Below are 144,179 nucleotides of genomic sequence, written 5' to 3'. Positions count from 1 at the left end.
TAGAAATCAGATAGGGTAGGTGCATTCAATTGGACAGGTCAGGTTGGTCCAATTTGAGTGTGTCTGATTCTAGGAATCAAACAGAGTGGTCCAAGTGTCCGATTCTCAAAATCGGTCAGGTTTTGGGGTGTCCTATTTTGGTCAGTCCGATTAGCCAAGGTCTGAGTCCAAGTGGTCCAATTTGGTTGGTTTGATTACCAATTCTCAAAATCGGACAAGTCTAGAGCATCCGAGCATCCGATTCTGGGAATCAGATGCCTGTGGATCGTGTCCAATTCCATCAGCACATAAACAGCTGGAACAAAAATCGCTTTGCGCCAACATTTTTTTGTCATGTCCACAACAAGATTCACTTGGATCAAAGGTTAGATGTACATAAAGGTTTCTACACACCTAATCCAAGCAATAAACTCATATGGCCTTCAATCGATTTGCTGGAAGCACCAAGTCCTACACAAGCTCTCAAGCCCCCCCCCCTCTCTCTCTCTCTCTCTCTCTCTCTCTCTCTCTCTCTCTCTCTCTCTCTCTCTCTCTCTCTCTCTCTCTCTCTCTCTCTCTCTCTCTCTCTCTCTCTCTCTCTCTCTCTCTCTCTCTCTCTCTCTCTCTCTCTCTCTCTCTACTGTAAAACGTAAAAAAGAGGTCTCTCTTTGCCTACCAGGGTCTTAAACACTTACGGAACTCAACCTTAATCTACCCAATCACTCCTCATGCGATTCTGACACCTCCAAGCACTCCTTTTTTCCATTTTTTATCCCTATTTGTGCCCTATTTGGGCATGTTCAACATCAAAAACCCTAAAAAAATTTCTTTCAATTTCTTGGTCCTATCCTACTCTAAATGCAGTAAAAATCAAAAACTGAAAACTAAAATGTCTAATTATAAAAAAACCAAAATACATACTTGTTGACAAGATTAAAAACCCAGAACCTCTACCTATCTCAAGCTCCGGTTTGAAGATGAAACCCTTACTTCATCGCTCTCGATTTGAGGCACGCAAGTGCTTTAGTTTGAATCCGTTGGTCCCAACAAATGGAACTAAAATGTAGAGGCAAGCTCAATTGCCAAGACCTACGAACCGCTTATTGTTCAAGCATTTCAAGCAAACACCTATGGCTATCTCTCACCTAGCCGATGCACCTTTGATCCTACTAGGGTGTAGTGAGCTTACCTTGATGCCCAAACGAGTTGCCTCCTCCCTCAAGCACACCAGTAGCTCCAAGATTCATGATGCAAGATCAAGCAACCTCAAGCCTCCACATTCAAGCTCCATCCTCCATAGGTGCGTGCGAGGTGACAGTAGAGAAGAGAAGAGAAAAAGAGAGGAGATGACGGAGAGCTTCTTCTCCTTGATCCCTCACCCTCACACTCTCACACTCCCTCTCTCAAGCACACATAAGCAAGCAAGAAGGAGAAAAGAAGAGAAGAAGATGAGTCCACTTTGCCACACACCAAAGAATGATCTCCTCATTCACTTTTCAACTTTATATACAAAACCCTAAATCCCTTTTGGACGGTCATTCCCTTATCCCTTTTTTTACATGGCCGGCTGTGGCCCTCTTTCCCATTGTCCTCCTATCTTCCTAACTTCCTTCCTACCGCCCATTGACCTTTACAATTTGCATAGGAGAGAGCCTAGCACTCTTTTACAAAAAGTTTTGGGGGCAACTTATGCACTTTTGCCTTTGACTTAGCTTTTGAGGCGGCCCTTGTGCTTTCAACCATTTCCTTTCTTGCTTCTTCCATTGTGTCTGATTAGGCCACCTCTTTTAGCTCCCAACTTGCGCTTTTTCACTTTTTTTGCTTTTTCTTGTGCTGAGGTTAACACACACACACTCTCTCTCTCTCTCTCTCTCTCTCTCTCTCTCTCTCTCTCTCTCTCTCTCTCTCTCTCTCTCTCTCTCTCTATTTTTATCTCCCTCCCTAGTCTCTCTCCATGCTCTCTATTTCTCTCTTTCCCCCCTCCTTCTCTCTATTTTCCTCTCCATCCCTCTCTTTGTTTCTCTCTCTATATATTTCTCTCTCTCTCTCCCTCTCTCTATTTTCCCTCCTTTCTTTTATTTTTCATCTCTCTATTTCTCTCTCTTTCCCCCTCCCTCTCTCTATTTTCCTCTCCATCCCTCTCTTTGTTTCTCTCTCTATATATTTTTATTTTTTGTCTCTCTATTTCTCTCTCTACCTCCCTCCTCTTTATCTCTATCCCTCCCTCTCTTTCTCTTTTTTCTCTCTCCATTTCTCTCTCTCTTTATTTTGCTCCCTCTATTTCTCTCTCTCCCTCCCCCTTTTTCTCTCTTTATTTCTATCTCTCTCCCTCCCCCTTTTTCTCACTCTATTTCTATCTCTCTCTCCCTCCCTCTCTTTATTTCTCTCTCCTTTACTCCCTCCCTATATATATGTATATTCTCTCTCTCTCTCTCTCTCTCTCTCTCTCTCTCTCTCTCTCTCTCTCTCTCTCTCTCTCTCTCTCTCTCTCTCTCTCTCTCTCTCTCTCTCTCTCTCTCTCTCTATTTTCCCTTCCTTTATTTTTCTTTCTTTCCTCTCTTTATTTCTCTTTTCTTCCCTTTCTCCGTATGTGTGTGCATGTGTACACACACACACATATATACATATATATATTTCTCTCTCTCTCTCTCTTCCTCTCTTTATTTTCTCTCATTTTCTTTTATTTCTCCCTCCCTCCTCTTTATCTCTATCCCTCCCTCTCTTTATCTCTCTCTCTCCCTCCCTCTCTCGAAGAAGAATCCCTTCGCACTTCCCTCCTCCAATTTCTCCCCTTTCGTGGCTTCTCTCCTCCTACATGCCTCTCTCCTACTTCTTCTCTTCCCTTCATACTTCCCTCCTCCTTCTTCTTCTCCTTTGTGGCTTCTCTCCTTCCCCTCTATGCCTCTCTCCTACTTCTTTGTGCATGGTGACGGCAATGGTGGTCTCTCTCTCTCTCTCTCTCTCTCTCTCTCTCTCTCTCTCTCTCTCTCTCTCTCTCTCTCTCTCTCTCTCTCTCTCTCTCTCTCTCTCTCTCTCTCTCTCTCTCTCTCTCTCTCTCTCTCTCTCTCTCTCTCTCTCTCTCTCTCTTTGAGCTCTCTCGCTTTCTCTTTCACTCTCTCACTCTCGCTCGTTAGTTCCCTATAAAATGTTGTGCTCAGGTTTTTGATGCTTTTTTTTCTCAATATGCCATTGCTATTAGCATTGCAAAGCATCACTATTTGAATAGCGATGCTTTTAGTGACACCACTGAATCTTGTTGAAAGTCGCCGTCGCTATGCATATATTTCCTTGTAGTGCTTGAGAAGCTTAATATTAGAAATAAGCTTCAAGTGAGGTTCTATCTTGACCTTTTGAGTCTACAAGGCTTAAACTTGATTGTTTCTTACAATTTTAAGATACCGTGATTTCAAATTAACCCATCGATCCCTATACAACATCATCATAGAGACCAAGTCAAGTTCTAAAAAATAAGCAAATGTCCACATGCTTCCTAATGGAAACTTGAGGTCTTCCATGTAATCAATAATCTTAGTACATTTCACTATAGCCAATTCTATAATGAGGGCTAAATTCAAAATCCTTATGCTCATGTAGCTTCAACTTTCGAATGCATTTAGGAGAGATGAAAGAACGTATACTGCCATAATCTATAAGTAGAGTAAATGGCTTACATTCATGAATATTCAACTAGTGTTTTAAGAACTGAATACTATTGATTTGCTCCTTGATGCTCAATGGCATCATGAACATGTGCATTTGGCTCAGTATCTTCCATCATACTACTTTGAATTTGGTTTATGTGCCCTTTTAAGAGATCAATATTTGAGTAGTCACATTATGAGCTCTAGGAGGTTGGAATCTTGGATTTTGCTGAGGTGATGGGTTTCTAATATTGTTTGTAGGTTTTTGGCTCCCTATATTCTTATACTAATCTCCTTGAGAACTCTAAGAAATGAATTTTTGTGGTTGGTTGGGTGTTTGACTCATGGTATCAAATTGGCATGTTCTATTGGATGTGTGATCTTTTGAGTTGTGGTTAGAAATTTTACTTTCCCTTTCAAATGATAATTTCTTGCATAATGGTTTGGATCAAGAGAGTACTAGAAGAAAAGGTTGTTTTCATACGCCTATTCTTAAGAGCTTGAGGTAGGATAGTGATGGATGATGAGTCATTAATTCTTGTCACAATGGCCCCTCTAATAAACTTTAGTTGTCTTCTCCAACTTCAATCAAGCCACAATAGCACTATCCTCTTAGATGGATTGAGTAGTATCAAATAGTCACCCATCTTCTCAATCCATTCTTCTAGTTGCTTACCTATATTCTTATCTTCACAACTAAAGTTACAAGGTTGGAATTTATTAAGCATGGTGGCAATATCATGATGATGAACATGGTTCACCATGACTTTGTTAACATTAGCCAAGTTATTTACTTAATGAGGTATCACCTTACTACTACATGAGAATGAGGAAGGTTATTTTTGCTTAAGCTTGTCCTCCCTAGATCTTAAAAAGATAAATTCAAGATTTAACAACTCATTGTCAGAAAAACAATAAGGTAGAATCACATATTGCTCTCTCTCTCTCTCTCTCTCTCTCTCTCTCTCTCTCTCTCTCTCTCTCTCTCTCTCTCTCTCTCTCTCTCTCTCTCTCTCTCTCTCTCTCTCTCTCTCTCTCTCTCTCTCTCTCTCTCTCTCTGTGCTTTGAGCTCTCTTGCTTTCTCTCTCACTCTCGATCGTTAGTTCCCTATAAAATGTTGTGCTCAGGTTTTTTATGCTTTTTTTTCTCAATATGCCATTGCTATTAGCATTGCAAAGCATCACCATTTGAATAGCGATGCTTTTAGTGACACCACTGAATCTTATTGAAAGCCGCCGTCGCTATGCATATATTTCCTTGTAGTGCTTGAGAAGCTTAATATTAGAAATAAGCTTCAAGTGGGGTTCTATCTTGACCTTTTGAGTCTACAAGGCTTAAACTTGATTTTTTCTTACAATGTTAAGACACCATGATTTCAAATTAACCCATCGATCCCTATACAACATCATCATAGAGATCAAGGCAAGTTCTAAAAAACAAGCAAATGTCCACATGCTTCCTAATGGAAACTTGAGGTCTTCCATATAATTAATAATCTTAGTACATTTCATTATAGTCAATTCAATAATGAGGGCTAAATTCAAAATCCTTATGCTCATGTAGCTTCAACTTTCAAATTCATTTAGGAGAGATGAAAGAATGTATACTACCATAATCTGTAAGTAGAGTAAATGGCTTACATTCATGAATATTCAGCTACTATCGATTTGCTCCTTGATGCTCAATGGCGTCATGAACATGTGCATTTGGCTCAGTATCTTCCATCATACTACTTTGAATTTGGTTTATGTGCCCTTTTAAGAGATCAATATTTGAGCAATCATATTATGAACTCTAGGAGGTTGGAATCTTGGATTTTGCTGAGGTGATGGGTTTCTAATATTGTTTGTAGGTTGTTGGCTCCCTATATTCTTATACTAATCTCCTTGAGAACTCTAAGAAATGAATTTTTGTGGTTGGTTGGGTGTTTGACTCATGGTATCAAATTGGCATGTTCTATTGGATGTGTGATCTTTTGAGTTGCGGTTTAGAAATTTTACTTTTCCTTTCAAATGATAATTTCTTGCATAATGGTTTGGATCAAGAGAGTACTAGAAGAAAAGGTTGTTTTCATAGGCCTATTCTTAAGAGCTTGAGGTAGGATAGTGATGGATGATGAGTCATTAATTCTTGTCGCAATGGCCCCTCTAGTAAACTTTAGTTGTCTTCTCCAACTTCAATCAAGTCACAATAGCATTATCCTCTTAGATGGATTGAGTAGTATCAAATAGTCACCCATCTTCTCAATCCATTCTTCTAGTTGCTTACCTATATTCTTATCTTCACAACTAAAGTTACAAGGTTGGAATTTATTAAGCATGGTGGCAATATCATGATGATGAACATGGTTAACCATGACTTTGTTAACATTAGCCAAGTTATTGACTTAATGAGGTATCACCTTACTACTACATGAGAATTAGGAAGGTTATTTTTGCTTAAGCTTGTCCTCCTTAGATCTTAAAAAGATAAATTCAAGATTTAACAACTCATTGTCAGAAAAACAATAAGGTAGAATCACATATATATATATATATATATATATATATATATATATATATATATATATCTCTCTCTCTCTCTCTCTCTCTCTCTCTCTCTCTCTCTCTCTCTCTCTCTCTCTCTCTCTCTCTCTCTCTCTCTCTCTCTCTCTCTCTCTCTCTCTCTCTCTCTCTCTCTCTCTCTCTCTCTCTCTCTCTCTCCCCTATAGCTCAAAATAGTGTATTTCATTTAGAATAATTCCAAGATTTCTTGTGAGAAATAATGAACCCACCAAATAATCAATAGACCTAGGTGCTCCTTGCCTAAATTCTCCTAGCGCTTCACACTAATACCTTGCACCAAGGTTCAAAGCACCACTATTAGTAACCGTTAGGGCACTTCGCATCCTAATGCACCTTTTAGGTGGTGAGAGAGAGAGAGAGAGAGAGAGAGAGAGAGAGAAAGAGCTATTAAGAAATTATTTTTAATATAAATGTAAATCATATATAATAACAAAATATCTTAACATAAATAATAGTAAAACATATTTCATTTATTATGTATTACGATGATTACAATGGAGAGAAGAGAGATTGTTATTATAGTTTTATATTAAATTTATTTTTAAATAGCTCTCTCTCTCTCTCTCTCTCTCTCTCTCTCTCTCTCTCTCTCTCTCTCATAACTTGAGGTAAAATTGGTCTTTCTTCAATCTGCTCAAGTAACTTTTGTTTGAATGGTTTTGAAGACATGTGCATATACTTCACTTGTGTGAAACCCAATCCCATATGTAAATTCTATATAACATAAAAGAACAAACTATTGAGGTTGAAAACTTGGTTTTGCATAGGATGAAGCACATGAGTGATCTAATATGAGATTTCACTTGGAAAGAGAACTCTCTCACTAATAATTGTAATTGGAGCACCCCAACCATTGCAATTGCATGCTATTTTAGGCAATGCTAATAAATTAAGTGGGGAAGATTGATTTGAAGGCCATCTAAAGGGGAGTCTTATATTTCATTAGGACTCCTCCCCCCCCCCCCCCGCCTCCCTTCTATTGTTTGCCATTGGCATTCTCTCATTTGCCATTATTGGAAATGTTGTCGCTGTTGCTGCACATGAGCCTAACATCAAATAAGGATTATGTTTCCCTCATCACTTTCCAATTTTGTACATGAGGACATTTTGTTGTAGGTTTTGCAAAGCTGAAGTGCTCAATTTTATGCAATGCTTATTATTTCAAGTGCTTCATTTGATTTGACAAAATGACTACTTCTCACATAGTTGATACATCCTCCGTACTCATCAATCTATCCATTCTTCTCCAAACCATACAAAATCAAGAAAGAATGATCAACGAGTGTGTAGTGAACTCATCACCTTCCCTTCTCCTCTATGCCACAAAAAGTGATGGCTTGTTGGTGGCTCCATGATCCGTGCAAATGGTACTCAATCCACTTCCTCTATTCCTTAGCTCCCGATCTAATCTACAAGCATCCAATCTAAGAGAGCAAATGCAAAGAAAAAGAAAAACAACTCGATCTCTCCTCCAAACCACCTCACACCCAAGAAGGGGAAGAAGATAAGGTCACATGCAAGGAAGGAGCTTCACCTCTCAAGTCCGTCACTCTCACTCTCCCTTACTCTCAAGATGGAGCACAAATAGATAGATTTGATGCAAAAAGAAGAAGCATGCCTTTCCCATTTTTATACACGAGGTTTTGAGTTTGGGCTTCTACTTAAGTTCGACGTCTGTCTCTCCTCTTTGGCTCTTGGGCCAATCTTTCTTGGTTTATGCATACATGTTTAGATTACACTAACTATCACAAAAATGAATGAAAGCTCATATCCACACTCTTACCAAGTTGTGGTTATTACTTCTTGGATAGAAAATATTATAACTTGCATAGTTGCTATGCTTGGCTCTCAAAATAATATTACAATTAGTTGTATAACTACGAACCTTGACAAAAATTATTACATGCCTTGTACTTTTCACTTGATTTGCACTTCTCTTTACTTTTTCCACCTTTGTCGATTTACTCTTCATTATGCCACCTTTTTGTTTTACAATTAGCATTACCCCCCTTCTAGCTGAGTGCCAATCCCATGGCACTCTTTGTAGGAGGCAACATGCTTAAGCTTACATCAAAGTGTGCCAAAGTTAGTGGAAGATCGCTTTGGGAATTGCAATCGTTTTGCACATTGTATATCAAGTAAGAAGTGGTAATGGGGATTAGATACAGCTCATGAGATTAGGATCTTCTAGTAGGAGGCCATTTGGAATCAATTGGACTAGATGAAGTTTGACATCTTAGAGGATGTTGCTTCAGGTAGTAGAAGTTTGTGGGAGCCTTCACCTGAGCGTCGAGACCCACGGACCACTTATTGCTTCAAGTGTTTCAAGTTGAAGGCTATGGCCACCTCTCACATAGCCATACACTCTCTTGATCCTATGAGTGTAGTGAGCTTACCTTGATGCCCGATTGGTAGCCTTCTCCCTCAAGCACTCTGGTAGCTCCACGATCAAAGATGCAAGCTCAATCCTCTACCTCCAAGCTCCATCCTCCATAGCTGCGTGTGCGAGACAAGAGAAGAGAAGAGAAGAGAAGATGGAGAGATTTTCCACCATGGTCCCTCACCCATACTCGCTCACTCCCTCACACTCTCACACTCCCTCTCTCAAACACAAGCACAAGCACAAGAAGGGAGAGGAGAAGAAGAGAAGAAGAGAGCCACTTTAGCCACACACCAAGAATGGGCTTCTCCATTCACTTTTAGACTTTTATACATGCCCTCATCCCTTTGGGCACCCATCCCCTAAATTTTTACATGACTGGCCTCATCCCTTTGGGCACCCATCCCCTAAATTTTTACATGACTAGCCATCTTAGCCAAATTCTTTTTTCCTCATGTCTTCCTTCTTTTCAAGGTTCTTTTTCTCTTGTCTTCCTTCTTTTCAAGGTTCTTTTTTCCTCATGTCTTCCTTCTGGCCATCTTAGCCAAATTCTTTTTTCCTCATGTCTTCCTTCTTTTCAAGGTTCTTTTGCTCTTGCACTTCTACGTTTACAATTTGCACATGCACTCTTTTATCAAATGAATTAGATTGTGCCCTATGCTTTCCTTGTTAGAACATTCTATGCACCTTACTAGAATATCCGATGCACCTTGCTAGAATCTTCGGTGCCCCTTGCTAGAATTTTTGGTGCTCTCCTACATTTTTTCTAAGCTTGCCTTCTCTTCCACTTTTCTCGCCTCCTAGGCAAAATGAGCTTCTCTATTAACTTTTTGTCTTGGGATTCCTTGGTCTTCCTCTACTTCTTTTTGGGCTGTACAGTCTGTAATACCTCTAGCATCACCCCCCTCATAGTCAAGTCCAGTCCCGTGGCACGTTGTCGTATTGCTGCGCATTCGAGGTGTGAAAACCACCCAAAAATTGTGTGTGTGATTTGATACTTTGTATATACTCAGTTGTTGTGTTTACATTTATTTTCTACGCATGAGTGAACATGATGAGATGCTTTCAGCCTATGTTGATACATGTTGCTGCAAAAAGGTTTGGAATCATTGCTTGCCAAAATCCATCAACACTATTGCTCGTAGACTCAGCAAAAAGAGGAGCCATTGACTGTTGGACGGATTCACGGTTTAAGCTTAATGACTGAGGCTGCTTCATCATGTGGTTTTGGGTTTTCTACAGAGCGAAAGAGGATGGCCCTGTCCTTCTGGGTTTGTGGCATCCATGGGAGCACGGTGGCCATGGCCATGAGCACACACAGGTGCATGCATATGTGACTACACACGCATTGGAGGAGAAGGAAGAAGCTAAGGCTTATCATTGAATTTGAAGAACAGATGAGATGCGGACCATTGAAGGTGAAGAACTGATGAGTTGTGGTTTAATGCTGATCCTTGAATGTAAAAAAAAAATAGGTGATTTTCAAACTACAATTGTTAGAGATATGCAGTATAGCCAAGAGCTTTTGTATAAGCTAAAACTTCTACAAGCTCTAGAATAGATAATTTGAATTTGAACCAACAATAATGATATGTGAGCTACGAAGGCTAAAGAGGGGATTTTTGAAAGGCTAAAGAAGGAGGGAAAAGGAGAGACATGCTTTGAGGGGAAAAAGGAGAAGCTTTTGGAGCTATTTTGAGAAGGAGGTATTTTGGGGGGAAGGGAGGCTCCTCAATCGAATGGGGGGGCGGAAGCAGATGCAGGGTCTGTGGTCGCTGAGAACTGGTCTGCTGTCTCCTCCGTGCTCTAGGCACGATGGGATCCATCGTTACGAGAGGGATAATAATGGTCGTTGGCTACATGTATCCGGCTTATGAGTGCTTCAAGTCCGTTGAGAACAACAAACCGGATGTCGAACAGCTCCAATTCTGGTGCCAGTACTGGGAACAACTTACATCTATTCCACGTTTCTGAAGCCTTTTGTGTCAAATCATGAGGTGGAGATTGATCGCAACTTGAATGAACTGAGAACAAGAGTGGGCGATTCTGCTTGTCGACTTTGGGAAAGGGGTTCAATTTATGCCCAAAGTCGGTTCACAGAATTACTCCAGTATGCAGCATCTCAACCACTGGCTTCAGCACCATCTTCAACCCCCACACCCTCTTCAATACCATCTTCATCTCCTCAGCAGCAACAGGGGAAACATAAAAGATGGTTTTGGAAGTCCGCAGATTGACTGGGTGGTTAAATATGTCAGCATATTCCACTATCAGGCTATCATGTTTTCTATGTGATAAAGCTTAAGTACAACTGCTCTCAACCAATCTGAGCCTGACAGTATCTCTCCTCAGAGCAGGTGTGCCTATTCTTATTCGTGATTGTATTCTTGTCTCTTTTAGTTTTAGTTTTCTATCTACTTGGGGGGGAGAGAGACGACATGCACGCAGTGACCTGTAAATTGCTAGTGTTGTCTTGACGTCGAAGCTCTACACTTTCACTGTTTGGGCCATCTGCAAATGACCCATGGCACAAATTATTGCGGCCATAAAAATTGTACCAGGAATGCTAGGAGTGGTTTGCAACCTGCAAATCAAAAGAAAAGAGCGATGCAAAAGACCTCGCTTTACAGCGGCCCCAGTACAAGCGACATTTGGTGCATCTCGAGAATTGTTCTATCAAAGCTGTTGGGAAAGGAGCTCGGTGATCGTGATTGTCATATCAAAGGTCGTCTGGAATTGATGAAGGCGGTGAAGAAGACTGACAACTGAAGAAGACGAAATCGAAGGTGACTATCTAGAACGAACTCAATAGTCAGGAGGACAGCAGGCAATTGGCACAAGAGGATGACTGCAACCAGGAGGCGAACGAAGAAGCTCAAGATGATGGAGCTTGAAGTCACCTTTCTGGCTATGATTGAATGCGTCTCTATTGAAGCCATGTTGACACATGCCACTTAACAGCCTCACGCCACAAACTCGCTTATCAAGAAACAAAATTCATGAAGCGCGATACATCTGTAACAAATACTATCTTCAACAACAGGCATTTCAGAAAAAGCATGTCGTGTGTGCAAGAACGGCCATGATTGGTTCAGAAGTACAACATCTTGTGCTGCCGTCAGTGCTTCCGGATTTATGCCAAAGACATCAGCTTTGTGAAGTTCCATTAATGCGATGGAGAGGACTTACTGTGGGTGGATTCTACAGCTTGGAAGTAGTTGGAGTATTCCTTTCAGCCTGTTAGCCTGAAGGTGCTGCCAGGATTTTTGTATGGATTGCCTGCCCAGTGATTTAAGAAAAGAACAATTTTGGAGCTACTCGTTAACCAGTGGCAGAACATGTATAGAAGAATTCGTGATGTACCAGTGAGCCGAGATGCGATTTTGTGATATCACTTGTGTTTGATAAGGCTGTACTTGAGCCTACATTTTGTCCTATGTATGCACAAATGTGTGTCCAACTTTGCACTTAGAATTGCAAGGACAGTTCAAAATAGTCAGTCTGAAGATCAAACCAGAAACAGAGTTTACTCCTGAACTGTTTGCAGAGTCTGATGATCAATATGTAAATGCAATGATCTGAGTTTTGCGAATGTCAAAAGAAGAAGGATTACAAATTGTTGCTGAAGGAAACGGACTATGTATTTATTTTTAAAGAATAGGTTTGGATAGGATTTCAAACTTGCTATATCTTGCATTCTCTGAAAGTGGATACTACCTCCCTAATGTCACCTTCCACCACTGCAATATTACAATTTGGATACAGAATTTGATATGTGTGAGAAACTCTCTGGTTGAAAGGTGATAATGAAGACATTGAGTTTGTAGATGATGACATCATGCAGGGCATAAGACACGGAATCACCCTTAAACCTGATTATGGAGAAGCAATTATCTTACGATGTCAGCACATCTTGTTCCTTTGAGTGAGCTTCTTTTACCCCAATGTGCTCTCCCTCAGTTCACTGACACTGACTTTAGTGCTACACTAAAGACACAAACTAGCTGATCTATCAGTTGAAGAAGAGTCTATTTTTAAAGATATTCTCTTGACAACTGGATGACATATCTGATGCTCTTGTATTTTGATTTATAACATAAAGTGGTTTTCTTGCGAGGATTGATTCTTTTGGTTGATCCGTCTTGTTACTTGTACTTGAACCAAAAATTGTAATACACTTAAAACCTGGCATCATATTCGTCCTGATTGTTTGTTTCGCTTGATCTTTCATCTTGGAATTTCTCAAGAACCTCTGTGGTTGTGACTTTGCTTTCGAAAACCCTTCGACATCTTTGGTGAACCCGACGTGAAAGCGTCGCAGAAATTTCAGGATGGGAGATTCTTCAGCCTCTTTTTCAGCCTCTTCTACAATTTCAGCTGCGTCTACTTCAGCTCCATCTATGACTGCGGCGTCAAGCACTTCAACGGAGGATCTAAAACAGATTTTGCAGAATATGTCCATGTATATGCAGCTCCAAAATCAGCAAACACAAATGTATATGCAGCAGCAACAATAATTGCATCAACAGCAGTTGTCTCAGCAAAGGCAACTCTATTCGGAGCAGGAGAATGCAAACAGTGCGACTAAGGCTATTGAAGCAGTTGAGAGTGAGAAGAAGCTATTTGATGGGCGTAATGTTTCAGCATATTTGAAGACATATGAGATCAAGATGGGGTTTTTCGGAGTTCCTGCTGGACTTATGAGTAAGTACTTCCTTCGTCTTGTCACACCTGCTTTGAGGACAAAGGTGACTGATTTATTTATTCAAAATACACATTGGCAAGATTTTAAGAAGGCTCTAAAAGAAGAATACTTCCTTGAGGACTTTGGTATGGCTACTCGGCGGTCATTCCGAGAGTGGGTCTACATGCCAAACAAGGGTCTTGCTGCTTCGGAGTTGATTCGAGAATTTGAAGAAAGGTATAGTCAGCTTGATGCCATTGAACAAAGAGCATTGGATGTTGAAAAAGTTGAGCTTTTCTTGCAAGCTGAAGATCCTGCTCTTCAAGAAGAATTGGGTGAGCTTCTTGAAGATCGCACGAAGCCTATGGGTCTTAAAACTGATTGGCAGGATGCTCAGGATGCAGTCTCGACTTTGACCAAGAGGAGGATATGGAAGACTCGCTTACAGAATGGTTCCATGACACCTACACCATCATCTGCTCCTATGCCTACTTCTATCCCTGTTATTTCTTCTCCTCCTCAGCCAGTTTCCTGGCCTATGCCAGTGCCTACTGTTTCTACTCCACCTATTCCTCCTGTTCCACGACCGATGCCTACACCTTCTGCTCCAAAACCATCCGCTCCATCGGTGCCTACTTCTCTTGATGACATAATCAAAGGAATCACAGATTTGACACTTGAGTCAGTCAAAGCGGAGTTGGTGGGTAAGTTGAAGGAGCAGTTTGCTTCGACTGTGCCCACTACTTCTTCTAGTGCTCCTACTGCACCTAGGAGTGCTCCTAGTGCTCTTAGGAGAGATCGGAGATGTATTTGGTGTGATAGTACGGAGCATCAGCATTGCAGAGATTGTGACTCATTCCAGGATGCAAGGAGGCAAAATTTGGTATATTGGGGGCAAGATGGTAAGATTTGGTTGACTGAGACAGGAGCTCCACTTGCTACCAACTTTGGTAAAGGTGGAATGAAGAAGTTAGTGGAGGACATGGCTACGCGTACTTCTTATGTGACGGCTAGAGGTGATGCTTCTGCATATGGAGTACAGATTGAGAAGGGATCGGAGACTCAGTCCGCACTATGGACTTATGCTATGGAGACTGCAAACAAGGGAAAAATTCAGCAAACTGTTTTGACTAGCGCAGGCTCTAGCATCAGATCAGAGACAGGATGGGACTCACCTGTTGACAGGTATTCTATTTATGCTTATTTGGCTAAATCTCATGGTGCAGATGTATTTGTTGAGGAGAAGCGTAAGAGGGATGAAGAAAATCCAAGTGCAGCTAAGAAGACTAGAGGGGGTGAGTTTGTTACTCCACCTACTGCAGGACCGTCTTCACGATCAGGGCCAGATCGACAGATGGAGGATGCTCAAAAGAGAGAAAAGAGGCAAGAGCCTAGAGAGAGAAAGCAGCCAGGATTCAGATTGATGTCCGATATTGAGACATCTACAGACATGAAGAAAATCTTTAATGATAAGATACTTGGCAGTGAGGTGACTTTCACTATTTCTGAGATTTTGGGCATCTCAAAAAGAGAGTTTCAGGATCAGTTTCAGGAGGTCCTGAAGAGGAAAAGACATGCATTGGCTACCACTGATACACAGGGAGTTTTGATTGGAGAGTTGGATGAGGATGATGATGAGGTTATGGTTGATAATGCTTCTGTTTTGCCGCAGGTAGAGAAGAGGGTTCAGCCTATGCATTATGCTGAAATTGATGAGCCTGTTTTGATACTGCGTAGTCACTTTTCGCAGAGCCATTGGGCTAGGGCAACTACAGAGACGATGGTAAAGATTGGAGAGAAACAGGTGCCTTATGTTGCATTGGTTGATCATGGTTCAGAGATTAATCTCATAGTACATGGAGTTTATGAGAGTAATAGATGGCCTATGGATGTAGAGCATGGGTGGCGTATGAGAGCCGCCAATAACACTGCAGGTGATTTATATGCTGCTTGCCCTAGTGTCAGGGTTTCTATTGGTGATGTAGCGGAGGATTTTCATTTCTTTGTGCAGGATTCATGCTCTTATCCCATAATTCTTGGACAGCCATTCATTACAGAGATGCGCATGGAAACAAAGGTCATGGATGATGGATCTGCTTATGCACGGATTCGCAGTAAAGATGGTATGAGAGCAGTTCAGTTTATGACTGTATGTGTGAACCATGTTAGAAACAGGGATACTCTCAGAGATGCACCCTTACCCACTGTGAGGGATTCGGGTTTTCATTAGGTACCGCCGTTTCGCGAGACGACGGTGGTACAGAAGAGAGGAGATTGGAGTTCTCGCCTCTTGGCAGTGATGTTTTCTCCTCCGGTTATGTTGGGATTTCAGCAAACAGTTCAATGAGCTATCAGAAGACTTCTAGATTGTCTAGAGCTGCCATGCAGTATATATGCAGGAAGGAGAAAAATTTGAAAAATACAGGAATTTTGGAGGATGATGAGCACATAGATGGTATGTATGACAGTGTGATTTGTGCAGATACGATGTCAGAGATGGGAGATATGCTGAAAACTGATATGCTGAATTGTCATGGTAATGTATTAGTGCAATCCCTGGACATGTTTCATGAAATTGCAGATTTTGTGTCACTGATTGAGTCAGAGGCTGAGGAAACTCAGCAAAGAGTGTTGAGTGCTGAAGAAATTCAACAAACAGAGTTTCCAGCTGGTTATGATCAGCTTTCAGAGAGACAGAGGGCTGAAAATTTTCAGCCAACAGAGTTTACTGCTGAAATATTTCAGCATTCAGAGTTTGGGGCTGTTTCTATGCAGTCCATAGAGCAGAGGGCTGAGAATATTCAGCCATTGGAGTGCAGAATTGCTGATTTACAGCAAGATTTATGTAATGCAGAAGGGCATAATGAAGCCAGGGTTGACATGAAATACAAGACTGTGGATAAGAAGGTGGATTTTATAGGCAAGATTATGGAGTATTGTTCTACCACTTCAGAGATACAGAGATTCATTGGAGCTTGTGTGTTTTATATGATTTGGATACCTCATTTTGCACACATAGCAGATTGTTTTTATCAGCTGTTTCGAAAGGGGCAGAAACTATTTTGGGATGAGAGCCACACTAGAACCATGCGGAAAATGAGGAAGTTATTGCAGATTTTTTGGAAGATGATGAAAAGATGGTTTGAGCCGTACATAGTCAGACATGTCTTTGATAATGCAACATATGAGCTGACTGAATTGGATGGGACAGTGCTTAGAGTGCCTATTGCTGGAAAAAGAATCAAGATTTTCAAGAAGAGAGATGATGAGGATTATGCATTGGAAGAATTTTCAAGAGAAGAGCAACGACAAGAAACTCCAATGGAAGAGACAGATGATATGGCTGGATATCTTGTTGATCTACCGGAAATGCATAACGAAGAGATTGATTTGTTTGTGGATCTTGATGATAATGATCATGGGTAGTTGGCCCATCCGGAGGATGCGCAGGATTAGAGGGGGTGGATGTCGTATTGCTGCGCATTCGAGGTGTGAAAACCACCCAAAAATTGTGTGTGTGATTTGATACTTTGTATATACTCAGTTGTTGTGTTTACATTTATTTTCTACGCATGAGTGAACATGATGAGATGCTTTCAGCCTATGTTGATACATGTTGCTGCAAAAAGGTTTGGAATCATTGCTTGCCAAAATCCATCAGCACTATTGCTCGTAGACTCAGCAAAAAGAGGAGCCATTGACTGTTGGACGGATTCACGGTTTAAGCTTAATGACTGAGGCTGCTTCATCATGTGGTTTTGGGTTTTCTACAGAGCGAAAGAGGATGGCCCTGTCCTTCTGGGTTTGTGGCATCCATGGGAGCACGGTGGCCATGGCCATGAGCACACACAGGTGCATGCATATGTGACTACACACGCATTGGAGGAGAAGGAAGAAGCTAAGGCTTATCATTGAATTTGAAGAACAGATGAGATGCGGACCATTGAAGGTGAAGAACTGATGAGTTGTGGTTTAATGCTGATCCTTGAATGTAAAAAAAAAATAGGTGATTTTCAAACTACAATTGTTAGAGATATGCAGTATAGCCAAGAGCTTTTGTATAAGCTAAAACTTCTACAAGCTCTAGAATAGATAATTTGAATTTGAACCAACAATAATGATATGTGAGCTACGAAGGCTAAAGAGGGGATTTTTGAAAGGCTAAAGAAGGAGGGAAAAGGAGAGACATGCTTTGAGGGGAAAAAGGAGAAGCTTTTGGAGCTATTTTGAGAAGGAGGTATTTTGGGGGGAAGGGAGGCTCCTCAATCGAATGGGGGGGCGGAAGCAGATGTAGGGTCTGTGGTCGCTGAGAACTAGTCTACTGTCTCCTCCGTGCTCTAGGCACGATGGGATCCATCGTTACGAGAGGGATAATAATGGTCGTTGGCTACATGTATCCGGCTTATGAGTGCTTCAAGTCCGTTGAGAACAACAAACCGGATGTCGAACAGCTCCAATTCTGGTGCCAGTACTGGGAACAACTTACATCTATTCCATGTTTCTGAAGCCTTTTGTGTCAAATCATGAGGTGGAGATTGATCGCAACTTGAATGAACTGAGAACAAGAGTGGGCGATTCTGCTTGTCGACTTTGGGAAAGGGGCTCAATTTATGCCCAAAGTCGGTTCACAGAATTACTCCAGTATGCAGCATCTCAACCACTGGCTTCAGCACCATCTTCAACCCCCACACCCTCTTCAATACCATCTTCATCTCCTCAGCAGCAACAGGGGAAACATAAAAGATGGTTTTGGAAGTCCGCAGATTGACTGGGTGGTTAAATATGTCAGCATATTCCACTATCAGGCTATCATGTTTTCTATGTGATAAAGCTTAAGTACAACTGCTCTCAACCGATCTGAGCCTGACAGTATCTCTCCTCAGAGCAGGTGTGCCTATTCTTATTCGTGATTGTATTCTTGTCTCTTTTAGTTTTAGTTTTCTATCTACTTGGGGGGGAGAGAGACGACATGCACGCAGTGGCCTGTAAATTGCTAGTGTTGTCTTGACGTCGAAGCTCTACACTTTCACTGTTTGGGCCATCTGCAAATGAGCCATGGTACAAATTATTGCGGCCATAAAAATTGTACCAGGAATGCTAGGAGTGGTTTGCAACCTGCAAATCAAAAGAAAAGAGCGATGCAAAAGACCTCGCTTTACAGCGGCCCCAGTACAAGCGACATTTGGTGCATCTCGAGAATTGTTCTATCAAAGCTGTTGGGAAAGGAGCTCGGTGATCGTGATTGTCATATCAAAGGTCGTCTGGAATTGATGAAGGCGGTGAAGAAGACTGACAACTGAAGAAGACGAAATCGAAGGTGACTATCTAGAACGAACTCAATAGTCAGGAGGACAGCAAGCAATTGGCACAAGAGGACGACTGCAACCAGGAGGCGAACGAAGAAGCTCAAGATGATGGAGCTTGAAGTCACCTTTCTGGCTATGATTGAATGCGTCTCTATTGAAGACATGTTGACACATGCCACTTAACAGCCTCACGCCACAAACTCGCTTATCAAGAAACAAAATTCATGAAGCGCGATACATCTGTAACAAATACTATCTTCAACAACAGGCATTTCAGAAAAAGCATGTCGTGTGTGCAGGAACGGCCATGATTGGTTCAGAAGTACAACATCTTGTGCTGCCGTCAGTGCTTCCGGATTTATGCCAAAGACATCAGCTTTGTGAAGTTCCATTAATGCGATGGAGAGGACTTACTGTGGGTGGATTCTACAGCTTGGAAGTAGTTGGAGTATTCCTTTCAGCCTGTTAGCCTGAAGGTGCTGCCAGGATTTTTGTATGGATTGCCTACCCAGTGATTTAAAAAAAGAACAATTTTGGAGCTACTCGTTAACCAGTGGCAGAACATGTATAGAAGAATTCGTGATGTACCAGTGAGCCGAGATGCGATTTTGTGATATCACTTGTGTTTGATAAGGCTGTACTTGAGCCTACATTTTGTCCTATGTATGCACAAATGTGTGTCCAACTTTGCACTTAGAATTGCAAGGACAGTTCAAAATAGTCAGTCTGAAGATCAAACCAGAAACAGAGTTTACTCCTGAACTGTTTGCAGAGTCTGATGATCAATATGTAAATGCAATGATCTGAGTTTTGCGAATGTCAAAAGAAGAAGGATTACAAATTGTTGCTGAAGGAAACGGACTATGTATTTATTTTTAAAGAATAGGTTTGGACAGGATTTCAAACTTGCTATATCTTGCATTCTCTGAAAGTGGATACTACCTCCCTAATGTCACCTTCCACCACTGCAATATTACAATTTGGATACAGAATTTGATATGTGTGAGAAACTCTCTGGTTGAAAGGTGATAATGAAGACATTGAGTTTGTAGATGATGACATCATGCAGGGCATAAGACACGGAATCACCCTTAAACCTGATTATGGAGAAGCAATTATCTTACGCTGTCAGCACATCTTGTTCCTTTGAGTGAGCTTCTTTTACCCCAATGTGCTCTCCCTCAGTTCACTGACACTGACTTTAGTGCTACACTAAAGACACAAACTAGCTGATCTATCAGTTGAAGAAGAGTCTATTTTTAAAGATATTCTCTTGACAACTGGATGACATATCTGATGCTCTTGTATTCTGATTTATAACATAAAGTGGTTTTCTTGCGAGGATTGATTCTTTTGGTTGATCCGTCTTGTTACTTGTACTTGAACCAAAAATTGTAATACACTTAAAACCTGGCATCATATTCGTCCTGATTGTTTGTTTCGCTTGATCTTTCATCTTGGAATTTCTCAAGAACCTCTGTGGTTGTGACTTTGCTTTCGAAAACCCTTCGACAAGGTGAGGGTAAGGGTTCAGTTGGCTGAAGGTTGACCTTGTGGGTTGGTGATGGGGCTTTTGTAGAGATTGGACATGGGAGAAGCATGTTAAAATGGTTTAGGTTGTGGAGGTCAAGGGTACCTTGAGTGGTGATAGGGGCCTTTGTCAATTGGTGGTCGCATCTGCATTTACATGAAAGAGAAAAGAAAAGTGCACTATCTAGGGGATGTGTCTACCTTACCATATGGTGTATTGTGTTTGTGCTAGTGGAATTGGGAGCTGGGTTGAGAATCACAAGCAAGCTTGGGGTGTTGTCCCACACTTGAGGATCCAGTTCGTATATGGGGAAAGTACGGTGAGTGTAGCTTAGGGAGACAGGTCTATCCTGCCCTTGAGGTACCCTAAGCATGAAGTGGGGAAAAAAATGGGTTAGGGGGTTAAACACGGAGCCAACCGACCAAGGCCTCCGGTCGTGCCTAGCTTGAGGACCCTCATGTGAAGTGATTGTGGCACTCATCAAGTGAGATATTCTTTTCCCTTCTTGCTCTTATCTTTGTAATTTTTCTTATCCTATCTTTTCTTTGGCTTTATTTGCACCTCTTTTTCTCTCTTTTCTTTTCTGTTTGAACAAACGATGTAAATGAGGAAGCATGCTAAGAAGCATCCCATTGTGGAGCTGGAGCCAAACTGCATGGTGCCTTGAGGGCTTTGCTAAGGAATGCCTTGCTTTTTAGTCACCCCTTTAAGCTAGTTTTGACATTGAGTGGAGTAGATGACAAAAGTGGCTGGCTACACCTAGTGAATCTACGATCACTCATGACCTCTAGGAGGTTCATGCAAAATGCTAGCAGGAGGGTGGCTCTCATCATGAGGCACACCATCACACAACTATCAATCCAAGCGTTGAGGTCAAAAAAGAAGGGTGTCCATTGCTATTCCTCTGCAATAGGATTTTATCTTAATATTACTCGCAGTAGGCGAAGGTAATTACAAGTGGTGATGAAGGCAAGGTCAAGGCATGAGGAGAATTCATTTAGGAAACTTGTTATGGAGGGGCGAAGATCCCTTTCACTAAAATTTAGGCTCTCTTTAGGGATTGAGGCATTTACATTATAGACCAATGGGAAGTCATATCTACCATGCACCTCCGGGTTAAAATCAACTCTAATTCTTCTTGGGTAGGGCATGTAGATAGGATCATCCCACTGATAAGGTAGTGTGCTGCAGAAAGAAATCCAACCCTTCAAGCTGGAGTCCCAGATGTTTTAGTGCCACCTTGGTTGTGCCTCATATCCTTCCACCCTTTAGGGTACCTCTGCCACCTTGCCTTCCCAATAGTTGACAGGTTCCTACTGCCACCTAGTGGGGTGCCTCCTTTGGTCCTCTAGCCATCTCCTTCCCAAACTACCTAAGAGCTTGATGACATACTCCATCACCCTAGGAGGAGATAGTACTTTGTCCAATGAGCACACCACAAGTTCTTGGCCCCAATTGACGGGATCGCACTCCTCACTTTGAGGGATGGCCACTTGAGGAACTTGCGGTGTCCTAGCTCGAAACTTTCTGTAGGTCCAATCTACTTGCTCCCTACACCTATGCCTTGCCTCCACCATGTGTTTCTCTTCATCATATAGCTCTTTGAGACTTTTCTCTCCTTCTCTTACCTCTTCAAGGTCTCTTTCAATGAAATCATTTATCTATTAATGATTGTCATCACCCTTGCTTGCTCCATCCTGTAGTCTGCGAACACAGCCTTTTCTTTCTCGAGCTCAGCAAGGGTGGCCTTTTTGTCCTCAGTTGCCTTGTGGAGTTGGTTTTGAAATTCTTTCATCAATTCATCTTGATCTTCATTATGGCACATGGCTGAAGGTATCGAAGTGGTTGAGACTTCCCAGCAAGGTACCTTTGGCCCTAGGCGTGACTCTCCATCTTCCAGACAATAGCTGGTCTCTTGGGTCTTGCCTGAGGGGCTGCTTCACTGGGTGCATGTGCGATCTCTTGTACCTTGCTAACTAAATACTGCACCCAAGCCATGAGGTTTCTTTCATTGACTACTCCCTTTGCAGTAGCACCCTATGTTGGGGTGATCGTCAATGCGGCCAAGACTGGTGGGATGGGGTGTATTGGGGCCTTGCCCTTGCCTTTCACCACAGCTTCCTCAACTGCTATGCTTATACTCGGCATGTCTTCTCTCACTCGGCTCATCATTGCTAATTCTTGAGATTGGGAGGGTTGCTCCACGGATCTTTGAATGGCCAGAGTAATCTCTTCTTCTTGTTGTTTCCTCAACCTTTATTCCTCCTCTCTTCTTGCCTCCTTCAATGCTCTTCTTCTAGTCTTTTTGAATCCTCTTCTACCCTTTGTAGCTCTATGTTCTTCTAAATGTTAGAGGGCCCTTCCATATGGGAATCTTGAGGGTAATCTTTCTTATTCCCCCTTGGCTTGAGCACTCTGAGCCTTGCTGCTCACTAATTGTTCCTTCGCTCGAGGCTTTTTGTTGGAATTGAGGTGGTTGGTCATGCTTCTTTCCATTAATGACCTTTTCTGCATCATCATGTTGCTCCTTGTAGGTTTTTTCTCTCCCCTATTCTCCCCCTAAAATTGAAATGGTTGGGCTCATTGGGGTGGGGAAGTGGTGCTCCTCACATACTATTGATGGCGCTTGGAGAATAGGTGATGGCTCCGAGGTTTCCTCCACCATCTCTCTCTCTCTACCTCTTGTAGTGCTTCCTAGATGATGGCTATTTAGTACTCCTCCAAAACCTATTGTCGAGGATTTGGAGGTAGGTTTCTTCCTCTTGAATTCTGGAGTGGTCACTAGGGACTCACCTCTTGCTATCCTTGGTACTGCGGCTAGTACCCTTTTGCGAAGCCTGTATCGTTCTCCGAACATAGGCATTCTAGTTTACCTCATCCAGGGAGTTGGCTACAAGACTTTCTAGTAAGGGCACCCCAATTAGACTCATGAGAGGTATTGAGATGTTTGCAATCACATCTACTTCAGTCTCTTTGTAAGGAGCAATGAGGGCTCAGGACTAGAATCCCATATGCATAGTAGGAGAAGTGCTACCATCCAGTTTCCTAATAAAGCATTGTACTTGCTCTCTTTTCTAATGCAATATCATAGTACATTTTTCCTTCAGTAAAGTCTCTGTGTCATTGTCATTCAATACAAAAGATTGTGTTTATGAGTCCAAGCTTCCATCTTGGAACCTAATTCACTTGTGTAACAGTTAGTCATGTCAGTATCTTCATGAACTCACTCTTCTTCTTCCAACCTCCATAGCTTCTACATTTGCCGCCATGCTCTAGATCCTGTATATCTAACATGGTATTAGAGCACAGTTGAGCATGGCCCAAATCTCCTTTCACTCTTCTCAACTCTTCTTCATCTCATTCTAGCTCAAATTGAGTGCATGATCCCCATTCCTCACTTGAATCTCATAGTCACCTTGTGGCAGCCATAGCTAGCAGACAAGACCTGCTGTACTTGGAGCTTTCATATCTCATCATAGAGGTCATATCTTTGGAAGCTTCCTTCCAGAGACTTGTGCCTTTTCTCAAGAAGAAGCTTTCTATCACATAACACCTTGACATTGGCCACTCCAAAGCCCAACATTGCCAAAATTTGTGGTTGTTGTGCCCAAAATGCATCTGCTATCGTTCGTACTACTGTCGACATCACTACAACTCGCGATGTTGACGACCACCATAGGGAATTGATATCCCATCATTAGAGCTTCATTTCCATTTTAAAAAATTCAAAATGATCAAGTATAGCTCTTGCGATGTCAGAAAAACTAGGCTGCCCCCAGAAACCCTAACTGTCATGACTCCATAGCCATTTTCACCTAAGCTCAAAAATCTCATCATTTTTTCTCTCTTGCCACCTAGAGCAACCCACTGCCACTCTGATCTACTATCCCTGTATCAAATCAAGAAGGGGAAGGACTTGGAAAATTTGAAGAAGGATCGACGACCCCGAACTAAGAAGATTCAAGTTCAACATCAACTCAGACATAGTCTTTACATAGTGTGTTTTCACACTATCATTACTTGTGTCTCTTGACACATTGTAATCTGCTCTTCCACTGATAAAATCTAAGAATTCAAAAGTTGATTTGTTGCTGTTCCTACAAATCTAACATGGGAAAAGACTCTCCAACAACTCACTTCAAAGGAGTCGGGTTTCACACTTGGAAAACCTGCATCCACTGATAAAATTTGAGAATTCAAAAGTTGATTTGTTGTTGTTCCTACAAATCTAACATGGGAAAAGACTCTCCAACAACTCACTTCAAAGGAGTCGGGTTTCACACCTGGCAAACCTGCATCAAACTCATCCTGATGAAGAAGGGCCTCTGGGCCATTACCACTAGAAAAGAAAAGAAGCCTCATGATGCGGACCTTGCAGTCACTTGGAAAAAGAATGATGATAAGGCTCATGCCATTATCAAAATGGAGCTAGATGACAGCTATGTCCACCATTTGGATAACTGTCATACTTCATCACAAGATACATGGAAGAGACTTGACACTTTTTTTGGTGCACAATCTAAGTCATCAAAGTATGGTCTCTTGATTGAATTTTTCAAGCTTGAAATGAAGTCCAGCACATCACTTGCCACACATCTAAATTACATGGAAGGATTTCTAACCCAACTTGCAAGAATCAACATTAAAATGGAAGAAGATATTTGCATTGGTGTTCTACTTAAAAGTTTGCCTCCTGAATATAATAATGTATCAACAACTCTAATCAATATGCCAAACCCTAAGCTTGTTGATATCCAAGCATCACTATTAGAGGAAGAAAAGAAGCTTAAAACTAAGGAATAACCAAGCACCTCTAGAGATGAACAAGCATTATATGTTGGCAACATGTACAAAGGCAAGAAGGATCATCTCTTCTGTGACTTCTGCAAAAGGATCGGACACACCGAAAAGTTTTGCCATGCCAGAAAGAGGTCCCAAAAGGCCTATCTAGTTGTTATTAAAGAAGAAGAAGAACATGGAGCAAAAGAAGAAGAAGAAGAAAAAGAAGACCACCAGGAGAAGGACAAACCTCATCAATCCTTCTATTCGGATAAACTCTTTTAGCCTTATATCTCCTATCTCTAATGCTTCATACTTGTAAACTCCTCATGTAGCCTTGTACTACAGCCTCTGTACACTTTGTGAGGCCCTTATTATAGCCTCTAAATATCCATCATGTTTATGATACCCACACTTAACCTTTTCTATGATAGCCTCTAGTGTTTTGCCATGTTTATGGTGTGCCCACACTTTGCAAGTGTTGCTTTCACTAAAGCCTCTATATGCTTTGTTCTTCTGGTTGTGATTGAGGAGGGGTGTTGAGATGTTTGCAATCACACCTACTTCAATCTCTTTGTAAGGAGTAGTGAGGGCTCAAGACTAGAATCCCATATGCATAGTAGAAGTGCTACCATCCAGTTTCCTATAAAGCATTGTACTTTCTCTCTTTTCTAATGAAATGTCATAGTACTTTTGTCTTTCAATAAAGTCTCTGTGTCATTGTTAGTCAATACACAAGATTGTATTTATGATTGCAAGCTTCCATATTGGAACCTAATTCACTTGTGTAACAGTCAATCATGTCAGTGTCTTCATAAACTCACTCTTTCTCTTCCAACCTCCATAGCTTCTACATCTGCCATGCTCTAGATCCCACATATCTAACAATAGTATTGTATCTTTGGCTTGAAAAGAGTGTATAGATCATCTTGGCCTTCAACTGAATGGTAGGATCTTGGAAATCTACTAGGTTGATGTCATCATTGGTGTAGACCCTCCTTTTGTCCATCCCTAGCATTCCATACACATCCCTCTTGGGTATTCTTTCTAGCTCTGCTATTAGTCCCATTGCCTTTTCTACAATTTCAAGGCTAAGGGAGACCATTACACTTCTAGAATTCTCGCCCTGCCTGATGGTCCACTATGGCATTGTTCCTTTGGACATCAAAGGTCCTTAGGAATTCAATGCACTTGATATAGTCTATTTCTTGTCCCACCTTCTCCAGGTACTTGATAAAGGTGCATTGTTCCACCATCTGGGCCATTGCCCCTTCAGTTATCACTACTGTGATACTTTAATTGGTTGAAAGCCCAAATTTACATGGCCAATCCATATCTTCTATGCTCCTCCTCCGAAAAGGGAAGCCTATTGGCTTTATCCTAATGTCCTACCATTGAGGTTCCTATCGCCACATAACCTCCACCATTAGTTCTCTTTAGAGGGTGACTCTTGCACAAAAAGTAAGTTGACTAGGAAGATTAGTGTTTGAAAGTGAAAACTCTCATATGACAAAGAATATGACCCACAAAAACCCGCAAGTTAAGAATTCACATACTAGTCAACCATACCTTCATTATTTTCTTTCATAACAGTTCAATACTCATTTTGAGTTTTCATCATTTGAGTTTCCATTACCACCCCCCCCCTTCCCCCTGGAAAGATGCAATCCTTCCTAGACTTGTGGGAATCAAAGTGTATGGGTCTTCAGTGTGTGCATGATGTGCATTACTATCTCAAGAATGGGTTGTAAAATTTGGGGTTATATTCAAGGGTCGCATAGCAATCCAAATCCTATGGACGAATCCCTACTTGTGTGATGTATGTCAACATGTCAGTTAAGAGGTCACCTGAGTCAAGTCGACTCACAAGGTGGAGTTCCTCCTTTGTTAGAATTTTATCCAAGCATGGACGAAGCATGACATTATCTTCTAAGGGTTGATTCTTGGTTAGGGCCAGCATCCTAAAGGATGTGGGGGAAACATAGGTTGGGTTGTACTCCGAGGCCTTGATGGTCCATCTTTGTTCCACATTGGTCATGATTTGATGTCCCTCTTGGGCCCATGAAAGGTCCAAATTATACCACTTACACATGAAATTGGACTCAGATTCAACAAGTCGTTGGAGTTCAGAGAGTTCCTAGAGTGGCATTGGAGTTTTGCTTTTATGATAATATGTGATTAAACACTGGCTTTCAGCCTTCTCTCGTGAGATTTCATTGTTGATCATCTCTTTTGCAATATCGAAAGTTTAAATGAAGATGAATTCACAATATTCCCAAGAACATGGTAAGGAATGTACCTCAGTTGCTATGGATTTGTCAAGTAGACCTAGGTCTAAACATTTATAACTTCAGTGAACAGTTTGAAGGTTGAATCTAGTCGTTGAATGCACGTGGCCAAATCATCCCCCATGGCCATGTCCAAGTTGGATGCCACTTCAAGGATAGATCATCGTGGTGGGGAAGTGGCTTAAGGTGTTCTGGTGGCTTGGGTTTGGTTGGGTAGGACAACTTGATTGGGGGTCCTTCTAATGAAAGATATGTAGTGGTTGTGGCAGGCTCGAAGTGTGAGGGTTGCAAGTCGATTGTGAGGGTTGCAAGTCCATTGATGCCCAGGTGTTAGAGGGCCTTGGTGATTATGCTAGAGATTTTAGGCAAGACTACATTCGGTTGTGCTTGGACTCCGGGATGCACTTTAGGTCAATAGACCATTCGAGCGCTCAAGGATTGAGCACCTTTTGTCTCAATTCCTCTCCTCCCTTGTTTCTATTGAGGTTGTGGGAGCTTAGTTTGTGAGGCTTGAGATCGTGGATCCAAGTTAGCATTCTCTAGTTTGGGCAACCACAGTGATGTGTTACCCTCATAGTATCCTTGGTCTTGCAACAAGGCCTTCGGGACCCATCATTGCTCAATTTTATGCTTGGGAATCCACTTGCGTTCGTGGCCTATGGTTCTTTGATGTGACAGATTAGGCACAAGGTTCCTACACCCAAATGTGGTCTAACTTGTCAAGAGAGTTCAATTATATGACAAATTTAGATCGTGCACCTTGGTCCATTACCACTCTGTGATTTCCATAAGATCCTCAAAGGGATTCCAGTTTGGCGGCTATTGCTTTCTTAACAAGTGCTTGAGGATTTCGTGAAGTTCAAGTTTGTTTGCTAGGACATGATGGGTGATTGATGATGATTGGCTTACAAGACTTTAGGTCATCATGCACACAGGTACTATGGGCAGCTTAGAAGTGTTGGCACCCTTAGAGTTGCAAGCAAAGTCCACAGCTCACCTAAGCTCATCCTCTTCCTTTGAGAATGGGAGGTTAATGGTTGCCAACACATGCATCCAATCCTGCTCATCCTCAAGGCAAGGAATGTATTTTGTTAGAGGCCCTAATCGATCCTCATTTTTTAGTCCCCCTTTAGCAAGTTAGAGATAGCATCTAAATCCATAGATGGGGTCTTCCAAGTATCCATTTCTACTCGAACTGCTTCAAATCTATTGCCCAAGAATATTAGACCATTATCCCAGTCCTCTATTACTCTGGTATTTCTCATCCCTAGCAAGATATCATAATCCACTCCCTTCATGACTATGAAGTTTATGGAGAATTGGATTCTTGATATCTTTAGGGGCCAATCCTTTAGTACTCCAAAGGGTCTAACCTTCATTCCATTTGCTAGGGTGATTTGAACTTTGCAGTTTCCACTGGTGGGTTTCCCCAAGTTTGCAGGACTGCATGACTAAGTACTCTAATCCCTGCTCCTGTGTCCATTATCCCCTTTTGTGTGGTGTCTCCTAAGGCAACGATAGGTAAGACCACGTGCATCTTAGTGCCCTCCCAAAAGGCATTTACTTGTGGGGACCTAGACATGGGATTCACTGTTAAACCAGGTATGTGTGCCACAGCATCATGGTCTGGAAGGTTTTGTGGCTCATGGTCATACAATGTTCTACCCATTGCTTCAACTCTTGCCAAAGTGTGGGGTTTTTCCTAAGCAGTTCTCCCAATGACACTATGACAGGAGTCCTTATTGTGAGTGTTGCTAACAAGCCAATATCCCTCTTTTCCTTCTCTCGGTTTCATGCATTCCTTGCCATTGTTCTTGAATTGTGTGTGTTCATGGTCCTCTCACTCTGCCGATGTAGTTGCTCATTGGGTGGCATTATCTCTCCTGTCCTCAAGTATGAAGGTGAGGCTAGTGCGCTCGTGGTTGAGAATTCCTTAACCTCCTCCTCAACTATAGGCTTGGTATCTTGAAGGTGTGCCTAGGCTTCCCTTATCCATTCCTTGACCTTATCTGCAACTTTCAACTATTGGTTGGGGTTAGGATACTCTCCAACCTTAGTGCTCCATCCCCTTCTGTTTTGTCTTAGGAGCATATGTTTTTGCTTCAGTATCCCCAACTTGCTTACCCTTTGGTTAATGTGGTCTCACTCTCAGTTTTGAGTGTTATTTTTGCTTCGGCTCTTTTCTTCAGTCGTTGTTGATTCTTTTTCCTTATAGAGGATGCATCTAAGTTGCTAGACCTTGGTAGTCAGATACTAGCCTGCTTCATTTGAGCTCGTGCCACGACTTTCAAGGGTATAGGTGTGGCATTGGTGTCATGCATCTCGACACAAAAGAGCCTGAGTGGCACAGATGGTACAATTGCTGAGCTGGTGGAGGGCTTCCGCCTAGCGCAATCAACAGAATAGATGTGTGACTCCACATTCAGGACATCTCAAATCAGCTTTCTCTCTATTTGCTTGCTCCTTTTTCATCAAGGTGGCGAGACAAGATATGCCCTAGATAGCCACCATAGGTCATGCTATGGGTCCTTGGTTTTTTGGAGTCTCTCCTAAGCCACTTCCTCTTCCTCTCGACATATGGGGAGTGGCAAGGGGGCTCCCCTTCCCAAATAGGGTTTTCTACCCCTTGGATAGTAAAGTTGCGTGTGAGGTTGTTGGTAAGGCAACCATCTTGGCAACCAACAGTGCATGTCGTCATGCCCAAATCTTCCACAATTGGCGCAAGGCCTTGCTCTAGGATATTGGGGCATTCAAATGGTAGGTGATTTCCTCCATAGTGTACACACTGCACGTGGGGTGGCATAGGTCTTTGAATTGACTCTTACAATCTAGGCACCTCTGCTTTGAGATCAGCTATAGCTTGGGTTTGGTCAATATTCTTCCCTTTCTCCTATTCATCGGCGAGACTGCTTGTTCACTAGTTGCTGCCACTCCCTCAGTGTCCCTAATTGCATTGCTACCAGGTTGTCCCATCTGAGAGCTTCTCTCCCTTAGCAAGTCATCTACTTGGATAGCTTCCTCGAAGACTCTTGCAAGCACATCTCTCTGCATGTTCAAGTTTTTTGCCAGGGCTTTATATATCTCTTCTTGTAGATCTTGTTAATGAACAAAATTGAGATCGGTCTCTCATTGGGTAGCGTGATTGTAGGTATCCTCTTATAGAGGCTCCTCACATGGGTAACATAGTCTCGTATGTCCTCCTTGTCCTTCTGACTGCATTCGTTAGCTTAACGATGAGGTTATGAGAATATCTTGCCTCTTCAAGAATCTCTTGATTGATGAAGAGATCTTTCAGCTAGGTGAAGTCATTGCACTCAACGTTATCTAGGCTAGTGAACTAAGTATGTGCCTTGTCTCCTAGGCAGCAGAGACTGAATGCTTGTGCTCATTGAGCGAGGTCCATGAGATTATTCGCCTCACACACTTGCACTCAAAGTGCTCAATGAAGCTGTAGGGGTCACTCTCTGCTTGGTATTTATCAAGCTGCTTTGCCACTATGGGTATTTCATTTGGCATTTAGCGTTTGGAGTGACTCCCAACCCAACTAGCAATGATGCTACCAAGACTGCCCCACTTTGCTCGATGCTAGTAGTGTCTAGCAATCTCTTGATGAGTAGCTCACTCAGACTTCCAGAATTCTCTCTCTATCGCCATTGCCTCCCATTCTATTCCTCCCCGATATAGCCAGGATCCTATGAATCTTGTTGAGTTCCCTCTCATGACGCAACCTCTAAGCCTTTTTCTCTTGACTATAATTTTCCATGCATTGCAATGCCATACATGCCAATCTCCTCTCTTCCTCAAGGTCAACTACAATGTCTACCAACGATCTTCCATGGTATTGTCAAGATTTGCATGGTGGGGGGACTTGCTCAAGATGCTGTGCCAAACACACACAGAATGCACAAGGAGAAGCTCACTCAAGAGACAAGAAGAGAGATGGACGCCAAAACGTTTTCTTGCTGGTTTCTTCTTTTTCTTCCACAACTTTACAATGTACACAAAGTATAGATAAGATACAACATAAAGGAAAGTGGCCTACTAAGTCAAACAATGCATAACCGACTACACTAGTCGACTGTGGCGCTATAACTATGCCAACTGTAAATAGGTGTAATAACCTGAATATAATAAGTAATGAGTCAGTTGCCATGTGAGATTCATAATGACCACCGATGTGCTAAGTGTAGACGTGTGGACCCATCTAACCAGGCGGTCCATCATTAATGTCCGCACATGTTGAGCTTGTCATCTCAACACTCCCCCTCAAGCTCAACTGCATCTCTGCAACTCCAAGTAAGCTTCGAAACTTTTGAAGCTTCTCTGTACCCAATGCCTTCGTGAAGATCTCAACTATCTGATCCTGTGCGCTGACATACACCAAGTCAATCTCACCTGCTAGTACCTTCTCTCTCACAAAGTGGTAGTGTACCTCAATATGTTTTGTCCTGGCATGGAACACAAGGTTCCTAGCCAACTGTATACCGCTCATGTTGTCACAATAAATGACAACTGGACCTTCCATCTGCACATCTAAATCAGCCAATAACTTTTGCAGCCATACTACCTCACATGCTGCAACAGCAGCACCTCTATACTCAGCCTCTGTACTCGATAAAGCAATTGTAGATTGCTTTTTGCTGCTCCAAGTAACTGCTGCACTACCAAGAGAGAACATGTATCTACTGGTAGATCTTCTATCAGACATACTACCAGCCCAATCTGCATCTGTGTATCCAAACACCTGTACATCTGTACATGCCTCATAGAAAAGTCCATAATGTAATGTGGACTTCACATGTCTCAATATGCGTCTGACTGCATCCAAATGTAGCTTTCTAGGTACTTGCATAAACTGACTCACAAGACCAGCAACATATCTCAAGTCTGGCCTTGTAATGGTCATGTAGATCAAACTCCCCACTATCCTCCTGAACATAGTAGGGTCTTCTATCTCATCCCCAACATCAGCACTCAACTTTACATTCTGCTCCAATGGGACTGAAAGTGGTTTGCATGCTGTCATACCATACTTGGACAACATATCCAAGCCATACTGTCTTTGGGACAGCCATATACCATCATCACATCTGATCACCTCAATGCCAAGGAAGTACCTTTGCTCACCTAAATCCTTCATCTCAAAATTCTTCTTCAAAAAGTCCTTGACTTCAGCAATCCCACTATCACTATCACCTATAATAATCAAGTCATCCACATAGATGACTATAATGACCAAACCTGCATGTCCCTTTCTCACATGAAGTGAGTGATCAGCATCAGAAACATAAAATCCAATATTGACAAGATACTCTCTGATCTTTTCAGACCATGCTCTAGGTGCTTTCTTGATCCCATAGAGCGCCTTCTTCAACCTGCACACATACATGGGATGCTCTAAATCTTCATAACCTACTGGCTGATCCATATACACTTCTTCCTACAAATCACCATACAAGAAGGCATTCTTCACATCCATTTGCTGCAACCTCCAACCTTTGACTACCACCAAAGCAATCACACATCTGACAATTTCCATCCTAGCAACTGGACTAAAGGTTTCTTCATAATCTATGCCATATGTCTGGGCATAGCCTTTTGTAACCATCCTAGCTTTGTACCTACTAATAGAACCATCTGCATTGTGCTTAATCTTATAAACCCACTTACATCCAATAGCTTTCTTTCCCTTCAGAATGATACTAGATCCCAAGTCTTATTGGCCTCTAATGCAGCCATCTCCTCATCCATTGCTGCATCCCAATGAGCATGACCAACAGCCTCCTCAAAACATGTGGGCTCAACATCCTCAATCACTTTCACCATATAAGCATAACGATGAGCTACATAACCTTCAAAACCAAATCTGTTAATAGGGTATCTCACCCTGCTAGACCTGCGTACCACTGGATCACTCAATGGAGTCTTTGCATTGACACATGCTCTTTGTACACCTGGAGTCCTCACTGAAGGAATGCAAAGCTCATCATCCAAGCTCTCTGAGCCACTAGAGTCTCCATCAAGAACTGCATCAATGCCATCTGACACTTTATTCTTTCCTTTGTCTTTACCTGTAGTGCTATTAGATGGACCTGAAGATGTAGAGCTACTTCTTAGTCTCCCAGACCAAGGACTACCAGATGATGTCTCTGGTCCACTAAGAGTCCGTGATTCTTACTTTTTAGCCTGCACATGAGTGTCATGATCATCATCATCATCCAATGCATCACCACTAGATGCATACCAACTGCTCATTTCATCAAAGATGACATCCCTGCTCACTCTGAACTTACATGTGACAAGGTTATGCAATGATACCCTTTCTTCTCTAAAGAGTATCCAATAAAAACACATTTTTTTGCCTTTGGATCAAGCTTCTTCTGTAGCTCATCTGGCACATGAACGTATGCAACACAGCCAAATACCTTCAAGTGCGATACATCAGGCTTCTTGCTAATAAAGCATTCTTCAGGAGTCATACCATGAACTGCAGCTGTGGGAGTTCTGTTCATAATATAAACAGCAGTATGAGCAGCCTCAAACCAAAAATGCTTAGGCATATTATTTTCAGCCATCAAGGCGCGTGCAACTTCTACAATATGCCTATTTTTCCTTTTTGCAACCCCATTTTGCTGTGGCGTATACCTACATGTGAACTGTCTCTTTATCCCATGAGATCTCAGAAAATCACTGAACTCATTGGAGAGGTACTCTCCCCCTCCATCTGACCTCAAGCACTTTACTTTCAAGCATGTTTCTCTTTCAACTGTAGCCTTGAAAGTTCTAAAGTGCTCAAATGCTTCACTCTTTTCCTTCATAAAATATACCCACAACTTTCTAGAACAATCATCAGTGAATGTGACAAAGTAAGAACAGCCTCCAAGAGATACATTTTGTGTAGGCCCCTAAATATCTGTATGCACAACATCAAGGATATTTCTGCTTACATCTCTGTCATGTGAAAAGGGTTGTCTTGCCTGCTTACCAAACTGACATGCTTCGCATACCTTATGAAATTCTGCAATTCTAAATGTAGGCAAACCTGTAACCAACCCTTTGGACTGCATTAATTTCAGCCTTTGTACATTTGTATGTCCAATGCGTTTGTGCCAAATTTCAATATCTGCAAAACAACACCTTTTTCTTTAGCATACATAGCAGCATTCATAGTAGGAATTCCAGCATCCAGAGTAAACATACGTCCAACTCTACTTCCCTTTGCAACCAACCTGCACTTGTCATTGAAGTCTTCTACAAAGCAGCCCTTTGCATTAAATCTGACTTGCAGCCCTTGCTCTACCATTTGACCGACTGACACCAAGTTCTTTGTAATAGATGGCACATGTAATACATCGGAAAGACTCTTTGTCTTACCATCATGCAAGGACAAGGAAACTTTTCCAATGTGTGAACTTGGGTGGCATGAATCATCGCCCGTCTACACATAACCTATATTTTGCAAATCCTGCACCTCTCCAAACCATTCTGCATGGCTAGTCATATGATTGGATGCACCTAAATCAACATACCAAACGTCATCATGTGTTCCCTTTCCTGTAACAGCATTCAACATATGCTGCATAACAAACAGACGTTCATTTTTGTCTTCATTCTGTCATGAAGACAATGCATACTTTCCTTGCTGCAAATTACCACTGTGAATATCATCTTTCCTACCATAACATTGGGCTACAATATGACCTGTTTTTCCACAGTAGTGACACACAATACCAGAGTTGTTAGAACCTCTATTCTGCCATCCACCTCTTCCTCTAAAGCTCCCCCTGCCTCTAAAGTTACCACGACCTCCTAAAACCTGCATATCGCCAAATTGCTGATTCAATTTGTTTTGCTGGTTGTCACTACCACATGTCCTGTACCACGGCCTCTTGAAGAGGATCTACCACATTCCCTTCCTGAACTCGAGTAAAATGGTTGTCACTACCACGTGTTGTACCACGGCCTCTTGAAGAGGATCTACCACGTCCCCTTCCTGAACTTGAGTAAAATGATTGGACATGTTCACCATTTCTTTCAGACGAATCACCCTACATATTGATCTCTTCAATAATCATGAGAGAGATCAGCTCATCAAAATCTAGAAATGGCTTCCATACATATACTGAAGTAACAAATGATTTCCATGATTTCTCATCGTAAAGGCCACTCAGAGTGGATGAAACCAAATCATCATCATCCGACATTGCATCAATCACTACTAAAGCATTTGCAATGCTCCTCACCTTCAACACATACTCATTGACAAACATTTTCCCTTTCTTCAAGGCATTCAACTCTTGCTTGAGTTGAATCTTTCGTGCCTTTGTGTTTACTGAAAACATACTCTCAAAAATCGTCCAAGCTACATGTGAAGTTTCTACATTCCTGATATGTCTCAGCATAGCATTATCAATTACTGCAGATAGCCAGTACATCACCTTTTTGTCTTTCGCATTCCATTCTTTCCATGCTTTTAACTCATCTACAGTCCGGAGGGATACCCAGCTCTGGCTCCTTTTCTTCACCTGAGACAAACTCATAAAGGCCCTTTCCAATGAGAAAGTTCATCACACGGAACTTCCATGAAGGATAGTTGTTCTTGTCGAGATTCTCAATAATGGGATTTCCACTATTCTTTGCCATTATCACAAACAAGGATATATCACAGCAAGCTAGTCTTCTGCAATCTTCCACAACACGTGCATGGTAATACACCAAGCAACCTTTTTCACTGATTGCCCAACAATACATGTAATATGCAACCTGTTTTTACATATAAACCTTATGTTTGCTTCCTGCATATACCTCAAAAATTACAGATTTGCAATCTGTAACTTGTGCACCCACTTTCGCTCAATACAGCCGAAATCACAGTATACCTTGAAACTGTTGTCCGCAACCTTGCGGCTCTAAAATGGGGCCTAAAATGGCCTCAAATGCCCAAAATAATTACGAATATGCCCTAAAGGGCTTATCTGCAGAATTTACAATGCTCTGCTCGCACACCAAATCTCACAGCAATCTAAGATTTTTTGCTCGACCCTGCTTCCGGTGCGTCCACAGGCACTATCCAAGAGAGAGAGTGGAAGGATGGGAGAGCTTCTTATCCGTGGCTTACTTGCTCAAACCTTGCTTCTTCTCCTTCACTTCAGCCTTTGAAATTAGTCTCTCTCAGTGGCGCGGCTCTGATACCATATCAAGAATCGCGTAGTGGGGGGACTTGCTCAAGATATTGTGCCGAACACACACAGAATGCACAAGGAGAAGCTCACTCAAGAGACAAGAAGAGAGATGGAGGCCAAAACATTTTCTTGCTGGTTTTTTCTTCTTCTTCCACACACTTAACAATGTACACAAAGTATAGATAAGATACAACATAAAGGAAAGTGTCCTACTAAGTCAAACAATGCATAACCGACTACACTAGTCGACTGGCGCTATAACTATGCCAGCTGTAAATAGGTGTAACAACCTGAATATAATAAGTAATGAAACAGTGGCCATATGAGAGTCATAATGACCACCGACGTGCTAAGTGTAGACATGTGGATCCATCTAACCAAGTGGTCCATCATTAATGTCTGCATGTGTTGAGCTTGTCATCTCAACAGGTATGCTATCCTCGTTTGCTAGTCGTATTGTGTGACAAGTTGTCGATCTCGTTGGGGTGCTTAGCCATATACTGAGGTCAAGGTCCAGGTCTAGGCTGTTCTCATCTAGGCCGATACCTACCATGGTGTTTGCCTCTTAACCCACTAAAGCATCCATGAGGTCAACTAAGTCATCCAAGGATGTATTCCTAATCCTGGCGTGTCTCCCCTTCGCTTGGCGACGTGACGGTTTGGTCCTCTCCATGTCTTCGTCCTTGGTTTTCTAGTTTTCTCTTGATTCCTAGGTCGTACTCCTATTAATGGGTTCAATTCGCTTATTAATGTCTTCATGTGTTCCCTCTTATTGCAAACAGCCCTCAGCTTATGTGTGTGTGGTGCTCTTTTTTGTGTGTGGTCCAAAATCACGCTTTCATCTTTCAAGTGCACTTCAAGTGTTAAAATAGTGTGAGGTGCAAATGCTAGATGGACAATGAAGCTCTCTCGCTCTCCCCTCATTCTGGTTTTGGCCAAACATGGCTCTAAGTGCTATTGTTGGTCACTCTAAAGGGATGATTAGGGTCTCTACTACATCTCCCAACTTGGTCAAGGTGTAATTAGGGTCTGCGGATCAATTTGGGACACTAAGCACAGGCGACGGCCGGTTAGCTAATGGTTTCTTTTGGGTCGTTAGGTCATTGTTTCTTCCGTTTCTCACTTTTGTAAGGCTTTTCGAGGTTCATTGAGCTTGGGTCTAGGTTTGTTAGGGTTTGAGAATGTCAATTTTTCCTAATTTCACATTTGGTCCAACTCCTCCGAATTGCACATGTCTGAGTCCCAGACTCAGACTGTCGTCTGAGGCTAAGTGGGTTGAATACAAATGGGACAAATGGCCAAGTCCTACTGTCTGAAAATGACAGATGACTGGGTGGGCCAAATCTGAGTATCTGAGTCCCAAACTTGGCCATCCAAGGCCGAATGATCTTGTCCAAATCTTTGGACATCCGAGTTTGCTCAAGACTAGGTCGTAAAAAGCATGTGGTCTCCATCCGAGTGTGGCCGCGAGTTGCAAAATGACAAAAAACCCTAAAAAATCCTACTCGTGCCTTACCAACAATTGCAATTAGAGTACTGGCACTGATTAAAAAGCCTCAAACAACATCCACAACATGCCTAGAGGTCTCGGGAATGTGGGAATGTGAATCAATGCACGAATCTATGCTCCTGCCCTATGTACCTCTCTCTCTCTCCCTCCCTCCCTCCCTCCCTTGGAGCACCTATATGGGGGCCAGGCCTTGCCGATTATGTATGGACATTGATGGAGAGACCTCAGGTGATCATGATATCTAGATTGATTCGCAGCAAGGCCTCAGTCCCACATGACATTGTGCGAGCAGAGCTTGCCACACCGCCCATGTTAGTCGAGGCATTATTTCAGACAGTCTACTTCCTACACAGATTTCAGGATATGGACATAGATCGCATTGCATATAGAGCATATATGGAATCTCAGGAGATGGCTCGAGCGGGGGATACCACATCATGGTATGCACAGACTAGAGCTTGGTTTGACATACATGGGCTGGACATTGATAGACTCCCACCTCTTCTATATGATACTCAGGCTCCCACTTACACCCTCTCTCTCTCTCAGAGGAACAGAGTCATCAGACAGGAGATATGGCATATTTATATACAGAGGACATGGGTCAACCCTGCACAGCCACTGCCATCGAAGATGGCACATTATTATACACAGTTCTTGAGGATATCAGAGCAGGGATTCATAGAGATTCCGAGATATATGCAGATCTATATGCCACATCGATTGAGAGTTCTTATTGGACAGCTCAAGGTATCATCACATCAGCTTATGATTGAGAGTGGCAGAGCCAGTGGCATCCCGTGGGAGGAGAGGATATGCCCCCTTTGCAAATCAGAGGTGGAGAGTGAGGAGCATTTTGTTCTCAGATGCCCGGTATACTTAGAGTTGAGATCTAGATACACATTGAGCAGCTCACTTCAGGGATGTATGATTGATATGGATCAGAGATCATTTGGCCGTTTTCTAGGAGAGGCATGGCACATCAGAGAGCAGAGCACACAGCGGGTCCTAGTCAAAGAGGGGCCCACCCAGACGACTATTACACAGTTATTTCAGACAGACAGAGTGAGAGCTACTGTACCAACCTCCAGCCAGACCTCCGGGCTCACACTACAGCAGGCTGAGGACCAGCGTACCCGACGCCGCACGAGGATCCGCGGGTTTCGGATCCCACAGCCACACCGACAGGAGATCCGGAGGATTCTTGATCTACATCGATAGCAGATTGAGATCTGATGACACTCGACACATTGGATCTCAGATCTCCAGTTTGCTCTTTCTCCACCGCCGATGTACCACATCCTGCATCCAGGAGGGATCACCTGCTATTAGCGACTTCGACGACTGCTACTACATCCCAGGATAGTATATCTCCCTGCATCTGTTACATATACACATCACACCACTTTATCACAGCCGACAGTTGTTCCCCTATCACATCCGACATTTATTCCCCTTTTGTAGCCATTATCTGGAGTACCAGAGCTACATACGCACATACACATACATGACACTTATCACACTCACAGCACCGTATTTTCAATTTCCAGTTTTTAGCTTTTCATTCAGCACTTTTATTTTGGATAGCTGGACCTCATCAGTTGTATCACAGTTTGTCTCATAGGCCAGTTTTGGTCTTTAGAAGACGTTAATATAACTTTCTTTCTCTCTCTCTCTCTCTCTCTCTCTCTCTCTCTCTCTCTCTCTCTCTCTCTCTCTCTCTCTCTCTCTCTCTCTCTCTCTCTCTCTCTCTCTCTCTCTCTCTCTCTCTCTCTCTCTCTCTCACTCAACTAAATGCACATGAATGAGCTCTCTCTTTGCCCTCTTGGCCTCTTAAACCCCTGGTTATTTAGTCTTCCACTCCCCCTCTTCTCTCTTATGCATTGAAGCTCTCTTTTCCCAGTTTTTTCCTTGTTTTGGGCTTGCTATCACATCAGACACCCTACTGTGTATTTCTCTGTTTTTCCTTATGTTTTTCTTACCTAAATGCATTCAAATCACAAGTAACAACTCATACTACTCCAATCTACTTCCGTAAATCAAAAACCAAAAAAATGTACTTGCAAAGGAGATTGAATACCTCTTCAAGTCCCTTGCTTTCCTACCTATCTCAAGCACCGATTCAGGAAAAACCCTACTTCAATGCTCGATTCAAAGCATACAAGCACTCAAAGCTTGAATCCATTGGTCCCGGCCAACAAAACCAAAACGTTGGAGCGTTCGCTCGATCGCCAAGACCCACGGACCACTTATTGCTTCAAGTGTTTCAAGCCTAATGCTATGGCCACCTCTCACATAGTCGTACGCACTCTCTATCCTATGAGTGTAGTGACCTTACCTTGATTCCCAATTGAGTAGCCTCCATCCTCAAGCACACCGGTAGCTCCACGATCTAAGATGCAAGCTCGAGCAAGCTCAATCCTTTACCGCCAAGCTCCATCCTCCATAGTCGTGTGTACAAGACAAGAGAAGAGAAGAGAAGAGAAGATGGAGAGCTTCTCCGCCACGATCCCTCACCCTCACTCACTCACTCCCTCACACTCTCACACTCCCTCTCTCAAACACAAGCACAAGCACAAGCAGGGAGAAGAGAAGAATAGAAGAAGAGAGCCATTTTAGCCACATACCAAGATTGAGCTTCTCCATTCACTTTTAGACTTTTATACATGCCCTCATCATTTTGGTCACCCATTCCCTTTTTTACATGACCAGCCATCTTAGCCAAAGTCTTTTTTCCTCATGTCTTCCTTCTTTTCATGATTCTTTTGCTCTTGCACTTCTATGTTTACAATTTGCACTGGGGGGAGCCAACGCTCTTTTATAAAATGAATTACATTGCGCCCTGTGCTTTCCTTGCTAGGACATTCTGTGCACCTTGCTAGAATATTCGGTGCACCTTGCTAGAATCTTTAGTGCACCTTGCTAGAATATTCGATGCTCTCTTATGTTTTTTCTGAGCTTGCCTTCTCTTTTACATTTCTCACCTGGGCAGAATGAGCTTCTCTATTCACTTTTTGACTTGGGCTTCCTTGGTCTTCCTTTACTTATTTTTGGGTTGTATGGTCCGTAACATGTCTGTAACAAAGCTGCACCTACAAGGAAAAACTTCTCATACTCTCTCCTTAGGAGAGTGCTATTTTTTTTTTCATGCATAGGACATATGGCTAGATTGGGAAATGGGTCAAACTCGAGGAAAAAGCTAGAGTGTTGTCCCACACTTGAGAACAATGCATGTATAGGTTAAGGTGTAATTACTATGTGAGTGCACGTGCTTACATAGGCTATTACATAGTTAGAAAACCGCATGATGGCTTTCATGAGAAGAACCTAGAAGTACTATCAGATCCATGGGATTCACAATCATGTGTGGCGACAGTGGTTTTCTATATTGTTTTCGTAAGCCATGAGAGATTGGAAAAGATTAGAAGAACTTGTGCGAGTGACTTAGAGAGACATGTCTAAGGTTCCCTGGTTGTGTCGTGCCGCCATGAGTTTAAGTAGAGGAATAGGGAGCATGCCTAGGGGATTAAGGCTGGAGCTAGTGGACTAAGGCCATTGGGCATACCTAACTTAAGGACCCCTAGGTGTGATTTCCTATTTGTGTTGCTTTTTTTTCCCGTTTTTTCTTTCTTTTGAAATACAATGTATCATAAAAGGACTTTCCAGCCTTGGTGAGAAGAATATAATTGCAAGATCAAGAGGTTTAAGGAGGCTCTTAGGGAGAGATAGCCTTGTCGATATCAAAGAAGGAGGATAAATTTGTTCATGGGAATCAAGGCGAGTTATTTGGGAGATTGAGGCTTGGTTAATGACAAACTTTCACCATTGATTGAAGCTTGTCTTCTTATTGTATTCTGACTTCTTTGTGGAAAAGGAGAATAGTTGAGAGGATGCCTATGGAGACATTCTTGAATATTATCTTCACAGATGTGGTCATCAATGTCTCTTCTAGTGAGATATTCCATATAGGTCTTCACTATTCAATGTTGGTCTTGGAAATTAGTCAAGGGAACGATAGTCATTGATAGCTTTGAAAGTTTGATCCCCTAAAGGTTCAGATGAGCAAGATAAAAGAAGCATAGGATTTATTGTGCTTTCAATGTTCTTATGTCTATCATGAGGCTATGCAGCCACGATGTCTTGATCTTTGTCAAATGTGATAGGTATAGTAACAATTAATGTTTGTGACTGTTATGTTTCCATACTTAATTGGACATTGAGCTCTTCATTATTGATGGATCAAGTTTGAGCTGGAAGCTCTTATTGCTTAGAATACTTGGAATTGTTGGAATTTTTCATAGACTTAACAATTCTGGGAAAAGTAGCTAAGGAGATATATATGGTTTGGTTTTGTGTCAAGGCTATCGGCTTCTCCCTCTGCTTCATGGGCTCCTTTTTTGTGACTTGTGAAGCTACTTGTGTTACTGTTGTTCTTTCTTTAGCTTCATTTTCTTTCTCTTTGATAATAAAGATGCAAACTTAGGAGACTATGTGTCCTCAATTGGTTTGGCAATCGTATCATGGGATTACTCATTAGGGATCTCTTTTCCGTTCATCTCCTCCTAGGGCTTTCCCAAGTCATGTTGAGTAATATTGCTAGGTTTTGCAAAGGGTCAATTTCCTTTTGTTTTGGAGAGTCAAGTCTCTCAATTTTCTCTTCTTCATTAGGTATATTAATCATGGGAATTTGAAATTGTTCTTGCTTACTTACCATCTTTGGGGCTTTATATAGTCCAATTATAGATGGCTTGCCCTTGGAAAGGTTGATCAACATTGCCTTCCTTGACTATTCCTTTTCAAGTTCAACTAATGACTTCTTACACAGTGCCCTTGATGAGCAAGAGGGATCATGAAACCCCTCATTACATACTAGCTCATTGTCAGCTTTGGGTCTTTTTCATGGTTTTCTATAAGTTTTATAGGTCCATCTTATATTATTAGCATCATTTCTTGGATTTCTCAATTGTTAATGTAAAATATATTAATAATATATAATATAATAAAGTAAATATGATTATGTAATAAAATGATAATGTATAGTACATTAATATCAAATATAATAGCTAATTTATTATCTCTCTCCTCTCGCTATCTTTTTTGAGAAGATAAGAGGTTCAAGAAGGATCATAGATAAGATAGGCCATAAATTTGAAAAAACAAAGAAAAGCCACCCACTTTGCATAGACCTTGCCTCTTAAATAGGCACATGAGTATATTGGATACATTATATTTAATCCCATTTGATTTTATAACTCACAACTTTATCCATCCAACTCATTTTCCTCATCTCTCCACACTTTAAGGTACAATTCATATTGTGTTGGATATGAAGAAGACACCATTTATACGCACACAAGTAAAAAGAGTTTCAACACCCCCCTTGGTGCCTTATTCAACTACTATAAGGTAGTCAGGTGGTTACATTAGTTACATTGATTTTTAACTATTCCCCCCTCATTAGGTGCATTCTATGGCTACTACTAGTGGGTGGTCAAGCTCTTTGCCTTCAAATCTTCAAGTGTTATTGCCTTTAGAAAATGTGTCCTTCTGTCTTTTTATCTTGGTTGTTTTTCTCCATCAAGTTTGATTGTCTTTTGAACCTACAAGCCTGTTCATGATGTCCAATATTTTTACAATGACTCCATTTGGATAAGTATTTCACTCTACATTATGTGCTAATGTATCCTTTCCTCCCACAATGTTAATATTCCTAGTGTGCAAATTGGATGCCGTATGCGTACGTAGCGAGCGTCGAAAGGCCCCCAAAGACAAAGAACTCTACTTTTTGCTCAAAAACCAAGAGAGAAATTTTGCACGACATGAAGTAAGAAGGCTAATTGGGTACAATCTCCCCCCATGCCTTGTGTGAGCGCTCCACAAAGTATATATTTAATATATTATTCATCTCCAAGCTCAAAAATAGCCCAAATTTACAATTAGCACGCTTTAGCTTTTGTGTTTGCTTTTATCCAAATAAAGAATAAAGCAGTTGGGCATCCAAAGAGTCAGGATGTGCCCAAATACAATGTCCAATAATGATAAAATTAAACCGACAAAAGTGAATACCTAGCAGTCTTCAGCTACAAAATAAATAAATAGGTTGGAGCTCAGTCCTAACCTTAATTTAATACGAGTGCGCACTCTAAACTCATAAACGTCCATTAATTTAAATATGTATTTTGTGGAGTCACCCACTATGGAATCACCCACTTGAACGTTAAATTAATGAGACACTCGAAAAGGACATGTGTCCCCATCGACTTTTCGCACAAGGAATCAACCTTGTGTACGAGCCCCAGCAATAAACATACTTTTATGGAATCCACCACAAAACCTCGTGGAATCCACCATGGAATATGCCTCTTGGCATCATACCCCCAGGGTGGGATAGCAATTGTCCTCAATTGCTACTAGCTCAATGTGAAGCGAGCAGTGAGGGGTAAGCACTTAGGTCAGGAGTGTGCATCCATTGGGCCTCTTCAACAGGATGATTTTTAAATTTCACCAAATATCTAGAATATCTACGGCCAGTTTTAGTAGTCAAAAAGTCGGTATCTAGAATAGTCTCAAGTTCAAGGATTTTAATTTCTTCTTCTAACAAAGGAGGATTTTCATAAAGAGGGTGGACATGTAATTGGCCTTTGAAAGGTCGTAACAAACTGATATGAAAAGTGTTGTGGATTTTCCAAAGTGTTGGGGTAGTTTTAGTTTAAAGGCATTGTCATTGATTTTGTGACGTGTTTGGAAGTTCCGTAAAATCTAGGAGCTAACTTTACAACATGGTGTTTCTCAACACTTTGTAATCTTCGCTTTTCAATTCGTAACCAGACATAATCATCAACTGTGAAATTCATAGCTTTTCTTTTCTTCTTTGCTTGTTTAGTATATAATTGCTGGGCTTTCGCAATCATATCTTTAACTTCATCAAAAATAGTAGCATGCATGTGGGCAATATTATCAGCAGCTTTAACTTTGTTTGATAATGAAGTAAGAGGTGTAGGCAATCTATATCCATAAATGATTTCAAAAGGTGCTTTTTGTGTAGCTGTATGTGGTATATTATTGTATGCAAACTGAAGTAAATGCAAGTATGTATCCCAAGTTTATGGTTTTGAAATTGTGTATGCATGTAAAAGATCCAAGATTGTGTTGTTTGTAGCTTCTGTTTGTCCATTTGTTTCAGGATGAAATGCAGATGAAAAATCAATCTTTGTTCCTAATTTAGCAAACAAAGTAGTCCAAAAATTATTGCAGAATCTAGAATCATGATCATAAATAATAACTTTTGGTAAACCATAGTTAGTGAAAATAATTTTCAGAAAAAATTGAGCAACTTGAGATGCAGTTAATGTTTTCTTGCATGGAATGAAATATGTCTATTTGCTAAATTGATCTACAATAGTCCATATCATATCGTGATTAGCTTGAGTGTTAGGCAAACTAGTAATAAAATCCATTGAAATATACTCGCATGGTCTTTCAGGGGATTGGTAAAGGCATTAACAAACCATACTGCTTACCATGGTGTTGCTTAACTCTTTGACAAATTAAACGCTCATATACAAAGTTAGAAACATCGAATTCCATCTGTGGCCAATAAAAATCTTCAATCAAAGTACGTAAAGTAGAAATAATACCTCTATGGCCTTGATATGGGGGACAATGAGTTTCGTGCAACACAAATTATCTAAATGGAACAATTACACACAACATTTTCTCATAAAACATAAATCCATTAGCATAAGACAATGAATTAATTGGAATCCAATTATTGGCAATTAATTTATTCCAATAAGCTTGAAAACTAGGATCTTGGTCATAGGTATCTTTCATAGGGATAAGAGAATCAAAAGATATCACAGAGATATTATGAATAGTCAGTCTTCTACTTAAGGCATCGGCAACAACATTTTCTTTTTTGCGTTGATATTGGATAAGTGGATGAAAGCTTTGAATAAAAGTAGCCCATTTAATGTGCCTATTAGATATTTGTGGCTGACTAAGAAGATGTTTAATACTTTGTTGGTCAGTTTTAATCATGAATTCAAATCCCATTAAATAGTGTTTCCATTGATGTAAAGCTTGTACTATAGCTAGCAATTCCTTATCATAGGTAGAAATATACTTGAGTTTAGAGGGTTTAAGTTTGCAACTGGAGTAAGGTATGGGATGGGAATCTTGCATAAGGACATCTCCTATTATAGATCCACTAGCGACAGTGGCTACTAGCAAAAATGATCTAGTGAAGTCAGGAAGTTGCAATACAGGAGCATGAGTTAAAGCATGTTTTAGTAAATCAAAGGACTTTTGCTTATTTTTAGACCAATGATACACAATACCTTTCTTTAATAATTTTGTCAAAGGTAATGCAAGCAATGAAAAAATTCTCACAAATTTTCTATAAAAGCTGCAAGACCTAAGAAAGAATGTAATTCATGCACATTTTTAAGTATCGGCCAATTCAAATTTGCTTCTATCTTTTTAGGATCAACTTGAATACCTTCATATGAAACAATATGTCCTAAGCATATAATTGATTCTCTTTCAGTAATTTGAAAACCAAAGATTATTGTTCATAATGCTCATTTTCATTCTTATTGAAAACCAATATGTCATCAAAGAAAACAATGACACAATGCTGATGCCTTAAAAATATGTGATTCATCATACGAGTGAATGTAGCTGGTGCATTAGTTAATCCAAAAGGCATAACAAGGAATTCATAATGTCCAAATTGAGTTCTAAATGCAGTTTTGAAAATGTCAGATGTGTCCAATCATACTTGATGGTATCCAGATTTAAGATCTATTTTGCCAAATATTGCAGACCCTTGTAGTTTATCCATAAGATCGTCTACCCTAGGAATGGGATATCTATTTTTGACAGGGTTTTTATTTAGGGCACGATAATCAATGCACATCTTATAAGTGTTGTTTTTCTTTTTAACTAATAGAACAAGTGCACCAAATGGAGAACTATTGGGTCTAATGAGTCCTCGGGTTAACAATTCTTCAACTTGAGTTTGAATTTCTTTCTGTTCAATTTGATTACGTCGATAAGGTGCTTTACATGGTGGTTGAGAACCTGGAATTTGTTAGATATGATCAATGCCCCACCCTCATTAGGTGCTACCAATGATCCATGGTGCTCAAAGTTGTAAGGGCCCCATTATGAGGAGAAGCCAAATGTAAGCCTGGACATTGGTTGAGTCCTGACTTATATATCAGATGAGGTCTATGTGACCGGATGGCAAAAGGTGACTGTTGTGGGTCTAATCTTTGGGTTAGACGGAGTGGTTAAGCTGGTAGCAACTCGAGGCGCATTGCATCGAGTTGCGATGTAAGGGAGTTAAAAGGGGCCCCTATTGTGGGGTCCTGCGGCCCTTGGCTGGGGGGTCCCAGGGGGGCCAGCAGCCCCCCTGGCGGGGGTCCGGGGGCAGCGCCCCTGGCCCGATGGTAAAGGGAATATTCCCTGGGCGACTAGTGGAGGCTCATATGGTAGGTCGGTCAACAGGCCGACCTAATGACCTTCGCGGGCTATAAAAGCTAAACCCCTTCGCAGCCATCACTCACTCATCTTTCACCCAGTCAGAGTTGTTATTCCAGCTAGCCTTAAGCTCTTCACCTATCTTCTGTCTAGATCGCCATTTAAGCTTCACACAGTGGAAGCGCACGGGTGGACAGAGCCGTCTTTGTATCAGTTGTTTGGAGTTAAAGAATTTATTGATTCTCCTCTTATCTGCTGTGTACTCTCTATCTCTTTCTCAAATTCTGTTCGCTGCGCCGTGTAATATTTTACATTGTATCAGAGCTCATGGGGCTCTAGAGATCGGAGAGCGTGCAAGAGGCAAAGGCTTCAACAGCAAAGAGAAACTATGTCGACTCCGGGAAGCGGTTCTGGCGCATCAGGAAGCGGTGCAGGAGGTGGTGCTGCTGTACCGGCTATTCAAACACTGAGGATTCCTCCACCAACCTTCAGCGAAGGCAAGTTAGATGGTACAAACTACACCTTGTGGAAGTTCAAAATTACAACTATCCTTGATTCTTATGAGCTTCTGGAGACTGTGTTGGGGACTGACGCAGAACCACAGCCTACCCCCGACCCATCAAATCCTAGTGTGATGATTCCTCCGAATGCAGATCTTCCACGAGCTTGGAAACGAAGGAATGCAGATGCATTGTGTGCCTTAGTTACAAGCTGTTCTGATAGTGTTTTGACTCTGATTCAGCATACAACCAAAGTTTCAGATGCTTGGAATGTACTAAGGAGTCAGTATGAAACACGAAACCAAACAATGATTCAAAACTTGGAGAATCAACTAGCAGCAAAGAAGTTTACTGAAGGAGAGACGGTTGAAGCATTCATCACTTGGATTAAGAATCTGCGCGACCACATGGCTGGCACTGGGATACAAAAGACTAGTGAAGAGCTAGCTCGGAGGTGTCTTCGGATTTGTCCACAAAAGTTTGATGGACTAGTAACTGCCCTTAATACTCAGGTGAGACCTCAAGCTTTGACTTTTGAGGAGTTTTGTGCATTATTAATGGAGGAGGAGTTGAGGCTGAAAGCCCGAGAAGGAAGCAACAATGGAGATGCTGCATTCTCCGCCAATGCAAAAGGCAAAGGTGTTTCCTCCACCAAAAATGATGGTGACAAAAAGAAGAAGGGCGGCAAGAAGAAGTTTCAAGGAGAGTGCTTCTACTGCAAGAAGAAAGGACATGCAATTGCAGATTGTCTTGTCAAGAAGGCAGATGAAAAGAATGGTACCCTTAAAAGTAAAGGGAAAGAGACAGCCAATACGGCTGAAGCAAAGTTGGAATTATTCATGGCGACCATTGAGGAAGTGTGCTCCTCGGCGCAAGAAGAATCTACCACTGACTCATGGGTGTTGGATAGTGGGGCCTCCCGTCACATGCCCAACAAGAAAGGTCTATACAGTTCTATGCAGCCTCTACAAGAATCCATCACTGTGACGGTTGGAAATGATGCTAAATGCCCTGCTGCGGGCACAGGTACTATTTCTTTTGTTGCTGCAAATGGTGAAGTCAAAAAGCTTTCAAATGTGTTGTATGTTCCCGAAATCAGGAGAAATCTCTTATCAATTGCTGCCATAACTGATCTTGGTCATGAAGTGAGGTTCAAAAAGACAGGTGCAGAAATTATTGATAGTGCTGGCACAATTGTTGGCAAAGGAGAAAGAAGGAACAACCTGTATGAGCTAAGTGCTCTTACAGCCACTGCTGGAGTGGGCACAAGTAAGCTTTGGCATGAAAGGTTTGGACACATCGGATTTGCAGTATTGAAGGAGATGCAAAAGCAAGGTATGCTTGCTCACCTACCTACAATAACTGAATTGAAGGAACCATGTGAAGCTTGTATGATGGGCAAGCAACAAAGAAAGACATTTCCACAAGAAAGCAAGAATAGAGCACATGCTCCTCTAGAGTTGGTGCATGCTGACTTGTGTGGTAAGATGCCTACACAGGCCTTGGGGGGATCTTCTTATTTTATGTTGATTGTCAACGACTACAGTAGGAAGATGTGGGTATACTTCCTTCGTGATAAGGCTCAAGCTTTTGGTAAGTTTAAAGAATGGCTAATACTTGTTGAGAATGAAACAGGGAAAAGTGTGAAGAAATTTAGAACAGATGGTGGTGGTGAGTTCAACTCAAGGGAGTTTGAAGGCTTTTGCAAGACCAAAGGGATCAAGCGTCAATTGACGACGCCTCACACACCTCAGCAGAACGGTGTTGTGGAACGTAGGAATCGCACCATTGTGGAGATGGCAAGATGCATGCTAAAGGGCAAGGGATTGCCTAACCATTTTTGGGCTGAAGCTGTTAATACTGCAGTCTACATTCTAAATCGGAGCTATACAAAGGCTCTCAAGGGAAAAACACCTCATGAGGCTTACACTGGTAAGAAATCATCTGTCTCACATTTCAGAATTTTTGGATGTGAATGTTATGCACATGTTCCAGATGAGAAGAGAAACAAGTTACAACCAAAAAGCAGAAAATGTATCTTCTTGGGTTATAGTGATGAGCAGAAGGCTTACAAATTATATGACCAAGAGGCAAAGAAGATCATCGCGATCCGTGATGTGGTGTTCAAGGAGGAGCCGCATACAGTGGAGGAGGAGAAGGCAAGTTCTTCCACTTTATCATCAAGCAAAGAAGTAGTCCACTATGAACCTGTCCCAAGAGCTATCCCTATCCTTAAGGAGGAGGAAGCATCATCTTCAGATGATGAGGAAAAAGTTCACCAACCTGACATCACCCCACCGGAAAAGCCATTGCTGCACTGGGTGAAGCAGCTCTATGACCACAATAATCCTATGCCTGCATCTGTTGAGGAGAAGGCAGACGGACCAAGGAGGTCTCAGAGAATAGAGGAGCAAAGGAGGGCTTCTGCTCACATAGTCAATATGGCCTTGATGGTTGAGATTATGAGAGAAGTAAAGGAGCCAACTGACTTAGAAGAAGCACTTGCAGATCCATCATGGAAGGCTACTATGCAGGCGGAGTATGACAGCATAATGAAGAATGACACTTGGGAGCTAGTGGATCGACCAGCAAAGCGGAAGGTTATTGGCACCAAGTGGATCTGGAAGGTAAAGTACAAGACTGATGGTACCTTAGAAAAGTACAAAGCTAGACTGGTTGCCCAAGGATTTTCACAAGTTGAAGGGTTTTATTTTCAAGAGTCATTTGCCCCAACTGCCAGAATGACCACTATTCGCACGGTACTTGCAGTGGCTGCCCATGAGAAGTGGCCAATGTACCAAATGGATGTTAAGTCAACGTTCTTAAATGGTGACCTCAAGGAGGAGGTGTACATGGCTCAGCCACCAGGGTTTGAGGCCCCCCATTCTGAGAACAAAGTGTGTAAACTGAAGAAGGCATTGTATGGACTGAAACAAGCCCCCAGAGTATGGTACCAGCGGATAGATAGGTTCTTTTTAAACCTAAACTTCAAAAGATGTGCCTCAGATGCTAACTTGTATGTTTACAGGGATGGTAAAAAGTCTGTAGTGATTGTCCTATATGTGGACAACCTTCTTATTACAGGTGACTATGAAGATATGATCAACCAAACTCGAAAGGCTTTGAGTTCTGAGTTTGAAATGACAGACTTGGGCTTGCTGCACTATTGTTTGGGGATTGAAGTCTGGCAAGAGCCAGGAAAGATCTTCATCTCTCAGAAGAAGTATGCATGGGAGATCTTGAAGGCATTTGGCATGACCGAGTGCAAGGAGATAGCTACACCTATGGAGGTGAATGCAAAGTTATCCGTCGAGGATACATCAGCACTAGCAGACATTGGGAGGTATAGGAGGTTGGTCGGCAGTCTGATCTACTTGTGTAACACCAGACCAGATATCAGTTTTGCTGTTGGTTTTTTTAGCAGGTTCTCAAACAAACCTCATGAGAGTCATTGGAAGGCTGGGATGCGGGTGCTCAGATACTTGAAGAAAACTCTTGACTATGGTATCACATACAGTTTCGGAACCTCTCTTATGGGGAACTGTGACTAAGATTGGGCAGGAGACATTGATTCCAGGAAGTCAGTTTTTGGTTATTGTTTCTCTTTGGGTTCAGGAATTTTCTCTTGGATTAGTAAGAAGCAACCAACAGTGGCATTGTCTTCTACCGAAGCAGAGTACAAGGCAGCTTGTTTTGCTACATGTGAGGCCGTATGGTTGAGAAGGATTCTATGGCATATGGGAGTGCAGGATGAAGAACCAACTGTACTGAGATGTGACAATCAGAGTTGCATCGCCATTGCCAAAAATCCAGTGTTTCATGCACGCACCAAACATATAGAGATCCAGTATCACTATATGCGTGATTTGATGGAGGATGGGATAGTGGAATTGGTCTACTGTCCAACAGAGGAGAATGGAGCAGATATCTTCACCAAAGCACTTACGAAGGATCTGCTTCAAGTTCATCTTCAGAGACTCGGCATTGGGACGAGGAGATAGTTCACCTATGGGTGGACATTGAGGGGGGCTGTTAGATATGATCAATGCCCCACCCTCATTAGGTGCTACCAATGATCCATGGTGCTCAAAGTTGTAAGGCCCCCATTATGAGGAGAAGCCAAATGTGAGCCCGGACATTGGTTGAGTCCTGACTTGTATATCAGATGAGGTCTATGTGACTAGATGGCAAAAAGGTGACTGTTGTGGGTCTAATCTTTGGGTTAGACGGAGTGGTTAAGCTGGTAGCAACTCGAGGCGCATTGCATCGAGTTGTGGTGTAAGGGAGTTAAAAGGGGCCCCTATTGTGGGGTCCGGGGGCCGACTAGTGGAGGCTCATATGGTAGGTCGACCTAACGACCTTCGCGGGCTATAAAAGCTAAACCCCTTCGCAGCCATTACTCACTCATCTTTCACCCAGTCAGAGTTGTTATTCCAGCTAGCCTTAAGCTCTTCACCTATCTTCTGTCTAGATCGCCATCTAAGCTTCACATAGTGGAAGCGCACGGGTGGACAGAGCCATCTTTGTATCAGTTGTTTGGAGTTAAAGAATTTACTGATTCTCCTCTTATCTGTTGTGTACTCTCTATCTCTTTCTCAGATTCTGCTCGCTGCGCCGTGTAATATTTTACATTAAGTCTATTTAATGATCTTCAGGATGTATGGAAGGTAAACTAGGTGGTAAGCCAGCAGCAAAGTAGTCTTTAATTGTGAAAGAAATTGTGTGTGCCTAGGATGCATCTTATTTTTCTTAACTTCAATTTCATTCACCCAGATTAAATAGGATTTGCTACCTTTTCTTATTGCACGTTTAGCCTGTGTATGACTAAGCAATGGAAATTTATCAAAAGTGTATGATTTGTTTCCCATGAGAATGAACCTTCATTGAATGCGTGGAATAATCTATATCAGGATTATATTGATAACGCCAAGGCATGCCTAGAATAATGTCACTAGATTGCAGAGACACAACTAGGAAATTTCTACGTTCAACATAATCACCAATTTTAATTTCTATGTCATGCACTTCTTGTGTTCCATTGTATCTAGTGCCTAAGAATGCAGCCTTGATGCGATAATGAGTAAAAACAGTATGTAAATTCAATTCTTTGATCAATTTTGCAGAAATAAAGTCGTGTGTACTCCCATCATCATGTAAAACAGTCTTTTCTTTACCATGCACAAAATATTTCATTGTTAATAAAGAATGGGGATTTGGTATACCTGGTAAAGTATCTGAATTAGTGTCGTTATCGTCATCGTTTTTTGTGAAATCTAGCATTTCTTCATGGTCTTCATATTCACTCGCTCCCAAATAGTTGATGTGAACAGTTGGCTTTTTGGATTGACAATTCGCCGCTAGATGTCCAGTTGATGGCATTTATAACAGACTATGGATTTGGCTTTAGATACATTATTGGTAATAGCGGGATGTTTAGGAATGTTGGGATTTGCCTGAAGAGATGGCTTAGGATTTGGATTTGTGTTTGATGGTAAAGCAGGGGGCCGTGTCCAAGATTTACGAATGAAGATGGAAGGAAACGGTTTTGATTGAATCTTCGAAAATTAGAATTGAATTGTTTCGTACCGAAGTTACCATTGTTTGAGAATTGTTGTGGTCGCTTCTCTCATCCTCGAATCTTGTCTTCAACATCATGGGCCAAGAAAATATTCAGTTTCGCATAGAAGTGACCAAGTAACCCAGACATAAACTTGCGCTTATGAATCGCCTTAGGTACATCTTCGAGCATTTGTAGTTGTATATAAAGCATTCCAAAAACGTTCGCTATATTGAGAAATAGGCTTGCAATCTCTTTGTTACAGAATATCCCACTGTTTAATTGCTTTTTCGTGGAATTGGGATGGAAGAAAATTCTACAAAAATTTATTTTGGAAAGTCTCCCAAGTAGAAGGACAATCAATGCTTTTGCGGACAATAGTCCACCATAAAAATGCTCTATCCATTAAATGATTAGTGACACACTTAATTTTATCTTTTATGGCATATTGTTCTTCATAAAAATAATCATCGAACTGGCTGATAAAAGTAAGTACAGTCTTTCCATCGCGTGACCCATTGAAAGTACAAAATTTGAAATTTCTTTTACTTATCTTTGTTTCTTTCCAAATAGATTGCGCTTCAAGTGTCGCATCAATCATACGTCATATAATATCTTCGGATTGCGGTCCATCTTGATCGGTAGTAGATCGAGGCAAACTGGCCAATTGAGCTTGCAAAGTTTGACGTGCTCTTCATTCCTCTTGAAGCTGCATCATAATTAGGTCCAGTTTTTGCTCCATCGTTGGTTCCGGTAAATCACATTCGGCCATAAAATCTTCCATATTTTGATCGGTCATCCTACAAAATTTCAAACAACCTCACACACTCGGAATCTTGTTAGTGAGATGAGCATAGTTCAAGTTCGGGATTACAAGGCTTGCTTTTTTTTTAAATGACTTTTTATGATATTTCTTCTTCACGGCTATGGAAATTGATGTCGGGCTTCCTCCAAGAAAATACTTTGTCCGTGTAGACTGCATATAACAATATGTGTACTGGAATTTGGCTCTGTCAAAGCACAGGTGTGAACGGGGGCTTGCAGAGAAGTTAAAAACCGGCTCAAGAATTGTTGTGTATGAACTCCTACTATGGGAGAATTTTGAACTTTGAGAATTGAAAGCTTTAAAGCTTAAAAAGCTTTAGGCTTTAACTACTAAGCCTTAAAGAAAAAACGTTTTCTGCCTAATTTTCCATGACCAGGATGTCAGTATACGTCGGATGGCGTCGTCGACAGCAGTTCATCCTACTGCCACAGCATCGTGAATTTCCAATTGTTAAGCTTTTTTAAATGCTTAATTGTTAAGCTTAAACACTAATCAAACTGGAATTCTCTGAGAAGAAATAGACTTAACAATGAAACTTCCCGGGTGGTCCTCCGCCTGTAGAGGCTAGTCCTTCGCGATCCGATTGCATAATGTCAAGAGTCGCGTGGTGGGGGGACTTGCTTGAGCTGCGGCGCTAAATACACACTGTATACACAAGAGGAAGCTCACTCAAGAACACAAGAAGAGAGATGGAGGCCAAAATGTTTTCTTATTGGTTTTTTTCTTCTTCTTCCACACACTATACAATATACACAAAGTATAGATAAGATACAACATAAAAGTGGCCTACTAAGTCAAACAGTGCATAACCGACTACACTAAAATCGACTGACGCTATGTCTTTGCCAGCTGTAGGTAGGTGTAACAAACTAAATATAATAAGTGATAAGTCAGTAGCCATGTGAGTATTATAATGACCACCAACGTGCTAAGTCTAGACGTGCGGACCCATCTAGCCAAGCGGTCCATCATCAATGTCTGCACGTGTTGAGCTTGCCATCTCAACACTCCCCCTCAAACTCAAATCTATCTCTGCAATTCCAAGTAAGCTTCGGAACTTCCGAAGCTTCTCTACACCCAATGCCTTTGTGAACATGTCAGCTATCTGATCTTGTGTGCTGACATATATCAAGTCAATCTCTCCTACAAGTACCTTCTCTCTCACAAAGTGGTAGTGCACCTCAATGTATTTTGTCCTAGCATGGAACACTAGATTCCTAGCTAGCTGTATGCTACTCATGTTGTCACTATGAATGATAACTGGACCATCTCCTTGCACATCCAAATCACCTAATAACTTTTGCATCCATACCACCTCACATGCTGCCATAGCAGCACCTCTATACTCAGCCTCAGTACTCGATAAAGCAACTGTAGGTTGTTTTTTGCTGCCCCATATAATTGTTGCACTACCAAGGGAAAATATGAATCCACTTGTAGATCTTCTGTCCGACATGCTACCAGCCCAATCTGCATCTGTGTATCCAAAGACCTGTACGTCCTTCCTTGCCTCATAAAAGTCCATAATGTAAAGTGGACTTCACATACCTCAATATACGTCTAACTGCATCCAAATGAGGCTTTCTAAGCATCTGCATAAACTGACTGACAAGGCCAACATCATAGCTCAAGTCTGGCCTTGTGATAGTCATGTAAATCAAACTCCCTACTATCCTCCTGAATATAGTAGGGTCTTCTATCACATCCCCAACATCAGTACTCAACTTCACATTTTGCTCCAATGGTACTGAAAGGGGCTTACATGCTATCATACCATACTTGGATAACATATCCAAGCCATACTGCCTTTGGGATAGCCATATACCATCATCATATCTGATCGCCTCAATACCAAGAAAGTATCTCAGTTCACCCAAATCTTTCATCTCAAACTTCTTCTTCAAGAAGTCCTTAACTTCAGCAATCCCATTGTCACTGTCACCTGTAATAATCAAGTCATCCACATGGATGACTATGATGACCAATCCTGCATCTCCCTTTCTCACATAAAGTGGGTGATCAGCATCAGAAATACAAAATCCAATATTGACAAGATACTCTCCAATCTTGTCAGACCATGCTCTAGGTGCTTGCTTCAGCCCATAGAGCGCCTTCTTTAACCTGCACACATATGTGGGATACTCTAAATCTTCATAACCTGTTGGCTGCTCCATATACACTTCTTCTTGTAATTCACCATGCAAGAAGGTATTCTTAACATCCATTTGCTGCAAACTCCAACCTTTGGCTGCTACCAAGGCAATCACACATCTAACAGTTTCCATCCTAGCAACTGGACTGAATGTCTCTTCATAATCTATGCCATATGTTTGAGCATAGCCTTTTGCAACCAGCCTAGTTTTATACCTGCTAACTCAACCATCTGCATTATGCTTGACTTGGTAAACCCACTTACAACCAATAGCTTTCTTACCCTTAGGTAAGGGTACCAAATCCCAAGTCTTATTGGCTTCTAATGCAGCCATCTCCTCATCCATTGCTGCATCCCAATGAGCATGACCAACAGCATCCTCAAAACAAGTGGGCTCAACATCCTCAACTAGTTTCACCATATAAGCATAATGGTGAGCTGCATAACCTTCAAAACCAAATCTTTTAACAAGGTATCTGAACCTACTAGATCTGAGTACCACCGGATCACTCAATGGATTCTTTACATTACTATGAGCTCTCTGTGCACCTGGTGTCCTGATAGAAGGAATACCAAGCTCATCACTCATGCTCTCCGAACCACTAGAATCTCCATCCAATCCCAAATGACAAGTAGATGCATCATTACCATCCAGCACTTTCTTCTTTCATTTGTCCTTCCCTGCAACACTTATAGATCCACCTGAAGATGTGGGGCTACTCCTTAGTCTCCCAGACCAAGGGCTCACTATAGGTGTAGTACCAGATGATGTTTCTCGTCCACTAAGACTCCGTGATTATTGTTTATCTTTCTGTACATAGCTTTCTTGATCATTATCATCATCCAAAACATCACCGGCATGTATAAACCAACTTCCCATCTCATCAAAGATAACATCCCTGCTCACTCTGAACTCACTTGTGACAGGGTTATAACAGCGATACCCTTTCTGCTCTAAAGAGTATCCAATAAAAACACATTTTTCTGCTTTTGGATCAAGCTTCTTCCGTAGCTCATCTGGCACATGAACGTATGCAACACAGCAAAATACCTTCAAGTGCAATACATCAGGCTTCTTGCCAGTAAAGCATTTTTCAGGAGTCATCCCATGAACTACAGCTGTGGGAGTTCTGTTCATAATGTAAACAACAGTATGAACAACCTCAGACCAAAAATGCTTAGGCATATTCTTTTCAACCATTAATGCCTGTGCAACTTCTGCAATATGCCTGTTTTTTCTTTTTGCAACACCATTTTGCTATGGGGTATACCTGCAAGTAAATTACCTATTTATCCCATGAGTCCTCAAGAAGCCACCACTGAACTCATTAGAGAGGTACTCTCCCCCTCCATTTGATCTCAAGAACTTTACTTTTAAGCCTGTTTGTGTTTCAACGGCTGCCTTAAAAGATTTGAAGTGCTCAAATACATCACTTTTTTCCTTCATGAAGTATACCCATAACTTCCTTGAACAGTCATCAATAAATGTGACAAAGTATTTGCTGCCACCAAGAGATACATTCTGTGTAGGCCCCCAAACATCTATATTCACTACATCAAGTATTTTCTACTCACTTCTCCATCATGTGAGAAGGGTTGTCTTGCCTGCTTACCAAACTAGCATGCTTCACAGACTTTATGCAATTCTGCAACTCTAAAAGAAGGCAACCCTGTAGCCAATCCTCTAGACTATATTAATTTTAGCCTTTGCACATTTGCATGTCCAATACGTTTATACCATATTTCAATATCTGCAACTGCTTCTTTTTCTTTAGCATACATAGCAGCATCCATTGCAGAAATTCTAGCATTCAAAGTGAGCATTCGACCAACTCTACTTCCTTTTGCGACCAACCTGCACTTATCATTAAAGTCTTCTACAAAACAACCTTTTGCATTGAATCGGACCTGCAACCCCTGCTCTACCATTTGGCCAATAGATACTAGATTCTTTGTAATTGATGGCACATGTAATACATCTGTCAAACTCTTTGTCTGGCCATTATACAAGAACAAGGAAACCTTTCCAATGTGTGAAATTGGGTGGTATGAATCATCACCCGTCTGCACATAACCTGGGTTTTGTAAGTCCTGCATCTCTCCAAACCATTCAACATGACTGGTCATATGATTAGATGCACTTGAATCGACATACCATACATCATCATGTGTCCCCTTTCCTGTAACTGCATTCATCATATGCTGCATAACAAACAGATGCTCATTTTTGTCTTCATTCTATCGTGAAGACGATGCATAGTTTCCTTGCTAGAATTTACCATTGCGAATATCATCCTTCTTTGCATAGCAATGGGCTGCAATATGGCCTGTTTTGCCACAATAATGACAAACAATAGCCGAATTGCCAAAACCTCTATTCTGCCATCCACCCCTTCCTCTAGAGCTCCCCCTGCCTCTAAAGTTTCCTCTCCCTTCAAAAACATGTATTTCACCAAACTTTTGATTAAACCTGTTTTACTGGTTATCGCCATCACGTCCCATACCATGGCCTCTCGAAGAGGATCTACCACTTCCCCTTCCAGAACTCGAGTAAAATGCTTGGACCTGCTCACCATTTCTTTCAGACGAATCACCCTACATATTGATCTCTTTAGTAATCATGAGAGAGATCAGCTCATCAAAATCTGGAAATAGCTTCTGTACATATACTGAAGTAACAAATGATTTTCATGCCTTTTCATTATTAAGGCCGCTCAGAGTGGATGAAACCAAATAATCATCATCTAGCATTGCATCAATTGCTGCTAAGGCATCTGCAATGCTCCTCACCTTCAATATATACTCATTGATAGACATTTTTCCTTTCTTCAAGGCATTCAACTCTTGCTTGAGTTGAATCTTTCGTGCCTTTGTATTTACTGAAAACATGCTCTCAAAAATTGTCCAAGCTACATGTGAAGTTTCTGCATTCTTGATATGTCCCAGCATAGTATTATCAATAACTGATAGCCAGTACATCACCTTTTTGTCTTTCGCATTCCACTCTTTCCATGCTTTTAACTCATCTGCTGCAGTCAGAGGGATACCCAGCTCTGGCTCCTTTTCTTCACTTGAAACAAATTCATAAAGGCCCTTTCTTATGAGGAAGTTCGTCACACGAAACTTCCATGAAGGGTAGTTGTTCTTGTCGAGCTTCTCAATAATGGGATTTCCACTGTTCTCTAATATTATCGCAAACAAGGATATAATATAGCAAGCTAGTCTCCTACAATCTTCCACAACACGTGCACAACAATACACCAAGCAACCTTTTTCACTGATTGCTCAATAGTACATGTAATTTGCAACCTGTTTGCAGATAAACCTTATGTTTGTTTCCTACAAACACCTCAAAAATTACAGATTTGTAATCTGTAACATGCGCACTCACTTTCGATCAATATAGCCGAAATCACAGTGTACCCTGAAACTGTTGTCCGCAACCTTGCGGCTCTAAAATGGGACCTGAAACGGTCTTAGATGCCCAAAATAACTGTGGGAGTGCCCTAAAGGGCTTATCTGCAAAATTTACAGTGATTTTCTTGCACACCAAATCTCACAGCAATCTGAGATTTTTGCTCGACCCTGCTTCCGGTGCCTCCACAGGCACTATCCAAGAGAGAGAGTGGAAGAATGGGAGAGCTTCTTACCCGTTGCTTGCTTGCTCGAACCTTGCTTCTTCTTCTTTGCTTCAGCCTTCGAAATTAGCCTCTCTCAGTGGCACGGCTCTAATACCATGTCAAGAATCACGTGGTAGGGGGATTTGCTTGAGATGCGGCGCCAAACACACACTGTATACACAAGAGGAAGCTCACTCAAGAACACAAGAAGAGAGATGGAGGCCAAAACGTTTTCTTGCTAGTTTTTTTCTTTTTCTTCCACACACTATACAATGTACACAAAATATAGATAAGATACAACATAAAGGAAAGTGACCTACTAAGTCAAACAGTGCATAACCAACTACACTAATCGACTGACGCTATGTCTTTGCCAACTGTAGGTAGGTGTAACAAACTAAATATAATAAGTGATAAGTCAGTGGCCATGTGAGTATCATAATGACCACCAACGTGCTAAGTGTAGACGTGCGGACCCATCTAGCCAGGCAGTCCATCATCAATGTCCGCACGTGTTGAGCTTGCCATCTCAACACGTAATAGGATGTTATTCACTGCTAGGAACACGCTGGTATTGATGGATTGTCACGAGACTGACTATAGAGCTTGATCGTTCCAGGAGCTTCGCCTTCGTGCGAGATGGTAAGCGATTGGAAGCCCTCGATTTCAGCTTTTCTTTGATACCATTGGTGCGCAAATCGAATGCCGTATGCATACATAGCGAGCGCCGGAAGGTCCCCAAGAACAAAGAACTCTATTTTTTGCTCAAAAACCAAGAGAGAAATTTTGCACGACATGAAGCAAGAAGACTAATTGGGTACAACCTTCCCCCGTGCCTTGTGTGATACTCCACAAAGCATGTATTTAATATATTATTCATCTCCAAGCTCAAAAATAGCCCAAATTTACAATTAGCACGCTTTAGCTTTTGTGTTTGCTTTTGTCCAAATAACGAATAAAGCGGTTTGGCGTCCAAAGAGTCGGGATGTGTTCAAATATAATGTCCAATAACAAATATTTAAATCATGCGCCCATGTGTATACAAAATAATAAATATATGTCAAGCGCTTTAAAAAACAAGTGCGTCAAAATTAATATTAGTGCCATGCCTAAGACGCGCGCCCATCAAAAAATTATAATTTCTTCTAAATAACTTAAATACACGCTATCGCCTAGTGCTTCCCAGTGCCACCGCCACCTACTCTACACATCAACTGAAGCATTCACAATTGTTAGAAAATAATAAAATTAAACCAACAAAAGTGAATACCTAGCAGTCTTCAATTACAAAATAAATAAATAGGTTGGAACTCAGTCTTAACCTTAATTTAATACGAGTGCTCACTCTAAACTCATAAACGTCCATTAATTTAAATATGTATTTTGCGGAATCACCCGTTATAGAATCACCCACTTGCACGTTAAATTAACGAGACGCCCAAAAAGGACAAGTGTCCCCATCGACTTTTTGCACAAGGAATCCACCTTGTGTATGAGCCCCGACAATAAATATAATTTTACGGAATCCACTACAAAACCTCACGGAATCCACCGTGGAATATGCCTCCTAACATCAATTCCTTGGGATCTTCTTTGTAAAAAATACGATGTTCTTGCTTGTAGATGAGTCAACTGCCCTTTAACTTCCTTTTTCTTTCAAAAGAAGTAAAGATATGCACCCTTCAAGGTTAAGTGACTCGTGTAAGGAGTGAATCTTTCATAAACGCATATTTCTTTGGTAGGCTTACATAGATGCTTTGTTGTTCCATTCTTTAAGCTCAAACCTCTCTCTCTCTCTCTCTCACTCACTCTCTCTCTCAGAATTGTGCTGTTTCGTTGTTCTTTAATGAGCTTGAACTCCTCTCTCTCTTAGAATCTTGTACTTCATCTTCTAATTGTTCCATCCTTCTCAAATAAGTGGGAACCTTTGCATAACATAGAACCTTCACACTTCTCCGGATGGCAATCTTATGATGTGGATTGTAGAAAAATGTCCGTCGCCACCATTACCTCGACCGACTTGACCCCACACCCAAAACATTATCCAACCTAATTACCCCAATCAATATCGTTAGAGTCGTGTCGTGCCATGGTGCAATGGGGGTTATTGAGTATCACTTTCCCTACTACGCCATAGTCGCAATAGATGTGATTGAGGAGACCATGGTTACCAAAACCTGCTGTTGCCCTTGCAATCAAGCACCCGTTCGAAAGTGAGTTCCCAGAGAAGATTGGTGGGGTTAAGAATGCCTATTGGTCAAAAGGGATAGAAACACGAAAAGTTGTCAAGGTTGTAGGGTGTGGCCCAATCAAATGCATCCCTCTGACACACTCCGGAAAACCTTTCCACTTGCTTATCCTAGGCATGACACCACAATAAAGGTTTTTGAGTGGAACCCCACAACCCTTGCATGCATAGTGTGCGACATGGCTCTTAGTTTTTGAGAAAAGGTTGCGAGGGAAAATTGAGGTGGAGTCTAGACGTTTCGTGTCACCTGCCCAACCGTCAGGACAACCAGACTCGTGTGAAAGTATGCTGAAAGTATGCTGAAAATCAAAATGCGGATAGCAGTCGTCCGCTGGACGAGTGTGAAGCGAGCCTTAATTTTCTAAATGGCTCCATCCTAGTTATCTCTCGGATACGTTCAGAATGTTGCACCTCGCAGAAGATCTCTGAGCTTTGAAGTGGTGGTGCTACTCGAGCGAGCCAACAAAGAGGAGGGCTTCGGGGAGGTGTAGCAATGGCTTCTTTCTGTTTACACGACTGGCGAACGGAGCGTGTATAGGCTCTCTATCAATCCCCACACAGAGGAGCAAACTGAGCGTGTCTAGACTCTTGATCAGTAATCTGAAGAGTAAGTTCTCTACCTGCCTTGTCTGGTCTGTTCTTACGTTCTTGCTTTCGGATTAGTTATCTACCTATCTTGTCTGGTCTGTTCTCGTATACTTGTTTGAATGCTACAATAAATCTTGGCAATGGAGAGTATTTTGCCTCTTATCTCCCTGCCCTCCCTCTCTCTCCCTCTCTCCCCCTTGAGGCGAGTATTTTGTCTCTCCTCTCTTCCTCCCTTCTTGTCAGATTACGATTTGTTCTTGCGCTTGAGATATTTTAATTTGCTCTTCGTCGTGTAGCATGCCGCCTATCACAAGGCAACGTGCTGGTGCTCGTCTGAGATGTCCTAATTTGATCTTCGTCGTGTAGCATGCCGCCTATCACAAGGCAACGTGCTCATGCTGAGCAACAGCCGCCCCCGCCGCCATCACCATCGCCTCCTCCTCCTCCTCCACCACCGCCAAACCTGGACCGCCTTCGACATAACCTTCGGACCATAAGTGAAAATACAGGTGAGGCATGTGAGGAGTTGAGTCGGCTACCTAATCTTGGCGATCTGATTGCTGGAATGCAACAGCAGCTTGTTAATATGCAACAACACCTTGGACACATTCGCGAAGAACAACTTGCAACAACAACTGCTCTTACAGCTATGCGCCAAGAAATGCAACAGGGATTCAGAAGTATTGGAAACTCAATTGATGATAAAGAAGTACTCACATCTGCAAAACAATACAATGCGAATCCGTCAGAGTTCATTGCCATTCCACAGCTTAGTAAAGGTCCCCTGCCTATAACTCCTCCAACAACAGCAGTGGAGCTCTTCAATCTTGATGCGGAGGATGTTAATGCTCTATGTGCATATTATGGCGTTCCATTGGTCGACAATCAGAGTGAGCGAAGCCTTAGGTTGGCATTGTATTTGTCAGTCCAGTCACCACCTCCTGCTCCATGAGTGAACTTCTCCATGTTTTCATCAGTTTTAAGTGTGTATACATACTATTTTGGTGGCAGTGCAGTAACAAAAGCTGAGTGGAGCCAGCTTGGTGGCCTGTAGGAAGAGTGATGGTAGTGTCATCTCACAACATACTTAGAACTTGCCATGCTTTGAGGATTTAACCTGTTTTGGCAATGATCGGATATTGGAAAGTGTCTCAAATGGCTTCAACCTTATCATTTTTTCATTGGGTTATAATTCTTGTAGTGCAATAGTGGGTGGTGGTTGTAGTGGCACCATATTGTCGTTCATTTTTTGTTTGTTTTAAAGTGCGTTCAAGGATCATACTTAAGTGCTTTATACATATTTTTTTGGTGCACATTAAAACTAGTTCACTGTACACATGTACAAAGTTTTGCATATGAAGTGTCTATCTCTGTTGATTTATGGAGGGTTTAATGGGGTTTTGTCTATAATCTGTATGTATAGTGTAGATACTAAGTTAGGATGGGATCTTGACCATTCCTCCTCTAGGGAGACATTTGTTGAATTTGCCTCATTAATCTGTCAACAGATTTGGGAATTTGCTGATTTTTCCACTTTTGATAGTAATTGTATGTGCTTATGGGGTGACTGGTATGTCTACAGCAGGTATATATGGGGTGGTCTATTCTATTCTATAACTTCATGGTGGATTTTAGAATCCAGTGACAGCAGATATATATGGGGTGAGCTATTCTATTCTGCAATGCTCTTTACTCCCTGATACTGGCTGACTGATCAGATTTGTTACTTTTACATTTACAAGTCTTGGGTGTTTCAGTTTTCAAACAGGGTAGTTGTCTAACGTATGGCAGATGTATGTCCTAGGGGCATATGGTGCTCTTGTCAGGAAACTTATGTGACCACTGAATGGGATCTTATGGAATGGCATTGTGGTGATGCACGCACTTGTGTAAACGACATGCGTATGCTCTAGTTACTACTGAATTTGTTGCTGAACTATACCTGATTTGCTGATCATGATTACCATCTTGTTTTTAATGATTACAGCAGGCTCTTGGATGCCCATGAGCCAAGTTTATTCTATGCAGCAGTACGAAGTTATATTTTGATTCATATATGATGGTTTTTAACTTTCTAGAATTTGTTACATCTAGACGCTATATGGCTGCCTTGCTTGTGCGTGCAGCAACCCATGTTTTCTTTCTTCTGTTTTACAGGTTCTTTTTAGTATGGAAGCACATATGAAAAGGTTTTGCCTCATCTATAGGATTGGCTGTATTGTGCTTTTGATGGGAGTTAGTTTATGGCTATTATTTGGCTTTAGTATGAGGGTATACTTAGGTAAACTTTTGGTATGCTTTTAAACCATAAACTATTTTGGAACCCTTCTTGGAAGGATTTTCCCTCTCAATTTTATGTTTGGTTTTTTGCCCCACATGTCTATTGCCCCTCTCTCAAGGGATAGGTTTATCTTTATTCTCTTTTAAGCCCTTTAATCTGTCAATATAGGATTTCCAAATTTCTATGGCAAGCATGGTGATATCGCAAAAGATTCCTAAAATAACCTGGAGATAGCTTTCTTGGTTTCAAGAAGGGATGATGGTAGTATAAGCTTAGTGTATTTTCCTTGTGTTTATGTCATTGGCAAGGGTATTGGTGCAGTATTGTTGTAAGAGCATGGTGTGATTGTATTTGAGAGCTGCAAGATTGATGAGAAGGAGATGCAAATGAATGTATATGACCAAGAGATGTTGGCCATTACTTTCAAGAAATGACACTACTATTTGTATGGCAGCCGCTTCCAAGTAAAAACTGACCATCGGTTTTTTCGTACTTTTTGACTCAGTTTACTTTGACTTTTAAGCAAAGGTGATGGGTGGGAATCTTACATAATTATGACTTTGATATTTCTCACACTCGAGGCAAGGATAATATTGTAGCTGATTCACTCTCTCGAATGTGAGCATATAGAGTATCCTCTATTTCAGAATTGCATAGTGATTGGGTTGAAGAGTTTCAAGAGGCTTACTTGTTAGATGATCACTTTAACCATATCTTGCAGAAATTACAGCATGGGGTTATGGTTGAAGAACTCCAAATATTAGCTCAAGCATGGTCTTATTTGGTCCCATGGCAAGATTGTCATTCCATACATGTCTCCCTTCATGTAAAAGATCATGGAAGAGATGCATTTTTGCTCCATTGCTTGTTACTTAGGTGTTTTCAAAACATATGATAGGATTACCAAGAGCTTTTATTGGAAAGGCTTATGGAGGGACACCAAGGACTTTGTGACTAAATATGTTCCATGTCAACAAAATAATGATAGTACACTTAGGTCTTTTGGTCTATTGCAACCTCTCCCTATCCTTGAAGGGAAATTGGTTCATATCACAATGGATTTCATCATGGCCTTCTTGCCACCAAGAAAGGGTGTAACAATATCTATGTGGTAGTTGATCGCTTCACCAAAGTTGTCAACTTTATTCCCACTAAGACTCAATACACTGCCTCTCAGGTGGCCGCTCAGTTTGTGGAATATGTCTTCAAGTTGCATGGCTTACCACGAGTCCTAGTTTATGAGCAACTTCTAGCAGACAGTTTTCACATCCATGGGGGTCGCCATTTGAAGAAGTTAAGGTGATTATAAGGGAGAATGACGAGAAAAATCCTATAATCAAGCTTGGGAGAATGATTAAAGTATCATTGCTAAAATGGCCTTTATAGCTAGACCTTCTCCATTGCATCAAATTATAATGTCTAATGCCCAAACTTTTTAGGTTATATTAGAAATCAACAAATATGATTCAATTGATCACTAACCTAACAAACCAACTAGAGAATCTTTGTGAATCTTGTGTAAGCTAGGAATCTTAACGGAGAGAATGGAGCAAAACGACTACCTTCACATCAAGTAAGAGAGCTTTTACGTTATAACTATAAGGAACAAGGTCATGGTATGTATAATTGCCTTATCCTAGAAGATATGAATACCTAGTGAGAGTTCCTTGTCAAAGAGTCCCCATCCACAAGCTAGACCTTAGGAATGGAAGAAACTGTCAAGATTGTGGGAGAGAAGGAAGGAGTCTCGCTTGAAGCTTTCTTGCTTGCACAATGGGGGAAGACACACAAGGGTGGAGGCTGAAAACAGTTTTCCTCTTCTTAGTTGTGAAAGCCAAAAGAACTCAAGTACAAAGAAATAGAAGAACCCTATATATGGGTCTCAAACCAAACTCAACTAAGGTGGCATACTAACTGAGCCACGAACTAGAATAGATAAGGATAGCTATCATGTAGCTATTATTCATGAGCGGTGTACCAACCGCGTCTGCAACTGACAAGTCGGTGACATAAATACACAACGGTCACCCTGGCGTATCACGAGTGGAGCTCGATATCTCAACACTCCCCCTCGAGCTCAATCCCAACTCCTGCACACCAAGCAGGTCTCTGAACTTGCGCAGCTTCTCTGCGCCCAATGCCTTCGTGAATATGTCAGCTACCTGATCCTCTGTGCTGACATAAACTAGATTAATAAGACCTAGTAAAACCCTCTCTCGTACATAGTGATAATGCACCTCAATGTGCTTTGTTCTAGCATGATAGATTGGGTTATTTGCCAAGTGTATACTACTCATGTTGTCACAATAAATGACAACTGGTCCATATGTAGACTGATGCATATCATAAAGTAGCTTATGCAACCAAGCTACCTCACATGCAGCCATTGCTGCACCCCTGTACTCAGCCTCTGTGCTCGACAAGGCAACTGTAGGCTGTTTCTTGCTGCTCCAAGTGACTGCAGCACTCCCAAAAGAGAACACATATCCACTGGTAGATCGTCTATCAGAAATACTACCAGCCCAATCAGCATCAGTGTATCTATGCAACTGTATCTGAATCCCAGTCTCATACAATAGTCCATACTGCAATGTGGGCTTCACATACCTGAGTATGCGTCTAGCCGCATCCAAATGTGGTTTCCTTGGAGCCTGCATAAACTGATTTACCAATCCAACAGCATAGCTCAAATCTGGCATGGTAATAGTCATATAAATCAAACTTCCTACTATGCGTCTGTACATAGTAGGGTCTTCTAGAGGCTCACCTGCATCTGTGCTCAGCTTCACATTCTGCTCCAAAGGAACTGAAATAGGCTTACAGCCTGCCATCCCATATTTGGACAGCATGTCCAATCCATACTGCCTCTGCAAGAGCTGTATCCCACTTGGTGATCTAATCACCTCAATACCCAAGAAATATCGCAGCTCTCCCAAATCCTTCATCTCAAACTTCTGCTTCAATAGCATTTTCACATGAAGGATATCTTCATCACTGTCACCTGTCATAATCAAATCATCAACATAAATGACAAGTAGCATAATACCTTTCTCTGTTTTTCTCACATAAAGTGAGAAATCTGCCTTGGAAATCTGAAAGCCAATAGTGACAAGATACTGTCCTATCTTGTCAGACCATGCTCTAGGTGCTTGCTTCAAGCCATACAAGGCTTTCTTCAACCTGCAAACAAACTCAGGATGAACAGCATGCACATAACCTGGTGGCTGCTCCATATAGACCTCTTTTTGCAAATCACCATGCAAGAAGGCATTCTTTACATCCATCTAATGTAAAGACCATCCCTTTGATGCAGCCATAGCAATGACTGCTCTTACGGTTGCCATCCTTGCAACCGGACTGAATGTTTCTTCATAGTCAATGCCATATGTTTGTGCATATCCCTTGACTGCTCTTACGGTTGCCATCCTTGCAACCGGACTGAATGTTTCTTCATAGTCAATGCCATATGTTTGTGCATACCCCTTGACTACTAATCTTGCCTTGTATCTATTCACAGAACCATCTGCATTGTGCTTCACCTTATAAACCCACTTACAGCCAATTGCATTTTTACCTTTAGGCAAAGGTACCAATTCTCATGTAGCATTTGCTTCCAAGGCATCCATTTCTTCATCCATGGCTTTCTCCCATTTTTCTTTTCCCATGGCTTCCTCAAAAGAAGTGGGTTCTGGTTCCTGTATCACTTTAACCATATATGCATAATGAATGGCTGTAAATCCATCATATTTCAGCCTATCCATAGGATACCTAGCTCTCGTAGACCTGCGCAAAGTAGGTTCACTCCCAGGTGCTCTCAAAACATCCCTGGTCTTCCTTACTCCAGGTGTAACAATAGAATGAATACCCAACTCATCATCAATGCTATGTTCTGAGCCACTGGATTCACCATCCACATAAGAGTGACCTGCATTCACATCAAACATGGGCTGATCAACCTTCTCTTTTCCTTTTCGTGATACTTGCATACCACTATCTGCATTACTTTGAGAAGATTCTCTTGATCTCAATCTGCCTGTCCATGGCGAAGAATGTGAACCACTACTAGAGGATGCTCCAGGTCCACTAATATTTTGTGACTGCTATTGTGAATTTTGTGCAGCATTACCATTTTGTACATCTACATCATCAATCACATTTACTGGTTTATACCAGCTACTCATCTCATCAAAAACATCTCTGCTCACTGTAAACTTACGAGTAGAAGGGTTATAGCATGTATACCCTTTTTGCTGCAGAGAGTAACCAATAAAGATGCACTTTTCAGCTTTTGGATCCAACTTGGATCTCAACTCATCTGGCACATGTACATAGGCAATGCAACAAAAAATTTTCAAATGAGAAATATCTGCTTTCCTACCAGTATACCTCTCCTCTGGAGTCATTCCATGTATTGCTGCAGTGGGAGTCCTGTTCATTATGTAGACTGCTGTAGCAACTGCTTCAGCCCAATAAAAATCTGGCAAGTCTTTTTCATTGAGCGTGGCACGAGATACCTCTCCAATATGCCTGTTTTTCCTTTCTGCAATTCCATTTTGTTGTGGGGTATGACTGCATGAATATTGCTGCTTTATGCCATGCTCCTGCAGGAACCTTGCAAACTCATTTGAGAGGTACTCTCCCCCTTCATCTGACCTTAGGCATTTTATTTGCAGGCCTGTTTCTTTTTCAACCATAGCTTTAAGAGTTTTGAAATGCCCAAAAATTTCACTTTTCTTTTTCATAAAATACACCCAAACTTTTCTGCTATAGTCATCAATAAAACTGACAAAATAATGACAGCCTCCAAGAGATGCAGCTTTAGTAGTCCACACATCAGAGTGGATTAATTCCAATGGCTTCTCACTCTCTTGAACATGTCTAGGAAATGGTTTCCTTGCCTGTTTTCCAAACTGACAGGCTTCACATACCTTATGCATTTCTGCAACCTTGAATTTGGGCAATCCTGCAACAATATTTTGGGCCTGCATTGATTTAAGTCGTTGTACATTAACATGACCAATGCGTTTATGCCAGATATCAATATCTGCAACTACACCGGTCCCATGTGCAAACATTGCTGCACTTAATTCAGACATGTCTACATCCAATGTAAACATTCTGCAATTCTTCTTTCCTTTTGCTATCAAGCGACCTTTATTTTTCATATCCTCAATAAAGCATCCATGAGGATTAAATCTGACCCGCAAGCCCTGTTTAACCATTTGACCAACAGAAACCAGATTCTTGGTGATATTCGGGACATGAAATACATCGGACATGTATTTCTTTTTCCCATCCTGCATAGACAAGGGAATTTTTCCAATCTGCACAATAGGATGTGCAGTATTATCACCAGTCTCCACAAATCCTGGTTTTTCCATTTTCCTTGCATCCTCCATCCATTCTGCATGACCTGTCATGTGGTTTGATGCACTTGAGTCAACATACCATACATCATTGCTTTCTTCTGCACTTGTCACAGAATTGTTCATGTGCTGCACCATAAACAGATGCTCATTTCTGTCATCACCCTGTCTACTAGAGGATGCATAATTTCCTTGTTGCAGTTTTCCATTCATGATGTCATTCTGCTTTTTATAGCAGTCTTTAGCCATATGACCCATTTTACCACAGTAGTAGCATTCAACATTACTGTTTGCATTTTGGCCTCTTTGCCATCCACCACGACCTCTTTGGCTCCCCCTGCCTCTAGAGTTACCACGTCCTCCTCCATAGGACTGGTTTTCTTGAGTTTGCTGCATATTCTGATTTCTGCCACGGCCTCCAAATCGGCCTCCTCTACCTCTGCCTCTACCTCTTCCAGCATTTGAGTAGAAGACAGCTTCTTTTGAAGTTCCTCCTGAAGAAGATACACCACCATTTCTCTGCTCCTCAGAAATTAGAAGAGCAATCAACTCCTCAAAATCAGGAAATCTTTCACGGACGGAAATGGATGTTCGAAACTGTGCATAATCCTTTCCTAGACCATTCAAGGTCACGGAAACTAAATCATCATCTTCCACTGGCGACCCAATGGAAGCAAGTGCATCTGCAATCTTCTTCACCTTCATGTGGTAGTCGTTGATGCTCATACTTTCTCTTTGCACATTATGCAACTCTTACTTGAGCTGCATTTTCCTGGCTTGCGTATTTGTGCTATACATTTTTGACAAAGTATCGCATGTCTCCTGTGGCGTACTTGCATCCTGAATATGCACAATCATAGAGTCTGAAATACTGATAGACAGCCAATACATAACTTTCCTAGCTCTCTCATGCCATGTTTTGAATGCCTGCATTTGCTGTTGATTGGGAACATCAGGAAGAACTGGTTCTTCTTCATTTCCTGCAACAAATTCCCAATATCCTTTTCCCATAAGGAAATTCGTCATTCTAAACTTCCATGCTTGGAAGTTGTTCTTGTCAAGCTTTTCAGTGACAATCTGTGAAAGAGAATCAGACGCCATTACAGAACACTGCAAAAAATTCTGTCACTGCAAAAAACACAGCTTCACCCTCACAAGAGTGAATATGCAAAACTGGCGAAAGTGGTATTTGACCACACAGTCACTTCTTAGTGACAATTTTGCATAAACAAGCAACAGGGATGATTCTGTAACTCCCAATGTCTCTGCACACAGGCATACCATGCAATTTTTATAGTAACTTTTCACCGACCTGTAGAACAGTGGTTGCACAGCATAAAACTGGGCCTTTTCCTGAGTGCGTGCAGAAAACTTCCGCCTCCAAAACAGGCCCCGAAATGGCATATACAACCCTCTTGCTTCAACGCGAAGGGCGTCTCAACCTGAGACAATGCACTCCTGCACTTCGCGGCTGTGCTACCTGTAGAGATCTGCTCCCAAAACAGAAAATGAAAGCAACACTGCTCCTCTTACCAGACCACCGCGAGCTTGGCTTGCTTTCTTGAGCTCCTTACCACGAACAAGGCTCTGATACCATGTCAAGATTGTGGGAGAGAAGGAAGGAGTCTCGCTTGAAGCTTTCTTTCTTGCACAATGGGGGAAGACACACAAGGGTGGAGGCTGAAAACAGTTTTCCTCTTCTTAGTTGTGAAAGCCAAAAGAACTCAAGTACAAAGAAATAGAAGAACCCTATATATGGGTCTCAAACCAAACTCAACTAACTAAGGTGGTATACTAATTGAGCCACGAACTAGAATAGATAAGGATAGCTATCATGTAGCTATTATTCATGGGCGGTGTACCAACCGTGTCTGCAACTGACAAGTCGGTGACATAAATACACAATGGTCACCCTGGCGTATCACGAGTGGAGCTCGATATCTCAACAGAAACATCCACCTCAACATTTACAACCTTCATAAGGTAAGTTTTAACTCTTATAGTAATTTTTACATCCATGGTGTTGATTAGTGTTTGTGTGACCGAGCTATAAGAAGCAAAGAAAGGGAAGAAAAAGATAAAAGAAATGATACTTATTCGAATAAGGATCTAGAAAGAAGAATAAAGAAAGGAAATAATGAAGTGAGTTTACCTAATGTGATGAAGGAGACAAGAAGATGAAGCTTGGCTAAGAGAGAATTTTGTTGAGAATCAAGCTCAGTAGTATACACTCATATTGTGTGGTACAGTTGTAGGTTAGCTAGTACTATCATGTGTGACATAGTAAATGGGTCGGTGTGACTCAACCAAAGTTAGTATGTGCGGTTAGTTAGTACCTATCTCTTCAATTGTATTGAGTGACTTAGTGTGTTATTGAAATAAATGAATGAATGAATAATGAAGATAACGAGGGTTCATTGCCCTCTTTATTTTGATGCTCCACCTTGTGCCTATCTCTCTCTCTCTCTCTCTTTGAACATGGTATTAGAGCCTGGTGTCGTAGAGAGTAGGTGTGGTGAAGCTTGAATAGACATTGCTTCAACTTGTGAAGAATATCTACATGGTATCAAAGCCTGGTGTCGTAGAGAGCATGTGTGGTGAAGCTTGAACATACATTGCTTCATCTTGTGAAGTATATCTACAACAATTTATGTGTGTGGCAACCATGGCTTCATCTCTTAAAGTATACATTTGATGGTTTTCTTGCACAAATCTATTAGGGCTTATTAGAGCCTTATCTAAGACCTCAGTTGGACTAGTTGGAGCTTGGGATTGTGATCATTGTGGCCAGCATTAAGAGCAGCACACCAGTGCATTTTAGATGGATAGATTTGTGTCTAATTTTGGTTGAAGCAGATGGAAGTATCATAGCTATGGAAAGTAGTCCCTTTGTTGTTCTATATTTGGTAGCTAGTTTGGCTATCATTTGGAACTCTTTTAGCAAATCCTAGTGCTCATCATAATTTGGAGCAACAGCTATGCAGTCTCTTTCTACAATCCATGTGGTTGGAAATAATTTTGCCAATTTTCCTATTGGCATTCATAGCACCTCTACTGGTTATAACTGAGGGGTATCCACTGGATATAATGAGCTACGTGAAGGGACTGAGCTCAGAGTGGAAGCATGCGAGGGAAAGCAAGAGTTATGGTGTAATGAGTAAGAGCTAAATAGAGATTTAGAGACAATAAGATGTAACTCCAACAGTCACAATGTGTGATCGACCTCTTTATTCAAATGTTATTGAAAGAATAAAGAATGAAGTGATAGCAATGGGTGCTTGAAGTGTACAGGTCTGTGGGTACTGTCAGTATAGTATACATAGGAGGGTGGAAACACGTCTTTATCCTTAACAATCTCCCACTTAAAGGCAAATATGCCACTAGTGAGGAGAGTATAATAAAAGTGACAAAGTATAAGTGAACATAAGTACAATAGGACGAGGAAATACGTCATCTCATCCAATGTCTATCAATTTCTTAAGGAAGGAAAAATGCTTTATTGAGAGACTTTTTGTGAGCAGATCTACAAGATTTTGGTCAGTTGAGATCGTGACACCTTAATGTGTTTTGTCTTCACATGAAAGACCAAATTCTTGTCTAATGGGATAGCACCATAGAATCCAAATGCAATGTAGGGACTACACATTAGGAGAAATATGGTCTCTCTTTTTTATTCCTTAAGGAGTGAATAAAGAAATATAGGCCTAACCAATGAGAGAGTTGGGATTCCAAATTCATGTAACATGAATCTTCTAGCCATATCTTGGTCCAAATCTTCCCTCAGTAATAAAAATAAGAAAAAATATGGGGAATACAATGCTGAAACTTCTTGAAAATTTGTGTCTCGAATTTTTATTTTCTTATTTTTTAATATTTAATTTTTCATTTATCCCCTTTTCAAATTTTCCCTCTTTCTTAGGCGAAACTCAAATTTGTTATATCTTTTTTCTCACTTTTTCTTTCTTGACAAAATCTTACAGTTTCATTGTTGCTTGCTCTATCTGTAACCCTGTGAAATTTCATTTTCTCTACACAAACGCAGAGTGAGTTTCACATGTTTTATGAGAGCAGAGCTTGTTTTACCAAAGCCCTAAGATTTTCTTAATAAAACTTTATATGTATATTGTTCTCTTCAATGGATATTCTATGGTAAAGTTTTATCTCATTTGGACAAAACCTGTGCAAAGTTATGCGTATTCTTTGACATGTAATTTTTTTTGTTTTGGTACTCTAGGAGTCTCTTACAGTCAAGAACAATTATCTTTTGAACACTCAACTTTTTCAACATTTTACGGTTTCTTTGTAAACAAAGTCATATGTATGTTATCTTGTTTTTTGGCTCCTCCATGGTTTTATCTCGTTTGGACAAAATGTATGCAGGCTATATGCATACTAGGTTTTTCTTTGTTTTTTTACTCCAAGAGTCTTGGAGAGTGGAGAACAATGATTTTTTAAAAACTCAACTTTTTCAACATCTTTGGGCTTCTTTGCAAAGAGAGCCATAGGTATATTATCACTTTTTTCTGTTGCTCCATGGTTAAGTTTCAACTTATTTGGACAAAGCCTATATAAGTTATATGTATGCTTTGACTCAATATTTCTTTTGTTTTTATACTCTAGGAATTTGTTAATGAAGAAACAATGGTCTTGTTATAAATAAACTTCTTATTCAACATCTCTAGGCTTCTTTGCGAAAAGAATTGTAGGTATAATGTTTTTTTAAAAATTGCTCCGTTTAAATTTCATTTCATTTGAAGAAAAATTTGTAAATTATACACATGTTGATAGGTAACTTTTCTATTTGGTTATCATAGATGTCTTTATGGAGAAAAAACATCAGTAACATACTTGCAGTGGAGGTCTTCAATAGGAAAGATAGTGGTGGTAATTGGATTTGTGATAAATACTATAAGGGATTGGATTTTGATGCATCCAAGTAGTTGAGGGAGTTTTAAGGCTAGGTGTAAGGATATTGCATACCCTAGTAAACATTGAAAAGGTAGAATGTTAGAGTACAATATCAAAAGTGTTGATCCAACATGTTTATATGCATAAACAAATCTTTGATTACAATAAGAACTACATTGCAAATTATAAACAAAACATCAAGTTTTTAAATTTTATCATTGTTTATTCTTTTGCATCAGAGTTGTTTTTAAAAATCTTTGTAGTGTTTTAATTCAATCTTGTTTTACTGACAGCTCTATATCCATCAACTTTGCATGAATGACAGAATGTGAAATGTTTGAGCGGCAAGATACATGTTTGGCATGAAGACATAGGTTCTTTGATCTATGATATTAACTCTGTAAGTAAACTTGTAACTCAAAATATCTTTTTTAATAATTCATTGTATGTAATAGAAAGCCGGAGATTGCAGCATGTCTTATTGCCGCCACTATCTAGTGGTGAATGGTTGATTGGTAGCTTGGAAGGAAAAAAGCTCTAGGAGCTCCAACTCTAAGAAAACCAACTCGCAAAATTCAGAGAGAGCGTCAACCTCGAGTGAGCGATCAGTCCCATCATCCCAGGATAAGGGGAAAACCACCGAGATGACTTGGCTGACGTTAAGATGGAATTAGCCAAGTTGCAAGACATGTTGAGACGATCAACGTGCCCACATGTCCAATGCGTGTATTGTGGCCGAAACCACTTGCCGGCTGAGTGTCAACAAGACCCTAGGTCAAGACCTTGCGCTAACTGCGGTAGGTTCGGTCATGACGTCGTGCATTGTAGATTGCCAAGAAGACTTCCGTACTCACAACCATACGGCCAGCCTTACCTAGCGAACAGGCTGCAGCCATTTTTTGGAAGGGGAGCCCCATTGGTCCTCCCTGCGCCTAACGACATTAAGCAGGCTATTCCTAAGATGGAAATAAATCCTACAGGCATTCCTAGATCACCTGGTCCTTATGTAACCCATCCATCGAGTGACACTCCTGTCCACTACGTGGAAGAACCAATTGAAGAAGAGACCTACGTATACCCTTACGTCTCGCATGACAATGAGGGCAACGTAGTCCTTATGGATTATCGACCAATGCCGGTGATGGCATTGGGAAGAGGGCGAGGTAGAGGCCTAGGAGGGCAAACGCAGGATCCAATCATTTGTTGGACTTGTGGTCACCCAGGATATGTCTCGTCACGCTGCCCTGAAAGGGAGCAGTAAAACAAAGACAAGGCTGACCAAAGATGTGCAGAGTGCGGAATCACTCATCTCTTCGTTGATTGCCCAAAGCGGAAGCCATCTTCTAGTTCAACCAACGTGCCATTTGTTCCATTGGAGATGTTTGGTGTCGAGAACCTCGATGGGAGGCCACGCCTATTCCATTGTGGGTCATGACCCGTGCCCAAATGAAGCAGGCCGGCATCTCTTTGCCAGGACCTAGCAATCTCGATGCAGTCTTGATAGGAAAGAAGAGCCATAGACGGAGGAGGAAGAGGTCGAAAGCTAAAATCGCACTAAAAACGGAGAGTGCTACAACTCTGCTTGCTGGAAAGAAGGTCTCTGACGCAGAGGCAGAGACTTCATCCCCTAAGACGATCGCAAAGGGAAGTGCTAAGGTAGGGGAATACCCGCATCCGAAGCGACAGTTAGAGGCCATAAAAAAGGTAAAGGAATGGGTGAAGGAAGCTTAAGAGCATCTAAAAGACGCGGAGCCCATCATAGAGGACGAGATCGATGATCTCTCCAGCATAAGCACACCAGTCTCACCTACTCAACCAAAGTCGGGAGAAGCAACTGTACAACAAGTAGTGCCGCTAAGGCCAAGCCTTGATACTACATGGCCATAGATCAGTCAACGGCCATTGGCCAGGATAATCCAGGTTAGGAGAGAGACGAGCACCTAACGATCTCCTGACCACATTGGTGACTACCCCTATAACACTTAGCCTGGGAGATCTGCTTAGGCAACATCCCACCCTATGGCAAGATCTTAAGCATTGGGTTGAAGGGTCACGAGAGCAGGTCATGGAAAACTCTCATGACCATGACGCAGAGACGCAAATACCGAGTTTGACACTGCACTCTATGCCTAAATTCTTACACGTCAATGCCTTCTAGGAAGGTTTCGAGATGCATGCGGTCTTATCGGTTGCAGCCCTAGGTAACACAACGAGAAAGGGAATCGTAGATACGGGAGCTGGGGTTAGTGTGCTTAGCCACGCAGTGCTTCAGACTTGGGGAAACCCACCTGTTGAGACTGCTAGGTTTAATGTCACACTAGCAAACAGTATGAGAGTCAAGCCATTCGGGGTGCTTAAGAATTGGCCAGTGAAGATCGCAGGTGTCTAGTTCTCCGTTGACTTTATAGTCATGAAGGGAGTAGACTACGACATCCTATTAGGCCGACCCTGGATGTGCAACGCTAGAGTCATTGAAGATTGGGGTAATGGCTTGATCTTCCTTGGCAATAGGACGGACGCCATGAGAGTAGAGATGGACACCTGGAAGACCTCACCAGTCGACTTAATTAGATGCCATCTCCGCTATGCTCAAGGGTAATGCTCAGGTCAAGAAGTCCTATGGGCCCTTGACCAAGTATATCCCATGCCCAGAGGATGAACAGGATTGGATGCACATCCTCGCTACAATCGACCTGCCGTTCTCAGATCATGAGGCGTATAAGCAAGCCATCAAAACAATCGGCAAGGCTAACGACACACCCTCCGTACCAGTCTGTATGATGGCAAAAAGCCTTCGTGGGAAACCAAAGCCCGTCAACTTCCAAGTCCCAACCAACAAAAGGGAACTTCAGGAGATACTTGAATACCTAACAGACAAGCTAGTTGGCAATCCAGCTACAAATTTCAAACCACTCCAAGATCTCTTAGATGAATCCAAGTGGCAACGGACCTGAGTGCATGACTTAAACCTCATGTATAAATGGGTCCTAGTTCCTGACCAACGACAAGAGATATACCAAGCCCTAGGAGATGAGCAGTTTGATGAAGAGGATTCTAGCGATGAATACGAAGACTGCCAATCCTTCAGTGTGATGAAAGTGAGAGTGAGGTAGATACTGTGGAATACGACACTGAAGGACAATAAATAGAGCAAATACGAGCAGACTCCAAGCTGCAGAAAAAGAGTATTTTCAGGATGGAGTGAGGAGTCATGCGCATGGAATGTGATCGCGCCTGGTTGGAACATGTAGGAGCCATAGACCTTGAGTAAGCAGGCCTAGCCCAGCGAGGAATGACATCAGTACTTAGAACTGAATTACCATCTGAACTGTGCCCACCAAGGGAGACCACCCCTTCTAGCGAAGACAGAGGGTTTGACTCTCAATCGGAGGTTAGTTCGGATAGTGATCTAGAAATCCCTAGGCCGCCCACAACCAGACGCACCAAGGGGGACCTACCCGTCCACCTGAGGCACAGACGATTAAGGTAGGAAAAGGCAAAACAACCCAGGGATACACGAACAGAAGAACAACAAAAACCGCAGGACCTCCCTAAACGATTTACGAAATTCAAAAAAGGGGATAGGGTAGTAGTTCTATTAGGTGCCAAACGTCAAGGGCAGACGAGTGAACCAATCGAGGGACCACAGCCAAGGTCAAGGAGGTGGACCTAGCCCAGGAAGGGGAAACACCCCGACCAGTCTTCATTGCCGATGACTTGACTGATGAAGAAGAAACAAGTCTTGTCGTTGTATTGCGAGAGTACATAGACGTGTTCGCCTGGTCCTTAGAAGAGCTTAAGGGGGTAGATCCGAGTGTCGTGACTCACAATATACCCATGATGCCAGACGCAACGCCGGTCAAGCAGCGATCGTACCCTATGAATCCAAAACACGCTCATGCTGTCAAAGAAGAGATTGATAAGCTGATGAGAGTGGGATTCATTTACGAAATTGAGCACACAGACTGGGTATCACCCATAGTCATCGTGATGAAGAAGAATGGAAAAATCCGAGTGTGCGTCAATTACAAAAAGGTGAACGCTACTACCAAGAGGGACAACTATCCGTTGCCGTACACCGAGCACATGCTTGAGAGAGTGGCAGGCAAGGAAGCCTACAGTTTTTTGGACGGCTTGTCAGGGTACAATCGGGTGCAAGTGCATCCTACGGACATGCATAAGACTGCCTTCGCCAACCACTGAGTGGGATGTCTTTGCTTACATAGTCATGTCCTTTGGGTTGACTAATGCCCCTGCCACTTTCCAACGCCTCATGTGCAGCATCTTTAAAGACATGCTTTGCAAGGAGTTAGAAGTCTTTGTCGACGACCTCTGTGTCCACTCAAACACCTAGACAAACTCCGAGCAATCTTCGAGTGGTGTCGCTTATATCATCTCTCCTTGAACCCCTTAAAGTGCCAGTTTTGGGTGAAGCATGGATGCATCCTAGGGCATGTGGCGTCGAAGAACGACATTGCTACTGACTTCTCAAAGGTTAGGGTTATTGTTGACCTTCCACCCCCAAACAACTATAAGGGAGTTCAATGCTTCCTAGGCCATATTGGATACTATCAACAGTTTGTACTGAATTATGCGTTGATCGCTAGACCCTTGTACAAGCTGCTTATTGTCTTCGAATGGACCAAAGCATGCCAATGGGCATACGAAGAGTTGAAGAAGGCTCTAACCACAGCACCAATCCTACGAGCCCCAGATTGGACCATTACTTTCCACGTGCATATCAATTCTTCTAAGTTTGCCGTGGGGGCAGTGTTGTGCCAACCTGGCGAACAAAATTTAGACTATCCAGTGAGTTTTGCTAGCAGACAACTCACTGAGACGGAAATGAACTACTCGACGACGGAAAGAGAGGGATTAGCCATGTTATTCGATGTGAAGAAATTTTGGCATTATCTTTTGGCCACGCCCTTTACCTTCTTCGTGGACCATCAAGCCTTGCTCTATCTAGTAAACAAACCTTGTGCTACAGGATGCATAGCTCGATGGCTCCTGCTTTTAGAGTTCGACTTCTCCGTGGTGGTACGAAGGGAAAACAACATTACATGGCTGATCACATGTCACGCATTCCCACCGAGAAGCCGCTAGACAAGGTATTGTTGATGAATTACCCGACACCCATCTGTTTAACCTTTCCAGTGAGAGAGATCTATTTAAGGCCTGATCTAACGCCATATTGGGCAGATGACATAGTCCAAGTACTTGAGCACGGACTGTCTGACCGGCCGATAGAAAAAGCCCGACTTAGGCGATTAATCCTTAAGATCCAGCCCTATCAGCTGATTGCAAGTCAACTCTATAGCCTGAGGCAAGATGGATTGCTACGTAGACGTGTTTGCGAGTATGAGATGCACGATGTGCTCTCAGAGGCACACATCGGCATTTCTGGAGGGTACTTTAGCGGAGATACGACAGCACGAAAGGTGCTGCAGTCTCAACTGTGGTGGCCTACGCTTTTCCGTGACGCAGCATGATTTGTCAAGCACTGTGACGAGTGCCAGTAGACAAAGGTTCCGATTTGCAAGGATCAAATGGAATTAACCCCAGTTATTGCTCGACAACCCTTTGAAAAATGGGAAATTTACTTCATTGGACCTATCAGTTCTGCGATATAGTATTCGTAGGCCAAGTACATCATTGTGGCCACCACGGACTATCTCACAAAATGGACAGAAGCGAGAGAAACACGAAAAAACTACGCTAGAATTACTGCTAAGTTCTTATGGGAGCAAGTGATTTCACGATTTGGCTGCCCCATCGAACTGGTCAGTGTTGACCAAGGCATGCACTTCATCAATGAAGTGATCGCTCAGCTCCTATCTACCTTCCTCATCATCCATCGCAAATCCTCGCCATACTATCCTCAGGCAAATGGCCAAGCCGAATCAACGAATAAGATTCTTGTCAATGTCCTGACCAAGGTTGTCTCTGCTTCATGTAGCGACTCGGACAACAAGCTGATGGCAGCTTTGTGGGCTTACCGCACAGCTTATAAAACGACAGTTGGTCAAACCCCCTTTAGGCTGACATATGAAACTAAAGCGATTCTACCATTAGAATTCTTCATTTCTAGCCTGAGAATAGCACTTCAAGAACGATGGGAAGGGAAGGAGGCATGGACACAATGCCTGGTTGAACTCGAACGCCTCTCGAAGACTTGTCTTTTGGCCACCCATGCACTGATTTGTGAGAAAGCCCGACGCAAGAGCTGGTTTGACCAACACGTCAAGTAGCGCGAGTTCAAAGAGGGTAACTTAGTGCTCCTCTACTCAGTTAAGGGGTATAAGCAAAAAATGAAATTTAGAGGTCTTGACCCTTCAAAGTTTGTGCGATCAGCCGAACAGGCAATGTCGAACTTGAGACCCTAGACGATGAAGAAATAGGCTTCTTCAATGGCAGTCGTGTCAAGAAGTACTACCCTTCTACGCCATCGATGTTAGAACCACATGTCAAAGTATGAGCAGCCACAATCACTGAAATCGACAATGACGATGAGAAAGCCGTAGAGCCCGCATACCTCCATATCATGGTCACTGCCAACCAAACATGCGCTTTTAATGCCCTGATCGACGAGGGAGCAGACTTCAATGTCTTAACTCATGATCATTGGACCCAACTTGGCAAACCACAACTTCAACCCACCACTGCCAAATTAAGCCCATATGGGACCCACTCATACGCACTTCTGGACAAGTGTAGAGTCGCCATCTCTCTCTCGTCTGTGACTGTACCACTAATTTTTTACGTGTTGCCAGACACTAAAGATGCGGGCACGGAGTCACTATTGGGGTGAAATTTCAAAAATCAGGCTTACTGCAATGTTGATTACGAGTCGCAGCGCATCCACCTCGCAATAGGCCACATTTGCATTGTTACAGCTTTCAGCAAGGGCTGCGTGACCTCATCCCGGGCCACAAAGCCATCGATAGAAACATATGTAGTCAAGTCTAAGGAGGGAGGTAGTGCGTGGCCGCCACTCCTCGAATTTCATAAACCGCAATCCATAGCAACCACCAAAGCTAAGGCCCAACAGCCTTGCCTTCAATGGATGCCTAAACAGCTGCAACAGCCACCTAGGAGTCGACGCTCCTACCCTCATAAGATCAGAAACTCTAAACCTAGGAGGCCCAGACGCAGTTATAGGAATAGATGCGTAATCAGTTAAAGATGTGTCCCCAAAGCCCTCTTGCATGCACAAGGCTACTATGAGGGCAATGATTGGATATGGATACCTAAGGCCCACATGAACAAAGGCACCACTCGTATGCCAGCCTCAAGCTTGATCATTCCAAAAACCATAAAACCTCAAAACCACAAGCCGCAGAGCTTCCTTGACCCACAACCATCAAGTTCATCCATGCGTGAACCCAAGAGAGTCGCCCAAGCCTATCGACCCAAGCGACAATCACCGTCACAAGAGTCATCACCTGTGCCAAAGTCGATCCGACTCCCCAAATCCATCCTAAAAGCAGCAAGCCGTCACTTGAGGCTGCTGCTAACCCAGCCATAGTCTCAGCGACCCAATCGCAAGAACACTCACAACCGCAACTTTTTGCTTCCAAAGGCTCAAGTCCTACCAAACCCCAACCACCCGCATGTCTTAGACCCTCTTACGAGAGGAAATCCTTTTTCACACTAGCAGCTAATTTAGCTGAAGAAACAGGGGATGACGTGGTGGATTGCATTAAGTGACTGGACGCCACTTTTGTGTCACTAGCTCTGAGCTACGGTCGACTGGACTTAGGCCTATTAGACGAATCCTTCGCAACAGAAGTTCAAACGATGCCTTGTTCTTGGGAAACATTTGAATTCGTGTTCGCAAAAGCCGCTACCTCCGCTACTGAATTGCTCAGCAGTGAGATCTCCAAAGAGTAAGTAATCAAACGATGTCTCATCACGTTGTATGATCAGCGAACCACTTCTACCATCACTGACCAAGAAGTTACAGAGCTGTCAAGACTTGCTGAGACGGAATCCTAGTTCTTAAAGCATTGGTACACTCTTAGGTTGCAATGGGAAGTTGAAAGATGCCGAATAATGACCAATGCTGAGCAGCGCCGTGCTATCAAAATAGCAGAGTATGACCCCACTTATGTTGCATCAACCTCGTATAGAGTGTTAACCACTTTTCATGGTGGTCGACCCATGGAAGAGCACATCAAAGGACACCCTTACCTCGATCACTTGTTGACTGAGGAAGAGTTACACATTGCTAACCGTGTCAACTCTGGTGACTTCCTAACAGATGTTGTCACATACATCACATACGTGGGGATTCGGCCCTTTGATCTAGACCGCGAAGCTCATTTGGAATACAATCCCAATTTTTATACTTGGATCCTTCACAAGAAACCCCTACACCTCTATGCCGAAAGCCCTTAACCTTCTGACCCTAAATCCTAGAAAGGATTCTTCTCAAGCTAGAAGGGGAGGGGGTAAGGTGAATCAAATCAGAATCAATAAATCAAATCAAAGTCAGTGAAACACATAGATATATATTATGAAAAACGGATGGGGTAGAAAAAGGGCATGAAAATTTTGAAGTAAAGAGCAAAAAGTCAAAGTTTGAAAATAAGAATCTACATTGGATCTTAATGAATTCATTCAAAAGCATAGAGTTTTTTTTTTCAGTAAATTATTATGTTGCAAGCACTAATGAAAATTACGGTTTATGACAGGAACAAAAGATGTTGCAGCAAGACCGCAGCCACTGATTCACATTCACAGACGAGGAAAGAGAGCAATATCGCATCTACCTAGAAAATTGCGCCTTCAGCTAGCTTAAGTTTCGAATCGTCCACAACATAGAAGTTGTGGTGGCTAGGGAGAAAGCAGCTAAGAGGGTGGTCGAGCAATGTAACCTCAGCAAGTACCTTGAAAAATTCTCATAGGAGCCAAACCACCTGAAGTGTGTGGAGTTCCTCAGATCATACGACCCAGACTAAGAATGCAGCACAATGATGGTGGGTAGAGGAGAAAGTGCCAAGCAGGGTGCAGATCCGCCGTCTAGATCTAGCCTTGGCGGAGAAGGCGTTGGAATTGGAGCCAAAGACGAAGAGAAAACAGAAGAGGGATGTCTATGTGATGCTGAAAATGAAAAGGGAGGAGGTGCTCACCAATGACGGCATCAGTATCCAAGACATTCCCGACGCAGAAGCTAGGTTGCTAGCAAAGCTAGTATATATGCTCTTCTCCAGCCAGCGCTACAACTCCCTGATGCATCGAATCAGTGTGCTTGTGCTGGAGAACATAGCGGCCCACACTCTAGATGAAGTTGACTGGAACGGGTATGTACGAAAAACTAGTGATCAGGCAGCTAAAGCATTAGCTTTAGGAAGTGTGCCAACACGTGGAGAGTCTCCAACCTCCAAGGCTACAGAAAGGAAAAAAGCTTCATCCAAGGCCTCTTACATTGGGTATGGAGGTGTCTTGACTGCACTCATCCAAGAGACAGTAAGAGACACGCAGAATACAAAGGAGGGAGAAGGAGAAACGCCTGATAGAACGCCCCCTTACCAAGACAGAGAAGAATCTATCGATAGAACTAAAACAGATGAAGAAGGAAAAGAATAGGAAAGTAGGAAGGCGACCAAGAAACCAAAAAGAAGACAACTCAAAGGAAGAAAAAGGATGACGAGGGCCGCAGGAAAGAGAAAGAGGACTTAGAGAAGGCCAAGAGAGAGTCCCTTAGGGAGGCCAAGGAGAGGGAGAAGAAGAAAAAACAGGAAGAACAAAAGGAAAAGGAGGAATTACAGAAAGGTAAGAAGGCATCAAAACAGGAGGCAGAGGAGAGAAAAAGAAAGGAAAATGAAGAAAAAGAGAAAAAGAGAAAAAGAAGGAAGATCAGAGAAAAGCAGAAGAGGAAAGGCGAAGAAAGGTTGATGAAGAAGAGGAAGAACTAAAAAGGAAGGAGGAAGAGGACTTGACTAAAGCTACACGCCGGTCCATCGAGCAACAAAGCAGAGCAGATGAATTGGGGAGTTTGAGCCCACATAGAGAAGAAGGGCCTGGGTCAAGCACACAGGTGCCGGATATTGTGCCACCCGCTGTCACTGAGGGCAAGGGCAAGGCCCCAATTCACCCAATTCTTACTCTATGGGTGCCTCCCACCGAGCCAACCACCATCACCCCCAGCATCCCCACCAATGTAGACGTATCAAATTTTGTGGCATGGATGCAGTCCTTCATTAACAAGGAGATAGCCCAGGGAAAGAGCACTGAAACTACAGCTACATGGCAAAAGTGGCCTGCCACAGACGCAGAGTCTAGGCAAGATCCTAAACAATAGAAGGTGGAGGCCTCAACAACACCCATCCAAACAATGATGACGCCACCAACTAATTACGACGAATACGTCACCGAGCTACTCTCTCAGTTGGAGAAATCTAAGGAGGAACGAAAGATAGATGTGGATGAGTTGGCAGTTGAGAAGGAATCAATAGCCACCTTTCAGCTTGACAAAACAAGGATGATAGCCATGCAGCAAAGGGAGATCGCGGATCTCAAGCAGGAAATAAAGGATAAGGATGACAGGGAAGAGCACTAGAGGCAACAGCTCGAGAATGAAACATAGGAGTTGGTGAAGATGCAAAGAGAACATAAGCTCTTGATAATGCAATATCAGGAGCTCATTGCAAAAACTACTAAAGTTGAAGAGCTCATGGCTGAGCTCAATGCTAGGGATGAGAAAAGAAAGCAGGACATGGAGGAGTAGCAAGAAGAGATTGAGCGCCTAACCGATCAGTTGAACTCTGAAAAAGAAGAACAGAAGAGGCTGATCAGGGAATTGGAGGACCAAGAGCAAAGGCTCATGATACTGACCCTGAAGCAAGGGGAGAGCATGGAGAAAATGAACAAGAGAGCATAGGAGTGGGCGGTGCATAATGAAAAGAGGGTGAAGACACTGGCACGGCACCTTGCTCTGGTAGAAAAGAAAAAGATCATTGCAAAGAGCAAGATAGAAGCCACCCAAGTGGCCTTCGGTGCCCAACAAAAAGCCTTCATCGACACCATCATGGACACTACCCGCTCAGAGGAGGGAGAGTCATTAGAGGTGGGACAAAGGAAGCTCAGCATTACACGCAGAGCCCTACATGCAGGACTGTAAATGCTACCCCAATCTGTGGAGGTTAAGCTGAGCCTGGACGAGTAACGGAAATATCTATTGCTGGCCAGCCTCACCTCCCAGGAAATAAACGCCCTAGGATTTGAAGAGGGAGCATAATAGGGAGACTGGTAGGGAGAGAAAGCAGACCTTGAGTTCAACATGGGCAGGTTCAGAGATGATGTAATGCCACAACCTCCCTCGCTGCATGATCAGGAACAACCACTCGACCCACCCCTGGACAGACAAGCCACGCTCAAGGAGCGACGGAAAAAATTGGTGGAAGAAGCCAAAAGGTAGCTGCAGGCCAAGCCAGTCATGCGGCCATCCGCATCCCTCCCACCATGCCCCGATGACCTCCCAATGCAATTCCACGCGGAGTTGGTGATCTGGGAATGGCAAGAAATCGAAAAGGACCCTTTTTCCTTCAGCTTCCTTATGCCTAACAGCCTGAGAAGGGTCCTGTTGATCAAAGTAATGGAGGAGGTGATCGCGGCTAGTAGCCGACTGGGCCAAAAATGACTAGATGACAGGGCAAAGACCCCCACTCTGTGGGGCACGGAGGAAGTAGAGTTTTGGCAAGACAAAGTGTTCGAGGTGCCGCACACTGTAAGGGGCTACAACTGCCAACCCCTCTAGCGAAGGCGAATATGCGATATCAACATGCTCACCTGGATGGCATTTTGCAACACTCTACCCTACGAGAGGAACGACCCCACATTCATGGTGTATCCTCGTAGGGTATGCGTGGATTTTGTTGCCACCCTTCATGGGCGGCATGACTTCCCCATCATTTACAATTCCAACGCCACCTCCTTCGATAATGCCCTCCTTTTTTATTTAGAAAGCCTAATCGACTCCATGACTCGCTTTCTCGCAGAATTCTCCTCCTGTCCTGATCCCGCTTTTATAACTATGTGTAATTACCTTAGGCTTCTTAAGCTATTACTCAAGCAAGATCCGCCACCACAGGAGAATGGCTTGCCCCCCCTCTTTTTTGATCCCAATGCTATTGATAGCTGTGCTATGGCATGCTTGATGATGAGAGCTAGCTTACTCCCTTCCTTTTGCCTAGCTTTTCTAGAGGACATAAGTGACAACCAATTCACTAGGTACAATCACCCCTTCCTTTCCACCACCTCTCTCCACGTCCGCATGAACCTGAAAGGGTACATGAAAAGCCACCAATTTTTGCGCAAATTCATCCACCCTCCTTCCCCCCCTCGTTTAGACGAAGAGGATTAGGCCTAGCTATCATTCATTCCACTACAAAAAAAAAAAAACTGACTGGTCAATATCACCCACTTGTAGAAGCACTTATCACCACAAAAAGCAAGATCACTACATCTAGGGGTTCTCAAGTTAGGCGTGCCCGGTGGCTTCAGTCGGCTGGCTCGGCTCCTAATCCCCTAGCCATTTTTGCTCCCCCACTTTACGCTTAGGACCCATCAAGGGCAGGACATACCTAGGGAGGTAACACTGGCCTATGGTTAGACCTGTCACCCTAAGCTACTTGCATTGCACCTCCCTTTTCACCAATGGGGTTCTCAAGAGTGGGACATCACCTAGGCTTACCTGCCCATCTCCCCATTCCATTAGCACGAGCACACTACACTAACACAATAACATAGACACTCCCCTTAGGTAGAGCACTGCACCTTCTCCTTCAGGCACCCCAAAAACGCCAAACCACCAACTTCGGAGGCCCTCGTCAACCCATGACATCCAGTTAGCTGCTCAGACAAACATCATTCTTAAGCTTCCACAAGCACCTGAGTTTACATGTGGCCCTCACCCTTACACCACCCCAACACCGAAGTGCCATGGGATTGGCACCCGTCTAAGAGGGGGTAATGTTAACCCCAAGTCGAGATGGCGAAAAAATGAAGGAAAAAGCAAAAGGAAGATGAAAAAAGAGCAAAGACACGCAGGCGGCCTCTAAAGATGAACCGGGGCAAAAAGCGCAACTTTAAATGAAAAGGTACCTCAAAAAACTCGAAAAAATATTGTAAAAGAGCGCTAGGCTCCCTCATGTGCCAATTGTAAAATATTAGATGGGTGTAGGCTAGAGGCACAAGGCTAGAAGAGGGAAATGGAAAAAGAACCTTGCCACAATGGCCGGTCATGTAAAAAAGGGATGGGTGCCCATGGGATTTTAGGGCTTGTATATAAAGTTCAAAAAGTGAATGAAAGCTCATTCTTTGGTGTGTGGCTAATAAGAGCTCTCTTCTCCTTCTCTTCTCCTCCTCTTCTTACTTGTGTGTGCTCTTGAGAGAGGGAGTGTGAGAGTGTGAGAGAGTAAGTGTGTGAGAGTGAGGGATCAAGAGGGTGAAGCTCTTCACCATCTCCTCTTCTCTTCTTCTCTTCTCTTCTCTCGTGCGTGCAGCTATGGAGGATGGAGGAGGCTTGAGAATGCTTGAGCTAGAATCTAGGATTGTGGAGCTACCGAAGTGTGTGAGGGAGAAGGCTACTCATATCGGCATTAAGGTAAGCTCACTACACTCGTAGGATCGACAGCGCATCGGCTAGGTGAGAGATAGTCATTAGAGCTCGCTTGGAACGCTTGAAACAATAAGCGGTCCGTGGGTCTTGGCGGTTGAGCGTGAGCTCCCACTATACCATGATTGGTATAAGATATGTCAAGTTTATATTATAAATGGATTGTAAGTGGCCTGCATATTTTGCTATTTGAAGTGTAGTCATTGTTCATAATGCTTCCTTATTTTTGTGACAGTTTGTACTATCGATCGCGATCGTAGGATGCCTTACTCCAAAATATACGCGGGGGAATTTACAGGTTGTCGATTTTAGTGCAATGGATCTCACATAAGGAGATTAAGACGTCCTCTATTGAATCCGCAAGGAGGGGAGCAGTGGAGACGGTCTGTCTCTTTGAGAAATACCTACCTACCAGTATGCTCACCATACAAATTCACCTTCTTGTGCATCTTGTAGATGAAGTGGAGATTGCTGGACTTGTCTATATGCGATGGATGTTCTTCTTGGAGCACTTCATGAAAATCCTGAAAGGCTTTGTGCGACAATAAGCTCGGCCAGAAGGTAGCATGGCTAAACGTTGGTTGGTGTCTGAGACGTTAGTGCATATTTCACAATGGCTACCAACGGTGGATTCAGATAATAGTATGTTACGGTCACTGAAGGATGATGATAGACTAACAGGAGATGTGGTGGTTGGAAATGGGGCTAAAGGTTGGTTGGTGTTTGAGGCGTTAGTATATATTTCACAATGGCTACCAACGGTGGATTCAGACAATAGTATGTTACGATCACTGAAGGATGATAATAGACTGACTAGAGATATGGTGGTTGGAAATGGGGTAGAAAAAAGAATGGATGCTGCAATGGAGGATAAAGTGAATCGCTTTTGTATGTTGCACCATGCCTCTATGGAGACATGGCTCGCTAGGTACCAGCAAGCTAGGAAAGATCGAGAGGAAATACGATTCAAATTTTGACGTAGTACGTGCCATCCAACTGATTCGATATTCCGAGGGCATGGAGGAGATGCGACGGTTTATGTCAACGCGATAGTTGCATGGAGCTTTGACCGCAGCATCTCGCAAAGGGACGGAGGTCTCAACCAAGGAGTGGGAATTCTTGATGGGATGTGGTCCAAAGGTGACGACGTGTTTAGGGTTTGTTGTATCTATATTTTATATGCAACAATTAATTGAGTGTTTCAATGTACAATACAAAATATATCATACGGTGTGGTCGCACAGACGGCATTTTTGCGTGGAGCATATTGACAAAATACACTCCACAACAAATTGTGATATCACGGCAAGGTTCGATCAAGAGAGCCAACGTTGAGCAATAGATCTAAACACGGTTATAGATGAGATGGAGTATTTTGAAAACTTGCAAAGTATTCTCACAGTGGATTACCCTAGCTTCTCCCCATGATCCTATTCGATGTGCAGTGGTTCACAGTGATACTTGAAGGAGTTGAAGCAACAATTTGATAAGGTCCATCTGAATTTCTCGAAATAGATTCGAAATAGATTCTGAAGAAAAATGAACAGATTTGTGTGACACGTTTGTGTTGCCGGCCCATTGTGAACAGGTGAATGAACTCACGTGTTTTTTAATTATATTACGACATGGTACATGTCACAATAGTTAAATCTCTCTTGTACATGATTATGAACATGTAATTTTCTATCCAAATCCCCAACAACCTCGATGGTGGTACGTTATACCTTCAGCTCCCCGAAGTACGAGAGTATATGATCAAAGTGATGTTTTGAGCATAGATGAGGACAGTATGCAAATAGAGAGATCGATATTGCAAGGGGTGGAGGACACCGAAATCTTGGAGCATGTAGAGGAGCCAGCATCGGGTAACAATGATGGAAATACAAGAGTCCAAGAATTCTTTGAGAACGAGGTGGACTCATCCTTTTGTAGTGACATGTCTATTGACCTTCCAGTGTATGTAGAGTTATGTCAGGAGATTGACATGGGACCATAGGGTACTTCATAGTTGGAGCATCCACCTACTTAATTCATTGACGAATCGCTTATAAGGGTACATAAGATATGAATTTTAAGTAAGATCTTTTTTTAAGATTTATATTACCGTGCTTTGTATGATTTATATTGATTATGCTAACATCAATTTTTATCTGTGTGCAGGTGACCTTTGTGGATATTTAGATCATCATGATGAGTCGAGGGATGAGCGACGAGGAGCTACATGATATCTTCACGCGTATGTCTCCAAATCAAATGGTGAGATTCAAAGATATGGCCTGTCTCAAACACCATTATGTCTTTCTTTTAGATCTACTTCGGCGTGCTCTGATGCTTCAATTTCTCTTAAACGAGGTCGATGCTCCAGACTTGGGTAAGACAGAGGGAGTGGTTCAAGGGGATGCTGTGAAGATCTAAAAGAAATGTGTCCACGGTCGGCTTGGGATACATGTATTGCTCCTCGCTCTCATGGCAGTTTGAGAGAGCATGGCTCAGGTGGTTGTTGTGGAGGTACCAACGCAGTTCTCGGTCTCGTCGTTTTGCTCGAATTGCATCACCTCCGGGATTTGTCACACCTATGGGGACGTCTACTCTAGCCACTCTTGCTTTTGCTCAGTCGTCCGCAAGTGGCACCCCTATGGGTACTACTTCAAGAGATACTACCCCTGTAGGTACACCAAATGTATAGGGGTCTCCTAGATATGTCTAGAAGTGTAGTCGCATGTGGGAGAGGACTCATCTTAGGCATATCCTAGAGGGGTATGCCTACTTTGTAGATGATAGGTCAGGAGCCATCATCATGAATGATGAGGGGAGGAGGGTGATGGCTCGCATGAGAGAGTTGTGCCAACAAGTTTTTCGGCACGTCTTGGATCATTGGAAGAATATACCAAAGGGGAGCAAGGACTACCTAGTAGCATCCTTGCATGAGGAGTTTTCGGTATCAGCCGCAACAAATAGATTTTCTATGGGCTAGATGATGGAGTGCATGCGTGCATACATGTCACACAGACAATCGGATGCATGCAAGGCACTCAAGAGTAGGGCTTCAAAGCCCGAGTGGCTAGACGCGGATGGATGGTACCGACTCAAGGAGGAGGCTAGAGATTCTCCAAGACGTTGGAGATATCGGCACGAGACGGTGAGGGCACAACTAGAGACTGGAGTGGTCCATTATCTTGGGAGTGGCGGCCCACAGGACTTATCTAAGAGGACTTTATAAGTTTTTATTTTGTTCTACTTGCTTATTTTTTTGCAATATCATTTGTACTGACAATCATGTTTCTAACAGTTGTATTTTTTTTTCTTTGCAGCACTCCATTACAAACCGTGATCCCACTGGCATTGAGACTCGATAAGCAGAGAGGCATGGTCTCACTGCATTGATCGACCGATTGTATGGACGCAGCGGCCCTATAAGTCACTCATATTTCTTGTCCGTAGTTACTAAGTTTAATTAAAATGCATTATTGTATGGTGAACTGATGTGTAGTTGTTTCTTTTTTTGCAAAGTTCATTCAACGCTTCTTTGCGGTGGGACAAGGTTTCAGATGGCGAGGATCTATAGCTCGCCCTTGGATCCCTAGAGCTCACATACTCTTCTTTTTTTGTCACATGATCTGTGTAGATATTTTCTATATAATAGTAGTATCTTGCCATGATTATACAAGTTGCTTTCATTACGTGATCATGTATTTATTTCATATATTAGTGTTATGATTTAAGTACACTTTGAATTTATTTACACGAGCATTGTACACATTACTGAAACTATTTTGTATGGCCCCTTTCTTGCCACAAAAAAAACCCTGTTATCGTCACTTTTAGCGTCGCAAATTTACTATACGCGTCGCTATTAGCGTCGCAAAATGTGTCGCAAAGCGTCGTTATCAGCGTCGCTATTTACGTCAATATTAGCATATAGCGACGCTGATAATTACGCTAATACCGATGTTCTATGGCGTCGCCAATAATGACATTTTTTGCGACGACGGGGACAAATTTTTTTATGAACATTTTCGTCGCTTTTAACGTCGGTATAAGGCCTATATCTTGTAGTGCATCACACACACACACACACAAAGGACTAGGCTACCACAAAGGAGAAAAAAACACAAGAGAGATAAAAGAAAGAAGAGAAAAAAAGAGTGCCAAGCTTTTTACTAATTTGAATTTAGATTAAACTGATCATTATCATTAATCCAAACATATCATTAAATAAAAATGACGGAGACTATATGCCATTAATGCAAATAATTTTATAATCACAAATATAATAGGATAAAAATAGATATTGATAATAATAATTTGTAATATTATATATATATATATATATAAAATAATCTTTTTAAAAATAAAAGTTTCATTATGGAGGCTTTGCTTCTATTGGTCTAAAGCATACTCTCTCTATATCTCCTAAAAGGAATTTTCGAGATCTCAAAACTCCCCTAATGTTTTCGATATGTCACATGCATTGATTGTAAGAGGCTATACACATAGTTATTATGTCCTTCAGGTATCTCATGATATCCTTGACAGCATCCCAATGTCATCTGCCACAAGTGTCACTATATAGCGTACCATAACTCCCACTACAAATGCTATGTCAACCCTCGTATAAGAAGGTAGATGATAGCCAATAGGCTTACAATCTTGCATATAAAACGGCTCAAGGACTTTCTAGATATACTCCTTTGAATAGATAAAGGATCCCCTTAGAGCGATCGTGCATGATGCGCATCCCAAGAATATGTGAGGCATGTCCCATGTCCTTGATCCCAAAGCTCTTATTGAGCTGATTTTTCAAGGCATCCAGCTCATTATGAGTGATTCTAGCAATAATCATATCATCCATATAGAGTACCAAAATCATAAAGCTACTATCACAAGCCTTCTTTGTGTATAAACATGGATCCATAACACTACGGCTATATTCCTATAAATGCATAAAAGCATAAAACTTATGGTACCATTTCATATGTGCCTTCTTAAGGCCATAAAGGCTTTTTCTCAACTTGCACACTAGGTGTTTCCTACCTTTTTCTTCAAAGCCCCTAGGCTATTGCATGTAGATCTCATCATGTAAGTCCCCATGTAAAAAATCCATCTTTACATCTATCTAATAAAGGTCCCAGATCTACCTGAGCAACCAATGCTAGTACCAAGTATAGGGTCATCATTTTGGCCATAAGAGAAAAGAATTTATCAAATTCAACACCATATTCTAGCTTGAAACCTTTAGCTACCAATCTGGCCTTATAAGCAGGCTTGGAACATCTAGGGATACTTTTCAACTTGTATACCCACTTGCATGGCAATGCTTTCTTGCCATTAGGCAAAGGAACCAAATCCCACATATATGATTAGTCTATAAGGAGTCAAACTCCAACTGGATAGCCCTGTCTCATGAGTGACTATCATCTCTATGCATAGCCTTATCATAAGAGAGAGGCTCACTTACATATGTCACCATAATATAATCCATGGATGACGTAAAACGCTCAAGCTGATGTCTAGCTTTAATAGAGCATCTCAAAGCAGGGTGATCCTATACAACATGTGGGACTTGGACAATTGGAGTATCATCTGATGTAGGTTGTCTAGTTGGTTATACGGGAGCAAGAGGCTTCTCCTAAAAGATCACCATGCATACCTCAACCACTTGCTCAAGTTGCTTATACATCTTTTTCTCATGAAAAACGGCATCATGGCTATAGGTAACCTTGTGAGCTTGCAGATCCCATAAGTGATGGTCCATCTCACATGCATTCCCATAACTAAGAAAGATACATTTCACAGACTTAAGATCCAACTTATTGTGCTTGTCCTTGGGAATATGATAGAAGGCCTCACAACCAATGATGTGCAAATGAGTATAGAATGGAGGTTTTCCAGTCCATACCTCCTCTACAACCTGGCAATCGATAGCAGTGCAAGGGGACAAATTAATCATGTATGAAAGTAATAACTACCTCAATCTAAAAGTATTGTGATAAGCCTGCTTGGCTAAGCATGCTACAGACTCTCTCTTGAATCATCTTATTCATGCATTTAGCAATACCATTTTGGGGAGAGGTGTAAGGGGTGGTCAACTGATGCTTAATACCCCACTTATCACAAAACTGTTCAAAAGCCGTGCTATAAGCAATCTTAAGAGTGGTTTTGATAGTATTTGAATTAAATAATCTCTATCTACAACACTCTCTACTCTGCTACAAGCAATCTCTCTCTTCAGTACTATTCTATAAGATATCTTCCTCTTCAACACTCTATACTACAAGAAATCAAGTGATAATGGAGATATCTTTATTTTTTAAATCTTTGTGATGTTATTATTCTTCATAGTTGTTGTTTAATCCTTAAGTGTCAATTCATAAAGAGAGAGAGAGAGAGAGAGAGAGAGAGAGAGAGAGAGAGAGAGAGAGAGAGAGGGGGGGGAGAAGGGAGGGGGAAAGATGTTGGGGGTAAAGGCGCATCCGTCGTGCCGCCCCGTGTATTACTACACTGACAGTGCCGCCCCGTGTATTACTACACTAACAGTACCCACCACTGCACACTGCAGGTGGCGGGCGCCCGTCACGTCACTTTATTCTTTATTCTTTTAGTAACAGTTTGAATAAAGGAAGGCCCGGTCACACATTGTGACTGTTGGAGTTCCCATTTCTTGTCTCTGTCTTTCTTGCTCTTGCTCTCCCGCCATAGCTCGCGTGCAAGATTCGATCCTTCTCACCTTTCAATTGGTATCAGAGCTTGGCATTCTCTTGCTCGAGCTCGACTCGGTGCTTCCAACCTTTGCATCGACTCGCTTCACGCATTGGATCTCCATCCCGGAAGCCATATCCGATCTCCCTGAGCTCCCGTCACTCCCCGGCTTCCCAAGCACCTTCTCAGCCTATTGAGGCACCTTCAAGGCATTGATACTGAGGTATTTGATCATTCTTTTAGGGTTTTATTTCAGTCTACAGGTTGGAAACAGCAAGGGCAGCCATGGCTTCAAACCCTTGAAGCTTATTCCCCTCATATTGTGCCTTACACCTATCAAGGCTCAAAGAGGCTTGTCATAGGCCTTTGATAGGCCCTTCTTGAGCCCCCCATTACCCCCTTTTCAGCCCATGTGGAGCAGCAGCAAGTTCAGCACCAACAGGGCAGATTGCATGATTTTTTTCCAGGCTGTGAGTACTCATCTACTTCAGCTCCACACTTGGCCATTGCTTCTTGCTCTCTACCTTGATCAAGAGGGCTATAGACTTCATGTTTGATGTCATTCAAGCTTTGGGCATTGGTCTTGATCATTCGGGGCTGATCTCTTTAGATTTGGGACTGTCATAAATTGTCATAACAGGATGAAAATAGGGCAGCACCATTGGCATTAGCATTTGTCTTTTATACTCCATTCCGGTTGTGCTATTTGATGCCCGTATGCGGTCTACATGATGCCTAGTGCCTTGGGAATGTATGCACATGATTATGCCATGATTTTGGCCTAAAATATTTGCTGGTTTGGGACTGTTATTTACTGTTATACAGTGCTGGAAACAGGGCAGCCACACTTGGCATTGGCATTTGATGCTTATACTCTACTCCGGTTACCTTATTTGATGCCCGTATGCGTTCTACTTCCTACCCGGATGTATTGGGGATGTATGAATTTGGTTTGATCATGATTTTGGCTTGAATTCGGGGCTGAAATCTACTGTTTAGAATATTAAATATATGCTGAAATAACAGTGGGCTAAGGTACTTTACAGGCTTTGGCACTTACCTACCGATACCGGATGTATGCTTTGAGCTTTGGCATGATGTCTCTGACATTTGGGGACGGCTTGGAGCATATGTATGAGATTATGGGATGCTTTTGAGCTTTGCATTAGCTCCGTCTTCACTGGCATTTGGACTGACTTGGCATGCTCGTGGACCGCCTATGCCTCATGTCTCTGCTTGACAGTTAGGCTTTTGCATTACATGCTTTGGTTCGTGACATATGCTATTTGGTTCATGTATGCCATACCGACATTTGGAGCTTGGATTTGGATGTATTTGAGCATTCTCGGCTTACTTGATTACTGATCTTGGTTGCTATTTGGATGTCATTGAGTTGACCGAGAGCTTATTTGGGCTTATGTATTGCTTCATGGTTAATACGACCGGTGCTTCATGTATGTCATGCTCTCTTGGATGCGCTTGATGCATTGACAGGGTCACTTATCACTGGTGCTTTCTCTTGGGTTGTTTGAGCTTCTGAGCTTGCTTTGTACGCCTTTTGTGCCAGTGAGAGCATTTTACATGCTTGCTTGACCTTTGACAGTTGCATGCTATTGGAGCACTTACATGTATTTGGAGCAGTTTATGTCTTGAGCAGCTACATACGCATTGAGACTTTGCGATCATACTCCGATCTTTATGGATATGCATTGATGTACTCTTGGTTCACAGGATGCTTATGAGCTGAGTCTCATATTTGGATCTTTCTCTTTGAGCAGACACCTATTTGTGTCAGGTTTTGGCAGTTACAGGAACACTTTGCCTAGAGTGTCTGGGGATGTGCCTTTCACTGGCAGATGTTATTTTGACATGCTTCGGTGTTGAGCTCATGTTCTTTTCACTGTCATTGGCCTTGCTTATGTCCGTTTCATGCCGGCTTTGGACCTAGCATTGTTTGCTTGACATTGGATCCTATTTTGGGACAGTTTGCTCTCTAGACTGCATACTTGCAATTTATTACAGCAAGCAGTTATTGGTGGACTGAGGTGTACTTTTCATGCTGAAATATCTTGATTTGGTGTACCGCACCTAGTACTAAGTGGGTAGCAACTTTTGGCACACTTTGCTCGCCCTTTGGACCCCGTTTTGGTCATTTTTGGGCAGTTTCTGCAGTAAAACAGCAAGCAGTTTTTGGACTGTTTGGGCATTTCCAGCCTACATAATGGCGTCATCTTCGCATGATAGTGCCATCTTTAACATTACAAAGTTGGATGGTACCAACTACTCTTACTGGAAGAGTCAAATTTGGCAGGTCTTGGTGCAGAAATCTCAGATTAAGCCACTTCGGTTGAGTGGGGAGCAGCCTGAAACTATGGACAATGACGACTGGCTTGAACTTGATGAGCTATGCAAGTTCACAATTGTATTGTCTCTCATTGAACAGGTACATTATAATGTATTTGAGGAAGCACAAAGTGCATGGGATCTATGGAATAAGATCAAGAATCTTTATGATAAGAAAAGTCCGGCGAGTCAGATGTACTGGTTGAAGCAGCTTATGGATCTGCGCATGAAGGATAATGCGACTATGTTTGCTCACTTGAGCCAGTTCCATGCTATACTGAAGAACTTGACTTCGCAGGATATCACCTTTGGAGAGGAAGTAACTCCTCTTTTCTTGCTTGGGACTCTGAATGAGTCATGGGATGTATTCCGCACTGCTCTTTGTGCCTCTAGTGCTACTCTAAAATTGACAGAGGTTGAGAGTGCTCTTCTTCAGGAAGAGGTGAATCGCAAAAACTTGGATGCCTCTCGTGGTAGTCATGCTTTGACACTTAGAGGCAGGAATGACAGGTATGACCGTGGTAATGGCCGAGGCCATGACTCGCAGAAGGGTCGGTCTAAATCTTGTGGCAAGTCGCGTAGTAAGTCGCGTGGACGCAATGCAAATGTCACTTGTCATCATTGTGGGAAAAAGGGCCATATTAGACCACAGTGTCATGAGTTGCGCAATGAGAAGCGCAAGGATAAGGGGAAAGATAAAGTGCAGGAGAAGTCCTTTGATCGCAGCATAGTACCTGCGAAGTCCAGTGTCAAGATTGAGGAAATTAATGTCACGCAGACTGAGGAGTCCGATGGTGGTGATGAGTTTATACTTGCAGTTAGTTCTTCTGATGCTTCACACTTGACTGAGACATCTAGTATGTATGCACAGTGCTGGTTATTGGATTCAGGTGCGTCCTTCCATGTGATGCCTTACCGTGAGTGGTTTCACTCTTACCGTACTGTATCTGGATCAATCAGACTTGGAGATGACAGGTCTCTTGATATTGTGGGCTGTGGAGATATTCAGTTGCAGTTTTCCACTGGCAGTTCCTTTTTGCTAAGGGATGTACGTCATGTACCTGCGCTTACGCGCAGTCTTATGTTTGCAGGACAGTTGGATGATGCAGGGTTTCATGTCTGTTTTGGGGATTCTGCCTGGAAGATCACCAAAGGCAGACTTTTGCTTGCTAGAGGCGCCAAGGCTGGCAGCCTCTATCCTCTTGTTGTATCTGGGTCTTCTGTAGACCATGTTTTGGCAGTGGGCTCTATCCCACATGTATCACTTTGGCATGCCCGTTTGGGGCATATGTCTTTAAAGGAAATGAAAATGTCATCTGGTTTGCAGTATCTTCCGCCTTTAGATTATGCATGTTTTGACTCGTGTGATCATTGTCTTTATGGTAAGCAAAATAGGTCTACGCATAAGAAATCGGGTAGGCCACGCATGAGTGAGCCCTTGGCATTGGTGCATTCCGATGTTTGTGGGCCTATGCCTTGCATGTCTATGGGTGGCACGAAGTACTTCGTTACCTTCATTGATGATTTTTCTAGGAAAGTGTGGGCTTATCCCATAAAGCAGAAGTCCGATGTCTTGGCAGTTTTTCAGAGATGGCTTGCTCTTGTTGAGAACCAGACTGGGTATAGGCTGAAATTCCTTAGGACTGACAATGGGGGAGAATATGTCTCACGTGCTTTTGAGCAGTTTTGTGATGACATGGGTATTAAGCGTCAGTTGACCGCCCCTTACACCCCACCCCAGAATGGTTTGGCTGAGCACATGAACAGGACTATTCAGGAGCGTGTGCGCTCTATGCTTAGCCATGCAGGCCTACCCCAGAGTTTTTGGGCTGAGGCAGTTAGTACGGCAGTGCATGTCATAAACCGATCGCCTTCCAGTGGATTGGATTTCCAGGTTGCAGAGGAAGTTTGGGCTGGTAAGCCACCCTCTTATGCGCATCTCCGTGTCTTTGGATGTGAGACATTCTGCCATGTGCCCAAGGACAAGAGGAGTAAATTGGATCCAAAGAGCATTAAATGCATATTCCTTGGCTATGGTGAGTCAGGAGAGATGGGCTATCGCCTATGGGATCCGCAGGCGCGGAAAATAGTACGCAGCCATGATGTCATCTTCCATGAAGACAAGATGCACAGGCAGCCTGAGAAGGTGGTTGAGATCCGTAGAGTGATCTTTCAGGAGGAGCCTAGAGCTCCAGCACAGCCAGTAGTACAGCCTGCAACAGTTCCTCCATAGGGTCAGAGTATTGGACATGCAATTAGACAGGCAGCAGAGCCTGCGGTGAGACAGTCTGCTAGAGATAGACGTCCACCTGACAGATTTCAGCCCTCTATGCATTATGTTTTGGTTATAGATGCAGGAGAGACTTTCACTTATGATGAGGCTATGCGCAGGGGTGATAGTCACTCCTGGGAGAGGGCTTTGCAGTCTGAGATAGACTCCCTACATAAGAATGAGACTTGGGATTTGGTTGCCTTGCCTAAGGGCAAGAAGGCTTTGCCATGCAAGTGGGTGTACAAGCTGAAAAGTACCTCTGGACACCCCAAGCCAGCATACAAGGCTAGATTGGTAGCAAAGTGTTTTAAGCAGGAACATGGTGTGGACTTTGATGAGGTCTTCTCTCCTGTGGTTAAGATGACCACCCTGCGCTTAGTCTTGGCTTTGGTTGCACAGCTTGACTTAGATCTATATCAGATGGATGTCAAGACGGCTTTTCTACATGGGGACTTGCATGATGAGATCTATATGGATCAGCCTAAGGGCTTTGCAAAACCTGGTAGGGAGCACCTAGTGTGCAAGTTGAAGAAGAGCTTGTATGGCTTGAAGCAGGCACCTAGGGAATGGTATCATAAGTTTGATGCCTTTATGCAGTCACAGGGCTACAGCAGGAGTGCTATGGATCCGTGTCTTTACACGAAGAAAGCCCGTGATGGCAGTTTGCTTATCTTGGTACTCTATGTTGATGATATGCTGATAGCAGGGAAAGCTCATGATGAGCTAGATGCTCTTAAATCTCAGCTGAAGAAGAGCTTTGAGATGAAGGATTTGGGACAGGCCTCACATATACTTGGGATGCGCATTAAGCGCGATAGGCATCAGGGGCTTTTGTATCTCTCACAGCGGGAGTACATTCATAAAGTCCTTGAGCGCTTCCGCATGCAGGACGTAAAGCCTATTGGCTGTCCATTACCTTCTTATGTGAAGGTATCACAGGCCAATTGTCTGCAGACAGATGAGCAGAGGGCCGAGATGGCCAAGATTCCTTATGCTTCACCTGTGGGAAGTTTGATGTATGCCATGATAGCCACTCGTCCAGATATTGTGCATGTAGTTGGTGTTGTGGCACGCTATATGGCTACACCTGGCAGCAGACATTGGGATGCCGTGAAGGGTATTATGAGGTACCTGAAGGGCACAGCAGATATGTGTATTTGCTACGGCAGCCAGGATACAGGGGTCGTGGGGTACACTGACTCCGATTATGCACGACATGCAGATAGTAGGAAGTCCACTTCTGGCTATGTATTCACCTATACTGGAGGGGCTGTCTCTTGGATGTCCAGGGTTCAGAAGTGTATGGCTTTGTCTACCACTGAGGCCAAGTATGTTGCAGCCACTGAGGCTTGCAAGGAGGCCATATGGTTAGGCTGTCTAGTTCCTGACCTTGGGATTGTTGCTAGATCTACACTGCATTCGGATTCTATGAGTGCCATTCAGTTGGCTAAGAATCCGGTCTTCCATGCGAAGACGAAACACATTGAGGTGAGGTATCACTTCATACGTGGTGTCGTGGAGGACAAGTCTGTTGACCTTGTCAAGATCTCCACTGATGAGAATCCTGCAGATCTGCTCACGAAAAGCCTCACTACTGAGCGCTTTGCCTTCCTCAGGAGGTTGATGGGCGTTGGATGAGATGTCGCCTTTCCTCATCCCTTGTACCTATGTACATTTGTATTGTCTTTTCTTTTTTCTTTTCTCTCTCACTAGGGCATATTCGCCTTTAAGTGGGAGATTGTTGGGGGTAAAGGCGCCTCCGTCGTGCCGCCCCGTGTATTACTACACTGACAGTGCCGCCCCGTGTATTACTACACTAACAGTACCTGCCACTGCACACTGCAGGTGGCGGGCGCCTGTCACGTCACTTTATTCTTTATTCTTTTAGTAACAGTTTGAATAAAGGAAGGCCCGATCACACATTGTGACTGTTGGAGTTCCCATTTCTTGTCTCTCTCTTTCTTGCTCTTGCTCTCCCGCCATAACTCGCGTGCAAGCTTCATCATTCTCACCTTTCAAAAGAGAGAGGATTGTGTGAGATGAAATAAGAAAATAAGTGATAGAGTAACATAGAGTAAATTAGGGTAGAAGATAAGATGATGCTATTGTTCTCCACTAGCCAAGCTTCTGTATAAATGTGTTTAAATATCTTTGATCAATTCTTCTTGAGAGAGAGAGAGAGAGAGAGAGAGAGAGAGAGAGAGAGAATATTTTGGATAAAACAGAGGATAAGATTGGATGCTAATTAGAGGTAGATTAAAAGCTAATATTACATTAGATTAGGGGTTGATTAGGGTCTATCATGATTGAAATCAAGAGAAAGAGACAAGATCCAACTAGATAAAAAATAACACAGATATACTGAATCAAAGGGGTGTAATTGTCTTATTTGAGCCAATCCAGAATTAGTTGCATGCTGTTGGATTGATGCTGACCTACAGCTCCTAGATATTTAGACGTTTTTGCTATTGAGCAAAAAATTGGCATTGACTCCTTAGCTTACTATTAATGAAAGGGGTGTAATTGTATAATGTTAAAATTGGCACATATTTTTCTTTACAGGATGCAAGTGTAGGACGTACCAAGAGAAAGAGAGATATTCACTTTCAATTGGAGGATGAATATGTACCAATGTTCAGAATAACTGTAGAAAGGAATGATGCAATAAGATCTAGGATGCAACAAGAAAGAAATGCATGAAAAAAAAACATGGACCTTTGGGTTGATGGGTGCATTTATCCACCCGATCCAATCACTCAAAGGCCACCACAATTTGAAGGTCTTACATCATTTGTAAAGTTTGTTTGTGAAGGCAATGAAGGATTGTATGGATACACATACATACTTGTTACACAAGGATTAGCAAGGGTTCATCAAGCCTTGATAAATATGCAGACAAGATTACAAGGGAATATGCAGTCTTTGATGGATGATAGATTATTGGCTAAGAAGGATAGGGAGAACCAGAGCCTACAATAAGCAATGTCTGTCATTGAAAATGCTATGCAAGCTACATACGGTGTAAAATATGGAATTATAGTCTAAAGTTAGGAATTGGAAAAGGAGAATCAAAACATAAAGAGAAAGCTCACAAAAACTTTGGAGATTGGGCCCACTTTAAAAACCAAAGAAGCACGTCGGCACATCCGATTAGTTAAACCAATTCACCAATTAACCAAAGAAAGTGGACAATATCATAGACGGATATATGCTCAATCTACTACAATGAGAAATATATTTCCTCATGTAGAGAATGATACTATTGTCAAAGTCCTAAGCAAGAATATGGTCAAAAATTCATTGAAAAATCATAAATTCAGGGACATTGTAGATAGTATCGAAAGTGAACATCTTAGGGATGTGAGCAACTTGTTTACTGCTACAGATGCTTAGGGATTGTCAAGATTGTGGGAGAGAAGGATGGAGTCTCACTTGAAGCTTTCTTGCTTGCACAATGGGGGAATACACACAAGGGTGGAGGCTGAAAACAGTTTTTCTCTTCTTAGTTGTGTAAGCCAAAAGAACTCTTGTACAAAGAAATAGAAGAACCCTATATATGGGTCTCAAACCAAACTCAACTAACTAAGGTGGCATACTAACTGAGCCACGAACTAGAGTAGATAAGGATCGCTATCATGTAGCTATTATTCATGGGCGGTGTACCAACCGCATCTGCAACTGACAAGTCGGTGACATAAATACACAACGGTCACCCTGGCGTATCACGAGTGGAGCTCGATATCTCAACACTCCCCCTCGAGCTCAATCCCAATTCCTGCACACCAAGCAGGTCTCTGAACTTGCGCAGCTTCTCTGCGCCCAATGCCTTCGTGAATATGTCAGCTACCTGATCCTCTGTGCTGACATAAACTAGATCGATAAGACCTAGTAAAACCCTCTCTCGCACATAGTGATAATGCACCTGAATGTGCTTTGTTCTAACATGATAGACTGGGTTATTTGCCAAGTGTATACTACTCATGTTGTCACAATAAATGAAAACTGGCCCATCTGTAGACTAATGCATATCATAAAGTAGCTTATGCAACCAAGCTACCTCACATGCAGCCATTGTTGCACCCCTGTACTCAGCCTCTGTGCTCGATAAGGCAACTGTAGGCTGTTTGTTGCTGCTCCAAGTGACTGCAGCACTCCCAAAAGAGAACACATATCCACTGGTAGATCGTCTATCAGAAATACTACCAGCCCAATCAGCATCAGTGTATCCATGCAACTGTATCTGAACCCCAGTCTCATAAAATAGTCCATACTGCAATGTGGACTTCACATACCTGAGTATGCGTCTAGCCGCATCCAAATGTGGCTTCCTTGGAGCCTGCATAAACTGAATTACCAATCCAACAGCATAGCTCAAATCTGGCCTGGTAATAGTCATATAAATCAAACTTCCTACTATGCATCTATACATAGTAGGGTCTTCTAGAAGCCCACCTGCATCTGTGCTCAGCTTCACATTCTGCTCCAAAGGAACTGAAATAGGCTTACAGCCTGTGATCCCATATTTGGACAGCATGTCCAATCCATACTGCCTCTGCAAGAGCTGTATCCCACTTGGTGATCTAATCACCTCAATGCCCAAGAAATAACGCAGCTCTCCCAAATCCTTCATCTCAAACTTTTGCTTCAATAGCATTTTCACATGAAGGATATCTTCATCACTGTCACCTGTCATAATCAAATCATCAACATAAATGACAAGTAGCATAATACCTTTCTCTGTTTTTCTCACATAAAGTGAGAAATCTGCCTTGGAAATCTGAAAGCCAATAGTGACAAGATACTTTCCTATCTTGTCAGACCATGCTCTAGGTGCTTGCTTCAAGCCATACAAGGCTTTCTTCAACCTGCAAACAAACTCAGGATGAACAGCATGCACATAACCTGGTGGCTGCTCCATATAGACCTCTTCTTGCAAATCACCATGCAAGAAGGCATTCTTTACATCCATCTGATGTAAAGACCATCCCTTTGATGCAGCCATAGCAATGACTGCTCTTACGGTTGCCATCCTTGCAACCGGACTGAATGTTTCTTCAAAGTCAATGCCATATGTTTGTGCATACCCCTTGACTACTAATCTTGCCTTGTATGTGTTCACAGAACCATCTGCATTGTGCTTCACCTTATAAACCCACTTACAGCCAATTGCATTTTTACCTTTAGGCAAATGTACCAATTCCCATGTAGCATTTGCTTCCAAGGCATCCATTTCTTCATCCATGGCTTTCTCCCATTTTTCTTTTCCCATGGCTTGCTCAAAAGAAGTGGGTTCTGGTTCTTGTATCACTTTGACCATATATGCATAGTGAATGGCTGTAAATCCATCATATTTCAGCCTATCCACAGGATACCTAGCTCTCGTAGACCTGCGCAAAGTAGGTTTACTCCCAGGTGCTCTCAAAACATCCCTGGTCTTCCTTACTTCAGGTGTAACAATAGAAGGAATACCCAACTCATCATCAATGCTCTGTTCTGAGCCACTGGATTCACCATCCACATAAGAGTGACCTGCATTCACATCAAACATGGGCTGATCAACCTTTTCTTTTCCTTTTCGTGATACCTGCATACCACTATCTGCATTACTTTGAGAAGATTCTCATGATCTCAATCTGCCTGTCCATGGCGAAGAATGTGAACCACTACTAGAGGATGCTCCAGGTCCACTAATATTTTGTGACTGCTGCTGTGAATTTTGTGCAGCATTACCATTTTGTGCATCTACATCATCAATCACATTTATTGGTTTATACCAGCTACTCATCTCATCAAAAACATCTCTGCTCACTGTAAACTTACGAGTAGAAGGGTTATAGCATCTATATCCTTTCTACTGCAGAGAGTAACCAATAAAGATGCACTTCTCAGCTTTTGGATCCAACTTGGATCTCAACTCATCTGGCACATGTACATAGGCAATGCAACCAAAAATTTTCAAATGAGAAATATCTGGTTTCCTACCAGTATACCTCTCCTCTGGAGTCATTCCATGTATTGCTACAGTGGGAGTCCTGTTCATTATGTAGACTGCTGTAGCAACTGCTTCAGCCCAATAAAAATCTGGCAAGTCTTTTTCATTGAGTATGGCACGAGATACCTCTCCAATATGCCTGTTTTTCCTTTCTGCAATTCCATTTTGTTGTGGGGTATAACTGCATGAATATTGCTGCTTTATGCCATGCTCCTGCAGGAACCTTGCAAACTCATTTGAGAGGTACTCTCCCCCTCCATCTGACCTTAGGCATTTTATCTGTAGGCCTGTTTCTTTTTCAACCATCGCTTTAAGAGTTTTGAAATGCCCAAAAACTTCACTTTTCTTTTTCATAAAATACACCCAAACTTTTCTGCTATAGTCATCAATAAAATTGACAAAATAATGACAGCCTCCAAGAGATGCAGCTTTAGTTGTCCACACATCAGAGTGGATTAATTCCAATGGCTTCTTACTCTCTTGAACATGTCTAGGAAATGGTTTTCTTGCCTGTTTTCCAAACTGATAGGCTTCACATACCTTATGCATTTCTGCAACCTTGAATTTCGGCAAACCTGCAACAATATTTTGGGCCTGCATTGATTTAAGTCGCTGTACATTAACATGACCAATGCGTTTTATGCCAGATATCAATATCTGCAACTACACCGGTCCCATGTGCAAACATTGCTGCACTCAATTCACACATGTCTGCATCCAATGTAAACATTCTGCCCTTCTTCTTTCCTTTTGCTATCAAGTGACCTTTATTTTTCATATCCTCAACAAAGCATCCATGAGGATTAAATCTGACTTGCAAGCCCTGCTCAACCATTTGACCAACTGAAACCAGATTCTTGGTGATATTTGGGACATGAAATACATCGGACAAGTATTTCTTTTTCCCATCCTGCATAGACAAAGGAATTTTTCCAATCTGCACAATAGGATGTGCAATATCATCACCAGTCTCCACAAATCCTGGTTTTTCCATTTTTCTTGTATCCTCCATCCATTCTGCATGACCTGTCATGTGGTTTGATGCACCTGAGTCAACATACCATACATCATTGCTTTCTTCTGCACTTGTCACAGAATTGTTCATGTGCTGCACCATAAACAAGTGCTTATTTCTGTCATCACCCTGTCTACTAGAAGATGCATAATTCCCTTGTTGTAGTTTTCTATTCATGATGTCATTCTGCTTTTTATAGCAGTCTTTAGCCATATGACCCATTTTACCACAGTAGTAGCATTCAACATTACTGTTTGCATTTTGGCCTCTTTGCCATCCACCACGACCTCTTTGGCTCCCCCTGCCTCTAGAGTTACCACGTCCTCCTCCATAGGACTGGTTTTCTTGAGTTTGCTGCATATTCTGATTTCTGCCACGGCCTCCAAATCGACCTCCTCTACCTCTGCCTCTACCTCCTTCAGCATTTGAGTAGAAGACAGCTTCTTTTGAAGTTCCTCCTGAAGAAGATGCACCACCATTTCTCTACTCCTCAGAAATTAGAAGAGCAATCAACTCCTCAAAATCAGGAAATCTTTCACGGACGGAAATCGATGTTCGGAACTGTGCATAATCCTTTCCTAGACCATTCAAGGTCACGGAAACCAAATCATCATCTTCCACTGGCGACCCAATGGAAGCAAGTGCATCTGCAATCTTCTTCACCTTCATGTGGTAGTCGTTGATGCTCATACTTTCTCTTTGCACATTATGCAACTCTTGCTTGAGCTGCATTTTCCTGGCTTGCGTATTTGTGCTATACATTTTTGACAAAGTATTCCATGCCTCCTTTGGCGTACTTGCATCCTGAATATGCACAATCATAGAGTCTGAAATGCTGATAGACAGCCAATACATAACGTTCCTGGCTCTCTCATGCCATGCTTTAAATGCTTGCATTTGCTGTTGATTGGGAACATCAGGAAGAACTGGTTCTTCTTCATTTCCTGCAACAAATTCCCAATATCATTTTCCCATAAGGAAATTCGTCATTCTAAACTTCCATGCTTGGAAGTTGTTCTTGTCAAGCTTTTCAGTGACAATCTGTGAAAGAGAATCAGATGCCATTAGAGAAGACTGCAAAAAATTCTGTCACTGCAAAAACCACAGCTTCACCCTCACAAGGGAAAATCTGTAAAACTGGCGATAGTGGTATTTGACCACACAGTCACTTCCTAGTGACGATTTTGCATCAACAGGAAACAGGGATGATTCTGTAACTCCCAATGTCTCTGCGCACAAGCATACAATGCAATTTTTACAGTAACTATTCATGGACCTGGAGAACAGTGGCTGCACAGCATAAAATTGGGCCTTTTCCTGAGTGTGTGCACAAAAGTTCCGCCTCCAAAACAGGCCCCGAAATGGCCTCAAATAAAAAAAACAAGGTCGGCGCAGACTATATTGCCCTCTTGCGCAGCATATACTGCCCTCTTGCTTCACCGCAAAGGGCATCTCAACCTGAGACAATGCACTCCTGCACTTTTCGGCTGTGCTACCTGTAGACATCTGCTCCCAAAACAGAAAATGAAAGCAACACTGCTCCTCTTACCAGAACACTGCGAGCTTGGCTTGCTTTCTTGAGCTCCTTACCACGAACAAGGCTCTGATACCATGTCAAGATTGTGGGAGAGAAGGAAGGAGTCTCACTTGAAGCTTTCTTGCTTGCACAGTGGGGGAATACACACAAGGGTGGAGGCTGAAAACAGTTTTTCTCTTCTTAGTTGTGTAAGCCAAAAGAACTCTTGTACAAAGAAATAGAAGAACCCTATATATGGGTCTGAAACCAAACTCAACTAACTAAGGTGGCATACTAACTGAGCCACGAACTAGAGTAGATAAGGATAGCTATCATGTAGCTATTATTCATGGGCAGTGTACCAACCGCGTCTGCAACTGACAAGTCGGTGACATAAATACACAACGGTCACCCTGGCGTATCACGAGTGGAGCTCGATATCTCAACAGGGATTATGTGACAAGGGGGGAATGATGTCTGAGTCATATAGTATGCTCTATCAACAATTGGATACAAGATTTAAGCAAGTCTTCAAAACTAAGTGAGTAATGCCTCTGCTAAAACCATTTCATGTGAAGAAGACTCGAAAACAAGTAAATGAGAAATTTTTAGAACTAATTGGTGAGCCAACGCATCTGGAAAGTACAGACATATTGAAGTATGGTTCCAAAGAAGTTGCATTTGTATTGAATGCAACCAGCAACTTTGTATTGGATATATGTAGGGTTCAGATTACTATGGTCAAGTTCTATGATATGTCTATGGAAGAATGTAGAGGCAAGCTTAAGTCCTAAAACTTAATGAGAGTGAGATTATTAAGGGGTAAAGACTTGAACGTGTGAGTATAACACTTATGAATCGATCATTGAATCCCAACATCAATGAAAACCATCCTTTATACTTTAGTGTACAGTCAGAGAATGAAATATGGTGGCTTGCAGCATTTGAAGTACCAAAGGAGGACCATGAAGTACTTATAGTTTTTTTAAACCTCACTAATATACCCAGTTTTATTCAACAACAAAATAATGGAGCAATTTTACACATCGAGTAGCTTGGGAGCTATCAAGTTGAATGGCACTTGCAGGTGATTTAAAAACATTGAAGTGTATGTTTGGTTTATCAAATGCAACGAATGCAAAATTTTCGTGCATATACTGCATGCAAACTAGGAAGAAAGGGAAAGATGAAAATAAAGAATGGCTTGCCAAGGCAGGACAACAAGGTGCTCTCAACACGTGATCAAAAAGTCATGAGAAATGAAATGCTAGTTCCAATGGATCCAAACTGATGTCTTTTTTTGGAAATGCCACTAACAAGGATTCACTTTTACACAATACATTGTTTGGTTAGAATAATTAAGAAGCTAGTATATGAATATATATGCTTTGCATACAAGATGCAGGATATGTCAGAAATTGATGCTACATGCAAGAAGGTAGAACGAGTTCTCTCTGAAGTTGGATTACACGGGGGCCAAGTAGAAATAAAAAAAGACAAGAAAATTTTGGGAAAGAGTGGAAATATCCCTTGTAAACCATGCTTTGGTGGACCCAAGGCAAGGAAGTTTATATCTCCACCTCGAGATGAGGAAGGCAATATACTTGTAAAACAACCAGAGAAGTATGAAGCATGGAAAAAGTTGCACCTTGCTGTTCTAGATTGGAGCAATGGGGGATGAACGAGGATTTTAAAGGTAGAAGTATGGATACACCTAGATAGATTAGCAGCTCTCTTACAAAAGTTGAGGCTTAGGGATGGTAATGCCAATACATTTAAAGAGACAGTTGCTAAATTTCATAAGTCCATGGTGGAGGCATGGACTACAAACAGTATAACACACTACATTGTCAGTATTGTCACCATTACAAAAAAAATCATCATTTCGAATTAGTTTGTGTTTCTAATCTCTCTTCTTGTGCAACATATACTTGAAGCACATGGTCCATACTTTCCAAATCAAGGAAGTTTGGCAGTATAGTCAACTCAAGACATGGAACGATCTCATTAGCATGCTCGTTGTGCTTTTCAAAAGGAAACTGATCATGGAGGTAGCATCAATGATTCCAATTCTATGAGGCAATTATTACAATGGTAGTATAGGAGATTAGAGATATGATATAAGGAAAAAGAAAAGAAGTCCAAAACCTCTCAAGCAGAATTTATAAGTAGGGCAATATATGAAGTGAGAAAAGCAAGACATGAAAACAGCACAACTCGATAACACCACATAGAATAGTTTGCAACCCAAGAGAGAGATGGCAAGAAATGGAGACCTAGATAAAGATAATACTTTTGATGCATTTAGAGTCCACGAGAGAGCATAGATACCCAGGATATGACACATCAATACTCCTATCTTTAACATGAGATGTTTTGCAAGTTTTGTTTAAAATTTCAAAGGTTTGTCACTATGTTTTTCAAAGTTGATTTCAAACTATGTTTTTTAATTTTAAAGTTTATTTACACCATAGTAAGTTTAAAAGTTTCGTACTTAAGTCAAGTCTCTCCTTTCATTTTTTCCAATTACTCTTTATTCTACCCTCCACCTTTCTATCCTTCATTATCATAACCATGGCATGTTCCAAGCTTCCTATCAAGAAGGCACCTGCAAGAGCAAGAGCTCAACACTCTTTCGAATCTAGTGAGTGTACTGTGAGTGACAAAGGTCTCTTGGTGGGCCGATTGCAGCTAATAATGGTGATGCTACTGTGTCCAACAATGGTGGCCCTAGTGTGGTCAATAATGATGGTTTGCCATTGTCTAGAAATGGTGGTCCACGTGCTTCAATTGCTCCACCTCCCACTACTGCTCCAACTGGTAATACGCGTCCTCCAACACATAAGAAGCGAAGATTAAGACCATGCACAGTTACGCTACTTGAGATAAGAAAATTCCAGAAGAGTGCCAACTTGATTATTCCTAAGGCACCATTCTCTAGGTTGGTGCGAGAAATACTACAAGATCTGTAGTTAGGGCATCATCACAAGTTCTTTTCAAGGAACCAGGCAATGAATGTGGGGCGATGCTCAAGCCAAGCCTTGCTTGCTCTCCAAGAAGTGCTGAAAGTTACTTGATTGATCTAATGGGTGATTCTCAAGTTTTAGCCACTCATGTCCGACGTATCACTATTAAGCCCATAGATATGGCCCTTGTTCATAGGAGATCCGCAACAACAAGAATGCATTTATTCTTAATGTCAACAATATGCTTTGAGAAGCTACCTCGTAATTGGATCTATGCTTTTAGCTCAGGTTTGGTTGTAGATTGTAAGGAGCTTAGTTTTAATTTATCATTTCAGTAGACCTTCAAGTATTTGATAGTAGTGGCCTACAAAATGGAGCTAAATTTTGCCTATCTCTAGTTGTACTTGGTACAATGCACTATCTACCGTGTATTTCATGGTTCCATAATGCCAAATCTGATATTTGATATTCTATTTTTCCATGATTTTCATTGTGCGTATTTCCAAGTTTCTAATTTTGAAAGTAGTTTTGTTAAGGATAAATTCAATGCGCAATCATGCACACATCAGTGTGATCAATTGTACATGGGCCGATGCACTATATCTTTACTGTATTTAGCGATTTGGCAACACTATATTCGATATGCAATATTCCATTTGACCCATAAATTATTTTTTGTGAATTTTTAAATGTCCAATATTTCACGTAGTTTGGTTGACAACACATTTAATATATAGTTGCACACACTTGATGCGGTGGTGAGTTTTTCTGTTAATGCATTTTCAAAAAATGATTGAACCGTCAATTTTATAAATCGAAATTTGGTGAAACTTTACCCACATGCCGCGCATCATAAAAACTCATGGATATTAGAAGATTGGCCCGATCAGAAGTCTCTGGGACACCTGTCTGTGTAAAAAATTACACGACGTAGCAAACAGAATCTGAGAAAGAGATATAGATAGAGACTACACAACAAATAAGAGGAGAATTAGAAATTTTCTTTAGCTCCAAACAACCGATACAAAGATGGCTCTGTCCTTTTATGCGCTTTCACTGTGAAGCTTAGATAGTGATCTAGACAGAAGATATGTCAAGAGCTTAAGGCTAGCTAGAACAACTCTAATTGGGTGAAAGATAGATGATTGATGACTGTGAAGGGGTTTAGCTTTTATAGCCCACGAAGGCGGTTAGATCGGCCTGATGAGCTACCATATAAGCCTCCACTAGTTGACTAGGGAATATTCTATATTCCCTTGACTATCAAGCCGGGGACACTATCTTTGGACCCCCTACCAGGGGTCACTTTCATAGCCCCCAGACTCCAAAATAGGGGTCCCTTTTAACTCCCTTACCCCGCAACTCGATGCAATGTGTCTCAAGTTGTTACTAGCTAACTACTCAGTTTAACCCAAAGATTAGACCCACAATGGTCACATTTTTGCCATACAATCACATAGAACTCATCTGATATACAAGTCAGGACTCAACCAATATCCAAGCTCACATATGGCTTCTCCTTATAATGGGGGCCTTACAACTTTAAGCACCATGGATCATTGGTAGCACCTTATGAGGGTGGGGCATTGAGCATATCTAACACCCCCTTCAATGTCCACCCGTAGGTGAACTATCTCCTCAGCCCAATGCCGAGTCTCTGAAGATGAACTTGAAGCAAATCCTTCATAAAGTGCTTTGGTGAAGATATCCGCTCCATTCTCCTCTATTGGAAAGTAGACAAGTTCCACTATCCCATCCTCTATCAAATCACGTACATAGTGATACTAGATCTCTATATGTTTGGTATGTGCATGAAACACTGGATTTTTGGTAATGGTGATGCAACTCTGATTATAACATCTTAGCACAGTTGGTTCTTCATCTTGCACTCCTATATGCCATAGGATCCTTCTTAACCATATTGCTTCACATGCAGCAAAACAAGTTGCCTTGTACTCTGCTTCGATAGAAGACAATGCCACTGCTGCTTCTTACTAATCCAAGAGAAAATTCCTAAACCCAAAGAGAAAAAATAACTAGAAACTAATTTCCTAGAATCACTATCTCTTGCCCAATCTAAGTCACAATTCCCCAAAAGAGAAGTTTCGAAACTATATGTGATACCATAATCAAGAGTTTCCTTCAAGTATGTGAGCACCCACATCCCAGCCTTCCAATGACTCTCATGAGGTTTGTTTGAGAACCTGCTCAAACCACCAACATCAAAATTGATATTTGGTTTGGTGTTACATAAGTAGATCAGACTGTCGATCATCCTCCTGTACCTCCCAATGTTTCCTAGTGTTGATGTATCCTCAACGGATAACTTTGCGTTCACCTCCATAGATATAGCTATCTCCTTGCACTCGGTCATGCCAAATGCCTTCAAGATCTCCCATGCATACTTCTTCTGAGAGATGAAGATCTTTCTTGGCTCTTGCCAGAATTCAATTCCCAAACAATAGTACAGCAAGCCCAAGTCTGTCATTTTAAACTCAGAACTCAAAGCCTTTCAAGTTTGGTTAATCATATCTTCATAGTCACCTGTAATAATAAGAAGGTCGTCCACATATGGGAAAATCACTACAAACTTTTCACCATCCCTGTAAACATACAAGTTAGCATCTGAGGCACATCTTTTGAATTTTAAGCTCAAAAAGAACTTATCTATATGTTGGTACTATGCTCTGGGAGCTTGTTTCAGCCCATACAATGCCTTCTTCAGCTTACACACTGTTCTCAGAATGGGAAGCCTCAAACCCTGGTGGCTGAGCCACGTACACCTCCTCCTTGAGGTCACCATTTAAGAACACTAACTTAACATCCATTTGGTAAACTGTCCACTGCTTGTGGGTGGCCACCGCACGTACTACAAATAGTGGTCATTCTGGCAGTTGGGGCAAATGACTCTTGAAAATCAAACCCTTCAACCCGTGAAAATCCATGTGCAACTAGTCTAGCTTTGTACTTTTCTAAGGTACCATCAGACTTGTACTTTACCTTCCAGATCCACTTGGTGCCAATAACCTTCCGCTTTGTTGGTGGCTGATCCACTAGCTCCCAAGTGTCATTCTTCATTATGTTGTCATACTCGGCTTGCATAGCTGCCTTCCATGCTAGATCTACAAGTGTTTCTTCTAAGTCAATTAGCTCCTTTACTTCTCTCATAATCTCAGCCATCAAGGCTATATTGACTGTGTGAGTAGAAGCCCTCCTTTACTCCTCTATTCTCTGAGACCTCCTTGGTCCATTTGCCTTCTAAAGTGGAAGAACTTGCCTTCTCCTCCTCCGCAGTATGTAGTTGCTCCTTAAACACCACATCACGGCTTGCGATGATCTTCTTTGCCTCTTGGCCATATAATTTGTAAGCCTTCTGCTCATCACTGTAGCCCAAAAAGATACATTTTCTACTTTTTGATTGTAACTTGTTTCTCTTCTCATCTGGAATATGTGCATAACATTCACATCCAAAAATTCTGAAGTGTGAGACAGATGGTTTCTTACCAATGTAAGCCTCATGAGGTGTTTTTTCCTTGAGAGCCTTTGTGTAGCTTCGATTTAAAATTTAGACTATAGTATTAACAGCTTCAACCCAAAAATAGTTAGGCAATTCCTTGCTCTTTAGCATGCATCTTGCCATCTCCACAATGGTGCGATTCCTGTATTCCACAACACCGTTCTGCTGAGGTGTGTGAGGCATCATCAATTGACGCTTGATCTCTTTGCTCTTGCAAAAGTCTTCAAACACCTTTGAGTTGAACTCACCATCACCATCTGTTCTAAATTTCTTCACACTTTTTCATGTTTCATTCTCAATAAGTTTTAGCCATTCTTTAAACTTACCAAAAGCTTGAGTCTTATTATGAAGAAAGTACACCCACATCTTCCTACTGTAGTCATCGACAATCAACATAAAATAAGAAGATCCCCCCAAGGCCCGTGTAGGCATCTTTTCGCACAAGTCAGCATGCTCCAACTCTAGAGAATCCTATGCTCTATTCTTGCTTTCCTGTGGAAATATCTTTCTCTGTTGCTTTCCCATCATACAAGCTTCACATGGTTCCTTCAATTCAGTCATTGCAAGTAGGTGAGCAACCATACCTTGCTTGTGCATCTTCTTCAACACTGCAAATCTGATGTGTCCAAACTTTTCATGCCAAAGCTTACTTGTGCCCACTCCAACGGTGGCTATAATAGCACTTAGCTCATATAGGTTGTTCCTTCTTTCTCCTTTGCCAACAACTTTGCCATCACTGTCAAGAATTTCTGCACCTGTCTTCTTGAACCTCACTTCATGACCAAGATTAATTATGGTAGCAATTGATAATATATTTCTCCTAATTTCGAAAACATACAACACATTTGAAAGATTTTTGACATCACCATTTGCAACAACAAGTGAAATAGTATATGTGCCCACATCAAGCATTTTGCATCATTTCCAACTGTCACAGTGATGGATTCTTGTAGAGGCTGCATAGAACTGTATAGACCTTTCTTGTTGGTCATGTGGTGGGAGGCCCCACTATCCAAAACCCATGAGTCAGTGGTAGATTCTTCTTGTGCCGAGGAGCACACATGCTCAATGGTCGCCATGAATAACTCCAACTCTACTTCAGCCGTATTGGTTGTCTCTTTCCCTTTACTTTTAAGGGTACCATTCTTTTCATCTATCTTCTAGACACAACAATCTGTGATTGCATGACATTTCTTCTTGCAGTAGAAGCACTCTCCTTGAAACTTCTTCTTACCGTCCTTATTTTTGTCACCATCATTTTTTGTAGAGGAACCACCTTTGCCTTTTGCATTGGCAGAGAATCCATCGTCTCCATTGTTGCTTCCTTCTCGAGCTTTCAGCCTCAACTCCTCCTCTAGCAATAATACACAAAACTCCTTCAAACTCAAAGCTTCAGGTCTCACCTGAGTATTAAGGACAGTTACTAGTCCATCAAACTTTTGTGGAAAAATCCGAAGACACCTCCAAGCTAGCTCGTCATTAGTCTTTTGTATCCCAACACCAGCCATCCGATCACGCAGATTCTTAATCCAAGTGATAAATGCTTCAACTGTCTCTCCTTCAGTAAACTTCTCCGCTGCTAGTTGATTCTCCAAGTTTTGAATCCTTGCTTGGTTTCACGTTTCATACTAACTCCTCAGTACATTCCAAGCCTTTGATGCTTTGGTTGTATGCTGAATCAAAGTCAAAACACTGCCAGAACAGCTTGTAACTAAGGCGTACAATGCATCTCCATTCCTTTATTTCCAACTCTTAGAAAATCTGCATTCGGAGGAATCATCACACTAGGATTTGATGGGTTGGGGGTAGGCTGTGGTTCTACGTCAGTCCCCAGCACAGTCTCCAAATGCTCATAAGAATCAAGGATAGATGTAATTTTGAACTTCCACAAGGTATAGTTTATACAATCTAACTTGCCTTCGCTGAAGGTTGATGGATAAATCCTCAGTGTTTGAATAGCTGGTATAGCAGCACCACCTCCTGCACCGCTTCTCATGATGTGCCAGAACTACTTTCGAAAGATGACATTATTCCTCTTTGCTGTTGAATCCTTTACCTCTTGCGCACTCTTCGATCCCTAGAGCCCTCTGGGCTCTGATACCATGTAAAAAATTACATCTCACAGTGAACAGAATCTGAGAAAGAGATAGAGATAGAGAGTATATAATAGATAAGAGGATAATTAGAAATTTTCTTTAGCTCCAAACAACTGATACAAAGATGGCTCTGTCCACCTGTGCGCTTCCACTGTGAAGCTTAGATGGTGATCTAGATAGAAGATAGGTGGAGAGCTTAAGGCTAGCTGGAACAACTCTGACTAGGTGAAAGATAGATGATCAATGACTATGAAGGGGTTTAGCTTTTATAGCCCGCAAAGGCGGTTAGGTCGGCCTGATCGATCTACCATATGAGCCTCCACTAGTCGTCCAGGGAATATTCTCTTTACTGTTTTAACTCCCTTACCCCGCAACTCAATGCAATGTGCCTCGAGTTGCTACCAACTTAACTACTTAGTCTAACCCAAAGATTATACCCATAATGGTCACCTTTTTGCCATTTGATCACATAGACCTCATATGATATACAAGTTAGGACTCAACCGATATCCGAGCTCACATTTGGCTTCTCTCATAGTGGGGGCCTTATGACTTTAAGCACCATGGATCATTAGTGGCATCTTATGAGGGTGGGATATTGAGCATATCTAACAATCCGGAGGCTGGTGTCTAGGGCCCCAGACAACAGCCTCCGAACAGGTGTGCTGAAGACTTTTGATGAGGCCAAAAAAAAAATTGATAGTTGATGTACCCTAGAGGAGTCCACATGTAAAATGTCACATCAATTGGATCACTGGTCATATTTTTCCAAATCCTAGATACATTAATTCAGGTTTAAGGGTTTTTTAAAAGTTTTGCTATAAGTTTAAAGTTTCACCTCATTTTACACATTTCACTTACTTTGCAATGCATAGAAGCCACTTGCTAAAAATGCATAAACATATTTTGTACATTCCATTAAAAAAATACTATTGACCAATCTTCATCCGTGAGTTATTTTCTTTAAAATAGCCAATGTATTTCAATCGTAAAAGTGTATCCTAATTCTATAAATTATCCATGCATAATTGCAATATTTCGATGTAAACCAAAATTAGGAAGAAAACCTGGACTTGTGGGTTCGGTGAAATATCCACATGAATGTTAGGAGATGATCCTCCTATGGTTGCGTCTTCTTGTGCCTTTTTAGGGGCCATCGTGAATTCGACCTTCTTGCCTAGACGCAAGCCTCCGGCCAGGGCAACTCTGGGGGCCCAATCATGGAAAAATTTGATGTGCACACTTCCGATGCCCTAGGGAGTATGCACAATAAATGTTTATGGAATCGGGCTCCTAGAGTTGTGCAGATTCAGGCCCCCAAACACAAGCCTCCAACCAAGGTAGCTCTGGGAGCCCGATCCTGGCAAAATTTGATGTGCATACTCCCGATGCCCTAGAGGCCCTACGGGTAAATTTTGACGCAAATCCGATAACATTACCTTCTCTGCATCATCTATCTATTATTGTAATGGAGCATCCAGGTCTGCTCCTGCAACTGGGCCACCCTCATCTCTCTCTTGGGAAGGTACTACGTAGTCGGGTCGAGGTCCAAAAATGCTTTCTTGCAACCACTCAAACTCCTCATCTAAAATCTCATACTGTGGTGCCACATTCTCAATCTGCTCTTGGATGCTCACAATGGCAAAGATGTCATCGCCACTTGTGCCATCATATCAAGCCACCTCATCAACATGTGTTGGCGCATCTTGTATATCAAAATCTATAAAATCATCACATGCATCATGCACCATGATACCATATAGCTCTTCTTCCCTTAGCTTCAAAATTTCTAGTACATCCTGCATAAGTAAATATTCCACCCCCTCGATGATGATAGCATGGAGAGAAGTGAGGGGTAGCTCATCACTTGTCAGCATCTGAACAAGGCAAGGAGGTGGGTGCACAATGACTAAGTTTTGTGATGCCTCTACTCTCGAATCGAGTGTGATCTCTTCAGGCTCCCCCTTGAAATACTCTAGCTGTGGCGGAGAGGGTATGTCGATGTCTTCCTCACTGTCCTCTTACACCTCAGTGCATAAAACATATATGGAAAATGCTAAGTCACACTCGATGAGATCCATCGTGGTATAATCCTAGGATGAGGTGGGCACTGTTCTAGCATGGAGATACTGCTCCACATGCACGAGGGCTCGATTTATTACCTTTGCATAGGTTGATCCAACATGTAAACTATATAGGAAATCTATGGGGACCCATCTGAGAGCAGAGTCCAGAATAGAGTAGGTAAGAGGGTTTGCCGCATCACAAAACGATGCCAGTATACTAGAGCTAGGATCTATGGCAAAAAATGAGCTCTCTAGACTCAAGGTCGCACAAAACCTAGGGTATATCTGGTCTCTTATGTGTGCATAGCGTGTAGAGCTAATCCATGTGGCGAAGGCGGGAGTGGTAGCTATGGCACACAAAGAGAGAAGAGAGAAAAGCACAAGTGTAGGGAAGTAGATAATGAAAGTAAAAATGAGTTTGGAGTTATAGCTTTTATGTATCTAGACTTTTAAATAAAGGTTCTTTTTTAATCCTAAAGTTTCAAATTAAAACTCTTACCTTAGTTTTTTTATTTCAATACTTTAAAGTAACTGTTAAAATTACTTATACATACAAATGCTTCGTTCTATGTTATTATATCCTCAAATATACTTGGATCACCGAGTATATTCAAGTCCAACTACAGAAAATATAGAAAATTTTTAAGAAAAGAAATCTGAAAGACCTTCAAAGTCCCTTGGATCCAATTTAATATTTAATTTTAAGAAATAAGTAGAAGAGATGAGCTACAATATATCATTATGCAAAGATAATATTGCATAGATTATAGAACTCTAGCCTGCAATTCAATTATGATTTTAATCGGCATGATTGACTAATTACAGTATGTATTATCGCACACTTTGATCATAGTAAACTAAGATTATCTAAATTGAAAGTACTCAGAAGTTTAAAAAAGTTTATATCGTTCTTTATAAAGAAAAATTTATAAGGATTCCACTATCTCAAGGATATGTGGAGAAGCACATTGTTTACATGTCATGGATTGCTCACTATGAATCCTGACTTTTCTATTATCTAACTTGAAATAGAATTTGCAGAGGGGCTCATTGGAAATTAATTGGATTTCTTATCTCATAAAAGAAATGGGCCAATGGCTCTTTGCACCAACCACAAAAGGATTATGACCATTCCACAAGATAACCACATCTATGAGAGTTGTATGTGTCTCATCTATGGTATCTTGATCCAAGTTGATCCACTCTCCTCGCAAAAGTTGTCACCTTCTATATCGAAAGTGATAGTTCCTCGTTCCAAATCCCGTTGATGAATACAGTTGATACTGCTCTTTCGGTCGGCGTCTCTCTAGTAGGGATTCTCTTGAAGAGACTCCTCACGTGGGTCATGTAATCGCGAATGTCCTCCTTCTCTTTTTGCTTGACGTTCATCAAGTGTACTAATAGATTATCGGAGTATCCGGGCTCGGCAAATCTCTTAATGAAGAGATCCTTGAGGCCATTGAAGTTGCCTCACTCTGCGGTATCTAAGCTCGTATACCACGTCCTACCCTTGTCACCCAAGCAAAGCCCAAACACTTGAAAGCATTGAGTTAGGTCGTTGAGGCTGTTGGCTTCGCAGAGTTGCTCGAATTGCTCAACAAAGCTGTATGGATCGTCATGTGGTTGGTACTTATCGAGTTGCTTGGCAACAATAGGGATTTTAGACTAACTCTTTGAGCCTTGGTTTGCTCCTAATCCTGCAAAAGCAGTGATTTTGCTAGCACCGTGGCACTTTGCTTTGCAGCCATGTTATTAAGCAGCCGCTTCATGAGAAGCTCGCTCAGCGTTAAGTCTCCTTCTAGTGCTCTCTCATGGTCCATTCGATTTCTGCCAGCCAGGTTCAGCACCCGCTGCACCTCTCGCAACTCCATGCTTTGCCACTGGCTCCTAGCCTGTTGGGGTCCCTATTGTATTTGACTATGCTTTGCAAAGCCTTGCGGGCTAGTTTCCTCTCTTCTTCTAGGTCTGCGATGATAGCGTCTGCCATCCTGCTGCGGTGCTCATACCGGGCGAGTGCATCATAGCCCGCTGACTAACTAGTGAATAGCCTCCGGAAAGACGTTCAAGTAGAGTTCCTCATTAGACCTATGGTCTAAGCCTTCTTCTGCCATAGTCGCATTGTTGTGTTCCGCAAAGCTATTGATCAGGGTGAGTGGATGTGTCAGATCCACGTCGTTGACGTCACCTGCTTGGTCCTACCTCGCCCGGTCTACGTCGTGGGTCCTCTCCTACTGGTGGGTTCCTTGAGTGGTTTATTTGAGTGATTTTCTTCAGTTATTGAATACAATCCTCAATTTATGGTCACTCAGCGTGCATGTTGCCCTTAGTACACTTGTGCTCAACCAGGCTTTCAATTTCTTTTAGTGCATTCAAGTGTGGAAATTCAAGGTGAGTGCAGCAAACAACCTCGAAGTGTCTTATGCACTCTCACTTGTTTTGGGCCTGATAGGCTTGTTGGCCAATCTTCTGGCCATCTTGGCAGGGTTTAGGGTTTCTCTCATATGTTGACTTGTTTGTTTTTTGTCCAATCGGGCTTTTCAACTCAGCGGTTTGCATCTAAGTCTTTGGGTCTCACAACTGCCTACTTCTAGCTGCTAAGCGACTGCAGTCTATGATTTTGCCTATTCCTGTGCCAGAATCAAGTTCTGAGCATTCTAAGGGCTTTCGGCAATTTGCACTGCTGAGTTCTAGCCTGGTCAGGTCAAATTTCTGAAAATTTGATAAAAATCTACACTTGGCCCAACTGGTCCGAATTGCAGGGTCCGAGTGGGTTACTCAAAAGGGCCGAGGCACAGGGTCGAGGGCCGAATTCTTGACTCGGACAGAGCAAACTTGGACGGGCTGAGTGGGTGAATCGGACAGAGTAGAATCGGATGAGCTGAGTGGGTGACTCGGATAGAGCAGACTCGGATGAGGTTACTCAGACGGGCCGAGGCACTTGGGCCGAGGGCCGAATGTGACACATGGTTGAGGGTCGAATGTTGGACTCGGACGTGGAATGAGGGCCGAATTATTGGCTCAGACGGGCCGAATCAATAGGCTCGGACGGTTTGACTCGGACTGGCCGAATGGTTTGGGCCGAATAATGGACTCGGATTAGGGTTTAGGGTAGGCTCGTCATCAATGGTGCGATCGAATTGAATTGTGGGATGGCTCTCTCTCTCTCTCTCTCTCTCTCTCTCTCTCTCTCACCGAAATGGTCACAAATGAGCTCTCCCTTGGTCTCTTGGCTCTTATACCCCTTTTCGGGTATGGTGTTAGTGCCCCCAATCACTCACTTGCCGATCTTAGGCATCACAAGCGAGCTTTTTGCGATTTTTTGCACGATTTTTGCCCTATTTTCCCTTGTTTTGCAATGGTAAACTCTACCCTTTTTCGGTTCGATTTCCTAATTCTAACCTACGCTAAATGCAACAAGAATCGAAAGCATAAAACTGAAATAATTTCTCCATGTTTTCCAATCCTCATAAAAACAAAATACCTCAAAATACTTACTTGTTTCGAAGATCAAAACATCCAACTTCCTACCTATCTCAAGCTCCGTTTCGAGGATGAATCCCTCACATCGATGCTCGATATGAGGCGCGCAAGTGCTCAAGATTGAATCAGTGGTCCCGGAACAGAACCAAAATGTATTGGGAGCTCACGCTCAACCGCCAAGACCCATGGACCGGCTTATTGTTTCAAGCGTTCAAAGCGAGCTCTAATGGCTATCTCTCACCTAACCGACGCGCCGTCGATCCTACGAGTGTAGTGAGCTTATCTTAATGCGGATATGAGTAGCCTCCTCCCTCGCACACTTCGGTAGCTCCATGATCCTAGATGCTAGCTCAAGCATCCTCAAGCCTCCTCCATCTCCAAACTCCATCCTCCATAGCCGCATGTGTGAGAGAAGAGAAGAGAAGAAGAGAAGAGGAGATGGTGAAGAGCTTCACCCTCTTGATCCCTCACTCTCACACACTCACTGCCTCACACTCTCACACTCCCTCTCTCAAGAGCACACACAAGCAAGAAGAGGAGGAGAAGAGAAGAAGAAGAGAGCTCTTGTTAGCCATACACCAAAGAATGAGCTTTCATTCACTTTTTGAACTTTATATACAAGCCCTAAAATCCCATGGGCACCCATCCCTTTTTTACATGACCGGCCATTGTGGCAAGGTCCTTTTTTCATTTTCCTCTTCTAGCCTTGTGTCTCTAGCCTACACCCACCTAATCTTTAACAATTGGCATAGGAGGGAGCCTGGCGCTCTTTTACAAGAGTTTTCCTAGTTTTTTGAGGCGCCTTTTCATTTAAAGTTATACTTTTTACCCCGATTTATCTTTAGAGGCCGCCTGCGTGTCTTTGCTCTTTTTCCATCTTCCTTTTGCTTTTTCCTTCATTTTTCCACCATCTTGACTTGGGGTTAACACATGGGATTTTAGCCCTGATAATTGATTGTCTTTAGAAAACGCAGATTTGAGAGAACGCATCGTACCCATCAGAGTGCAGATGGACTTGACTATTTGCTTTACAATGTGCTCTTCTTTAGTGGACAAAACCCAGGGAGTGTGAGGTAGCTGCAAGCGACCATTAGCACTCGACTGCGGTCAACTGCGGCCAAAGTGCCTCCATCTTACCTACCTCCTTCAAATCCATTCGTGCCCCTACAGTGTCGCTCTTTCCTATGATGTGGTCTCATAGCAAGCTATCCACGTTCTTGAAAATATGCATGGGATCCAACAAGTGGTTGATCTGTAAGTGGGTCCAATATGGCAACTCATAAAAAACTAAGAACCATCGTATTCCGTTTGGATGTGACTCCGTGTGGACCATTTTTAGCTCGTACCAGCTTTGGGCATTCATACGTGCTGGAAGTCGTCTAAGAAAACCTTTCCTGAGTTCATAACCCTCTGGCAAGAAAGCGACGTATCCTTGATATACCATCTTCTTCATGGTATATCAAAAAAATATCAAAAAAATATACCATCTTCTTCATGGTATCCTTGAAAACATAGTCTTTATCAAAAAAATATCATAAGTCATATTGGATCAACTAGAAATTTTATAAAAATTCTTATGTGTCAATTTTGAAAGATTTTAGAGTATTTTTTACTATTTTTGATTTTTAGAAAATAATTTTAGGTGCAAATAAATACAGACAATCATTCAGCTCCAAAAAACGGGTTTCAAGGCATTTTCTAAAAATATTAAACTGAACATTTACTCATGCTATATCATTTATTTTAGATAAATGGTTTAGGCACGTACTTGTAAATCTCGCGGGTCGTTGTCGTGTCTTTGGAGTCCGTGTCCTCTTGTAGTCCAGCCAAGGCAAGTCCATCGTCCGGCCAGTCATTTTGATTATGAGCTCATCGAATTTTTTACTCTCTCACCGACCCTCGCGCGACTATTGCCCTATGGCAATAGGAATGACCTTTTTCTCTCAAGTTAAAGATTTAACTCTTAATCAAGAGTTGATTTTAGCTATGGCTTTTCTATTCTTCCATGTCGACGACCTTAGAAGGGGGTATCTAATTGTATATCTTTGCCATCTGTTCACGGATTCCTGTGCGAGGCCAGGCGATGGAATGAGGAGAAATTCTGCATCACACCCATGACCTCAGATCATATCAATACGTTGAGGCTCCAGATTGGCTCTTAAGGAGAATACATGGTGATGAAGAAGAAGAGACATTGGCTTGAATTCTTCTCTTTTGCTCTCCTTGGTTGCAATTAAGATCTCCCCCTCTATTATCTGAACGATCTTGGTGCCTCCTATCTTTATCTCTGATCAAATTGATGGCTTCAAAAGAAGGTGCCCCCTTTCATGCCTCTCTTTTGAAATAGAACCAGGCGTAGAAGAATGAAGATGATATTTTAGTGATAATTATAATCATTCTCTAATGCATTCAATGCAATGATCTTCTCCTCTCTCCTTCTCGGCAGATCATGGCAGTAAGCGGATTGTGTGTAGAGGTCCAATTTTTCCCATAGATCCTGAAAAGCTCGGATGCGGCTGGACTTAGCGGCCTAAAAATTGGTATTTTTGTAATGTCTTATCTTCTGAGCCTGTCGGCCATGGTTTTTCTTTATCTTTTTAAGATGAGAGAGAGAACAATTTGAGCTCGTCCTTGCCAGAACAACGCTGAGTCCCTTGATGCTTTTATTCTTCAATATCGAATATGTATGGGGAGGAGGCTATGATGGCATAGCCAACAAGCTTCGATAGCAGGAGGAGCAAGAAATTTGACGGTGGGAATTGGTAATGTCACAGGGAGACACGCATGAGAAATCCATGCTTGCGATAAATCACAATATGCTCTCTCTCCCTCTCCGTTGTGTCTTCGGGGTCTCTCTCTCTCCTTTTGATCACACCGATCAAGAACGGCGCCTTCTCTTGCTTCACGACCCTCCCTCTCCCCCGCATAACTACCACCACACCCCTTTCTTTCTAAACCCCTATGGGTATTTTTAGTTAATAGCTTGATCTCATACCTCCACAGTAGCCTCAAGAAATAACTATCCCTTCAGAAATTTCCATCACCCAATAGCTATGGTAACAACTGATTGTTGAAATGATGCATTTTTCTAAATAATAAGGACTTTGATAGTAGCTAGAGATTGTTGTGACATTGATTTCTTTGGGATCAATACTCCTGATTGGAGTACTTTCTTTTGTTTAGAAGTCCAAGTAGCAGGGGATTGCATCAAGGCCTTTGTTGTTGATACTATAGGTCCCTCGAATCATAGGTTTAGTAGGTCCCCTTTGTTATTTTTTTAAAAGGGTTCTCACCTAAGATTGTGTGGTCTCTTAGGGTGGTTATTGACACGGTTATTGATGGCATGCAAATGTTTGAGCTATTGAAAAGAATGTCTTGGTATCTCGAGAAGGAGTAGATAGTCATTGAAGCTTGGGTAGCAAAACCCATCTATTATTGATATAATAACCTTAGGCACACAATAGGGTCTTGAGGAACTATCACAACTTAGTGTTGATTCTCCTCTGGTATCCACACACATTGGTCTCAAATTGTAGGAAATAGATCTAAGTGACTGTTTTGCAAGAGGTGTAGCACCATTGCTATTGTATTTTGCCTTAAGGATCCATTTCTTCTGGTGGTCTCTAGGCTTAGATGGCCAAGTTTGCTCATAGACACCACATCCTCCAAATTTCTTATCTTAAGCTAATCCTGACCCCCTAATGAAAATTATATCTAGCTTTGGTTGCGTGTAATCTTGGGGTTTGCACACATGCAAATCAATTACAACACCAACATGGGACCTCTCATATAAGAACTCCTTTGGACCGACATTTCCTCGCCAAACTACAAGGACACGGCCTCCAAAAACAGCAACAACGAGCACCCGCATCTGCATTAAATTAATGTAAAAGGTTGGTAATAAGATGTCACTTGTGTACAATTTTGCCAAAAATGTGTACAAAGTAGGGCAAGTTTCTAGGTGTTGTCATTCTCCCCCACTTAATTGCGAAGTGTCCTCACAAGCACAGCTACATCACGAACTTGCAGCATCACGAACACAGCTACCATAAGCACTGCTATGCAACTTCGAAAGAAAAAATATACTCTCCCCCACTTAATTGCAAAGCGTCCTCGCGAGCACAAGTACAAGATCTGCGAAACCGCACATGGACAACTAGTAGACACTACAAAGGTAGAAAAATACTTATTGGTGTCATATTAAAATACAAACAATACAAACATTTCAAGTAAATTGTATAAAAAACTTATGCAAACTAACATTCCCCTTACTCACTCGCCCCACTAAAGTGCATAACAGAGTTTCATCCATTGCATAGAATATACCAACTAGGAAGCTGGCTAGAGCCGCTAAACAACAATAATCCCTCGAGGCAATAAATTAGCACACTACTATCCTACTACAAATATTGCTTCAGAAATAGCCTCACTAATAAGATCATTACTTAACAAAGAACCCAAACAAGGCAAGCTAATACTATAACACCAAATAGGACTCCTAGGGTTTAGTTGCTAACCCTCCATATTCTATTGGAACAACTAGCCAATGATCCCTTGGTTCCAAGTGTCCAAAGTTTTTCTTTGAATTTTAAGTTTTAATGGCATTCTTTTCAGTGTCAAAAGAGTATATACATTTATTCTCCTTCCAAAAGGTCCCACCCCAAAGAGATGCAAGGCATCGGACGCAGGGCACCCGTCAAGGAAATCCCTACAGCCTACCAGGACCTCAGAGGCGATGATTATCTTCTTTTGGCCTTTTTTTTTTCAAACCCTGCAGTCTCAGGGCATTTTTTTTCCTTTCTTTCTTTCTTTTTGTTCTCTTTTCTTATTTTGAAAGAATAAATATATAGACTCTTCTGAACTTGTAATATTTGGATTGGATTTTAAGTAGTTTTTTTTTAAAGGATCAACTAGAAGGCTAAGAATACATCACTTAATTGAACGGTCAAACATTTTAGCTCAACAACTTTGCTCAAGGAATCTAATCTAGTGCACAATACTAGTCACTCTGCCTGGGCAAATGATAAGCAAAGAATACTCACCAGTTCAGCATTGCTCTTCCACGCTACTCCTAGTCAAAATTTCGTGGAGAGAACCTTGTTGCATAGCTACCCTACAGATTGCTAGAAAAGCGACTAAAAGAGGAGTCTTCATCCATTGGGTGGGTTACTGTTGACTTAGCTTCTTTTATGCAACGTGGGTCTAGCAACAAGTTCTTGTGACTTGCATGGTGCAAGCTTCTTGGTGACTCTTTTTGACATTAATTTCTTTTCATCTTCCATCTTACTTTGTCTCTTTATCCTCTACAGATTGTGGTTTGTCATTTAATCCTTTGACAGCGTGGTCTCTCTCTCTCTCTCTCTCTCTCTATGTGTGTGTGTGTGTGTGTGTGTGTGTGTGTGTGTGTGTGTGTGTGTGTGTGTGTGTGTGTGTGTGTGTGTGTGTGTGTGTGTGTGTGTGTGTGTGTGTGTGTGTGTGTCTCCCATTCTTTCTTTCTTTTTTCCTTTCTTTTTGGCTATGTATTTACTCTTTCTTTTTGTGTTTGTATACACAGGGTAGAAGTTAAAGTGCTATCCTCCTCTCTTTAAGCTTTCTCTCTATCTATCACTAAATAGAGAAGCTGAACTTCGATGATGAAAAACAAAGAGGAAATATTGGGCTTCTCAAAAGTAGAAGCAGAGAGTGGAAATGGTCAGCTCTGGGATGGAATGCAATATGTGGTACTCAATGAACTAAAGAAATGCACGATATATCAATCCATGATAGAACACTTCGAGAAATTAACCATTGGAATGGATAGATATGCTAGGAAGGAAATCTTTGATGAAATTCTTTAGCATCCTTGCTTCCATTCTATGCAAAATAAGTCAAAAGAGTTGGAAGAAATTATGTTGAGAAACATCTACAACACTTTGAATCATGTGAAAATTCCAAGGCCTTTAGATAAATTTTTTGTAAAGAAATAAGTGATGTGGATGTTGATGAATGGAGAAAGTGGGGAAAAAAGCACTGACATCAGCATACTGCAAGTTGCCAAGCTTATGGGAATCCACAAAAGAAACATGTATGTAACGAGTGGGCATAGAAATTAGGGGTTAGATACCTAGTCACACTGACCGGGGTATAAAAAGGTATAAGAGACCCAATGTAGGGCATCTAGACATAATCAAGAATTGATTCTTCACCTTCTCCTTTAACTTCCATGGCTTTCTTCCTCCTCCCCTCTTTCCTATCTTTCTCTCTCCTCTTCTAGTCCTTCTCCTACTTCTTCTTCCTCTCTTTCTCTCTCTTTTGCTCATTCTTCTCTCTTCTCTCAGCCTCATTCATTAAAAGTGGTATTAGAGCTTTAGGCTTTTGTCATTTTTCCCTTTCCTCTTCCTCTATCTAGTTCTTTTTCATCAACTCAAAAAGCCCTAGTTACTCAGGTAAAATGTACATGTACAACAAGCAAGACTTTAGCTATAGTGACACATTTCTTGAAGCAAGTAGAAGCTATGGCTAGAGCCTCTAACATATCTGGAGGTAAAATGGTTAAGTTAGTAGGTCACCAAATCCTTTCTATGCAACTTTTAGGCGTTCAGGACAAAGTTGGAGGCTCATGAAATTAGAGGAGGGAAAAAATCTCAGTTATTTTTTTCTTGAGCCCTTTTCTCGTTCTTTCCTTGTGCAAGTTGCCATAGCTGCCAAGCCCAAGAACCTTCAACATCCTCACTCCCACCCCTCTAGAACATCATCCACCCACCACTTGCACTTGGTCCCTTACATCCTTAGCTTGAGATTGAGTAGCGTTTTGGTTGGTATCAACCTTGTGTGGCCTCCAAGTGAGCCGCTACAATTTTTGGCTCATTCCATGTTGCCTGGATGGTCCCTTGCATCCTTAGCTTGAGATTGAGTAGTTTTTTGGTTGGTATCAACCTTGTGTGGCCGGCCAAGTAAGCCACTAAAATTTTTGGTGCATTTCATATTGCTTGGGATTGTCCTCTTCCTACTCCCCCTCAACTAGAAACCTTCTTGGTCATTGCTCCTTTGGTCTCCTCAAGCTCCCATTTGAGATCCATTCCACTACGATTGCACATCTCTTTCCCCTTTTGTAGTTCCTCTCCTCTGAGACATGCAAAACTTGTTGTACCCTATTTTGATCAGGCATTAAATCTTAGCCCTATCTTCACAACCTTTGAAAACTCAACCCTTAGGAGCCCCTTCATCTACTTTTGGCCTCATTCACCTAGATTGAAGACATGGAGCTCAACATGCAAATAATTCTTATGGGTAGCCATAAAAGCTCCACTTGAAGCTTTCAATTATTGAAGAGCAAGCTCACGATCAAGCAGAGGAGCCCCCACCATCACATCAAGCACCAAACTCTTGAAGATTTTACCTATTGGAGTGCCTTGCTTTCTGAGAATGACTTAATGGAGAACTTGGATCGTTGTGGGATCATAATTCATCCATGTACTTCAAGCATTGAAGAGGTATGTTAATTCAATATTGATCTCTCATTTTAATCCACTTACTAAGATTTCTTGATCTCTCATTTTTATGCACTTGCTAATCTTAGTCCTGTTGTTGGAGGAATTAAGGATGCATATTGCCCATATTGAAGAGTCCTTCATTGAATGCATGCTCTGCCCACATTGAATCGGCAACTTATTCACTCCCCATCTGCATTCCAATGTATTATAGCATCTCTTTCTAATTGGTTATTGTTGAACTTAACACTTATGCAGTCATGTATGTGTTGAATTGATCCCAAGTTGATAATAAGCCATTGTAAAAGGGTAAGTGGCAACCAGTGAGTCAATGTAAGCTCCCACCCAAGCTTTTGTTAAATCCTTGCATTTCATAAAAATTCCTAATGTTTATTTTCCAATGTATCTCACGATATTTGAATAATTAAAAATATCTACCATGTATACTCTAGTTGAGAAAAAAGGTTGATGCCAGGTGAGGTGGTAAGCAAAAACACAGGTAACCCTCCCTTACCACTTAAGACCCTGAAGAAGTGCACAACCCAACCAAGGGGGGATTTTGCACACCTCCCAGTGATTTGGAGCCCAATACTTATTGAAGATGTAGGTAAATTCCATGATTACCCCATTCTTGATGAGAGACCCCTTGATATGACACACTTTCAGTGATCAAGACACCCATGTATGGCACTTGATATGTATGCAATCAATGGAAGATGTATGGTACTAAGGATTCCTTATGTAGTGATGGAAGAGAAAATTGATGCTTAAATGTACTTGGGATCATGCTTAGTATGCTAAGGATTTTTCTTACTATGATGTTTAGGGACCTCAATCCATACCACGAGCCACTCATATGGTGCATGTTGGAATTGGGATAGACAATGTTTTAGTCAAAGGCACTATGGAACAGTCACAAAAAGCTTGTTGCAATAAATTCTATATTGAATTTGGGAGTAAACCCTATAGCTCATCTTAAAGAGGGCTTCCTCTTCTTTGATTTGAATAAAAAACCTCCCCAATTGGAGCTATGCTCTAAAATATTGTCATTTTTGTGCATTCAGGTCACTGTGGATAGGGTGCGACTGTTGTAGGACATGCACAAAGATCCAATTGCAGAATTATATGATCATTTTCTATCACAAATATTTATAGATAATCTCAAAGAGGGCTTTCGTTGAATAAAATATCTCCTCAACTGGAGTTTCCTACTAGAAGTTACGCCCATTTTACTCACAATGGGTCATGTGGACTGCACTCAGATAACAGGACAAAAAGGCACAAGCAAGGCCCATGAGGAGATCTAGAGGGATATTAGGGACTCCAAAGCCTCAATGAATGAAGAATCCAGCTTAGAATAATATTTTAATGGTGAGATTCAAGAGGAAGTGCCCAATATGTGTTAGATATGCTCAATGCCCCACCCTCGTAAGATGCCACCAATAATCCATGGTGCTCTAAGTTGTAAGGCCCCCTTATGAGGAGAAGCCATGTGTGAGCATGAAAATTGGATGGATCTTGACTTGTATGTCAGATGAGGTCTATGTGATTAGATGGAAAAAAGGTGACCTTTGTGGATCTAGCCTTTGGGTTAGATAGAGTAGTTATATTGGTAGCAAGTCGAGGCAGCACAATGCATCGAGCTGCAGGGTGTGGAAGTTACCATTGACCCTTACTTTGGGATTTTGGGGCAATGCCCCCAGCCTAATGGTAAAGGTAATATTTCCTAGAATATTCTATGGCCGACTAGGAAAGGTTCATAATATGGTTGGACATGTCGACTAGACTACCTTTCTAGGCTATAAAAGGAAGGCCTCTCTAAATCTATCGTCAATCTATCTTTCACCTAGTTAGAGTTCTTCCAGCTTTCCTAAAGCTCTTCGCATATCGTTTGTCTTTTGGCTCTCCATCTAAGCTTCATTGTAGAAGGACACAGGTGGACAAAGCCATCTTTAAATCAATTTGTTTGAAATTAAAGCAGTATCTATTATTCTTATATTTTTTGTGTGTTCTCTACTCCTTGCTCAGATTCTCCACTGTGTCGTGTAATTTTTACACTGCGTCAAATCCCAAGGGGCTTTGAGGAATGAAGAGTACATGAGAGGAATGGATTTAACAAAGAAGAGGAGAAATATTGTATGTTACATTAGGTAGTGGTGCTGGTGCATTAGATGCTACTGCTATTGGACCGACAATTCAAACATTGAGGATTCACCCACCAACCTTCAGCAAAGGCAAGTTAGATGGTACAAATTACACTTTGTGGAAGTTTAAAATCACAACTATCCTTGATTCTTATGAACTTTTGGAGACGGTGCTAGGGACTGATCTGGAACCACAACCCACTCCTGACCCATCAAATTCAAGTGTTACGATTCCTCCAAATGTAGATCTTCTATGAGCTTGGAAACAAAGGAACACAAATGCATTGTGTGCCTTAGTTATAAGCCATTTTGTATTTTGACCTTGATTTAGCATACAACCACGGCATTAGAGGTTTGGAACACACTAAGGAGTCAGTATGAAACACGAAATCAAACAAGGATTCAGAACTTGGAGAATCAAATAGTAGCAAAGAAGTTTATTAAAGAAGAGACAACTGAAGCATTCATTACTTGGATGAAGAATCTACATGACTAAATGGTTGGAGCTAGGATACAAAAAACTAGTGACGAGCTAGCTCGGAGGTGTTTTCAGATTTTTCCACCAAAGTCTAATGGATTGGTAACTATTCTAAACACTCAGGTGAGACCCAAAGCCTTGAAGTTTGAGGAATTTTGTGTACTACTAATGGAAGAGGAGTTGCAGCTTAAAGCTCGAGAATGCAACAACAATGGAGTTGTTGCATTCTCCACCAATATAAAAGAGAAAGGTGGTTCCTCTACCAACGGTGACAAAAAGAATAAGGATGGTAAGATCAAGTTTCAAGGGCAGTGCTTCTACTACAAGAATAAAGAACATGCAATTGTAGATTTTCATGTCAAGAAGATAGATGAAAAGGATAGCATTGTGAAGACTAAAGAGGAGAACATAGCTAATATGGCTAAAGCAAAGTTAGAGTTATTCATGGTGGCGACCATTGAGGAAGTGTGTTCCTCGGCATAAGGATAAAACACAGTTTCGATTGAGATAGGATGCGTTCACATGGGAAAAACCCCAAAAATGGGCCCGAAAATGGACTCAAAAATTAATACAGGAAGAACCGTGCATCGGAATAGAGGGTAGTAAAAAAAAAAAAATCCAGAAGAAAGGGATTCACAAGGTTGGTGCATCAAAACTCAGTTTGGGGGAAATTAGGAGGGGTTCACGTGGAGAAAACAAGAAAAATACATCTGAAAACACTCGGAAAAATTAATAACTTAAAATCCGACAGTCGAAAGAAGGGGGAGAAAAAAGGAAAAAGTGGGAGAAAGGCTGGCAGGACACGACTGTCAAATCAAAATGGAATTTCGGTGAAAATAGGGCAGGTTCACATGGAAAAATGTGAAAAATAAGTACGAAAAAGGCCCCAGAACCCGCAAAAATGAATAACAGAAGAACCGTGCATCGGAATGACATGGAGAAAAAAAAATGTCATGGGGAAGGGGTAGGATATGCTTGACACATTAGATCAGGGTTCTGAAGCAATAAAGATGTATTTACATGGAAAATCATCCATTTTACGAGAATTGCTTCAAAAATTAATAACTTGAGAACCATCTGTCGGAACAGGGGTTGATAAAAAGGAAAAATAGGCAATTCAAAGGGACAAACAGGGCTATAAGGTTGGATTGGGATTCCAGTGAACGTAGGGTCCGTTCGTATGAAAAAGTCACAAAACAATGGATAAAGGAAAATGGTCAAAGAACAACCCCGAGGACAAGGTGAAATAGAATAGAAGGGTGGGGAAGGGACCCCATTAGGGTAAAATGAAGTTATAGCATAGATGCATGATCAGAACAGGGTATATGCTTGGGGGAATGCAACATAGACCCGCAAGGACGTGTCCCTACACTTAAGACCTTAGCAGGAAGGGTAAACCAAATATCAAGGACCTGCTACCACACATCAGACCAACCACAACGTCCCCACACTTAAGACATAACCATCACTGAGAAGTAGAAGGTGTAGGGTTAGAAAAACTTGGCCCATATTGCCGAGGAGGAATGTCGACTATTGAGGTTGCGTCTGGTATCATTGACGGCTGTAGGAGGTAACATGGTATCTTCACAGCACTCGACCAGCATCCTTTATGGCAAGGACCACGCGGCAGCACCCAGGGAGGTAGCTGGTTCAAGGAATCACAGAAAATTCGTCGATGGCAAGGGATATTGCACTCAACTCACGCTTACTCAAATGGAATGAAAGAACAGTCACTCGCCTCATTACGAACGTCACTCGAAGAAAATAATGATGAAAATCCGAGCTCACACCTGGTTTAGGAATCAACAGGGGAATGGTACAAAGAGAGTATTCTAGGGTGCAGAATTGATGGTGCATCAGTGCGTCCAACCTCGTCTGGCATAGGTATAAGGAGAAAGGCTAGGGAGCCTTGCAGTGCAGTGTACAGAACATAGTGATGTGTCCTGTGTTGATAGCAGAGACCCATCCTGTGGGTGCATAGGGAAACATAAACGTACCTTACTCCAATGGTTGCAACGTCCCTCAATCCTTACCTCTCGATAATTGATGGAAGAATAATAGTCACACTCAACCCACCCTCTGTCTCACGCTCTGTTGAAAGATACAGAGGGCAGTCCTTTCCTGAAACCCATTGATGTAATCCCCACTGTCACTTGTGCAGAGGTTGTATGCCTTGTGCACTTTTGATGGTGCAACTGTGCATCCCACCCTGTGCCGGCATACAGTACAAGAAGGAAGGTCAAGGAGCCTTATAGTGCAGTGCACAGGAACAGATCGTGCTTTGTGCATTGAGAGGCCCATCCCATGCGTGCAACACTCCGTTCACACATCTCACCTCTCATTGGATTTAAAGGGAAAGATTGGTCACTCACTCCACCCTCTGTCTCATTCTCTGATAGATACAAAAGGCAACATCCTGTTAGGATGAAAGCTCGCATCACTCAAGGGGTTGATGATGAAAATCATGTCGGCTGTTGTTGTTGTCAGGAACTTGAGATGGAGACATACCCAGGGAGGCAGCCTACCAATCTCATACTTCAATGATTTGTAAGAAGAGTCATCTGTTAAGAAGGACTGATGGACTGATATTGCAGAGGCAACGCACCAAGGGAGGTGGCTTCAAATTACTTGCTGAAGAGGTTCTGCTGCTGGTGAGTCAGCTATCCTAAACTACGGGGTGTTACCACCTTTTCCACAGTCAGCTTCCCGTCCAAGGGTGTTTCCACATTTTCTTGGAACGAGGCGTGTTATGACAGGGAATTTCTTCATTTTCTCCCATAACAGTTTTGTTGATTTTTTTTTCTTTTTGCTTTTGTTTTCTTTTTTTTTCTTTTTTTTAAAATTAAGAAAGAGAATGGTAGAAATACAAGACCAACCTCGCCACCGTTGTTGGATCAGACGAGAAGAGAACAATGTTGGGTTGAGATGTTTCTACGAAGGGGTTAGCAAAACGAGACCGCCTCATGAGGAGAATCATAAGGGCTATCAGAAGCACGACGAGAAGGACAGTACAACGCCCAAAAGAGAGAGGGTAGGTTGATTGTGATTGTCAAGATCCCCAGGGAGGGAAGTATATCTTTAGGCGATAGCCATTGATGAGGAAAGGATCATCAGAGGCATCAACGATCTATACCTGAACAGAGCCGTTAGGATTGATAGCAAGTACCTTGTACGGGGCCTATCCACCGTTGTTGAAGCTTGCCAGAAAACTTACCAAATCTCGAATCATAGGCTAGAACAAGATCACCTTCTTTGAACTCTTTGTGCTTGATGAAACTGTCATGATAGACCTTGCGTCGCGCTTTAGTGGTTTCCACACATTGTAGGGCCATTCGCCATATCTCATCCAAGCATTCAAAGTGCAGGAAACGGCGCTACAGTGACTCATTATCTCCCAAGCATTCTTTAACTGCCACTCGCAAAGAGGGCAATTCCAGCTCAACAGGGAAGATGGCTTCTGTACCATACACTAGCTGAAAAGGGTAAGTCCTGTAGCTACCTTATGGGAGGTTCTGTACGCCCAGAGGGCCTCTGTAAGTCGATCGTCCCAATTGCGATGATGTGTAGCAATTGTTCTTGTTAGAATCGAGCAAAGGATGTGATTGGTGACTTCAACTTGGACGTTGGCTCTAGGGTAATAGGGAGTGGACTTGCGATGGCGGATCTTATACAGCTCAGTCAGCTCCTCCATGATTTTGTTAAGGAAATGAGTACCTCTGTCACTTACCAGCTCAAGGGGACTGCCAAAATAGGTGATGATATTCTCGTACATGAACAGGGCTACGCTGTTACTATCGTCCCGCTTCAAGGCTTTAGCTCCACACCACTTTGTGACATAATCCATACATACTAAGATGTATCTATTCTGCTTCTATCTCGTAGATGGATCAATGGGACCCACAAAATCAATCCCCCACTTCTCGAACGGCTTTAGGGGAAGAATGGGTTACAGTGGCATGGCACTTGTTTTGGTGGGTTTCCCCATTCAGTGACAAGTATCACATCTCTTATAGTAATCCTATGCATCCTTGTAGAGGGTCGACCACCAGTATCCTACCAATAGAGTCTTCCTGGTTGTCGCTTCTTCTGCGAAGTGCCCACCACATGGTTCGTCATGGCATGCTTTCAATACTATTCCGATTTCATCCCCTGCAACACATCTTTGCAGCACTTCATCTTTGCCTTTCTTGTACAGGGCACCGCCTAGCAAGGTGTAGGGGGCTGATTCAAACAGAAGCTTCTTCTTCTCACGGCTTGAGATGCCAGGAGGATACTGTTGAGTTGCTAGGAGATTGGCCATGTTTGTATACTAGGGAGTAACTGTTTAGGAAGCATCAGGAAGGTCTGGATCATCCTGTTCCCCTTTTTCTATTTGAGAGATCCGTGATAGATGATCAGCTATGACATGGAAACGGCCAGGCTTAATGACCACTTCAAAGTCAAACTCTTGGAAGAGGAGCAACCATCTCATCAGTTGTCCTTTAACATCTACCTTGTTCATCAGGAAGGATAAGGCTTCATGATCCACATAGAACTTGAAATGTGTTGACAGTAAATAGTGTCGAAACTTCTCCAGTGTAAACACCATTGCCAAGCACTCAAGCTCTGTCACTGTATAGTTCCGTTCCCTATCAGTGACCTTTCGGCTTGCATAATATATTGGTTGATCTAATTTAGAGGGGGCCTTTTGACATAGGACCGCGCCTAGCCCTTCAATTGATGCATCTGTGTGCACATGGAACTCCTTCGTCCAATCAAGAGGCTGTAAAATAGGTGCTTAGATCAGGCATTGTTTTAGGATGTTAAAGGCCTCTTCATAGTCATCAATCCAAAGAAAATCCGCCTCTTTCCTTAGGAGCTTGTGTAGAGGGGCTGCCTTGGTTACAAAATGTGTAATAAATCTTCTGTAGTAGCCCACATGGCCAAGAAATCCTCTCAATTTCTTGAGGTTTGTCGGTGCTGTTAAGGTGGAAATCTTCTCAATCTTCGCCAGGTCTGTTGCAGTCCCTTGTGCAGAGTCAATATGGCCCAAAAGAACTCCCGATGAGACACCAAAGACACATTTGTTGGGGTTGAGAGAAATCCCATACTCTCAGCATCTATCAAAACATTGCTCTAGGTGTCCCCAGTGCTCATGGATGAAGCTATAGACACAAAAGTCATCCAGATACACCTCAATGAAATCATGCAAATGATTCTGGAAGGCAGCCATCATTACTCGTTAGAAGGTGGCAGGAGCATTACAGAGCCCAAATGGCATCACTCTATAGGCATAAGTCCCCCATTCTGTGGTGAAGGTTGTTTTAGATTGGTCCTCTTCTGCGATTTGGACTTGGTTATATCCACTGAATCCATCCAAGAGGGAATACAGCTCATGGCCTACCACTGTGTCTAACAGTTGATCTGTAAAAGGGATAGGGAAATGATCCTTCTTTGTCTTCGAATTGAGCTTTCGAAAGTCGACACATATTCGAAGTTTCCCATTCTTCTTGGGTACTACCACAATGGGCAAAACCCATTCACTGTTAGCCATGGGATAAATGAACTCTGCTTCAAGAAGTTTCAATAATTCAGCCTTCACCAAAGCAGAGTAATTAGGATTCATTCGCCTTTGTCTTTGCTTTACAGATTTGGCATCAGGCTCTAGGTCAATGTGATGTTGGCATACTATGGGATCAATCCCCTTTAGGTCTTTATATGGCCAAGCAAGCACATCTAAGTTCTCTTTTAGTAGATCTCGCAGGACCACTAGTTCTTCTTCTGGAAGATTGAGACCCACTTTCAGGTGACGTTCGATACCTTCAGTATCCAAGAACATTACTTGTCTTTCACCTTCCACTTCACGGATGAATGTCCCATGGATTGCTTCTGGATAGAGGTCTGACTCTTTCAAGAGAGTAATATCCTCGTCTGATGTTCCGCTAGAATCAGTGTCCTCCTTCTGAACAGATGACTCATTTGTCTGTTTAGGTTGCTGGAAGGGTATCAGAGCTTTGTTTTCTTCTGTGTAAGTGGTAATTTCTTCTGGACTTAGGGATTCATCTTCAGAGGATGCGTCCAAGAATGTCACATAGCACGGACCTTCTAGAGGCCGTGGCTCTGAGGGCTTTGGCTTCTATTGACACAGGGCATCATCATCATCTTTTCTCTAGAATGAATGGTCAGGGCGACAGGAGCCACTGGTGAACTTAATTTTTATGCTTCTAATCCATTGCTTATACAGATTTTGCATACTTTGTGGTCCATTGGTCAACCCAAATGGAACCATGGTCATTCCATACAGCACCCTGAGATCTTTGGCCCCTCTGAGGTCTCTGTAGGGACATCAACAAGATCATCCTCTATCAGAGGAAATTCTTCATCTGCACTTTCATAACCTGATTCATTTTCTTCATCATCATTTTCATTCTCTTCCTTTGGAGGCTATGTCTCTGCTTCTGTAGAGGCTCTGTAGGAGAATAACAGATATTTTGCATCTGCATCTGCTTCTGCTTCTGTCATTTTCTCTGACTCTGCTTCTGGCTTTGGCTCTGGCTCTGGCTCTGGCTCTGGCTCTATGTCTATTACTGTATCTGTATCTGCTTTGTAACTATTCTGCCTCTGCTCTGTAACTGTACTATCTCTATACTATCTATGCTCTGTATCTGCTCTGTGACTGTTCTACCTCTGCTCTATTTCTGCGACTGTCATTAACAGGGAGAACAATACATCCATGCTTCTATTTCACTATCAGAGGTGATTTCAGAAGTTAATTCTAGTTGAGGTAATAGATATTCACCCATGGACAAGGATTTTACTTCCCTTGACAGTTGGCTTACACTGCCCGCTGTTAGGGACTGTGCCTCTATTTTCTTAGGAAAAATTTGCTTAACAGCCTCTTCATCTCCTGATGTACCATCTGTTACCTCTTTAGAGGAGTCAGTTATGACTTCAATGGATGTGGATCCATTGCCTTTTTGCGATCCATACAGCTTTAACACCACTTTATTGGGTCCCTGCCTAGGGTTAGGGTTCCTTTGAACTAGTCAGTCCTGGCTCTTGCTTCAAAAAGCCAAGGTATTCCCAACAGCAGAGGGTATGAGGTCCCATAAGAATTTGGTTTGACCACCAAATATGTCAGCCAATAATCTCTTCTTGCAAGGGTTGTTTTTACGTATGGGAGGATGCCTAACGGTTTGACTCTACTTTGGTCTGCCAATCTGATAAGCCATAGTGTAGGTTGAATTCCTTGTAGCTGGGAGACAACATCAATAATTATCCGAATGGTAGGTTTGGTTTAAAAGTGTCTAGGTCATTGACCAAGTCATAATCTTTGATAGGATCCATAGGCTTCTCTAGCCTGCTGGGGAATGGGGCTACACCCATTTTCATCTTTCCTTTTTCTTCTAACAATTGCAGCATCAACACTTCCTTTGTTTCTAGAAGTGCTTCTGTATCATCTATCTCCTGGGCCTCTGGTCTTGTTTCTGGGAATGTCTCTGTAACTCTCTGTGGCACTGCAGTGCTCTGTACTGCACTGTTCTATTCTGTATTGCTCTGTCCCTTTGTGGATAGGTTGAACTTCACAGTCTTGGCAGCAGAGTTATTTTCATTCTGAACAACTGGTTCCTTCTTCTTGGTGCACATAACAATGGCAACTTCCAACTCGACCAAATTGGAGGCAGGCTCTTGTACTTTCTGTTGCCTATCAGTGGTGTTGGCCTTTTTAGGGGCTGGACTTGGACAGTCCTTTGCAGTGTGGCCTTCTCCTTTGCGTCGGCTACATAAGGGCTTGTAATCCACAGATCGTCTAGGGTTTGGAAATTTCGGGGAGATGTGTCCCTTTTCTCCACACCTATAACATTCCACCTCTGATCTCTGACCACCGCTAGACTGTCGTCCTCTATAACTTTGAGAGGGAAACCTCCTTGGACCAAAATTAGGACCAAATTCCCTAGGCTTTGGTCCAATATCCTGTGTTGTCATTTTGGATTCTAGCAAGTTGAATTTTGCATTTTCATCCTTCTGTCTTCGTTCATGCATCTCTTTCAGAGAGCAAATATCCTCTATATGGTTCTTCTGCAAACAGTAGGAATAGAAGGCTCCGGGAATGATTGGTTTTTGAGTGCATTTAGTGGCTAAATGTCCCGCTTGATGACACTTTCCACACCATGTATTAGAGCACATCACATCTCTTCCAGCTCCCACAAAAGTGGATATATTGGTGGTATTCACCTTCAGCGTCTGTAGCTACTCTGTAATCACACTCATAAGCTCTTTCTTGATACTTAACTGAGTTGGATAAGTAGTCCTTCAGATTTTCACATCCTGAAGTACTTGTAGTGGGATTTTGTGAAGCCTCTGTAATTATTGCATACACTGGTTGGGTCGATCCAGAGAGTCCTCTATTCTGGTTCTGATTCAGAGCTCCTGTTGAGACTTGGGGTTGTTGATTCCAGTTGGTAGGGTTCCACTATTGTTGAGTTGCCATTAGAGGAACTGTTTAAGGCCACTGTTGCTGTGGTTGAACCATCATTTGAGGCACTATCGTTTGCGGTGACCACATGGATTAGATGCATTATACTACGGCACTGTTTGCATCTGGGGATAGGGGTAGGGAACTGTTCCTGGGACTGCATTTGGTGGGTATACCATTCCAGTCATGGGAGAAGATAATACTCCTCTTCCTGGAGTCATTGACAGCCTTGCTTCAACTTTGTCATACAATCTTGCACCTTCCACTACAGCTTGCAGATTGACTGGTCTTCTCAATTCTACGAACTTGCGAACTTCTGGTTGTAGGCCTCTAAGAAACACTCATTTTTGGATTCCTTCGTCTAAACGATGGTTAGTCCATCTCTTCAGGATGGATTCCATTCGCGAGACATAAGCTTCTACTCTTTTTCCAGACGACTGACTTAGGTTCATGAACTCCTCTCGCATCTGCTCTAATGCTTGCCTCTTTATTGCGTCATTCATCAAGGGGTTGGCTCCAACCAATTGGTCTGGACTCAACAGGATAGTATCAGAGGGGGCTTCAGTCTCCGAGAGATTCTCTGGCCAACATCTCTTCTACTTCCTTCCTTTCAACATCTCTGAATTCAGCTTTCAAACCACTACAGAGGGGAAGATATTCTGTTCTAAAAGTATCAAAACTCATTCCTCTTAGGATTGTTGTTGTGTCATTATAATAATGCCAGCTTCTGAGGGTTTCAACAGTGTATGTTGTGAAAAACACTCTGTCTACCAATTTCCAGTGGGTTGCTAATTGGACAAACAGAAGATTATCAATGCACCAAGCATCCCGCGTATCTTGCTGTTGAGCATCCACGAACAAATTCCAACTCTTTTCCTTCTTGTTTTCGTGAACCTCTACAGGCCACGACTCCTGAAGCTTCTTCACGATCTCCCACTTGATGATGTCAGAAAACTTCTCAATGAATGCCAAATCTTCCATGGATGGTCATTCTCTTTGTTTCTACTCCAGTTTGTTTCCAAACAGTTTGCCACCAAGATGCAAATTTCTGCTGCTTTAACAAGAAGAGGAAACAATCCACCACATAGAGCATGCATCATGATGGTGATATGTTTCCACCAAGATGCAAATTTCTGCTGCTTCAACAAGAAGAGGAAATAGTCCACCACATAGAGCATGCATCATGATGGTGATATGTTTCCGCCATTGTGGGATGAACTTCTTGTGGAAAGTGGCTTTTATAATGAGAATCTCGAACTCTTCAGTGGAAGAAGGAACATCTTCATAGAATCCATCAATATAACAAAGAACACAAAAGAATACACCATCTTTGAATGGAAATCAATCACATATTATTCATCTTCATTGTCTTCATAGTTCTCTCTCTCAATCTCTCATATACAGTTACACTGTTTTGATAGAATTGGCTCTCTCTGGCTCTCTCTCTCTCTCTCTCTCTCTCTCTCTCTCTCTCTCTCTCTCTCTCTCTCTCTCTCTCTCTCTCTCTCTCTCTCTCTCTCTCTCTCTCTACCAATAGTACATCATATCCTCACTAAAATACTCTCATAATAACTCTCAATAATCCTTCTTAGATCATGGATGCACCTCCCAAGAGGTATGTCTGATATGAAGAGTCACCAGAGCCACTACAGTGTCTTTTCACAACTCACTACTGTCACTGTCACTTAGTCTTCTCTTCAATCTTCAACAGCTGCTTCTTCCACTTGTTTTAGCTCTTTTGAACTTAGATTCATCCTTTCTAAAGGTTAGAAAACTTTTCCAAAGTCACACATACATTCTACAAAACACTTACAAAAGGTCTACAGAACAGTTACAGTACAATACCAGAGCAGCTACAGTACAGCTACAGTACAGAGACAGAGCAGAGATAGAGGCTCTACAAAAGGTCTACAAAGGGTTACAGAAGGTCATCAATACCTCATAACTCATACTCAAGCCATTCCAAACTATCAAAAACTATTCAATAAGCTTCCAAAAGATCTCAATCTTCATCAATCATCAATCCATGCTTCATACAGAAGAAAATCAGAATAAAATAGAAGCTATACAGAAGGTATACAGAACCAATCCGAACCTCAACAAAACCTATTAACAACCATATATCACTCTGAATCTATCAAAAATCAATCATTCAATCCTCAAAAATAACAAAAATCAGTCAAAAATTCAGTCTTTTTCCACTCTCAACACAAGCTTGATTTCTTCATGCAACAACAATGTAAGAAACTCATCCCAATCAGGGGGTCTAGTCATACAAAAATCAATGTGTCAAAAGCTTTGTATTCCTTACCCAAGTTGTTCAAAGTGAGTGCAATCATGTCATCCTCCTCAACTTTTGAACCAATAAAAGCAATTTGATATGTAATGGTTTTGATTTCAGTGATATAAGCATGTATACTTCTACCATTTTTTGACACGTTATTGAACTACTGCTTAAGCTTAATTTTGCTTGCATGAGTTACATTTTCGTAGTTTTTCATAAGAATATCCAATCATTCCTTTGGAGACTAACAGTTAGTGATCTAAATGGCCATAGCACATGATATGCATAAGGAGAAGCAATGTAGAACTTTACTTGCTCTTTCCATCCACTACTTATGAGCTCTCTACTACTCAGGAGTCGAATCTCTATCTGATAACTTCAGTTTAGCTT

At 42.1% G+C, this 144,179-nt stretch overlaps 1 protein-coding gene across 2 annotated transcripts; it reads left to right on the top strand.

The window, feature by feature from the left end:
- Positions 1 to 62,564: 62,564 nt before the first annotated feature.
- LOC148012934 (uncharacterized) lies at positions 62,565 to 64,137 on the top strand. 2 transcript variants are annotated; one of them, XM_087668030.1, is made up of 2 exons: positions 62,565 to 62,840; positions 63,118 to 64,137. In XM_087668030.1, exon 2 carries the CDS (start codon positions 63,189 to 63,191, stop codon positions 63,771 to 63,773), a length of 585 nt encoding a protein of 194 aa, XP_087524156.1. In that variant the 5' UTR covers positions 62,565 to 62,840; positions 63,118 to 63,188; the 3' UTR covers positions 63,774 to 64,137. The 2 variants fall into 2 exon arrangements, with proteins under 2 accessions (XP_087524156.1, XP_087524155.1); XM_087668029.1 differs by having other exon boundaries at positions 62,567 to 62,840; positions 63,188 to 64,128.
- Positions 64,138 to 144,179: the final 80,042 nt, after the last annotated feature.

This window comes from Lygodium microphyllum, chromosome 26 (genome assembly GCF_053477565.2).
Source record: "Lygodium microphyllum isolate KBCC chromosome 26, Lygodium_microphyllum_v1.1.10, whole genome shotgun sequence".
NCBI classification, from domain to species: Eukaryota; Viridiplantae; Streptophyta; class Polypodiopsida; order Schizaeales; family Lygodiaceae; genus Lygodium; species Lygodium microphyllum.
Note: the sequence above shows the minus strand (reverse complement) of the source record. Positions and strands in the feature narration are given on the sequence as shown.

Excerpts from the sequence above, each read along its gene's own strand:
- LOC148012934 (XM_087668030.1), top strand. The coding sequence starts at position 63,189 with ATGCCGCCTATCACAAGGCAACGTGCTCATGCTGAGCAACAGCCGCCC.